The 144,179-nt window shown below is 34.8% G+C and overlaps 1 long non-coding RNA gene across 2 annotated transcripts; it reads left to right on the top strand.

Annotated features, from left to right (window-relative positions):
• The first annotated feature begins 8,726 nt into the window (after positions 1 to 8,726).
• Positions 8,727 to 74,477, top strand: LOC139362217 (uncharacterized). Of its 2 annotated transcripts, XR_011620617.1 has the most exons (6): positions 8,727 to 8,778; positions 18,094 to 18,176; positions 19,600 to 19,649; positions 42,878 to 43,054; positions 71,239 to 71,352; positions 74,145 to 74,477. It is a non-coding gene; the product is annotated as an uncharacterized lncRNA (long non-coding RNA). The 2 variants fall into 2 exon arrangements; XR_011620618.1 differs by lacking the exons at positions 18,094 to 18,176; positions 19,600 to 19,649.
• Positions 74,478 to 144,179: the final 69,702 nt, after the last annotated feature.

Consider the following 144,179-nt stretch of genomic DNA (forward strand, 5'->3'; position numbering starts at 1 on the left):
GGGAAGTCTGTCAACGAAACTCTGAGTGTAGTCAGATGTTGGATTTGTTATAGTATACAGCAAATTCAAAACAGCTATTAAAATATTTTCAGTGTTAGAGAAAGCATAATGATAATGAATCAAAAATAGAAAACATCAATAAATGAGTAGTAATCACATACAAACACCAAATAGTTATTCTGAAATTTAAAAAATTGAATAACTGCAATAAAGTTCACTAGAGTGACTCAACAACTCATGTCAGGTTACAAATGAAGAATTAAGCAAAATATAAATGTAGATTAAAAGAAGTTGTCCAACAAGAGAAAAAATGATAAAACTGTACAGAAGAGCAGCATCAAGCATACTGATGTATATGTAATGTGTGTCCCAAGAGAAGAAAAAGACAGGAGCAGAAAAAATACTTAAGCATATAGTTGCCTAAAGCTTCTCAAATTTGATGGGAAAAATTATCCACATTTCCAAGTTTAATGAATTATGAATAGGACATGCAGAAAGAGAGCCATACCTGTACATATCATAGTCAAATTGTTGAAAGCAAAGACAAGGAGATCACCTTGAAATCAGTAAGACAAAATGACTTATTTTGTCAAGAGGGAGATCTGTACAATTAATACTGATTTTTTATATAAAGCAAAGGAAGTTACAATATATTGAAATAGCATATGTTTCAAATGCTGAAAGAAATAAGCAAACAAACAAGAAACAAAACAACCATAACAAAGAATTCTATATCCAGCAAAACTACTCTTAAAAAAAAAAATACATGGTAAAATGAAGACACTCCTAGAAACATGATGATCAAGAAAATTCTTTACTACCATGTATGTCTTTGGATAAATTCTTAAGAGAGTTCTTCAAACTGAAAGGATTTTAATACTGGCAGCTAATTCAAACACATAGGAAGAAACAAAAACAAGTAGAAATTTTGGTAAGTTTAAAATTACTTCTAAATATATTTTCTCTTAGCTTCTGTCAATGTTACAAGGTTATATAAAGCAATTATAACATTGAGTTGTCCTGTCCATTGCACATAGAGATGTAGTGCATATGAAAGTCATAAAAGGAAATAGGGGAGATAAAATACAGCTATATTGGAAAAAAATGTTTCTAATTTACAAAAATTAGCTAAGTATTGATCAATATATATATATCTATCCATCTATGTATATATCTATACAAACACACAAGTATACTACACACACACAAAAAGGTAATATTCAATATTATTGTCACATTTAAAATTTAATTTCAGATATGTTAAAGATACGTAAAATAACTTTAAACTGCTATTTATCAGTTAAAATATTTATTATATATAATATAGGCAAAATTATAATTAAAATTTTAGTTAAACAATCTTTTTCTAATTCATCCTAACTGACATAAATTTTTCTAGGTGTTCAGCATACAATAATGAATATTACTGTCAAATATCCCTCTGTCACATGGCTTACAGTCTCATGGGTTTAACAATATACACACAACCAAATGAATGAAGTGTAAAATTTTACACAATACAGTGAAAATCTTAAATGATATGAGATACTACAAACAAAACAGAAAGACAAATTATACACTGAAACAAGGTGTATGGTACATACATAACAACAGAGGGTTTTACCCCAGAATATGTAAAACATGTTCATATATCAGTGAGAACAATAAAATGTGCCAAGATAAATATGAGAAAGTCTGTAAAGAGAACATTTGAATGACCTTAAGCAAATGAAAGATGCTCATTAAATCATTTATTTAAGAAAACTTACTTAAAACAATCCTGAAAAATAATTTACACCCATAGGATTATACATTTTTAAAAGCTGGCTAATGTGAAGGTGTTAAAAGTTTAAAGTATGAAAAATGGGGCAAAAGAACACTACACTACTTTCTGAGAGTGTAAGTTCAGGAGATACTGGCAATGCCTAAAAAAATTAAAAATGGACAGAAATTATGCTCAATAATTTACTCCAAAAAAAAATGACTGTATTTGTACAGAAGGAATTATGGCCACTCGTGTTTATGGCAGCAATTGTGTGTATTTGTGAAAACACTAAAACATACTAAAAATTAGATTTGGTGGTAAAAGAAAAATTAATGTAGCTCATTCATATTAGGGAATATTACACAGTAATTGATTAACTGATTAATGCACTAGAGCTACATAATTCTCAAAACCATTCTGTTAAAGGAGAAGGGAAGAGCACTTTATAAAGGGAAAGAAATGTCATTATTTGACTTTTATAAATACACAAAACCAATCCCTTATGTTATTTATGTGCGGATTTGTGAGTAGTTATACGTAAGCACAAAACTGGATATAAAAATATCTGAATGTTCACACTAACCTGAGGTTAGCACAAAAGAAACAGAAGTAACCTATGGAACTTGGCCATAAACTGGGCTTTTCACAAAAAAAAAAAACTGTGAATCTGATAAGTAAAATTGCTAACATCTTTCAAAATTAGTGTTCAAAACATTGTTTTTTGTATTTTTTGCAGTTATATGTGTTTTTAAACAATTGCATAATTTAATTGCTAAAATATAAAATTCTGTTAACTTTGAATGCAGTTTTGTTTGTTTGTTTGTTTGTTTGTTTGTTTTTGAGACAGAATCTCATTCTGTTGCCCAGGCTGGAGTGCAGTGGCATGATCTCGGCTCACGGCAACCTCCACCTCCCAAGTTCAAGTGATTCTCCTGCCTCAGCCTCCCGAGTAGCTGGGATTACAGGTGTGTGCCACCGTGTCCAGCTAATTTTTGTATTTTCAGTGGAGACGGGATTTCACCATATTGGCCAGGATGGTCTCAAACTCCTGACCTCAGGCGACCCACCCTTCTCGACCTCCCAATGTGCTGGGATTACAGGCTTGAGTCACCGCACCCAGCCTGAATGCAAGTTTTAAAAACAGATGATTCAGAACGTCATAGTAAAAATAGTGAGATACAAAATTGAAGCTCAAAATAATCAGTTAAAAGGTTTTCTTCTAAATACGAAATGCTACTCTCCCATCAGTGCACTTCATTGTTTATTTAGAGATCAGTTCCTACTTGACAGAACCCAGGGATGAAAGAAAAATCATCTTGTATTTCTGTACAAGAGTCCATTAATTAGCAGCCGGAGATCTGAGAAACTTTAATCAAAATATTAAGAGACATCAACAATTAAAGAATAATCATAAAAGAAAATAAACCATCTTCAAAGCTAGGTCAATATCAGAATGCACACACACACACACACACACACACACACACACACCATTTGTAAAAATCTAATTTACATGCTATTGTTTTACCCCTTTTGAAAACAGCTGGAAACCTCATAAAAACCTTAACATAATTTTACTCTGAAATAATGTTTTAGAAAGTCTTTAATTTTCAACATAAAACTTTTGGGAAATTTCTTATTAAAACAAAACTTTCTTTTTTTTTTTTTTTTTTTTTTTGACTTCTCAATTCTGTGTGTTACTCCAAAATACTTTATTTATGCCAACACTGCTTTTGTAAAATATATCATTTTTCATGTTATTGAAATTACATTCTTTTAAATTTAGTGTTGCTTAATAATTTTGATGAATACAAAGTCAAAATTCTCTAAGTCTATGATATAGCAAAAATCTAAGCGTCCGATAATAAGCATGTTGTGAACTTTAATATAGTAAACAAGCCCACAAAATATTTTGTTTACGATATGTCAATGCAATTATAGATTTCAAATTTTCCTTCAAAAGAAAAGTGAGGTTGAGGCCGGGCGCGGTGGCTCAAGCCTGTAATCCCAGCACTTTGGGAGGCCGAGACGGACGGATCACGAGGTCAGGAGATCGAGACCATCCTGGCGAACACGGTGAAACCCCGTCTCTACTAAAAAGTACAAAAAAACTAGCCGGGCGAGGTGGCGGGCGCCTGTAGTCCCAGCTCCTCGGGAGGCTGAGGCAGGAGAATGGCGTGAACCTGGGAGGCGGGGCTTGCAGTGAGCCGAGATCCGGTCACTGCACTCCAGCCTGGGTGATAGAGCGAGACTCCGTCTCAAAAAAAAAAAAAAAAAAAAAAAAAAAAAAGAAAAGTGAGTAGGGCTTTAGAAATAGTAGATGTCAATTACTACTTCTTATAATACTAGGCTTATGGTACATTGATGTATTCTTTAAGTACAGGAGAATATAGTAGGAAAAATCAGAACAAATCGTTAATAAGGATTAAAATAATATTTCAATGCAGTGTTCTTATTTAATATACTTTTAAAATAGTATGATACTAATATGACATTCTTCAGGGAATTCATTTTATTGTATTTATTTAGGAAATACATTTTGTATTTTTCCATAACAATTTTGTTTTACGACATTAGAAAACGTCATAGGGCTGCCCTTCTGTTATGTGTTATTCTGACCTCTACTCAAGGGGGCTTGCCACAAGGACAGTTAGCTAACAGCCTCCAGCTGCAGGTACTTTCAGGATATGTCTCAACTTTTATTCCTTGGCACACTACAGAAAGGCTGTGCCCATCCAGTGACTGAGTATCACCAAGATACAAGGGTTTAACATTTCTGAATTTGAGGGAATCTTCCAAAAACATGTTAGCACTGTAGTTCCCTGTTGGGCTAGCTAGGATTTTCTCAATGCTGCACCATTTTTCTGGGGCTCTTCCTAGACGTTTTATCCTTTTTACCCTCGTTTCACAGATTGGAGACCTGTATCACAGTCAGAAGTCTTCCCCGGACTACTTCTATATTCTGTTCCCTTTATTTTAAGTGATAGTGTCCAATTAATAATTATTCTCTAAATACATGTCTGTAGTCTGTCTTCTAACTACTTATTTGTGTATATATGTATGACTTCTTGGAAGACCCAATTGAGAAATATAAGGTGTGCAAGTAAATAATGAATTAATTTTCAAAATAATTAGCTAAAATTTGTTTTAAGTTATTAAATGTTTTAATAAATTTTTGAACAATTATTTTTAGGAAAAATACAAGATGTAATATTTGATATATGATATCCTTAATAATAATGTGATAGTGAATCTCGATTGAATGAATGCCCTGCTCTTTTCAAAAGAGTATACTAATATAACTTATTCATATTATTAATGACTGCTTTCTATTACTAATTAGAATATCAAATGACACCATAGTGATTCTTGTTCAGTCTGATCCATCGACTTTTTCCAGGTAGAAATCTCTAATAGGCCTCTCTGCTTGAATTATTGAAGTGTCTGACTCAAAATAAAACAAAATTTTGACAATTTTATATCAATATATTTACTAAGTTAGATGAAGTAAATTTCTTGAAAGATACAAACTACAGAAACTCACTCAAGAAGAAATGCATACTCTGACTAGGCTGATATCTATTAAAGACATTGAACTCAGTGAAAATAAACAAGCACAAGGAAAACTACCAGCTTCGATGGATTCACCAACCATATAAGAAGCAATTTCAATTCTATACAAATTTTTCTAGATCTGTATCTCTCATGGAGATGCAAAAACTTCTGGTCAATAATTTCTCAACTCAAGTCCAATAATATATAGAAAATTGGTTTAATATTTGAAAATTTAGAAGTGGAACAAGAAAACATTGCAGGTTATAGAGTTTTTGTTTTTGTTTTTGTTTTTTCATGCTTGCAGTGATGTTTTCACAGAATATTCACGTCAAAATATATCAAATTGTACACTTTAAATGTGTCCAGTTTATTGTATCAACTAAATCTCTATAAATCCATGAAAAATGATTGTGTTAAGGCACTATGTTTTTGGGTAGACTGATATACAGCAATAAATACCTAGAACAGTGTGATAACATTCCCTTTCCTGTGGTTTGGATAGCTCTGAGCTCAAGCTCTACCCTGGCTCTTAGCTCTTAGTTCTGCAACTTAGTTCTCTTAAGTGGGTACTTGTCTGATAACAAATCCTTTTGAACATTTTAAAAGTAGTCAGTTAGGCTTTGGCAAAACACCTCAGTTAGGTTGTGGTGGAGTAGATTCCCTTGAGAACAGATCTTGCTGGAGACAGCTGAGTGAAACACCCCTCCTCCACCTCCTTGTGGAACATGAGGGGATTTCTTTCTAATTTTCACAGGGAGAACCTAGTACAACTCCCAGGACTAAAGCTTAAGAATGCCTATGTGCCTTATTTGGGCTGCGTTACGTCAGAGTTTTTAACACTAATCTTAGTCCTCATGGAGCCTCTAGCATTTCAACAGTTACAGATTAAAGTGTTCCTATTAACACTAGGTCCAGCTATAAGCTTCTGCTCCCAGTACATTCTAATTCTTTCTATCTGCCTGTCTCATCACTTTCTAGGGCAGGCAGCAGTTTGCCCTGATATTCAATTCTTTGACAAATATGGCAAGAGTTGTTGATTTTCAGTTTGTTTATCCTTTTTGCTTATTGTAAGAATACATGTGACAACTTCCAAAGTCTTTATGGGTTGGAACATACACTAGAAGTCTAATATATTTTACAAAATATTCCATCCTATAACAGCAGATGACACAAACTTTTCACACTCATATAGAACCTTCACTAAGATGAACCACATTCTGAGGCAAAAAGTACACCTTAAAAATTTTTAAATAATATAAATCATACAAAGTTAATGATCTCATAATAGAAATCAATTAGAAATTAATAAGGTAAACATAGATGGAAAATCCTCAAAATATAGGAAAATTTAATAAGACACTTTTAAATAATTCATGAGTCAAAGGAATCTCAAGATTCACTTACAAATTTTGTATTAAATGAAAATGAAACCATAACATCAACATTTATGAGATGCAACTAAAACTGTGCCTCAAGTGAAATGTATAGGGTTACAATCCTATATTACTGAAGATGAGGGATATAAAATAATTAAATTTATACCTCAAGAAACTAGGGAAGAAGAGGAAATGAAACCTAAGTTAAGCTGAATGAAAGTAATAAAATATACAGCTCAAATCAATGGAACTGAAAACAGAAAAACAACTCAGAAATTTGTTTCTTTGAAACACACAAAAAATGGTTCTTTGAAAAAAGATCAACGAAATTGATAAAGTTCCAATGAGGCTAACCTTAGGAAAAAAGAGAGAAGATACAAACTACCGGTATTAAAAATAAAAAAGATGTCATGACTGCTGATTACATTAATATTAAAATGATAATAAGAAAAGAACTACAAATAAACCTATGCTCACACATTTGGTAACTTAGGTGAAATAGAACAGTTTTTTCAATTATCACAAACTAGTAAAACTCACTTGAGAAATAGATGAACTATAACATTTTGAACAAAATCCCAAATACTTACAGTCAAGAGGGCTTCATTTGTCTTATACTCATCTTACTCACATATTCATGCTTGATGTTCCTCAAACAATATCAAGAAATGTTACTGCCAGGCGCGGTGGCTCACTCCTGTAATACTAGCACTTTGGGAGGTGCAGGCAGGCAGATCACTTGAGGTCAGGACTTTGACACCAGCCTGGCCAACATGGTCAAACCTCGTCTCTACTAAAACTATAAATAATGGCCAGGCATGGTGGCTCGCACCTGTAGTCCCAGCTACAGGGGAGACTGAGGCGGCAGAATCGCTTGAACCAGGGATGCAGAGGTTGCAGTGAGCGGAAATCGCATCACTGCATTCCAGCCTCGGAGACAGAGATTAATTTTCTCTAAAAAAAGGAAGAAAGGAAGGGAGGGAGGAAGGGTGGAAGGGAGAAAGGGAGAAAAGGAGGAAGGGAAGGAGAAAGGGAGGAAAGGAGAGAGGGATGAGAAAGCTAAAGAAAGAAAGAGAAAGCTTACAACTTCACTTGTCTTCAATTCATTCTGACTGAATTGATTCTCTCAAAATATCCAGTTCACTCTGATCTGCGGAAATATTCCTCCTTCTGTGCTCCATTTAACATACCATATGTCCATTCTATTACCCCATCCATTTGCTCTCCTGAATATCTTTCAATGCATTTATCGTGTTTTTATGGTTTTATTTATATATATACTGTTTGTCTTACCACCAAGAGTAAACCAATATTAACCACATTAGCATATTGTCTACAAGTACATTTTTTAACATAAAATGAGCACAGGATATCAACTAGTTTTTTCTCCTTTCAACTCTGGAATAGGGTAATACTCAATGTATTGTCTTAAACTCTTCCTATTCTGCTATATACTATCACCCTTTTTTCATATTTTAGAATGTTTACTTTCTATGTATTTAAATGTAAATAACATAAAATATACATTTTAAAATTGACTATAATATTATGCAATGTAATATTATTCTTGCAATTTGTGATTTTTGGCAACATTTAACTGGAAAATAATATATTCTGAGATCTATAGTTCTAATTTGTTCATTTAACTGTTATGCAATTTTCCATTTTGTGAGTGGATTATAAATTTCTTTATTATTTACTAGGAAACTATAACTTTTTCCCACACTTTAAATATTTTAAACAGTGCTACTATGAACATCTTTTCTGAGCACTTGTGTTAAAGTTCCCTGGAAGTTGAATTGCTGGAATATTTGTGCTTGCTGTTAAAAGACATTCATTTTAATTGATGTTATGGCTAGTTTAATTTGCAATTGTCTGAATAGATACAAATACAAACTTAAAAAAATTATATTATTTATCCAATTGCTTTTGCATTTTTATTTTTATGTGTTCTTTACATATTGTGATATTAAATCTATGATAATTATTTCCCTGCAATAATCTTTTCCCTCTCTACACTTTGTCTTTTTCAGAAAGATTTTAATGACTATTCTTGTCTTTTGAGAAAATCTCTGCCACTCAGTAAGTAACAATAATTGGAAAAGCAAAACTGGATTTGATTAGCTGAATCTGTCCCAGAGATTTGTCCTGTAGGTAAAGATCTTTGATAATAGATTGACTCACTGTTGAATAGACAGAACTTCTAAGTCAGCAAACTCCCAAGTAAACTTCAGATGCTATCACATTTTTTTCAATTTTACAATGCAGTTACCCAGCTTTTAGACAATGTTGCAGTTGATCTTACTTCATTATTTTTAGCAAACCAAGCATTTGTCATTTCCTTTTCTGTTTTAGTATAGAAATACGGAATAATTATTTACCTTATACTCCTTCAAATAAATGCATTATGTTTAATTTAGACTGTTTCTGGCAGTCCTTAAGGGAAGTATAGTTTCTCTGAATGCTGCTTGCATAGCTTTCTCACAGTGCATTTTCCTTCAGGCTCCTGAAAGACCCAGGCCTGAAGGTTTTCTTGCTCATGTGCAGTAGATTATTGTTCAACTATTTGACCAAATGACTTTCCAGATACGGTTATCTTCATGTACCAATACTACTTCTTTTATATTAATTTACAATTAGCCTCATTACAATAAATATTAAAGGTTTTGTCTATTTTGTTGACTTTACTATTTACCTTATTTAATTCAGCTATGTCACTTAACTTCTCTAAATGTGTGTGTCTCATCTCAAGAAATTTTTGAAATATTTTTCTAAAACACAGGCTTTCTAATATCTGGAACTTCAAATGTGACTAAAAAAGGTCATTGCAAGCAGCAGCAATTTTGAAAAAATAATGTAGCAAGTGTGGGGGAACAAATCTGAATGAGTGCTTAAATTTTTAAAATATGCTGAGTTGTTCAGCACATTAAAAAGGAACATATTTTGGAATGAGATAGAAACATGGTAAGTGGAGGCTCAGAAATGTTAAGGGCTAGTTATTGCTACAATGAGTAATGATGGGGAGAATGGCCAATACCGACATAAGAAAGAGGAACAATAAAGAAGAAAGATGGCATTTTTTGGTTAAATGTTGTTCTCTATGAAAAATGAATTCTCTATGTAATACACAAAATATGAGGTTATACCAAATGTGCAGCCAATCTATAGGAAAGTGGGTGATGCAGATCGGATAAAGTCATTTCTTGATTCCCCAAAATATATTCGACCCTGCAAATATTTTGTGAATGTGTATATATCTGCCACATAATGACATTTCAGTCAATAAGAGACTGAGAGTGGTCCCGTAAGATTATGATGGAGCTGAGAAATTCCTGACACCTAGTGATATTGTAGTCATCGTAATGTGACAGTGCAATGCATTGCTCATGTGTTCCTGGTGATCTGATGTAGTAAACAAACCTACTACACTAACAGTCGAATAAAAGCCTAGCACATGCAACTATGCATAGAACATAATACTTTGTAATAAAGAACTGTAACTTGTTTACGTATTTACTACACTATACTTTTTATTGCTATTTAGTATTTACACCTTCTACTAACTAAAAATGAAAGCAATTAACTGTAAAACAACTTCAGGCAGATAAGGGGATATTCCAGAAGAAGACGTTGTCATCATAGGAGATGACAGTTCCATATGTGTTACTGCCCTTGAAGACCTTCCAGTGGAACAAGATGTGGAGGTGGAAGGCAGTGATGTTGTTGATCCTGGCACTGTGCAGACTTAAGCTAATGTGTGTGCTTGTGTCTTAGTGTTCAACAACAACAACAACTCTCTCTCTCTCTCTCTCTCTCTCTATATATATATATATATATAATTCTTTACATAATATATATCTATTGTAACGAAGCAGATGTTTTGCATAGACTATCCCAATGGTCCACGTTCTTACTGAAACCAGAGATTTATTTCTTTTACTCGGGGCCACATCCTTTGCCCACTTGTGCTTTAGAGATAGAGTTACGTTGGCTTAACTTGAAATATTACAAATTTGAAATATTACAAAAAAGCATAAGGACAAATTATTATGTGGCATGCACATAACTGTTGTTGTTATATAATATAAAACATAAAAATATTCAAAAATCTAAAATATACAATAAGAATATAAAGAGAGAAAAAACTTGTATATTTGTACAATGTATTTGTGTTTTAAGCTAAGTACTATTGCAAAAGAGTAAAAAAATGTTTAAAGATTCAGAAGTTTATAAAGTAAAAAAAATTACAATAAGTTAGGGTTATTATTGAAGAAATGACTATATTATTAATGTAGTGTAGCCTAAGTGTACAGTGTTTCTAAAGTGTATAGTAGTATACAGTAATATCCTAGACCTTCACGTTCACCCACCACTCACCCAAAAGCAACTTCCGGTCTTGAAACCTCTGATCAGGGTAAGTGCCCTATACAAGTGTACCATAAAAAAGTTTTATGCCATAATTTCACTGTATGTTTTCTATGTTCAGATATGTTTCAATACATGAATACTTACCATTGTGTTAAAATTGTTTACAGTATTCAGTATGGTGCAGTAACATGCTAGACAGGTTTGTAGCCTAAGAGCAATAGGCTATACCATGTAGCCTAGGTGTGTAGTAGGCCATACCATCTACTTTTGTGTAAGTACACTCTATGCGGTTCACACAACAACAAAATGCCTATCAGTGCATTTCTCAGAACATATCCCCATTATTATGTGACATGCACATAACTGTATTCTACTCTTCTGTGAGGAATTTGACATCCTAGCTGAAAATATATACTTGAAGTGTATGAAATAGCCCAATGAGACCATGCAAAGACTGTGAGTTAAAATATTACAAAAAAAGCATAAGGACAAAGAATGAGGGCAGCAAAGAAAGAATCAGAGTATGATTCAATAAACAAAAGCTTCTTAAGAGGACAGATTTTGTTTGGCGGAATACTTGCATATAAGCCAAAGTGAGTAGACAGAGATGCTTGGATATTGGTGATAAAAATGTTGGGGGTTAATGAAATGAAGTCAGTTAGAAATGCATTTTTATAAGTATTTCTTTCTGATAAATATTTCTTCTGGGGTTAATATTTGTGAACTGTGTCTAGCAGTAGGAGTCTTAAGCATCAGCAGTCAAGTGAACAGCCAGGACACAACTTTAATCAGGTTACTGAGAAGAAATGTTTTAAAGATGCATTGAAGCACAAATTCAAATGACACAGCACGACTGTGTGCTATAGGAGAGCAACAGCTGCAGTCAGACCTCCTGGCAGTTACTTGTGGTTCCTGTCAAGCAGTGCTATCAGACAAATTTGATTTGTTGCAGTTAAATGATGGTGTCAAAAAGAAAGCAAGGGTGGCTTTTGAGCTAACAAGGCTAAAGGCAAAGTTCATTCAGAAACAAAGCTAATTTTTGGCACGGCATGGTGGCTCACACCTGTAATCCCAGCACTTTGGGAGGTCTAGGTGGGTGGATTACCTGAGATCAGGAGTTTGAGACCAGCCTGGCCAACACGGTGAAACCGTCTCTACTAATAATATAAAAATTAGCCAGGCATAGTGACACGCACCTGTAGTCCCAGCTACTCGAGAGGCTGAGGCAGGAGAATCGCTTGAACCCAGGAGGCAGAGGTTACAGTGAGCTGAGATCATGCCACTGCACTCCAGCCTATGTGACACAGTGAGACTCTGTGTCAAAATAATAATAATAATAATAACAATAATAATAATAAACAAAGCTAATTTTTAACCATCCAAGTAGTCATTCTTTTTTATAAAAACTTAAAAAAAAATTGGTCCTTGTCATATCTCTTCTCTTTTTGTATTTCTTCCATAAGTAAAAATCAATTATTTTATTAGCAGGCATTAATCATTGTTAACTCACTTTTTCAATTGGTCTGCCTTAAACATGTTTTTGAAAGGCCCAACCACTGTTCGAATTCTTCTGTAGTCTGGTTAATCTAAACAAGAGTTCACAAGGCACTTTTACAAGAGTATGAGTTGAAGTGCCCTCTCCTGTTGTGAAATGAAACATTTTATGTTTTGTATTTTACATGGTCTATAGCAGTTATTGATGTTTTTCTAAGTAAATATTTGAAAGTACAGCATGCTAAGGATTCTGCATGATGTCAGATTGTAAAGAGTTGGCAGTATCTGCACAATTATATTGCATTCTTTACATAATTTATACCTATTGTAACGAAGTAGATGTTTTGCATAGACTATCCCAATGGCCCATGTTCTTACTGAAATCAGAGATTTATTTCTTTTAATTGGGGCCACATCCTTTGCCCATTTGTGCTCTAGAGATAAAGTTATGTTGGCTTTATGGTAGCTCTGCCTCCAAAAGGGTTTATAAATTCTCAACAAGTAGCCGGAATGATATTGTCAAAACTTAATTCAGAAGATCATATTCCTCTTATCCGAACCTACCAATAGCTTCCCATCTCCTTCATGTATAAGGCTTAATTCAATCTTGCCCCTGTTACTTCCCTGAATTCAACTCTTACTGTTTTCTCTCTCTCACCACTCTAGCTATACATATGGTTCCAGACTTACAATAGTTTGACTTATGATTTTTCAACTTCACGATGGTGAGCTACATGCATTCAATAAAAACTGTATTTCACAGCCACTGCACTCCAGCCTGGGTGATAGAGCGAGACTCCATCTCAAAAAAAAAAAAAAAAAAAAAAAAAAAGAAAAAAAAAAACAAACAAACCTGTATTTCACATGTTGAATTTTGATCTTTTCTTGGGTTGATGATATGCAATATGATACTCTCTTGTAATGCTGGGCAGTGAAATGGAGCCACAGCTCTTAGCCACACAATCACAAGGATAAACAACCGATACTAGATATCTTCCTAAATCTTTGCATACTAAACCATCAACAAGTATTGGTGCTCCAGTGACTTCTATCAATCATTCTTGAACTTTATCACAGGAGGGAGGAACTGAAGACCTTGTCACTACAGCATACTAAACATCCAGCAATTAATTTTATTTCAATGTTTCAGACATTCTTCAGGCTCAGTGTGCTCTTAGCTGTGTACATAAAGAGTGAATACTCATACAACAATTCTGTTTTTCACTTTTGGTACAGTATTAAATAAATTACATGAGATATTTAACACTATTACATAAAAGGCTTTGCATTAGATGATTTTGCTCAACTTTAGGCTAATGTAAGTGTTTGAGCTCATTAAGGTAGGCTTGACTAAGCTATGATGTTCAGTAGGTTAAGGATATTAAATGCATTTTCAACATAAAGTATTTTCACCTTATGATGCATTTATTGGGACACAACCTCATTGTAAGTCAAGGAACATCTGTACTGACTTCCTCAGTGTTCCTGTAACACACTGGACATACTCCTGCCTTGAGTCGAGTTCTTCTTCTGTATATGTAGCATGCTTTCCTCGCAGATGTTTTCTGTGGTTTCCTTCTTCAGATTCTCCAAGTTTATCTTCAAATAGCACTTCCACAGTTCAGTTTTCCCTAACTGTTGTAACCCTCATCTCCACCCCTACACTTCTCCATCCTTTCTTTATCTTACTTTCCTCCACTGAAATTAACAACTTCTATCATATAGTGTAATAACTTATTTACATTTTTATTTTTCTCTCCCCAGTAGGATGGCTGCTGATTCAATATATATTGAGAACGAACCATGAATTTTTACTGTGCCTATATGAATGTCTAAAACACAGTGAAACTTTGTTGTCATGCTTGCCCTAGCTGTAGATAATTACATGGTTAAAGAGACTTATGTTTCTAAATTCCAGGATATTGGGAGGGAAAGAGACCTTATGTGACATCTGATGAAACTGAGGCCTGATAGGCTACTGACTTGGTCCAGTAACTATGAACAACTTAGCAGAGACAGTATCAAAACATGGGCCTCCTGATTTCAGATTTGAGGATCAGCAAACATCTTAATATAGAGGATAAGAACGTGACTCTAGTGAGAGAATGCCACATTTCAACCCTCCCTTTATTACTTGTTAGCCCTCACTTAGTCTTTAGGGCAAGTTACTTTACCTTCCTGAGTCTTAATCATCTGTATGAAACCGGAAAGTAATATTCGCTTCACAGATTTGGGGTGAAGATTAATCAAGTCAACTTACATAAAGTATTTTGCGCTTGCCACACTGCATGAATGTCAATAAATGTTAGTTACTGCTATGTTTTAGATATTCACTAAGTTCATCACATTACTGAGAGTCTATTTTGCCATGTTGTCTATATAGGTAGATACAGAATCTATTATATATGATAATGTGTGCCTAGAAATTGGTGATGCTCATTTCCGGCACAGGGACTAATTCAATTTTTACAGAGGTGAATTCAAACTGCATACGCCTTGGTTGATTGATATTAACAAGTATAACATTTAACGCCAAGGAAACTGTAATTGATTTAATTATGCCCATTATGGTATCTCCTCTAAGGAAGTGCTGTCATGAGAATCAAACTCAGAGTTAAAACAATAATTATTTATGTAAATTGTGTTTAAAAGACAATCACAGTACAGTCATGCATTTTATCTTCTCTACAAATAAGAAGAGTGACACTTTCAGTAGCACTCATTGAAATAATTGGACATTTTAGGGACAGTAATACACAATATTTTCTTAGGTTATATGACTACATATGACATAGCTTCAAAACATAATTTTTACTACTAGAGAGTATTTAAAAGTTTTCTTGATTTTTGAGGGACAAATTGTTATTTATTCATTTTTAATATAATGAATATATCAAATTAATATGTGACTTGTTAAAAAGTTTCCAAAGTTGACTGATGCCAGTGGGCAGTTCATGAGTATTTTAAAGTCAGTGTTCACTAAGTTACTTGACTGTTAAACATACTCCTTTGTAACTGAACTTGCATCTGAAAGATCAGCTATTATATGACATTTTTATTTTTCCATAAACCTGGAGCCCAGGGCTGCAGTGCCTTTGATATAGGGGGCAAATAATTGCTGCAGTAACTGTTCTATTTAAGTGGGCCTTGAAAGGTAGCCCTCACTGAAATTCGTTCTTTTAATTATCTTTGACCTATGTAAGTATTGCACAAGGCTGCAGTTCAATAAACAGGGATTCCCATCATGATTGCCAGCGAATACCACTTTGATCATAACATGTGGTTTAATAGATCAGAACCCTCAAGCTAGAATTCATGCTGTCAGCAAGAAACACACCATATGGAGTTTCTCAATTGTTCAAACTATTAACTGATTGAGCTTAACTAGTTGTTGTTGAATATAACAAGGAAATATTTTGAATCAACAGCGGGTAAAATTCTTTAAAAAATCTTAGTTTAAAGGCTTAGAAATATTCTAAAGATTTTCTATTAGAAACAGTTGAAGCACAACTTTTATACTTTCTTTTATATACAGTATTTCAAATAATAGATTTTCCAGTTCTTTCAACAACTATAAAAGATCCAATGACACATAAAAACTTACATTGCAGTACCACTGATTCCTACTGTTTACCAAGTGCAGCTTAGATGCTCAAAAAGAATGATTCTTCTCATCTCTGTGACACATAGATTCACAACATTTTATGTTCAATATCAAAAACACATATTAAGCTACAAAAGATATGCATATATATATATGTATTTGATATACAACACAGGATACTATTTATGATACCATGTTTCAATGTCAAACGGTTTCATCATTTTATATTACTCCTTGTTTCTTTTATATGTTGGGTCTATGTTAAAGATTAAAGAAAACTTATTTATGAAACCACATTGAAATGACAGAGGTCTGAAGATTACATAAAATGGATGTACATAAATGTATCAGTTCCTATAAAATTACTACTTTAATCCATAAAGTTTAGTTACAGGAGAAAATATAGTGAAAGAAAAATGTCTTGGACTTTGAATTAACCCAGCATAGGATCAAATTCTTCCATTTGGAGTCTTTGTGATGTTCGGTAAGTTACTTAACCTGACCGTACACCTCATCAATCAGTCATCATTTGTGGGCTACTATGTAAAAAGAGGTATAACTTTGTCTAAATTTGGGTGAGACAGCTCCCTTAAGATATAGCAATTTCAAAGGAAGGAGTTAGCTCTCAACCTTCAGCAGAAAGCATTCCCAACAGTGGAAGGTGGGATAAATATTTCTGTTCTAAAGGAGAATCAAGGCAGAGCACCACATTACTCATAAATGCCAATTATTTTGCTAACTCCTCCATTTTCAATACCAACTGTTTCAACCCCAAATACTAAGCCCCTCCTCTGTAAATCTTATCGGTTGAGTCTATATAAAAATATTCTCTTTGATTGTGATTGTCTTACACTGCTTTCTAATCATTGACTTCTTACAGAAATAATATGGTAAAAGAGACAAGCAGTGGTTCAGCAACTAAGAGTGTGGGATTTGGAGTTACACTGTTTGGATTCATGCCTTAGTTCACTAATTATTAGCTAGGAGAAATTAGTGAGGGTTTACCTCTCTAAGTCTTGGTTTCCTAATCCACAAAATACTGATAATTACAGTACTTATTTCATAGGTGGTGAGGATGAGTTTAATAATAAATGGAAAGTCCTTATCAGCACCTGGCATAAAATAATCACTATGTAAGTATCAGGTTTTATTACCACGTCCCATGCTTTAAAATCCTCTTCAATATCTTTCAGTATTAATTACTCTACTGAGCTTTTTTTATGATAATAGAAGAAAATGAGTTCAAACCCCACCAATGTCATTAAAGAGTCATAAAACATTCAAATCCCTCTCAGAGTGACTCTTTTATTAAATAAAATGTGGGTCAAAATAATACACCCTTTCTGCCTGGTGAGTTTATTTTGAAAATCATACATGTGATTTTCACATGTATATCCATATATGTGAAAACACTCTATCCTCTAGCTAAGTAAACTCATTTTCAATGCTCCCAATGCACCATGTTTTCTCATGTCTCAGGTCTGATTAATACACCCTGTTTTGCCTAGAGTTCTTGCCTGTCTCCCTCTCATCTTTTGACTTTAATTGCCCAGCAAGCTTCAGGTCTATTCTTTCCCAGGTCTGTAACACCTCAGTTAACACCAAACACCCACAAGCCTACAATCCCCTGAAACTCTGTAATTAACAATAGTGTCACATTTATCCCACAGTTTTGTAATTATCTGGGTTTTTCTTCTTTGTTGTTTTGATTTGTTTGGTTTTCAGATGACTCTACAAGATCATTATTTTAAAGGAAAGCTGTATTGATTGTTTGCTTATTTGTTAGTTTGTTTTTAGACATGACCTCACTCTGTCACTCAGACTGGAGTGTGGTGATATAATCTTATCTCACTGCAGACTCAGACTCCTGTGCTCAGTGCTCCTCCCACCTCAGCCTTCCAGCTAATATGTTTTTGTTTTATTTTTTGTAGGGATGGATCTCACTTTGTTTCACACTCAACTCAAATTCCTGGCCTCAAGCAATTGTCCTACATCAGCCTCCCAAAGCACTGAGGTTACTGTCCCCTTATTCATTTTGTTGATATTCCCAAACCTAGCCCTGTATTTGGGTCATGTAGGAAGGAGCACAGTGGAATAGATGGAATGGACTTTATGGACTGGACTGAATTTTTCAAAACAGTTGGATCTCGGGACATGACATAAGATAAATATAAAAAATTTAGTTTGATTGTACAAGTAAAAATTTATCTACTTTCTACCAAAATTACCAAAACCGATTCTTCCAAGATTGAATTTCTCAACATTACTTCAAAAGTATAGGTATTGCTTTGTTCAATATCTTAGCTAGAGTTAGCCAAACCGCCCTCCTAACCCCCGGATTTCTAATGGCTTCTTTCAAAGTATGTCCACAGGTCATGTGATTTTTCCTACTAAACATAACAAAAAACTACTTGAAAGTAGAACAAAGAATACCTGAAGAGACTTAGAATGTAATAGATGTTATAACACTCTAGCTGTAAGTACACACACAAACATTACTACAGATGAAAATGGTGATTCAAAATCAAATCACTTTATGCGTAGCTCTAAGGCCTGTTGAAAATTCCTAGAAAACCAGATATTTGTTTCATTGTATTTGCATTTACACTGCATTATATTTGGAACTATAGTATTTGGTTAACCTTATTTTTCTGATGACCGCAACAGAGTGAAAATAAGAGACTGGGACATGGGGCATCATAGAATTTCCCTTTTTTTTTTTTTTTGAGACGGAGTCTCGCTTAGTCGCCCAGGCTGGAGTGCAGTGGCGCTATCTCGGCTCACTGCAAGCTCCGCCTCCTGAGTAGCTGGGACTACAGGCGCCCGCCACCACACCCAGCTATTTTTTTTTTTTTTTTTGTATTTTTAGTAGAGACGGGGTTTCACCGTGTTAGCCAGGATGGTTTTGATCTCCTTACCTCGTGATCTGCCCATCCTCAGCCTCCCAAAGTGCTGGGATTACAGGCGTGGACCACCGCGCCTGGCCAGAATTTCCCCTTCTTAAGAAACCATGATAACACTTAGGAATGGCTGTATTATTCTATTTCTATTTAGAATGAAAAAAGCATATATATACACACACACACACACACACACACACACACATATATACACACACACATATATACACACACACATATATATACACACACACACACACATATATATATATATTTTTTTTTTTTTAGAAATAGGCACTATTTTTATTAGAACAGCTCTATCTCATTGTGTTAGGTTTCTTTAACCTAAACTTTATGCTGGTTTTTTGGAGGGATCTGGCCACCACTGTATCTTTTAACTAGCAAAACTTTTGACTTTTGCATTTACTATAAAGGGAAGTTTAAAATAGGAGAACAGGATTTTCCAAAAAAAAAAGGACCAAATTATGTTTAGTAACACACTCCTTCCCATTTACATGCTTTTTGTTGACTTTGCAGAATTACAAGTAGTGCTTCTAGGTCAAATGAAGTTTCACATGCAAGGTTTGGTAAGTTTCGTTCCTTAATTTCTTTCATTTAAACCTTCATTAAACCCCCAAATTTAGCGATTCTCTTCCAGAGATCAGTGGTCCATGCTTTAATACGTAAGAGTAGAAATACCTCTAAGTGACCCATGCATATTTTTGCAGGAGTACAGGGATAATGATGTTGCCTTACTTTAACAGTGACAGGGAGTTCACTCTGAATTATCTAGGAGTGATTGTCCATTCTCCTCATTATTCCGAACCTTTAATTGCTCTCCCTTTTCTCCTGTCATAATGTTTTGCTACTTGGCAGTGTACCAGCAGAAAATGGAAAGGAAAAACAATGAGTTACAAAATATAAATGAATATTACGTTGTCATTACTGGCTTTATAAAATGAAACTATATTTAAATAGTTACAGCAATTTTTGATCTCTTGCCTTGTCTTTGTAAATTTTTTTCTTCCTTTGCACTAGGGAAAAAATGACTAGGTAATTTAACAGCATAAAGATTCCAAAGGAGACAATTAAAAATACCTAGTAGGAGAAACATACAATAATTTTAGCACATCAATTATTTATATGAAACAAAGGATTTCTAATCATGCACATTAGGCACATATCAATTAAAGTCACACCCTATAGGGCCTCCACATGAAATCATTTATTAGATTAATTTAAGTTACTATATAAAGTTAAATTACAACACTTATATATTCTATAGTTCTGACATGTTCCTATTTTGTATTTGAATTCACTGCCAATGATTTTGAATTTATGATGCCTTCTTTGAGTTTTTCCAATTCCATTTAAGTATTATTAATTATTCAGTGACTATTTTTATCCATATATAGCATAAAGACAGTTCCTTCCCTCCCCACAACAAAATATCTTGCATATTGATATGAAGCTAAACTATCTAAAAATGCTCTTGCAATAGTCACGTATAGTTCATTCTCACAGGTCAGTATACTCTGGTCCCAACTGGTCTGTCAAACCAGTCTTCCCGCTCCTCTTCAATCCTTAAACTCCATACTATTTAGTTCAATTCTGTTTATTTTCTCACTAAAATAACACAAGGTATTTAAATTCATTTGCTAATCCTTATTGGTGACATGCCTGCTTCAATTCTGTGTTGTTGTTGTTGTTGTTTTATATACTGTTAAGTCAGATAGGCATAGTTTCATATAATAAAACAGTCATCATAATAAGAAAAATTATAGTGACAAAATGTCAACAGGTATGTAGTGATTATAGTGTTCTATGTTTTTAGTACTTGAGATATTATTATATCTCATTTAGCTCATGACAACAACCCTACTTATGAAACAGATATCATTATTTTTAGACAGATTTACTTCTAGGGAAATCGAGGACTGGTGGTTGAAAATTGAGCAAGGTGTCAAAACTGGCAGGTGAAGACTATGAGGACCTTAACCTAGACACTGGACCTGGGCCCACTCTCTGCTATTTTAATAAGAAACCCATGCTCTCCTTGACACTTACTTATGCTTGTAACTTTGTGTAAGTGACATAACCTCTCCAATCCTTTATTTCTTCCTTTATAAAATAAATTCATACTTGTGTACATATTTCATGTCAACCTTTTCTCCAAGGAGCCCTGGAGAATGGGACATACAAACCAAGATCTGTTAACTAAGTATGCCCGTCGTATCACAGTTCCTTTGTTTCCATATGCTCTTAGCAGATATAACTAGTGACATCTACCAATTATAGTTAAAGTCTTCAAGTTTGTAAATGATCCATTCAAAGCTAATCAGACACCACAGAGTTTATTCTAGTTCTTCCCCTTTCCACATTTGTAACTCCCTTCTTTGATGTTTTTGAACCCTGATTTAAATGTCAGCTTATTAATATCTTGTGAAGACTGATCTAAAATTTAATCTTATTCAAATTAGCAATGAGATTATTCATTGTACCAGGTAGTATTAACCTCGCATTATGAGAAAAAGTAATAATTTAGACTGCTTTTGAATATTTCCTGTTGAGTTGTTGAGTTGGCTTTTGGCCAACAGGAACACAAAACAATTTCACTAATGTTAGGTTTAAAGTTTATAATGGAAGGACAATATACACAAAACAAGAAGTATATGGCACATTAAATAATTGGACTTAATTCTGAAATTCTTGGAAAGTGAAAAGGGGTATTCAGAATTTTAGCCAAATGTTTCTTCTGACGTGTCTTTAAATATAGTATTTCTGTCTCTTATGCTTTACTAGGATTGGATAATCATCTAATTGGCCAATAAAACCTTGAGCTTACATGTGACATTTTAGAATGGCAGTAGAGTGTACATATGTGATCCATATATAAAATATAGTAAGCCAATATCAATTTGGCCCATTAGATTCACAAGAACTGTTCACATGTTTACATGTCACTGTTAACTAGGTGATCCAAGGTTTTTCTAGGCTCAGACGTAGAATTCTCATGGGTATTTAAAATAGAGCAGGCTGATCGCAGTGGCTGAAACCTGTAATTCTAGTGCTTTGGAAGGCTGAGGCAATAGTATCACTTGAGGCCAGGAGACAAGTCTGGACAACCTAGCAAGACCGTTTCTCTACAAGAACTTTAAAAATAAAACATAAATTTAAAAATAATAAAAACAAAGTACAGGTTATTGAATTTAAACAACTTCTCCAATGCAGGACAACTTTACTAGTGGTATGTATAAAATAGCTCCAGAATATAGGTCTGAGTGCCTTAGAATAGCTGATTTACGACTGAAGTGGTAAAGCTGAAGCTCTCTTTATCTCTGGAGATACCTAGATGCCTGTTTCTGTGACGTTTACCCAAGATAAAGGCAGAAGAATTTACAGTGTGCCGTTTCACCTCAGAAATTCTCCTGGCAATCCTGCCCCACAAGGGCTAGTTTCTTTACTGGTTTCCAACGGACTCAAATGATTTGACAAGCCTGGCTTGACCACTTAACTGCTGAGAGCTTTTCCAAGATGTCTGCTCAAGCCAAGATTCCTGACACAGACTTGGAAGTTTAGCCAGAGCTTCAGCACATTTCAGATGTGTAAAGATTATATCTCAGACTTTTGATGCTTTCCTGAATTCTACTTCTATTGCTGCTCTGTGTGTTTTACCTTTAAATAAAAGCCTTATATAGACATACTCTGTGAGGTTTGCTAGATTTCTCAAGTATCTGAACAACAACAACAGCAAAACAATACAGCACCACACTGACTATTCCACAATAAATTGGAATACTGTTTCAGACAAGGCCAATATGGATGGAAGGTGTAGGAAAGTTGGTAGGCGCCTCCAACACAGTCAAAAGAAACTCCAAAAGATAAGACCCAATATTGAATATGCAATTCAGAACAGACCAAACACAGGCTATGGAGGTGTTACTTTTTCCAAGGTTTAAGGATCTATTCTGATCCAACTGAAGCAAAATCTCTTGTGATCCTCAATCTTTGTGCTAAATGGCGAAAGTAATGAAATCCCATGATGCTTAAGTTTTCCTCTGTATCTGACTGAAGGAAAATTGATCCCAGTAGGGAATATATGCATCCGGATTTTTCCTGTTCACTGGAATTAAACGTTATACCTGAACTTTGTCTTATTAGTTGCTTCTCACCAATGAGCTTACTCTAGTAGGTCAAGTCATCTCCTTATGAAAAGGAGATGATACACAGTTCAAACACCAACTCTAACACTAACTAAATTATACTTTATTACATTACAACCCTTACCCACAAAATGAGGACAGTAACACTACAATCCTTATGGGATTTTGTGGATTAATGAAACAATGCATGAAAAGCACTAATATATTCCTGGCTTAAAACAAATGCTCAATAAATGCTGCTTATTTGATATTTCTAATCTCATTATTAGACAGTCTAAGTATTTTCCACAAAGGTTGGTTAGACAGAATTAACTCAGCATTGGATTCTGTGTGCTTAGAATATCTAGTCCATAAGTCATATTAACTGGCTAAATTTAACATATTTAGCACCATTGTACTGCAATTTGACCTAAAATGGCTGTTTGCATTACAAATCAGTATGGCCAGGGCCACTTCTGTATATAGTCACAGGAAATATCCTTGTGATTACCCAGTTCACTTCTCTTAGAGAGCATTAATGCATCTTCCCTGGACATGTTAATGGTGGTAGTTATCTGAGTAACACGGCATAAAAATATGTTACCGGAGGCAGATCCACACAGGTCTGTCTGCAGCAATCTCAATTCTGGTCCCCTCAGAGGAAAGAATTCAACTGAGGAGAGTAAAGCATAAAGGGAGACTGAGGCAAGTTTTAGAGCAGGAGTGAAAGTTTGTTAAAAAGCTTTAGTGTAGGAACAAAAGGAAGGAAAGTATACTTGGAAGAGGGCCAAGTGAGTGACTTGAAGGCCAAGTGCAAACTTTGACCTTTTGACTTAGAGTTTCATACTTTGGCATACATCTGGGGTTTTGCATCCCTTCCCTCTTGATTCTTCCTTGGGGTGGGCTGTCCATACGTGCAGTGGCCTGCTAGCACTTGCGAGATGAGCATGCACAGTGTGTTTACTGGAGTTTACACATGCTCACTTGAGGTATTCTTCCCTTACCATCCAAATGTCCCTAGGAGGTTGAATAGCACTTAAGCTCTGATATTTTGCCTCTTAGTGTGCATATGTGAGCCCACTTGCCCAACTCTTGAGATCTTATTGGGAGGCTACTGATCACCAGATTCAGGTTTTTCCTATCTATTGGGAGACTGCCTTTCCCTGGCGGTGGCTGCAACCTATTATTATTTTAGAGAGACAGTTAACAAACTACCTCACCACCACCTGATGGTCACATGACATTTCTGGTTGTTGTTGGTGGGGGGGGGGCTCTCCAGACCCGTTTATGTCTCACTAGCTGCCTACTGTAACAGGCATTATACAGTATAACGTAGTGATCCAAGCTACAGGCAGACATCATTGTTCTTTCTGAACTGTAAAATAGAGGGTTTCCTTTGTGTTTGTACTGTTTTCTATATTTGAGCTAAAATTATTATTATTTAAATTTCAGTGGGGTTCTTTTACCTAGGTGAATGCTTTATTTATTTATTTATTTATTTATTTATTTATTTTATTAAAATGAAATCCATATCCATAAGGGTGTTCATATAGGTGAACACTTTAATAATAACTTGTATTTTATATCTTATCACTACCACATCTCTTCAATTTCCGGAGAAAGAGATAAAGATGGAACTATTTTTAGAATTAACAAATATTAGAGGTTGAAACTTTCAAATATTCACTGTGTTTCCTTTTGATGTTTGAAATGAGACATCAACACTTTATATATATTCAGTTGAAATTAAAAAAATACATTAAACTGTAGCCATTGCTTTAGAGTTAGAAAACATACATGCACAATTAAAGATTTTAATGTATCTAATCTGTTATTCCTTTTGAAATGCTTCATCACGTGAAAAAAGGAGGACATTCCACATGATTATCAGCTTCAGAGCCATTTAAACTATTTGAAAAGAAGTGCGTTTTTTGAGACTAGCACATACATAAATAACTGAATGTATGCAAAAATGTTAAATTAAAAAATGACCATCATAAAGACATAGTTTCATAAACATTTATCAAAAATAAGTAAGATTTTCCTCTATATTGGAAACCTTTGGCTTCATCTCTTGTATGTTGCATGCCAATGGAAAAATTTTAAGAGAAGTGGAGTAGGCAGGATTCTAACATGGTTGCCAAGGTTCCCATCCCATGGTGTGTATGCCTTGTAATAGTCTTCCCTTAGGAGCAGGCTGACCTGTGAGTATGATGGGACATCACTCTTGTGATTATGTTACCTTAAATGGGACAGTAATTTTGTGTGTGTCATTAATTTATGTCCTGAATCATTTGGTTTAGACTTATCCAAAAGAGAGATTATTCTGAGTAGGCCTAACTTAATTGTGTGAGTTCTTAAAAGATGTAAGAAGCAGCAGTAGATGACCTCCTGCTGACCATGAAGAAGAAACCTGCTATGTTACGAAGAGGGCCATTTGGCAATGACCCAAGAGTAACTTCTAGAAACTGAGAACATTCCCAGGGCAACAGCTAGCAAAACAATGGGACCTCAGTCCTCTGGCAGCCAGAAAATGAATTTGGCCAACAATCTGAGGAAACTTAGCTGTTGGATCCTTCCCTAGCTGAGCTTCCTGGTGAGAGCACTAGAAGATGGCTGACACCTTGATTTTATAGTTTTGAGATCCCAAGCTGAAAACCCAGCTGATCTGTGCTAGACTCTTGGACCACAGAGACTAAGTGGTAATGAATTTGTTTTGTTTGTGGCCCCAAATATTGTGGTAATTTGTGGGCTACAATAGAATGGTGACACAATAAGTCATATTGATACCAATGTTGACCAGTCGGTATTTGCTGTGTACTGTAACACTACTAGTTATATCTCCTTGTAGCTGCCTTCATTCATGACTTAAAAATTATTTCCCATTTAAATATAACATTTTCAAACATCCTTTGAAGGGTGAGGTTACCAAATCCTGGCAAATGAAATATGAGTAGCAGTAAAATGTGCCATTTTATTAAGTCTTTAAAAGGACAGTGCATGCTCTTTTTCTTCTTATTCTTCTTATGTATCTTAATGATAGTGAGCCTATTCTGGCCAAGGTTGCTAAGTGAAGGATTGATATAGGAGGCACTTATTAGGTATCTATAAGTTGCTGGACAGAGAAAATTAAGAACAAAACAACCAATTCAAGCTCACATGTAATAAAAATCTACAGAATGTGCATGTATTAAGTGACAGAATGCTGATAATAAATCATCAGAAAGGCATTACCATGTCTATGATGTATTCACACACAGACATCCATGTTAATAACATGTATTTTAGATTTTTTTTTTTTTTGGTTAAAACAATTTTTACAAGACAATTCACTTAATAGAACTTTTGTTACAGTCTATTTAGTTTCATTCCTTTTGCTGAAAGGCATTCATTAGACTAAAGTCTCACAACCAATCAACTCATTTCCATTTAGAGTTACTTACTAGGTAGGTAGTAGGTATAGGATTATATCACGAGGATATAACCCATACAAAGTCTATATCCCACTATTAGAGAAATATAAAGAGATGAATTTAATACAGTGTTGAAAGAGATATGAAGAAGGAGGTTAGAAGGACACTTGTCTCAGTCTAAGAGGCCAAGTTAGCATCCTGGAGGAGCTGATGTCTTCCAACTGAAGAAAGCGAGTGGAGAGGGAAAGATACACCAGTGAGGCAAATTGAATCAGCAAATAGAAACCCTGTTAGAATATTTGAGAAATCATATGTAGTTTAGGCTTGTTAGATTATACTACAAAGTGGAAGGTGGCAGATATAAAGATGGAAAGAAAGACTCTAGGTTATTAATATATGACACTGAAGAGATGGGATTTTATTCTGCAAGTTATGGGAATAACAGAAAGCACATAAAATGGGTATAGAAGGGAGACTGCTAATTAACCTTATTTAGTTAACTATTATCTTGTTTTAACTTAATATTGACATGTCTAATAGCAGCGTACAGCCTCAATTTGATATTATGAGGCAATTTTGGCAACTAATAGGTCCCGTAATAAAGATGAAAATCAACAGGCACCCAATATGGGAAGAGAAAAAATTGTGAAAAATGTTGTTTTGCTACTTTAAAATGTATATTTATGATGATAAGTATGAAGTTATTAGTGAAATGTGAAAGGCACATATTACTGAATTATGTGTCAGATAGATCTTGTAAATCTATCTGTAATTTCATACTACCTACTACAGAATAGGGCAAGAGTGGATTTCATTGGGGAAGGAAAAAAGTCTGTCCAAGTTCAATCAACCCAAACTATTCATTCCGGGGGTAAGTGTACAATTTAGAATATGTTGGATTCTAATTCTACCCTTCATAACTCACCACCTATGGAGACCATGGGAAAATTATACGATTCTAACTTTTCTTAAAATAAGAAAAAGAGGAAAATATGGTTTTCAATACTTAAACTGCTAATACCAGACCAAAAAAAAAAAAAAATCAATACGGGTTTCCATCCAACTATCAAAAAATACGCAAAGCCTATTATCTTTTTAATAACGTTAATATGTTTCCCAAAATGTCACTTGTAGACTCGAATTTGATACTTAGGAAACAAGATTCTCCTTTTTAATTGTGTCTAAATATAGGAAAGAAACAGTTTATATAAATAACTTTTATCAGAAGTATTACTCTCCTGTTAAATAATATGTTGCAAAGATATGTGCTGACTTTCATTTATCTTCACCTCAAAATGTTCATGTAGTGTGTAAAGTATCTATAAGAGCAGTTCCTCTCCACAGCTGTAAATGCTCAAGTAGCCATACATTGTGATTTGACTTGGATCACACAAAGTGCAAGAATGACAAATCCAGGATGAAGACCAGAGCAGCTTCAAACTTAATCCACTACTCTGTATAGCGAAATGTGCAACTTTTGAAGAACTTGACTGATTCCCTGGGAGCTTATGTTATGCTGGCTTATGTAATTGATCTGGCATGAAAGACAAAAATACGGATGGCTCAGCACTCTACAGATCTGTGGGCATTGAATTCTCCTGGATAATTGCATGAGCAAAGGGAAAAAGACATCGTTTCCTCTTTACTCTCTATTCATCTTGTTAGATATTTTTTTAAAAAAGGAATAAAAGAATACCAGACTTTCAATAAATAGAACTAAAGATATTATTAACAGATAGGATACATCAAGTTTACTTTTTAAAATGAGCATATACATTCAGATAAACAGATTATTAAATCACTATATTTTTAAAATTTACATTAAATTTAAATTACATTAACTAATTAAACATATTTGCCTCTTGGAAAATATATACAGAACACACACACACATACACATGCACACACACAGAGATGAATATACCTGTAAGTTATTCCATTATGTCTTTCCTGACCTTTGATTTCTAGTTGACATCTAAAAGGAATGTATATGCTGCTAAATTATACTAAAAAAAAAAGTTTAGAAATAAAATTTTGATAGCTGTAGTTATCTAATTTTTTCATATAAATTTTGTCAAACTGAATCATAATTAAGGTATCAATGATATTAATAAGTAAATAAAGAAATCTGAAAATGTTGGTATGAATTAAAAGATCGATTTATTAAAAATTATGAAATTATAGCCAAAATTTGCATAGTCCAAGATAGTTTATACATTTTTAGCAAGCAAATGTAGATGATATTGAGATTCAATAGATTTAGACATGTTAAAATGAGTCATTAATTATATATAATCATATCAAATACAAAGCGGAATCTGAGTCATTATCCCAGCAACTATATTTAGGAAAATGAAGAAACCAAAGGGAAAGAGTGAGAATTTCATTGGTCTGAATTTAATTTTTATGGTACAGAGTACCTGATAACTTCCTGAACAATTTATTTTGGTTTCCAAAGCTGTTAGTCATAATAATTAATCATCATGACTCCATTTTTTTTTTTTTTTTTTTTTTTTTTTAGATGGAGTCTCACTCTGTCACCCACCCTGGAATGCAGTGGTGCGATATCTGCTCACTGCAACCTCTGCCTCCCAGGTTCAAGTGATTCTCCTGTCTCAGTCTCCTGAGTAGTTGGGATTACAGGAACCCGCCACCACGCTCGGCTCATTTTTGTATTTTTAGCGGAGATGAAGTTTTGCCATGTTGGCCAGGCTGGTCTCGAACTCCTGACCTCAAATGACCCACCCACCTTAACCTCCCAAAGTTATGGGATTATAGGCGTCAGCCACCAAGTCCAGACACCATTGTTAAATAAACATACCAGTGTGAGCATGCAACAGTTTGAAAAATTTTTTAGTAGTTGTATTTAATGGATCATTTATAATGGTGGTTTCAACAAAACAGGTTAAAATAATCTGAGCTTTGTATTTAGTATTGAACTACCCAGTTGTTTAACAGAGATAAAAACACAGAACTAGTTATTTTAAAAATCACATATCCATAAGTATTTTTTACAATTTATTTCTCTAAAATGTGTGTATGTGCAGCAAATCACACTAATTTAAAATTTATTTAGTTACTATAAAATAATATTGACACATTGCTAGGTATTCAGATAAATATAAATTTAATGAAATCTTTATAAACTGCACTGAATTGTTTAATATGATTTAAAAATCTAAAGCAGTGCAGTTTACCTGCATATATTTTAAGTACAATATTTTTAGATTAATAATTGCTTTGCTGTGATGAGCTACATTCTACCTTTAGAAGAAAACCATCCAAGAGGATTTGAACTCATCACAGCAAAGCTCAAACATCTCAGAAAACAAAAACAAACAAAACACTTCTAACAGAGGAGCACCACACTCTTTCTCTTTGTTCCAAGCACAAGACCTTTCAGCCATCAAAGATGCCAAGAATTTTCTCACTTCTGAGCCTTTTTATGTGCTGTTATGACTGGTTAACTACCACCATCCAGTTATCCTGATCTTAAACTACCCCTGCCAAAATTAGGACAAATCTAAATGTCATATATGTTCATTACATCTATATTTAAAGTTCATGCAATAAGGATTCTTTATAATTTGATAAGATTACTGAACATTTTTCTACCCAATAACTGTGAAGCTCATGAAGGCAGTAATCTTGTTTAATCATTATTTATTGAATACTCCAAATAGACCATAGGTCTGGTGCATCCTAGGTTATTAAATATTTGTTACATATATAATTTTTAAATATGGCAGGTTTTTCTTATATAATCAAAGTAAATTTATTTTTATCTCAATAGTAATAAATGACAAAATTTATATTCAAACTCGCTGTGTTTTACTAAAGATTCACAATTGTCTCTGTGCCTATATACAGATATCATATGTAGTAGGTTTTCACTGGGTAAAACTCATGTTGTGGGAAGATGGAGTTATGAGGTTGGTGGAAGATAAAATCAGAGATGATGTGAAACTCTGTAAAGGAAGAAGTCATGGTTAGCACAGATATTTTTACTCGGAAACATTGTATCGTTTACTAGAAATAGAAAGACACGGGATTAAAAATAGACTTATGACTGCTTAATAAAACGAGTTTCAATTTAGGTTTTAAGAGAAGGCTGTGCTACGTTAGTAGGACATCTAGTTTTGAATTTCTGACATTCAACTGCAATTGTGCAACCATAATTCAAGGGATGAGGAAGAGAGAGATGCCAATTATTTCTGCAGGAACCAAGTCAAAAGTACAAACAATAATAGCATATTCCTCCTGTGTGAGAGTAATTTTCCCATGGTTGCATGACCAGGAAACTGTAGAGGGGCTGTTGTTCCTTGGCAAAATCCATGGGAAGCTCAATGGCTGGGCATTTTCAGAATAACAGAAAATAACTCCAGTATATCAAAATTACATAAAATTGAAAATCACAGTGGGGTTGGCACAACTTCTTATGATTTGTCACCTGAACCTAGACCATAAAATACATAAAATCAAAATTTTAAAACTGAAATTGCACAGTTTAGATATGGATCAAGAAATGCTACTGAATAGGAGTCTTTTGTAAATATCAAAATTATAAAAATGGAGCAATTGAATAAAACAAAAGCAGTGAGCATGAAAGCTTTAATAAAACTTCAGTTTGATTTGGCAGGTAATAAATGTCAAAAGGGGTATCAGCCAAAGACATTTTATTACTAAAGTCTTAGCTCAAATAAAATCTGCTAACTATTGGCCTTTAAACAAGAGTAAAGAGGAAAAAATAATAAATATAACCATAGCTATACTAGAGTCATAGATTATAACAAAATAACACAAAAGCTTTCTTTACCCACTGTTTTGCAGGTGGAAATGTGGAAAAAGAGATCTTTGTTGTTTCTCTGTGCTCAAAAGAAAGACACGGTCTACGATGTGTTATAACTTGTTGTGTATATAATTCAATACCTGTGGTGTGTAAATCACATATAACCTAAAATGGTGTAAACAGCCATTCTTCTTTTAATGCATTAAGAACTTGATATGGTTTGGCTGTGTCCGAACCCAAATTTCACCTTGAATTGTATCACCCAGAATTCCCATGTGTTGTGGGAGGGACTCAGGCAGAGGTCATTGAATCATGGGGGCTGGTCTTTCCCCTGGTATTCTTGTGAGAGTGAATAAGTCACATGAGATCTGATGGGTTTATCAGGGGTTTCTGCTTTTACTTCTTCTTCATGTTCTCTTGCTGCCACCATGTAAGAAGTGCCTTTCTCCTTCTGCCATGATTCTGAGACCTCCCCAACCATGTGGAATTGCAAGTCTAATTAACTCTCTTTTTCTTCCCAGTCTCAGGCATGTCTTTACCAGCTGCATGAAAATGGGCTACTACAATAATTTGGTACCAGTAGAGTGAGTGAATTGTTGAAAAGATACCCCAAAATGTGGAAACGACTTTGAAACTGGATAACAGGCAGAGGTTGTAACAGTTTGGAGGGCTCAGAAGAAGAATTAAAAATATGGGAAAGTTGGGAACCTCCAAGAGATTTGTTGAATGGCTTTGATAAAGATGCTCATAGTGATATGAACAATAAAGTCTAGGCTGAGGTGGTTTCAGACGGAGATGAGGAATTTGTTGGGAACTGGAGCAAAGGTGACTCTTGTTATGTTTTAGCAAAGAGACTGGTGGCGTTTGGCCCCTGCCCTAGAGATTTGTAGGACTTTGAACTTGAGAGAGATTATTTAGGATATCTGGCAGAAGAAAATTCTAAGCAGCAAAGCAATCAAAATGTGACGTGGGTGCTATTAAAAGCATTTCATTTTAAATGGGAAGCAGAGCATAAAAGTTTGGAAAATTTGCAGCCTGACAATGCAGTAGAAAAGAAAAATCCATTTTCTGGGGAGAAATTCAAGCTGGCTGCACAAATTTGCATAAGTAGCAAGAAACCTAATGTTAATCCCCAAGACAAAGGAGAAAATGTCTCCAGGTCATGTCAGAGACATTCACGGCAGCCCCTCCTGTCACAGGCCCAGGAGGAAAAAGTGGTTTTGTGGGCCAAGCCCAGTGTTGCTGTGCTGTGTGCAGCCTAGGGACTCAGCGCCCTGTGTCCCAGCCACTCTAGCCATGTCTGAAAGGGGCCAATGTACAGCTCGTGCTGCGGCTTCAGAGGCTAGAAGCCTCAAGCCTTGGCAGCTTCCACATGGTGTTGAGCCTGTGGGTATGCAGAAATCAAGAATTGAGGTTTGGGAACCTCTGTCTACATGACAGAAGCTGTATGGAAATGCCTGAATGTCCAGGCAAGTTTGCTGCAGGGGTGGGTCTCCCATGGAGAACCTCTGCTAGGGCAGTGCAGAAGCATAATATGGGGTTGGAGCCCCCACACAGAGTCCCTAATGGGACACTGTTTAATGGAGCTGTGTGAAGGCCCCACTGTTCTCCAGCCCCCAGAATGGTAAATACACCAACAGCTTGCACCATGCACCTGAAAAAGTCGCAGACACTCAGCACCAGCCCGTGAAAACAGCCAGGAAAAAGGCTATACCCTGCAATGTCACAGGAGTGGAGCTGCCAAAGACCATGGGCACCCACCTCTTACATTAACATGACCTGGATTTGATACATGGAGTCAAAGGAGATCATTTTGGAGCTTTAAGATTTAACTGCCTCACTAGATTTTGGACTTGCATGGAACCTGTAGCCTGTTTTGGCCAATTTTTCCCACTTGGAATGACTGTATTTAACCAATGTCTGTACCCCCACTGTACCTAGGAAGTAACTAAACTGCTTTTGATTTTAAAGTCTCAGAGGTGGAAAGAACTTGCCTTGTCTTGGATGACAATTTGGACTGTGGACTTTCAAGTTAATGCTGAAATGAGATAAGACTTTGGGGGACGGTTGAGAAAGCATGGAAGGTTTTGAAATGTGAGGACATGAGATGTGGAGGGGCCATGAGCAGAATGATATGGTTTGGCTGTGTTCTCACCCAAATCTCAACTTGAATTGTATCACCCAGAATTCCCACGTGTTTTGGGAGGGACCTGGGGGAAGTGATTGAATTATGGGGACCAGTCTTTCCCAGTGCTGTTCTTGTGATAGTGAGTAAGTCTCACGAGATCTGATGGGTTTATCAGGGGTTTCTGCTTTTGCTTCCTCCTCATTTTCTCTTGCTCCCACCATGTAAAAAGTGCCTTTCTCCTTTTGTCATGATTCTGAGGCCTCCCCAGCCATGTGAAACAGTAAGTCTAATTAAACCTCATTTTCTTCCCAGTCTCAGGTATGTCTTTACCAGCAGTGTGAACATGGATTAATACAGAACTTGTTTCTGTTTGTTAAGCCCTCAAGAGTTGATATCATAGAGTACATTTTATCCAAGTTTGGCAATGCTAAGATGGAGAAATGAGTCCTGATCAATATTCTTATAAAGATGACACAATTTTCATCTTCTCAACTTCCTGTCTGAATTCCTGTGGGTAAAATGGAGTGAAAATGGAAAATGGGTGCACACCAAAACCAAAATGACCCACTTTGCATTTCGGTCAACACTCTAAAAGTCTATACCAAATGTGCAAAACTTTTTAAGAGGACAAGTAAATGAAGACATAGTGAAAAACTGCTTTTCAGCCTGTCTCTGTTTGAACCTGTTTCTTAGCCATTCTGATAGAGTATATTGGATAAAATTTAGCCTATCACTGAGCCCAGCTAAATTACAGAAATGTCTTCATCCTCATATTTTCTTTTGCATTATTTTCTCCAGTAGATATTATGTCAACTGCAGCTGATTCACCTCTACCTAGTAATTATTATTAATAATAATATTATTCTAAGCTAGAATAATTAGTTCACATTTTACCATGATTAAAATCATTAAAAATACCAACAACTTTCTGTATATAATATTAATGACTTTTCAAATATGCAATATTTATGCAAGAGAAACTTACACACAAAAACAAAATATATCTCTACTTATCTAAAGCTACATTTTGCAAAACTTTTCTCATTCATCCAGGAAATTATCCACCAATGTTAACGTATCCTCCCTTCCCAAGTATCAAGAGTGGATGATCTTCTTCTTCCTTATACTATGCTCTATAATTTATTTCACTGATAATATCTGTACTACATATAAAAATGTCTACAGTTATCTTGTCTGAAATTTGGGCACAGAAAATTAAGTGATTATTGCTTAGCTTAAAAAGTACAGTGTAAGATCCAGCACTTACTTTTGAGAAGTATGCAGCTAAAATGTATAACCTTAAAATAACATAAGGAGGCAAATATTGCTTTTTAACAAATAAATGTACATTGCATCCTGTAATCTTAATAATACTCCAGTATTTTGAGAGACAACATTATGTCTAGTTGAAAACACTGATCTTGGATTCCTTTGAAACTGGTGGTGACTCTGAGACCCAGTTCTGACAAATCGAATATGTAAGTGAGACTAAAGACTTGAGCAACACATGCAAAATCATTCTCTATTGTTCATTTACTTTTACATTTTTCACAACATGAAAATAAATCTACAAATAAAAACATGAAAATAAATCTATAAATAAATAATAAAGTTAATTGAGTATACATATACAAGGTATCTTAATATTGAATGGCACCAATGAGGCAGTTGTACTAACTCTGAATTAGCAAATAACAAGGGACTTTATCATGAGGAAAACAAAATCGTTATTTACTTTAACATCATGTAGTGGTTGCATAAATGAAACGCAGTCTAAACTGACAGAACAGATCTAAACTATTTCTTTTCAAACACAACAATCCTTTCAAGAAGGGATTATAACTGTTCCTTCAATTTACGTTTCCCTAACTTCTAGGAAAGTTCAGTATCTTTTCAACATTGGCCATCGACATTTGCATTGCTATATATTCCTTATTTCTGTTCTTTACTCAACCTCTTAATATTGAGTAGTATGCCTTTCAGATTAATTTGCAAGTCTTCTTTGGATGTTAAACATATTAATTAACTCTTTATATTTTATCTGCAGGGCATTTTTCCCCTAGTAGACCCCTTTGCACTAATTTGATAATGTTATCTTTTGCCACTATGGAATTAAAATAATAAAAGCTCCTTCTCTTAGAAAACCATGAAATCAGGCCAGGCGCAGTTGTCCACACCTGTAATCCTAGCACTTTGGGAGGCCGAGGCAGGTGGATCTCTTCAGGTCACGTGTTCAAGACCATCCTGGTCAACATGACCCTGTCTCTCTTAAAAAAAAAAAAAAAAATTAGCTAGGTGTGGTAGTGTGTGGCTGTACTCCCAGCTACTCAAGAGGCTGAGGCATGAGAATCACTTGAACCCGGGAGGTGGAGGTTGCAGTGAGCCAAGATCACACCACTGCACTCCAGCCTGGGCAAAAGAGAGAGACTCCGTCTCAAAAATAAGATAAAATAAAATAAAATAAAATAAAATAAAAAAATAAAGAAAACCATGAAATCACATATATATATTCATATCTATATTCATATATATATTCATATCTATATTCATATCTATATTCATATATATATTCATATATATTCATATATATATTCATATATATTCATATATATATTCATATATATTCATATATATTCATATATATATTCATATATATATTCATATGTATTCATATGTATTCATATGTATTCATATGTATTCATATGTATTCATATATATATTCATATGTATTCATATATACTCATATATATTCATATATATATTCATATATACTCATATATATTCATATATATTCATATATATTCATATATATTCATATATATATATGAATCTTCTTCAGGATTAAAAATTAATTTTAACAAAATAAGGCAGCAAAATAAACTGCTTATACCTAAAAGAACTTTTGAAAGTTTTGGATATCAGCAAGTTGGCAGAGTAGAAAACCCTAGACCTGACATCCTCCCTTGGAGATATTGATTTCACAGCAATACATGGACTCATACGCTTTGTGAAAATCCAGAAAAGATTTAGGAGACGTCTAAACCAAAGCAAGTGTTAAATCAGCCACATCAAGTTTGGTAGGAATATCTATGGCACTCTCTCACAATAGTCTTTCTTCCCAGCATATGCCACATGACTGCGAAGAAACCCCTAGTTTCTGGATTCTTCCTGGGGAGGGGGGTTAAAAAAGACAGGATGATTGGTGCAATGTTCTGACATTTCAAGAGGACTGCTCAAAATACTAGAATCTATCTCTCCTGTCTCAGAGAGCTGACAAGATCTGGCACAGTCTAGATGCTTCTGGGCAACAAGATGCAAAAGTATTGGGCAGCTTCAGCGTACATGAAGTACAGCAAACAAACACCAAGATCCTAAAAAAAGAAATGGAAGAGCATTCCTACAGACACTGAGAATACACCAGAGATGTGTACAAAGCATGCAGGTATCATTACCTGTTATTTCATCACAGGCTAACAAATCGTAATAAAATAATACAAGACATGAAAGGATGCCATAAGTAAGAGTGAGGCAAACTCACGGAGTTCACAGAACATTATAGAACTTCAGTAAGAATTATAATTATTTAAAACAATAAGAAATCAAGAACAACTAGGAGTAAAACAGGAATGAGTAAATATATCTAAACTCCTATGTTGAACAGGCTCCACTGATCAAACAATAATGGTTACAATGGATTGAAACCAATCTAATATGCTTAACTGTGCTGTCTAACAATGATTTTAAAAAATCTATATTTGGATAATAATAGGGAACCAATTATTATCTTAAAAGTTAGTAAATAAAGAAAATCAATAAAGGATTTAGTCTGTATTTCTTATATCACTCTGTAACCACGTAGTATAGCAGTTGTGACTATGTAGTGATGAATTTCAACTAATAAATAGTTCAATTATAATATCACTATATTGAAAACCCTAATGAATTAATATATCTCGGCATTGAGCTTTGATAGTTTTCTGATATTACAAAGCATGAGGATAATTAGAAATATTTTTCTGATGAAAACCATTTCCCAATGTCTTGACAGAGTGACTGAATTTAGACCAATGATATAGATTTAGCTGCTGATTTCAGGAGACACAGAGGTCAGAGCTATAACCATACTGTGAATTTGCACTCAGCAACATCTGGCCTATAGAAAACTCTCCAGGTCAAATGGTTAATGCAACAGATAAATTTTAAGAAAATTAATGGGATGGATACAGATATATTCAATGAAAAGATGACAGACAAATCTTTTTTGTTTACTTCCCAATGGACAAGCCTAAACTACCATGCACACCTTATATTAATGTTTTTAATATAAGGAAGTCGTTTCTATATAATTCAGGATTGTGATTACTTATGAGGGATGCGAAATCATTGTGGGATGGCCAGCAATGCTCTATTTCTTTTTTGGTTGTCATTCCACAAGGGCTCACCTTATAATAATTCATTGAGCTATACATTTTTGTTAAGTGACTCTCTGTATCTGTGTACATTTCACAAGAAAAAGTTAGAAAAATTAAAAAATAAAGTCACAATTCTCAAGGAAGGTATAACAACTAATGGAAATGCTCTTTATCTTGGCAGTGAAAGTGGTTATGTGGGTTATTTATTTGCCAATTAACAACAAACTAACACTTAACACGTGTGCATTTTATTGCCTGTAAATTATACCTCAATAGAGTTATTTTGAAAAAATAACTTTCTTTCAAAAAAAACAAATAGAAATGTGAGGAGTACGCAGTTATACAGAGATTCTCATATATTTGGCTCACAACTAGAGCTATAGAGATGAAAGTAAATAAATTATGTAAACAACTCTATCTATAAATTCAAATGCATACGTATTTAAAATAGAGAAAAGAAACACTTTTTAAATGTCTTGGGAATATTTAATAAAATAGTCACCTGCTTGATCACAGACAAAATTCTAATACATTTTACATATATAAATGCTATAGGCCACAATTTCTAAATATTGTTCAATAGAGTATAAAATAAATAATGAAACTGAAGAAATTATTCTATATTAAAATTCAGAATATATAGTAATTAACCCATGGATCAAATAACCTATGAATAAAGAGGAAATTATCAAGTATCAGAAAAAAACATTGGAATTAGAACATTTAAAATCAAAATCTATGGATCTCAGCAAAAGCTGTAAAGAATTTTTAAAATCCCCAAAATAACTTAAGTATTCAATAGACACATAACTTAATCAAAAAAATCTTTTTATTTTATTTTTTTATTTTTTTATTTTATTATTATTATACTTTAAGTTCTAGGCTACATGTGCATAACGTGCAGGTTTGTTACATGTGTATACTTGTGCCATTTTGCTGTGCTGCACCCATCAACTCGTCATCACCCATCAACTTGTCATTTACATCAGGTATAACTCCCAATACAATCCCTCCCCCCTCCCCCCTCCCCATGATAGGCCCCTGTGTGTGATGTTCCCCTTCCCGAGTCCAAGTGATCTCATTGTTCAGTTCCCACCTATGAGTGAGAACATGAGGTGTTTGGTTTTCTGTTCTTGTGATAGTTTGCTAAGAATGATCGTTTCCAGCTGCATCCTTGTCCCTACAAAGGACACAAACTCATCCTTTTTTATGGCTGCATAGTATTCCATGGTGTATATGTGCCACATTTTCTTAATCCAGTCTGTCACTGATGGACATTTGGGTTGATTCCAAGTCTTTGCTATTGTGAATAGTGCCGCAATAAACATACGTGTGCATGTGTCTTTATAGCAGCATGATTTATAATCCTTTGGGTATATACCCAATAATGGGATGGCTGGGTCATATGGTACATCTAGTTCTAGATCCTTAAGGAATCGCCATACTGTTTTCCATAATGGTTGAACTAGTTTACAATCCCACCAACAGTGTAAAAGTGTTCCTATTTCTCCACATCCTCTCCAGCACCTGTTGTTTCCTGACTTTTTAATGATCGCCATTCTAACTGGTGTGAGATGGTATCTCATTGTGGTTTTGATTTGCATTTCTCTGATGGCCAGTGATGATGAGCATTTTTTCATGTGTCTGTTGGCTGTATGAATGTCTTCTTTTGAGAAATTATTTATAGATTCAATGCCATCCCCATCAAGCTACCAATGAGTTTCTTCACAGAATTGGAAAAAACTGCTTTAAAGTTCATATGGAACCAAAAAAGAGCCTGCATCTCCAAGACAATCCTAAGTCAAAAGAACAAAGCTGGAGGCATCACGCTACCTGACTTCAAACTATACTACAAGGCTACAGTAACCAAAACAGCATGGTACTGGTACCAAAACAGAGATATAGACCAATGGAACAGAACAGAGTCCTCAGAAATAATACCACACATCTACAGCCATCTGATCTTTGACAAACCTGAGAGAAACAAGAAATGGGGAAAGGATTCCCTATTTAATAAATGCTGCGGGGAAAACTGGCTAGCCATAAGTAGAAAGCTGAAACTGGATCCTTTCCTTATTCCTTATACGAAAATTAATTCAAGATGGATTAGAGACTTAAATGTTAGACCTAATACCATAAAAACCCTAGAAGAAAACCTAGGTAGTACCATTCAGGACATAGGCATGGGCAAGGACTTCATGTCCAAAACACCAAAAGCAACAGCAGCAAAAGCCAAAATTGACAAATGGGATTTCATTAAACTAAAGAGCTTCTGCACAGCAAAAGAAACTACCATCAGAGTGAACAGGCAACCTACAGAATGGGAGAAAATTTTTGCAATCTACTCATCTGACAAAGGGCTAATATCCAGAACCTACAAAGAACTCAAACAAATTTACAAGAAAAAAACAACCCCATCAAAAAGTGGGCAAAGGATATGAACAGACATTTCTCAAAAAAAAAATCTTAATATTAACTTTAAGAAATTAGTAAAAAGGCTACTGCATTAGCCAAGATAGTAAAAAGGAAGAAACAATTATGTTAAAATTTAAAATTAAAGAAATAGGAAATAAATAAAAAATAATACAAACAATGAGTAAGTCCAAAATAGTCTTTACAACAAAAAAAAAATCCATAAATTCGTCATGTACTCAGTTAAGAAGAAATCAAAGAGTGAGCAAAATTATATGTGCTTATAAATGAATGTGTAGATCTGACCATTAATATTTTTGTGGGTTTCACCTCCAGGAATACTCACAGTGATTACTTAAAATGAAATTTGAGAAAATCGAAGAAGCTCTCATATTTTTATATAGGAACTTTTCTTTAGTACCTGTGATTTTTTTAAAATCTAAAACTGTTCTACATGTAAAGTGTGTTAATTTATATATAAAACAACTAACAATCCTATACACAATACTACAAATTATATAAGTACCTAAGGAAACTAAAGTGATAAATATTCCAGATATATTAAGGCCCTAAAAATAATTTACTTGAAATTTTAAGAATTTGGTGGGTCCTGCTGTCAGTAATTCTAAATTGACCTTTCTTCATAACTTCTTAGAAAGTTTTGAATTAAATTGCAATCATGTTTTACCTTTTGCTAATAAACATCTCCTGGTACTTAAAGAATATAATCTACTTTTTGTATAAAATACTACATAACCAATAATTTACCATATCGACAAAGAAGCAGTCATAAGTACTTTGTGAAGAGTTTCCAACAGCTAGGATAATATAAAAATGAGCGCTTTCAGTCATTTTATCATGTTCTTCAACTCTGTAATTCCAGGCTGTATATACACACCTAATATTGCCAACACAATTTGTAGTCTGAAGACAGAATTTAAAAAAGTGCATATTTTCCCTTTGACTGACTTACAGTAAAAAAGGCATTGCAAATGCATAGATAAAAAGTGCATAGAAAAATCTACAATAAATTTTAAAATTAGTTTCAGTGAATTTCACATATTGAGACTATTTAAAAAATTGAAACTTATAAAACTGCATTATTAAAAGTATCATATTAAAATTTCTAAAATATAGAGATTTACATCAGACTTTTTTCTTTAGCATCTCTGGAAAATAATGGTTTCATGAATAGCTGATAAACTTTCTTATGTTACATAAACCTATTTATTTTCATCTTAACTTCTACACCATAAAGCTCAAAGTAAGTATTTAACTGAGTTGCCTCTTCTCTCCGTTACACTTCTTATTTGATAAAGTTGCTTTTATTGAAGTTTGCATTACCTCAAATCATTTACATAAATAGATAGATAAGCTATATATAAATAAATAGGCAAAACAAGGTGACAAAACAATATAAAACAGCAGGATTACTAGAAGGCCTATATTGTGGCATTCACTTCTAGTAATGATGTGACCCATTAGGGCAGGCATAGATGTCTGTGATTAGGAAAGAGTCTGAATACTTGGTCAACAAACATGTCTCTGGTTCTTTTGCAATTTCTTGCTACCATTGGTAACCAAGCAATGAGAAATTTCAGTATTAAAAGGATGTAAAATTTGATCCAATACTTTACAAAATGGCTCTTACAAGCAAACTATCCAGGTCATTGCCCACAGTTTTTATATAATTCCTCTTTAGAAAATAAAATTGCAAAACATGATTTAGTTTCATTCTCTTCATCAGTATCTAAGAAAATACCCAGTTAATCATCGTTATATCACAACAACAAAATACAAAAATTGATTATCTTATTTCAAATGTTTTGTTTACATAGCTCTTGCATCCGTCATTACACAATTGTCACATTATGTTAGAATTTGTAGAAACCCAGAGTGTTCCTACAAAAAGTCTGCCCATCCAGGCCTGATCTTACTTAGATATTTGTAAAAGTGTATATGTCTTCTGATCAACTTGGTTATAGAACTTTGAATACTGCATTTTCTTTAAATTTAATTTATATATAATCTTAAATAAAATAATGTTTGTGAAAATTATAATTTTTATCCAAAATTGAAGTCAGAAATATACTACCCTGAATCATCTGATCTTAGCAGAAAGGACAGATTACAAAATGCCTTAAAAGACGTGAAGTGTGAGCTTAAATGAGTTTTTCTAAATTTCATTGTCAAAAAATACTGAACAAACCTATTTATTCTGACATATCTAGCCAAATGAGTTTTACCAAATCAATATTATGGTGATAATCCCCAAGTTTCCAAAGACTTCTCAGAACATCTGGTAGAGTGGAACGCATGTATATGCCAATTTCAATTTATGTACATCCTGGATTATATCTAAGCCTGGGAATTGGTAAACGCCTAATCTTCACATTTAATTTTGTAAACCTTTAATGATTGGGGCTTAGGACAACAATTAACAACAGTTCCCCTGCAAATACAAAGGAAAAAATGAATAATATTTCCAAAATTCTAAAAGCAGTCTCCTTTCTTTTCAGAATTGATATCCACAAAATAAGGAATTAATTGAAATGTATCCACAATACCTTCCCGTCTTCCAGAGAAAATCATATTTAAGATCTCATCCCTAGGAAACCTTCCTGGAACTTAAAGCCCACTTCACAGAGATGCTCGTTTATTTTGAACACCATCTGTTCTACAATTAAAGACATAAGGTAAAATGCCCTTATGTGTGATAGCTCCAGCCTTTAAATGTGGAGAAAATGAAAGAGAAGACAAGGACTACTGAATTCAATTTATTGATAGTTTACGTTTTTACCTAGACCCGAGTCTCCTCTTTTTTACATTTGTGCATTTATATCCTTGTGTCCGCACCCTGTAGAAAGAGGAATTTTATGTACATATGTTCATAATTATTGGAAATGTCCAGTAAAACCTCAGAAGTAAAGAAAGGATTTATTTCACTGGATCCTTGCTCTTCCTTTATATACATTTTTTGTCAAGTAGTCAGTACATGACCAAAGGAATCATGCACAGAGCTATGCCACACATGAAAATAGACAAGGTTCTAACTAATTTATTAATTTATTCTGTTGAACAGTTGTTCAACAAATACATATTTTTCACCCCTTCTGCATAGAAGCCAGAAACAAAATGGTGAGATGAACTGACATTTTTCTTGCTTTTGTAGAATTTAATGGAGGAGGCAATCATAGTAAAGCATTTGTATGCATACTGTAGATTTTTAATTCCAATCTATGCTTATTGCTACAAAGAAAATAAAAGAGCCTTATTAACATGCCTGAATTAGACTGGGGGCAGTGGTCTGAAATGAAGGGTTACCCCAGAAACTGAAGTTTCAGCTGACTTTGAAAGATTAGAAATTATTTCTCTTGTCTCTAAAATAAAGAGTTGTACATGCAGAGGTTCAATGTCAATTTTTATCCCCAGAAGCTGGGGAGATTCAGATTCGCTCATCCTGTTACAATATGGGAAAGCTATGGCACTGGTGCACTGAATACATGCAGAGCTAATGTCTTTGGGCAGCCTGCTACAAGTCCATTAAGAGGATTTGTCTTTCTTTCCTTCTGTCTCCTTTTGTTTTATGACTTATTCTTCCTAGAGCCTCGTTTTTAAGACTTTCACCTAATCTCACAGCATCAACTCTTATCCTTATATGGCTGATTCCTTACTTCAATCTACCATTTCAGTCCAAACCTATCTCTGTGATTTCAGCTTTAAATTTACAGCTGCCTGATTAATATTTTAACTTATATATACTAATCTTTCCTTAAATATATCTGGAAAAAAAATCTTATTTTTCCCTCCTTCCCAATCCCAGCTATCTGAGCTTGGAAAGTTTAAGATAATATGGATTTCTCTCATATTCAATATTCAATTATTCATTTACTCATATTTATTATCTTGCTTTCTCTCTGTTTCTCTGTTCTCTATTTGCCAAATTAATGTGCTTCGTAGTGGTTCTATCAAGTCTGTCTTCTGAGAGCAAAGTTTCTCTAATCCGGAACATCCATTTAATCCGAAAGAATTTTGGTCTTAGAATTCTTGAAATTTTATCATTTTTTAACCTTTTATTGTCTTAAAATAGTCTAAATTATTACTTAGAAAATATTTATTCATTTCTGTATCCCACTGAAAATGGAATATATATCCCTGTACCATTGATATTGACTTTGAATATTTCACCAGCTTTGGCTAATGAAATGTTAACACTTGTTTTTAAAGCAGAGTTTTTACATAGGCTTGTGATCTGGTTTTATGCTTTGAGAGGCATGTACCCGAGGTAGACACATTCCCTTCAATCTAGAATCCAAACTAAAACTAATCACAGCCTAATGCAGAGGTAATTGATCCACAACATGAAGAGGAGTCACCCAGTTAAACTAATCCTAGGTCAACTGAACCAGAGTTGCCTTGCCAACCTGCATAAGAATTAGTGATTGTGCTGTAGACCACTGAGATTGGGAATGGTTTGTTACGCAACGTTACTATGACAACAGTTGACTCATACCTGTCCTATTGCAAAACAGTTATGTACAACAGCTTTCAGTTCTCTGTTATCTATATACTTTGTGTGTGTGTGTGTGTGTGTGTGTGTGTGTGTGTGACAGAGTCTAGCTCTGTCACCCAAGCTGGAGTGCAGTGGCATGATCTCGGCTCACTGCAACCTCCGCCTCCCGGGTTCACGTCATTCTTCTGCCTCAGCCTCCCTAGTAGCTGGGACTACAGGCGCCCACCACCACGACTGGCTAAATTTTTTAAATATTTTTAGTACAGATGGGGTTTCACCATGTTAGTCAGGATGGTCTTGATCTCCTGACCTCGTGATCCGCCCGCCTCAGCCTCCCAAAGCGCTGGGATTACAGGCATAAGCCACCAGGCCCGGCCCTTATCTATATACTTTTATCCGATTAACTTGCTTTATTCCTTATTGAGTACCACCTTATTTTCTTCCTTAGACCTTTCTCAGTTTGTGTAGTTATTCGTAATACAAATCTTTTAAGATGAAGATTCTTTGATTTTCTTTCTGCTTTAAGAGAAAAAAAAATTAAAGTATAATCGTTGTTAGCACACTATGTCAAAAATAGCCTAATGAATTCTTTTGTAGTATAAAATAGGAAGTAAAAAAGTTGTAGGCCAGCACTGTCTATTGCTGAAGCGAATTCTAAAGTTTTAACCTGACTTTGTAGGGTACTTATATACTGGGAACATCCTTCCAATAGTTCAAATTTTAACTTAGTTTGAGACTCACTTACTATGAAGAGTCACTTGCTATATATAAATGTCTTGTTTCTTTTTAAATCTGAGTCTTCATCTATACTAACTGTATAACTTTTATAACCACTGTTTTATGAGATATTCTAACTGGAATTCCCAGATTTCCCTTCACAGATCCATTCAAATGTGGTAGAAGTGGCAAATATAATGATCCTAGTCGTGTAATAGATTTCATCTAGTTGCCTGCTTTGTTACTGACTTCCTATCTTAACTTTGAGAAACTGCCTCTCAATAACTTTTTGGATATAGTTTCCCTTTAGGGGAACATTTTTGTATACTCTCTGAGATTTTCCTTTTTTTCCTCTGTTAAGAGTTCTCTGAGCCCTAGAAATCCTCACTGATTTTGTCATGAATAAAATATCATCCTCTTTCCTATCTCCACATTTGAAAACTGTTAGTTCCAGCTATATCATTCTTGTTATATTTCTTTTTCTTTTCACATAAGAATAGTTTGGCCTCCAAGATTTCAAAGTTGGTTTCTGTTTTCCTCCATTCTCTGATGTTTCTCTGGCTTTTTCATTGTCATTTTAAAGCTAAGATGATCAATTTTGCTACATTTATATGTTCATGAGAGTTTGCAAATCATATTTTGTCACAGATCCCCTGACATCAGAACATCTTAGAAGTAATAGCTGTGTAATCTTAGGCAATTTACTTAATTTTCTATGCCTCAGTATCCCACTTGTTAAATAGAGATTATAACAGTATTTACCTCACATGGCACTTCGGGGAACTAAATGTGATATTTTATGTATATTACTTAGTCCTAGAACATCTGAAACACTTATTAAGATGTTGCTTCCAACGTTATTATGTGCATTTGGTTGTGAGGAGTCAATGAGATATTCTATGTAAAGCATAGAGGTGCTCTGCAATAAATACTGTACAAACATTAATTCCTATTATCTGTATAACCAAAAGTACTCTTCCTACCATCCAAAGTCTATGACCATTTTCAGGTACTTCTGATTCTCAAACCTGAGACTCTTCAGCAAAAAACCTAACTTAAAATAATAGACACACATTAAATTTATATTTACAATTTTTAATTTACATTTACCCTCTCCAGTATATTCCCTAGTATGTTTTAGTTTGATACAAATCACGCATTATTCTCTTTGAATAAAATATAAAGAGAAAAAATAAAAAGACCAATAAGCATCAAAAATATTGGCTTTATTATGGGCAAGTATGCAATAATCCCTAACCTGCAGTACTTCTTAATAAAATAGGTAAAAGACCAAAAAACATAATAAAGCCTCCTACTCCAAGTCTAAATGTAGATCATAAGAAGTGGGTGAATTTGATCCATATGGAAGACTCAGTCAAAGAGCTACTATCCAGCTTCTTGGAGTATTGACTGCTTGACTAGCACACAGTTTCTGGCATAAGAGTTAATGTAGTAGAACACATGACCTTCGTAGTTAGTGTGACTCTATCTCCTAATAAACCCATGTCCCAGTGAACATTCTAGATTTTGCTAATTCCCCTTAGTATTACTTCTATTATGTGGAAGAGTGAGGAGATGAAAAGAGTGTGATGATGCCCATTTCAAACCTCTCTCCCCTATATAGAAGGCGCTGGATTATTGTCCTTTAACAACACAGAGAGCAAACAACCGTTCTTCTAAGCATTGGCTAGATTATATTGCAGTCTCCTTAACTTATGTAATATATCTTGTATCTCTTTTTTTTGTATTCTCAGTAATTACTGAACTATCTGGTATCCAGTCGAGAATCAATAAATTAAGACACATTTATTGATTGAATACGTTGTAGATAAATAAATATGTTGAGGCTAAATTAATCACAGTATCTATGAATCTTTTCCATTTCCTTTATTCAAAAAAAATAAGTTTGCTTGTTAAAGATGAGGCAAAATCTACTGTTCTTCTTTGTGACACTAAAATCTGCAGTCATGAACAAAGGCCATTCCATGGCTCACTGACATTTATTTAACTTTTAATTTACTTATAGGTGAGACTAGTGACTTGTAATGTCATATGAATACCATGAATTCATATGATTAATACAAAAAAGGAACACTAAGATATTAGATGGTTTATATGCAAATAATATATACAACATATTTTTCCACTACCCTCTCATTAAGCCTGCCAATAAGAAATTCTGAACCAAAACAGAGATCATTGAAAACATTGGGAGGAATTTTCTGTCTATAAAAATCCATGAAGATACGTGCACATGAGTGGACACTTCTTCTGGAATTGTCATGTTCCATACAAAGGGACTTTGGAATCAGTCTTTCCCTGTCATTGACCTTTATTCTATTTTTTCACTAGATAAAATATGAGCTATGTGATTAATGTAACTGGGTGAATAGAGTGAGCATGCTCAGATCAAACAGCTCTTTTCTCATTTACTTTAATAAAGTCTGGCTATACAAAACAGTTATCTGGGTCTGCTCCCCACCAGTTACTAAGAGGTTTGTAACTTTTTTTGACATACATGTGTGCAAGGCCTTTCAATCTAACACTCACCTCTAATAAAAATGTTAATCTCATCTCCTCTCACCTGATTTTGCATCCCTCTCTCAATTGACTCAAAAGTCACATGGGAAAAGTGGATGCTTTTTGAAAATCTCTGGTTTATTTAACATGTATTTATAGATGCATATTGTGTGCTTGTTTGTGTGGTGTGAATGTGTGTGCCTGTATACAAACACCAACACTTTCAATGAACTGATTTTACCATTGTTTAAACATAAAGATGTATTTTACTCAAAACTAAAATACGTCTTTGGTTTTATAATTTATTCTGGGAACTCAAAACTTTCCATTCTAATGTGTATGAGATTCTTTTTTTTTTTTTTTTTTTTTTTACTATTCTAGAGTATTTTATGCTGCATTCTATTGTAATTAAAAATGCCAAAGCTAGTTGATTTCATGGTTTCTCAGACCTTACATCTTAATTTTCTACACTGGAAAAACAAAAGCAAAACTGTAGGTGTTAGTGAAAATTAACAGTTGCTCTGGCACCTTGCCCATTTTGGCTCTTTCTCCTGTGGTTTCTCTCAGATCACTGTTCTTCGCTTTGGCCCCAGATGAGCTTTCAATTTCTTTTTCTATGGCCAATTCTGATTGGGCATGTACTGTTTTACTTGTTCTTTCCAGGTGCATATCTTGGTTTTTATATATTATTAATATAAATATTCCACAATAAAAATGTATTGTTTTGTTTGGTAGATTAAACGGAACAACTAAGATTCTCTTCCAAAGGGACATAAAATTTAGAATCGTTTTTCTATGAGAACAAAAAAATGAGCAAAACTATTTTACTGCAAATTATTTGTCTAATTAACACAAAGTTGTATCTTTAGCTACAAACATTTTACCGTTTGCATTTAAAATATTAAATACTTCCATTCTGTTAAGAATGGCATATATCAAAGAGAATGATTGACACATAGATAATATTTTAATGTTGAAGCAGAGCATTTTTAAATCCTTCAAGATCTGTAGGCTCTTTTAATACTTCCAAGAAAGTTGTGCTTTTAGCACAAGCAAAATTTGTAGTTCATTTACTCGATTTTTGAGTGTTTTACATATATTGTAAGTTTTAAAATTCCAGTTCTACCTTGATTACACAGCATATCATAGTGTTTATTCCAGCTCAGATATGTACTTAATTCAATGACCTGAAAAGAATTATTGCATCTTTTTATACTTCTTCAAAATAGACATAAAATGAAAAAGGAAATTAAATAATAATATGGATGTGAGCCTTAAGTAAGAAAATGCATTCCTGGCTATAACCAATGCAAAGAACGTGAAGGCTTATCTTAAGCATCAGGAGCTATGAAAAAGTAATTTTAGCCCAGCTTTCAAAGAGCTTGAGTTGATCTCAAGAGAATGGCATAGAACATTACAGGGAAACTAGACATTAATATATTGTAAGTGATACTATAGTGTTTTAACTCTCTGAATTGAAATGTATTAGGTATCTTATTGAGAGGTGAGTAATTACAAAGAGTTGGGTTCTCTGAAAAGTAAAATCTGACACAGATTGGCATGGAGGTCAGATTTTGGAGACTGAACACAGAATCAACAACTGTAGAAGACAGAAGGAGGTACGATTTGTCAGCTAGAGAAATTGCACAGCAATGAAGTCTCCTTGGGGACCTCTGGATCTAAAAGGCCCTTAAAAGTAGTTCCTAGTAGGGAAAAGAGAGCCAGACCTTTTTATATTCCATGTTTATTTAGCGTGGCCACTATAGGAAGTTAATATGACATTGGCCAAGGTGTGTTTCTTCACTGAGAAAATTCTTGAAATGACTAAGAGTTGAGGGCTGTTCACTGAAAAAATATCCAACAGCTGGAGAAAAGTCCTTCTGAACATGTATCTGAGCACACTGTGTGAGGTTTATCTCAGGGTAGAGACGTAAGATGCTAGTATTCTGTGAAAATCCTGTAAAGTAGAATTTCCCTTCATTCAAGTTAACAGGAGATCCTTGGGCAATCTTAGGAATAGCATCACCCTATTTCTGATTGCCCACAATGGACTTTGTAAATGAAGGTGTCAATTAGCCTAAAGTACCAAAAATAAACTCTCAGTTTTTATATTATTTACAATTTAAGACGTTTTAGTATAGTGAATACATGTGTGTATAGGCAGAAATAAAGATGTTGACAAAATGTAGATGTAGATGAGATATATAGATATAGATACCTACGGATATAGATATTGATCATCTCCATACTAGTCTGATTTAGTATTAAAAGATCTAATTAAAAACTTGGCTCCAGAAACAAAAACTGCAACTCTTTTTATATCCACTCAATATTAAAGGGCTTACAAATTAACATAATGAATGTTAGAAATGATTTTTGTTGGTAATGATCAGTAGTAAAAATATGCATATAAAGAAGAAATACGTGCAGAAACGTCAATTCTGGTAAGAAAGGTTAAAGGTCTAGTGAACCCGGAAGCCCTGATCAGAATGGAGTCTTAGGCTTAGAACCCTACCCTCTCTTGGATCAAAATAGCAAAATATTTTGTCATAGGATATTTTTTAAAGGATAATTGAACGCTGAAAAAAATGTTTCACACCAAGAATTTACCTGATTGTCTAAAAAAGTCAGAAATGAGAGACTTCCTCAGAATTGCAGAAAAGGTTGCACAGCTATGTCCACACACGTGTATGGAGCATACACATGTTAGTTGCTAACATATATGTTGGAATATAATCTGTGACTTGGGTTTTATTATAGTATAGCTCATGATCATAAGTATTTTGAAGAGAAAATATCCAGCTGCTAGTTATCTTTAACTCTTGGAGGCTATCTATCAATAGTTACTCAAAAAGCATCATAAATCTGAAAAACAAATTAGGTAGTTAGGTTGTAACACCAAGAAACTTGAAGTAACTCAGATCATAACCCACTGGGTTAATATTTAAATATAAAAATGAAGTTTCTTTTTTTAAATTTACTTCCATCATACCCAAACCTGCAAGAATCACAAAGCTATGTAGTATTTCCTTCCAATAAAAAAGATTATAAGGGATGGCTACAGCAAAGTTAAGCCACTTATAAAATCTTGTTGGAGAAAAATAAGTGAAACACTCAAAATGCAGCTAAAGATAGATGCTACTTTTATAAAATGCAGGAAAAAATTACTTGTTCTGTGCCAAATAGAAATATCCATGGAGGAACAAATCCCCAAATGTTAATGGAGGTTGCATTGCAGGCATAGGATAATTGCTATTTTTTTCTTTGTCTTCATAATTTTTACTTAGGAATTTTCTAAGTTAAGCAATAGGACGTCTATACTTAAAAATTACTGAATTTAAATAATTTGTTTTATTATTTAAACAATTATTATCTCTTACTCTCTTCCATTGACTGATTTGCATTCTTATGAATTTTATGGTCTTTATATCATGTTCTTCAATTGGTGGAGTCCAACTACAGTCATGCACCTCATAGCAACATTTCTGTGGATGAAGAACTGCATAAATGATGCTGGTCCCATTTGGTTATAACAGAGCTGAAAATTTCTTTTATTTGCTGATGATGTAGCCATCCTAGCCATCATAGCACAATACATTACTCACGTGCTTGTGCTGATGTTGGTATAAACAAACCTACTGACCGTCAGTTGCATGAAAATATAGCACATGCAATTATATACAGGACATAATATTTGACAATGAATTATAAATGACCGTGTTACTGGTGTGATATAGTTTGGATGTGTCCCCACCAAAATCTCAACTTGAATTGTATCTCCCAGAATTCCCAAGTATTGTGGGAGGGAGCCAGGGGGAGGTAATTGAATCACCGGGGCTGGTCCTTCCCCTGCTATTCGCCTCACAGTGAATAAGTCTCGTGAGATCTGACGGGTCAATCAGGGGTTTCCGCTTTTGGGTCTTCCTCATTTTCTCTTGCTGCCGTGATGGAAGAAGAGCCTTTCGTCTCCCGCCATGATTCTGAGACCTCCACATCCATGTGGAACTGTAAGTACAGTTAAAACTTTGTTTGTTCCCAGTTTCAGATATGTCTTTATCAGCAGCGTGAAAACGAAGAAATACATGGTGTATGTATTTTACTATAATATACTTCTTTATTGCTATTTTAGAATGTATTCCTTGTTCTTACAGAAAAAAAAAAAAAAAGAAAGAAAAGCAGTTAACTGTAAAGCGTAGGTCTTTCAGGAGGTATTCTGGAAGAAGGCATTGTTAGCTATTAACCCTGAAGACCTTCCAGTGGGACAACATGTGAAGACGGAAGACAGTGATACTGATGATTTTGATCTTGTGTAAGCCTAGGCTAATGTGTACGAGTATGTCATAGTTTTTAACAAAAAGTTTAAAAAGTTAAAATTTTTTTCTTTTAACAGTCTTGCTCTGTCACCCAGGCTGGAGTGCAGTGGCGCAATTTCGGCTCGCTGCAACCTCCGCCTCCCGGGTTCAAGCGATTCTCTCGCCTCAGCCTTGTAAGCAGCTGGGATTACAGGCACGTGCCACTACACTTGGCTAATTTTTGTATTTTTAGTAGGGAGGGAGTTTCACCACGTTGGCCAGGCAGGTCTGGAACTCCTGACCGTGTGATCCGCCTGCCTCGGCCTCCCAAAGTGCTGGGATTATAGGCATGAGCCATTTTTTTTTCTTTTTTAAAAGAAAAAAGCTTATACAATTAATATATAAAGGAAGAAATACTTTTGTACAACTATACAATATCTTTGTGTCTTAAACTGTTTTTATAAGAGTCAAAATTTTTTTAAGGTAAAAAGTTTATAAAATAAAAATTACAGTAAGTTAAGGTTAACTTATTTAAAATGTATTTATTAATTTAATATAGCCTAAGTGTGCAGTGTTCATAAAGTTTACAGTAGTATATAGTAATGTCTTAGACCTTCACATTCACTCACCACTCACTCACTGACTCGCTCAGAGAAACTTCCAATCTTGCAAGCTCCATTCATGGTAAGTTCCTTATACAGGTGTACAATTTTTTTTTTATCTTTTATAGCGTATTTTTACTATGCTTTTTCCATGTTCTGATATGTTTAGATACATGACGAATATCATTGTGTTCCAATTGCCTACAGTATTCAGTACAGTAACATGCTATCCAGGTTTTTAGTCTAGGAGCACTAGACTATACTGTATAGTCTAGGTGTAGAGTCGAGTCTACCATTAGGGTTTGTAAAACTACACTCTATGATATTTGCATAAGGACAAAATTGCCCATCGACACATTTCTCAGAACAAATTCCTGTTCTGAAGTAGCACATAACTGTACATTCATCTTCTTAGCTTTACATTCACTGAAATCATCTACTTTTTCATATAAACCACTCTATCAAAGCTGATCAATTCCCTTTTATTCCCCTACCACTAATCCATATAAAATTGTAAAATCCTTCAAAGTACATCAAGAACTCTTCTTCTGTGGGCCAAAGCATTCAAACAATTGCACATCAAAAGATTTGGGGGTAAATCTGAGAATATTTACTTTTCCTCCTTTCACTATTACTATTATTTGGAAAAAGAAATGGAAAGTTGTCCCATCCTTTATTCAAATACGAATGACATTATCACTGAAAAGTAGATGAATGATTTTTTTTTTGTTTAATTTTTTTTTTATTACAGAAAGCAAATTGTAATATATTACTTACACAGTTGCTGGTGAGAAGCAAATTTTCTATTCAAAATAATTATTGACAATACTAAAATATTGACATCTGGCACCCCAAATATTACATGTTATAAGCTATTAGAAACAAAGATTAACAATATTCAATTGTTGAATTAATTCAGGACCATACTATAAAGCATTAACAAAAAAAAGAGAGTAATGTCAATGTTTGTAACTTTTCTATATAGTATTTTTTTACTATAATGGACTAATTTGATTTCAGAGAGGTCATGTCTTATTCTTTTTTTTTTTCACCTATTTATATCAAATACCTAGAATAATGTATTCTATTCAAGGATTAGGTAAATATTGAATGAGTTAGTGAATAAAAATCCTGAATAAATAAATGGATGTTCAAAACTATGAAGAGTGCATCCTCAAATATTCAGAGTTGCCTCTAAATAAGTACATTTTTGAGGAAAAGATAAATGTGTCATTGAGGAACTGGGCTCATTCAAAATTACAAGAACTTTTAAAAAATTCAATTACATTACAGAATTACGATCACTTTCATATTTGTTCTAGAAAAAAAGAATTACATGTATAACCAGGATTACTTTTCATCTTTCTTACTTTGCCATGAAGATAGATATTACTAGGTTTAATGATGTATCTGCTCAGTGTTCCTTGTTAAGTGGTCTAAATGCTTAATGTGTTTGTGGTTCCAACACATGTTGTATTTCTTATATTTCCCTTTGATTATGATCCTCAGAGGAAATTACAAAAAGTAGCGTAATACTGTTTGAAAGAAGAAATTTTATGAGATAAAATGAAAAGTGAAAGTATTTTCAAATGGGAAAAATACTGGATGAGTAATAGTTAATGGAACATGTAGAATGCATTTGAAATTGTATTAATATATTAACATCAATTTGACTACCATTTTTCCTTGCTTTAGAAACTTCTTGCTAATCAGTTGATAAGAATTAATTAGCTACATACAAAAGCACTGAAAGTGTGATGTTTTGTAAGGTAATGAGAAAATCAGAATTTTTTGAATTTAGAAAAGCTCATTGACACAAATTTTGGTTGAATATGTTTATTACTACACAGAATATCCTGAATAAAATATTTGAATCAGTATCTCATGTAGACACATTCTACAAATTTAATTATCTAATAATTTTTAATAACTGCAATAAAGATACAAACATTTTACTCCATTTATTTCTGGAAACTACAGTATTTTTTTCTATATTTATTTTTTATTATTTATTTTTTAAATTTATTTATTAAGGCCGGGCGCGGTGGCTCAAGCCTGTAATCCCAGCACTTTGGGAGGCCGAGATGGGCGGATCACGAGGTCAGGAGATCGAGACCATCCTGGCTAACACGGTGAAACCCCGTCTCTACTAAGAAATACAAAAAATAGCCGGGCGAGGTGGCAGTGCCTGTAGTCCCAGCTACTCGGGAGGCTGAGGCCGGAGAATGGCATGAACCCGGGAGGCGGAGCTTGCAGTGAGCTGAGATCCGGCCACTGCACTCCAGCCTGGGCTACAGAGCGAGACTCCGTCTCAAAAAAAAAAAAAAAAAAAAAAAAAAAAAAAAAAAAAAATTTATTTATTATTATTATAATACTTTAAGTTCTAGGGTACATGTGCATAACATGCAGGTTTGTTACATATGTATACTTGTGGCATGTTGGTGTGCTGCACCCATCAACTCGTCAGCACCCATCAACTCGTCGTTTACATCAGGTATAACTCCCAATGCAAATATATTTAAATAATACCTGAATGCCTTAGGAGGATAAAGAGAAATTGTATTAACGATGCATAGTCATCTTTTTTTTTTCACTGCAGGGCCTATACCTTCTGAAGTAATTATGAGCACAACTGTTTTATTTTTATTGTAGTTATGTAAATCATCTTAAAGTTACAGATCACACATGAATAAACTGGTAAATCTAAAGGTTTTTGTTGCAGTATTATCAGCACACATTAATATTTCTTTATTAATTTTAGGTGTTATCAATTCTAAAATGCATCCTTTAAAAAGTAAAACAGAGTATTGGGATAAAAATATCATTTAAAAATAGTGCTTAATGCAATTTTGTACTCTGCTTTACTTTTTTAAAAATGATCTTTTTTTGTACTTTAAATGACTCTGCATACTATTGAAGAATGCTCCAAATTTTGGTAGACCTTAATAGCTGACTATCTGCTCTGGCTACAGTAATGTTTCTATAGTGGGTAACAGTAAACCTTACATCCTTCATATTATACATACTAATGTTTAAGGATTCATGTGTAATAATTTATGAATCTGTGCCACAATTCATATTTATAATCTTTTAAGGGAGTTGTATACAACACCAATACCTGAAATAGTCTATAACATTCACCCTGTTGTCATTTATATATTGAAGCTTAGAAAATATTCATTGAATGAATGAGTAAATAAAATAATAAGTGATTTTGCCATGTTTCATTGATTGGTGGTTCCTTTTGTTTTTTTCATTCATTCACATATATTTATACATATTTATTTATTTTGTAAATCAAGAGAAGAAATACTGCAAACTCTAAAATAAAAAGCTTTTTCTTCCTTTGGTCACAAATTTTATGCCTCAATCATCTTGGAGGATTTATGCTTTGAATCGCATAAGATAATTATTTCTCCAGCATACTGCATGAATTTATATCCTAAGCTCTATTATCTATTCCTTGTAAAGCATGCCATTAAATAAATAAAAGTCTGTAATCCCTTCAACACTATTGATGCATACCATCTTCCATGACAAAAAATTAAAAAAAAAAAAAAAAAAAAGACTACATTGAGAAATGCAAAAACTACAAATGATAAGCAGTAAAAGTTCTGGCAAAGACTTTCTATTGTTCTGTTGCTCTAAAGTACCTTCAAGTTCAAAGAATGTAAGAGTATAAAATATAGAAATCTTCAAAATAAGGAACAATGATCAGCCTCCATCAAGGCAATATTTAGCATCTAATCAAGTGAAAATGAATTTTGTGCAGACATGTAGACAAGGCAAAAACTGAATTTAACTGAGGTAGCTCTCAAGAATCAAATAGATATACAAGCCTCACTTTTCAGCCTTTTCAGCTTTGTTACGAAGGACAATTTATTTAAGCTCCTTGAAACATAAGTTATTTCTCTGTAAAATGGTATAAATGGCTGTGGTTGTCTCTTAAGATTTGCTTTTTGTTACCTGATTTTATGATCTTTATAGGATTATGAAAGTAATGCACTGTAACCTAGTATTCATTATAATACAGTGTTCATTAAATGAAAGTTTTACCATTATGCAGTAGTAGGTCTTACTGACCAAATTTTAAATCATGTACAAACATAAACCTGTGAATATCGGTTGAAGATTTGTATCATCAGGCAAAAGTGGCTGAATCTATGCAATGGTGAAGAAAACATGGGCAGTGAAATAATAATTGAAATGGGAATCCAGAAACATACATTGTTGTTCTGTGCTTTAGTCTAACTAGATTTGTGATCTTGAACTAGTTATTAAATATTTCTGGACCTCATGTTTTTCAATCAAAAAATTAGATGATTGTCCTAAATGATTTCTGATGACATAAACACTGGCCAAAAACTAGGCTTTATAAAAATTGTTCTTGGAACATTTTCCATGATACAATTTGATATAGTAGAAGCTGTCCCCATTAATCCTGGAAGTGTGTACATAAGCCATAAACCTTTGGCTGGGTTAGAGCACAATTAAGATGGTAGGTCTCCAAGAATTTCTCAGAATATTAACTTTTTTATTTTTGTTTTTTAATCTCTTGGGCCAGTTAACCCTGATAAGGTTAACTATGATCTTTGCTTTCATTTTGCTTTTGGCTTCACTCACCCAATAGCTATTCTTCCTTGCCATGAAGGAGAAATAATTCAATAATATTCCCTGGTAATAGGAATATTCCTTGATAATTGTGGTGGTTTCCACATTGTTTCTTTCTCCAAAGTATACAGTGCAGGAATTTCAGCAAACATACCAAGTTCTAGGAGAGGTATAAAAAGAATGGTGGATCTAATGTTCTACATTTTTCCATGACTATGACGACCTGGTGATAAGAAACATGATTATACAAACTTGTTTTTCTAAATTAAAAAAAAAAAAACTGGGGTCTCTGCAACTCTTCAAAAGAGCCTTTAAATCTCTTTCCAGAAAACTAACGTATGTGCTCTATAATAATTTTAGAATGTAAATTCCTTAATACACATTTACAAATATGTATGCGTATATATGTATTAAGTATCTACATTCATACTGTGTTGATTTGACTCAGATATCAAGCACTAGGAATGTGTTTAGTTTACGTCTACTAGGCTTTTTATTAGAAAATTATGCAGAAAAGAAGGGAAATGAAAGAAAAGGTCCCAAACAAATAAAGTGAAAACATTAAGGTCATATAAAGTGTTATTTATAATACTATATCCAGACTAAAGTCACCAAAATAATTCACAAATCAAACTCATACAATTTGGTTTCTATGGTCTCTACTGTATCTGCTTGTCAGGTTTTTTTTTTCTCTCTCTCTTCTTCTTCTTTTTTTTTTTAGCCTTACCTCTACTCTTCCACTTCTAGTTATTCTTGGTTTCTACTGAAAAGGTTTTTTTTTTTTTTTTTTTTCCCCCCCAGAATGCTTGCTCTGCATATCACGTGAGTTTTACTCTACACAACTGCCTGCGAAAATTGCCTTTATGTCTGATGTTAATCAGCTAACAAAAAGAGAGATTTGATTGGGTTGGCTTAAAGATTTTAAAGCCAGTCTTCCTCATAATGCTACTGGCTGCCTTTATATTTAATGAAACTTTTGGTCAGGCAACAATCTGTGGTCTAAAGAAATTCTCCTGGTCATCAGACCCTAAGGCATGAAACTCACATGCAACGAAAAATGTCTGAGTACTTGGCTTCTAAGGGAGCCGTGGGTGGAACAAGAGCTCAGAGTTGTTCATTATACAGTACTCACCCAAAATCTATATTTAATAAGAAAAGTACTGAAAGTTATGCTCAAAGTAAATGTGTGAATATATGTGTGACCTCTATATTATACAATATGGATATTTATGTATTTAATATAATGACAATTTTCATTGACATGTATTTGCACTTGAGCAATTGATAGCACTATAAATACAAAGAATTAGGGAGAGAGAGAAAAAATGGGATGGAATAAGATAGTAGTGTTCTCTTTTTTAAAACCTGTAATTGTTCTTTAATTTTCAGCATTCAGCAATATCTAGTTATTGCCAACAGTGTTCTTGGAAAGGTTAACTTGTAATATTTTTCCTTAGGATGTGATTTTCATTTAATTTATTTACTAGCATGTTTGAAAGTCATTATCCACATTGATCAGCCACCACAATGAAATGGTGTTGGTGTTTTATGTGCCCACAGATAATATATTGCTTTTTAAATTAAGATTTACATTTCTATAAGTGCCTGAAAATATGTTCACTAATACACTATCAAGGGAAAATTAATTCCTAGCAATTCCTTATAAATACTTATAGATAAGTATTGTCTATCTTACTATTATAAAGTGTAGCTCCCCTCTCCTGCTAGTCCCTGAATATAATTTTCAAACAAGATTAATCACCAAAACGTATACAATTATGGAAATCAGCAATGATATTGATCCAACTTTTCAAGAACATTTCCTTAACCACAGAATGAACCAGAATTTATTTTGGTTACCAAGTTAAAATGTCCCAGACATTGGTTACTAAATACCTTACTAACTCTTTACCAGTCCTAACTTTCGTGTTTCTTCTTTGGTTCCCACGATAGCAGATGTAGGAATAATATGTATTTTTTAAGATGTGGATTTTATTATATTTTTGATATTTTATGTATCCATTTTTTTATTGACTAATAAAAATTACACATATTTATCATGTGTAACATGATTTGAAATATGTGGAATGCTACTTATTCTGTTTGCCTTTTTATTTGTAAATACTTAGAAGCAGAATTGATCACTACATTTACTATTTTTTTTTCAAACCATATGTTAAGGCAGCTGCAATATGCTAACAGCAGTTTCTATTTAGAACATAACCACTGAAATCAGTGCTATTGTTAATTATGCCACATACTTTTTTTTTCATTTTATCTTGCTGATTAAGACCTGTATAAATGATACATTTGATTAAAGTAATTAATACATGAAATTGGTAAGCTTCTAAATTGATACAACTGTAATTTAATCTTCCACTGCTCAACAAGAACTGAAGGTTTTTGGGGTAATTTGCTCAAATCATTTTGGTGCACCTAATTTCTAGATAGGCAGCTAGCTAGCGTTCATTGAGATCATGCATGTAAGGTATCTTGTGCAAGCTTGATAGTTACTTAATTAGTGTAGGCTTTTGCAGTGTCAGAGAGATCAGACAAGAGAACTATCATTTTTGTTTCATGCCCATTTCACAAGCCACATCGCTAACTGTTATTCCTCTGTGCCATGGGCTGTAAGTGCCCTCCTCTACTCTAAGATAGGGACAGAGAAGATATAAAGTTAAAGTTACAGTAATTATATGTTATCTTGAAATAAGAAGAAAAAACATTAAAACGTGCATTTTTGACAACAATTTTAGTGTTCTGACCAAATTCCCTTCCAGGTCATCTCTATTCTAGAGAAAAAAAAAATACTGAGGGACTCAGTTATTTAAGAGAATTCAAAAACTGCCTTTAGCATGGCTTTATGCCTTGTTAGTTTTCCAACACAAGTGGCCAACTGAGAGAAAAAAAAATTTGTATGATCCATTCGAGCTGACTATGGGTCACATAATCATTGAATCTAATGATGGGAGCCATTAGTTTGCTCAAGATGATGTTTAATCGTTTGCAAAAGCCAATTTTTAAATATTCAGAAAATATGTGAGGCAGTTCATGTAGTTAAATAAATAATATTTTGAAGTTTATTAAATACTCAGAACTCATTGCTTCCCAATGATTAGACTTCCTTTTCCTCTTATCTTGTATTTACATGTCTTACATCTCTATACACCTGCGCTACTGGACATTTCTTGTCAACATTATATTCGAAATTTAAAATTGGCTTTGGTAGGAATATATATGCCACTGAAATCTGCAAGCACTATAGATCAGGGCTTCATTTATTTATTTTAAGTTGTCTAGACTTTATAATGGAGAGTCCTAATAATGGGGAATAAACTTTGAAAAATGTTGTGTCTTTAGCCATTACATTATTAATACAGCTCTTTTACAGTAACTGGCCAATGGATATATTCTGAAATATTGCTTCTTGCCTTTATTTGAATCAAATCTGAAAGGTCATCCTTGCTCCAGGGCTACCTGTGGGGTTAAGTTTTCTGTTACAATGGAATTACAATTCAAGTTCTGCTAATATCTGTCTCCCTCACTTTTTAGAGATGTTATTTCCAAGAGCACTTCCAAATAATTTTTTTTCCATACAAATCTCTATCTAAGAGTCTGTTTTCTGAGAAACTCCAACTGTGACTGTTAAAGCTGGGAGTGATTTGGGGAAACATAAAATGGCATTTTGTTGCTGGCTGTCAATGAGGACCCTGTCTTTGATGGTAGGTGGACTATGGATAGCTCCAGGTGTGATGTAATGGTGTAAATGTAAAAATTGTCAATGGAGATGAACTGGGACAACATACCAGTATAAGTGTATGCATTGTCGGAGGTAGTAGTTTAGGATGTCAGGAGATACAAGAGAAATATTGATTATAAGGACTATGTAATAATATAGCTGTTGTTTATAGATTCATTAGAGAAAGGCAATAAAGGGCTGAAAGTAAATAATCACTAATTATGGCAAAATGTGAAAAATCAGAGGGAGAAACTGGCAGCATATAAAGAGAGAATCCTCTCTTTCAGCAAGAGGGCAGAATAAAAATGAGGATAAGTTTTAGGATTTACTTAAAAGGGTAACAGCGTTCCGAAGGACTTTAAAGTCTCAAATCCAGCAAATCTGTTATGTCAAGATTAGGTGTTTCACAGGAACAAAATGAAACTGTAAGAGTTGGTATATGGGACAAAAGGACTCACAAACTGAGATATCATGAAACCTTAGATATCCCTGAGTACACTGGGTCTACTAAAGTGGTCAACTCCTCTGCTTTAATGGCTAGCTCTCCCCTTGTTTAAGACAATACACAGTTTCTGTTTTGCAAACAAACAAATAAAACATAAAACAAAATATGAACTGTTTTATTTCTCCTGCCCTTCTGGCTTCCAGGGAAATAACTGGTGTCAATACATAACAGAATCTGGATGAACAAGTATTCAGCTTGATAGAGGAAGAAGGGAGCTATATGCTGAAGAAGTTACAGGGCCAAGTCAAAGTGTCTGGCAGGAGCTGCAGAGCCATATCTGTGATTGGATCCTGAGGATGCTGGGAAGTTATATAAAGTTGGATAAGTTATTTGATATGGTAGCGCTCTGCCAGAACACAGGATTTTGCACCCTGACAAGGATTCTGGGAGCTGTGCTAACATGCTGCTAAGATAACTCTTCGAAGCTTGGAGAAAGCAATGTTTCACACTAAAATTGACATGCTAGAAATGGATGGCAGATGGTAGACAAAAAGATCAAAAGGCTTGGAGAAGTGGGGATATTAGAATGAAAATTCTAATAAAACCAATCTTTGTACTCTTTAGTGGGAGGACTCAGAGGACATTCTGTTCACTAAAGCAATAATGAATGCTGCATTGAGAAGGAAGTAGTAACTCTTGTATGTTTGTTACCGTTTTTGATATTTCCCCCATAGTTTTGGGGTTTCTATGTATTTTTTTTTCTCTCGTTGAATTTCAGTTTGGGGAGTTTCTGTTGACCTGTCTTCAGGTTCATTGATTCTTGTATTGGTAATGTCCATTCCATTACAAAAACCACAATTATTTTTGCACCAACATAATACTGAGATGCACATTCCAGACTCTCTGTATTTCTGTTCAGGTGTTTTTTTTTTTTTTTTTTTTTTTTTTTTTTTTTTTTTTAAATTATTTTTCTCATTTCTCTTTGATTTCTTTTGTTAGAATCTCCATCTCTTTGCTTACATTACATGTCTGTTTTTTAATGTGGTCTACTGTTTCTGTTAGAGGTCTTAACATATTGATCATTTTAAGATTCTTATATAATAATTTGAAAATTTTTTCGTGCCTGAGCCAAGATCCGATGCTTACTTTGGCTCTTCAGACTGTGATTTTTTCCCTCATATTTTAGCATTCCTAATATTTGTTTGTTGTTGAAAGTCAGTTGTGATGTATTAGATGATAGAAACGGAGGTAAATAAACATGGACGATGAGATTTTATGTTAACATGAACAGGAGTTCCACTGTGTTAATTGTCTGCTATGCTGTGACTGCCACCTTGACTTGCCACTAGGGTTCTCATTTATGTTGACTTTGGGCTTCTCCAAGTACAAGATTTCTGAGAGATTGAGTCTTGCAGTTCACTGTTATCATACTGGTTTTATTTCTATTGCAATTCACTGTTATTATACTGAAGCTCTATGACTCTTATGTGAAAATGTCAGTATTTTAGTGGACTCGGATCCCTGAATTGTGACCTTCATAACTGTTTCTTTGTGCCCATCCAGTCACTGCCAACCCCTCAGGTGAAGAAGGAAGTCTAGATGTTGCTGAAGTATGAGAAACGTCTTTCCCTGAGGTGGGATAAGGTGTAGTTAAGTCTTTCTCTAGAGGCTAAATCTTTGTGTTGAAAAATGCTCTAGATTTATTTCACAATCATTACTCTTCCTCTCTTTCTGCAAGAGCCAAGAGGGAGTATTTCTGGGTTTTTACTGTGAGAACCTGTTGGGGATCCTGGAGGTAAAAATGAATAAAAGAAATGCACCCTAAGACTTCAGCCTTGAGAGTTTCTCACCCTCATGCCTGTCCACACTCAGCTTCCATCAATTTGTTAAGATTACCGTTTAACTGTTTCTATTAACTTATGGCTTCAGCAGCTTCCCCTCTAGATAAACAGCTCTCATCTTTGACTGTCTAGATTCATTCCCTTCAGATTTTGGGATAATATTTTACTCTAGGACCTGTTTCCTGATAGCTTTAAGAAAGTCAGTATTTTTAGTGTTCAGCTTTTACATGTTGTAAGGATGGGAATAATGACTACCAAGCTCTTAACATGTTAGAAGGCAGCTGGAACTGGAAGTTTTTGCATGCCTTTTTAATAAACTCTGATTAAAAGGTAAAGTGTTATGTCTTTTTTTAGTACACCCATCATCATTGTACTTAACAGTGTCTCATTATCTAATATTTTAATATACTCTCTAGGCATCCCTTTTTTAGACTTAGTGCTCTTCCAAGACCAAATTTTTCAAATGGAAGATGGTAGGCATTTCTTCTCTCTAGTTGGCCTTGTCGCAGGCACATGTCCTAGGCTTGACCAATAAGATGCTGCTGTTAGGTACTGTAAATCTTGAGACGACGGTTTGAATACAGAGGAAAATAGAGAAATCGTGTGACCCTTGTAGAATGATGCAGTTTGTAATGAAATGGAGAGGAGCTAACAGTAGCTAGGCTGTGTGCAGAGCCTTTACCATTTATTTTGACTTGATTTACTATTTGTTTTAGGTTAGTAAACTTTCCCTCAGTCCCTGAATATTTTTCAAGCCTGGTCCTCCATCTACTCTATGAATTTTTTAACTATTCAGTATTCTTCAATATTCTTCAGTATTCAATATTCATTCTCCTCTTAAGCTAGACTTAGATTTCCTTGCATACAGCTGTGAAGTCTGACTGATAATGGAAATTTATATTTAAAGGTTAACACTGTTTGTCTTTGCCTATTGCAAACATAAAATCCATATTAATAATATCTTCATTGTGATATCGTAGGTTATTTTACTGTTTTGTTTACTTTTTCTGATAGGACTATGTATAGTCTGTTCTCACACTCTATAAAGAACTACCCAAGACTGAGTAATTTATGAAGAAAAAATGTTTAATTGACTCACGGTTTCACAGGTTGTACAGGAAACATAGCTTGGAAGCCTCAGAAAACTTAGTCTTAGCAGAAGGTGAATGGGAAACAAGCATGTGTTCACATGTTGGAGCAGGAGAGAGAACAAAGAAAGAAGCTCTTACAAACTTTTAAAGCAACCAGATCTTGTGAGGACTCACTCCTTATCATGAGAACAGCAAGGGGGAAGTCTGCACCCATGATCCAGTCACCTGCCACAAGGCCCCACCTCCAACACTTGGCAATTACAATTCAACATGAGATTTGGGTGGGGACCCAGAGCTAAACCATATCAGAATAATACAAGTAAAAATACTAAAAATCTATTTATTGAGTATTTTACAAAGCACTGTGACCTAATAGAAGTTAACTTATAGTTTCGGTTATTTATTATTCACCCTGTCTCTTATAAGAAAGTTTATGATGCCAGAAATAAGTATTATACTGGCAGTTATAACAAGAATTACTTATTAAAATGCATGATTAAAATAGTCACTGACAGAATAGGTCTGTCAGTGAAATATGAACTTCAAAAACATAGTAAGTTGATACTCATTTCACACTAAAGCTAGTTCTTGTGAGATTAATTTCATATATACACAGGCACACAGAAATTGACTTTTACGATATATAATATACAAACATAAAATACATAATTGATAGGTTTGCAGAAAGTAGAAATTAATGAGGAAAGAGAATATTTTGAATAAAAATCCTTGTATCCAGTTGCAATACATTTATTCAATTGGAGTTTTAGATTATTTTTGTTGGTTTTGCAATCTGAGTGAATAGGAGTATGCACTACTGAGTGATTTTTTTAGCATAAAATAAAGAAATAATTCTCACAAAGCAATGTCAATGGGCAACAGTTTAAAAATAAAATATCTGTGAGCACTGTTTTTCAAGTTACCATTTGTTAATTATTAGGTTTTTACATACAGTTTAAAAGTGCCTGGAAGCTGAATTAATTCACAGGAACTGAGATTACTTAAAAATAATATAGGGAGACAATGAGGAAGTAACTAGGGCTACAATGAAAAAAAAAAAAAGGTATTTCCTTACAGATATTCTGATAAACTGAAACATTCAAATGTCTACCAAGTGATCAGTGCTTTCTTCACTTTCTTCAGGCATTTCTTCCTGTGCCATCCCACTTTGATGTTAAATGCACCTACGCCCACACATACAAGTGATACAGTTGCATGCCTAAATCCATATGTGTGTATATTTCATTTGGCATACATGTATTCATTTTTAAAAGGATAATCCTTATATACTTTGACCACAGTAAAAAATATCAAATTGAATTAGAAATAATGATTAAGAAATAGACATTCACTAGATTGTGGAATATGAAGCTATATGTCACAAATGTATGATTAGAAATGAATAAAATGCAGAGTCACATGGAAATTGGAATAAAGTTGTATAACACAGAAATCAAGAAGATTACGTGGCATTTTGAAACAAATGTTGGTATAAATTAAAATTTACAAACATTTTGAGCATTTCTGCAAAGTTAGTGTAGCTGGCTTCAGTGTCAAGAAACACTCTTTCAAATTCATAAATCTTCATTCAGTCTTGATATGCATGTTCTTAGGGGTAGCTCTTAAGTTGTTATTATTGGTGATGCTGGCGTAGGGAAATGACTAGGGGAACTTGACAGAGAAATAACTCAGGTTTTATAGAAAAAAACAGTTTCTATCATCAGAGTGAACAGGCAACCTACAGAATGAGAGAAACATTTTGCAATCTATCTGACAAAGGGTTAATATCCAGAATCTACAAGGAACTTAAACAAACTTAAACAGAAATAAGTATTATACTGGCAGTTATAACAAGAATTACTTATTAAAATGCATGACTAAAATAGTCACTGACAGAATAGATCAGTGAAATATGAACTTCAAAAACATAGTAAGTTGATATTCATTTCACACTAAAGCTAGTTCTTGTGAGATTAATTTCATATATACACAGGCACACAGAAATTGATTTTTACGATATATACTATACAAACATAAAATACGTAATTGATAGGTTTACAAGAAAAAAAAAAGCAGCCTCATCAAAAAGTGGGTGAAGCATATGAACAGACACTTCTCAAAAGAAGACATTTATGCGGCCAACAAACACAAGAAAAAAAGCTCATCGTCACAGGTCATTAGAGAAATGCAAATCAAAACCATAATGAGACACCGTCTCATACCAGTTAGAATGGCAATAACTAAAGTCAGGAAACAACAGATGCAGGAGAGGATGTAGAGAAATAGAAATGATTTTACACTGTTGATGGAGGTTTAAATTTGTTCAACAATTATGGAAGACAGTGTAGCAATTCCTCAAGGATCTACAACCAGAAATACCACTTGATCCAGCAATCCCATTACTGGGTATATACCCAAAGGATTATAAATCATTCTGCTATAAAGACACAGGCACATGCATGTTTATTGCAGCATTGTTCACAATAGCAAAGACTTGGAACCAACCCAAATGTGCCTATCAATGATAGACTGGATTAAGAAAATATGGCATGTATACACCGTGGAATACTATGCAGCCATAAAAAGGATGAGTTCATGTCCATTGCAGGGACATGGATAAAGCTGGAAACCATCATTCTCAGCCAACTAACAAGAACAGAAAATCACACACCACATGTTCTCACTCATAAGTGGGAGTTGAGCAGTAAGAACACATGGACACAAGGAGGGGAACATCACACACCAGGGCCTGTTGGGCAGTGGAGAGCTAGGGGAGGGATAGCATTAGAAGAAATACCTAATGTAGATGACGGGTTGATGGGTGCAGCAAACCACCATGGCATGTGTATACCTATGTAACAAAACTGCACGTTCTGCACATGTATCCCAGAACTTAAAGTATAAAAAAAAAAAAAAAAAAAAAAAAAAGCAGTGTCTGTTTTTTGCATCTCCAAAGTCATAACTTGTGAAAAATCACACTTGTATAATTTTTTAATGTTTTAGTTGCCCGTTAGTATATAATATTTGGTCAAGACAGTTTATCACAAGAAAAATAAGTATGGCTTTGGATTTTCAAATTCAAGGTGATGCCATACATAATATAATTTAATTTGCATTGTTTTCCAACCCATCAACACATCTTTCCAGTTCATTATTTCTTTACACACTTTGCAATTTTATCCTTTATCCTGAAGTCTCACAGTCCACACCTACAGATCCATTAACTATTGCAGTCCACACCTACATCAGCCATTAAATAACTCTGAATTTTAGAAAACTTCCTCCCAAGTGCCTTTCCTGTTCCCATTTTCCAACTTCTATAATATATGTAGATACTACAACTCAATTACTTTCCTAAGAGCTTTTTAAAAAAGTGTTCTTGTTAAATCTTTTCAGTGATTTTCATTGCTGAGAGCATAGTCTTTCATAATTATACACTGACCTACCATTTGCAATCAACAGTGAGTCTAAAAGCTGTTACTTAAAATCCTGAAATTCAATTGCTACTTCCCTTTTTCTTTGTGCCTTTATGCTATTCTCTCAATTCTAGGATAAGCCACCTCCCTACTTCATGTCTGTTCAAAAAGATAAGAAATTTCACTTAGAGTGAGCTAATATAACTTTTCTCTATCTAATTGAGATGTTTTGTGTATTTTGTCTTGTCTGGATATTTTTGATCTTCTCACCTTCTATTGGCGGCCTCCTGCACCCTTGTAAGTATCTTTGTATAGATCGACACTTAGCAAAAGTGATAAAACCTTTTCATGTAACCGCCAATTACATATTTAGTGAGTGATTATTGAGTAAATAAAGGGGCAAAGGAGAAGCAACAGAGAAATAGCAATTAACTTAGGAAGGAAAGCCAATTAAACTGCAAGTTGGTTTGTTTTTTCTGGGTTCCATTAACATTATTCTCTCCGTTTAAAGAATGCTATCTTTGATTTATCTTAAGAAACAGATTTCCTTTGGTCTTTTTAAATTTAAGTACATCTGGATCAACTTTCCTCCCATTCAGGCTTTGTAGTAAAACAATTATTGTAGGATACAAACAATGAGCTTCAAATGGCAAACTTCCCTAAAAGCTGGAACTTTGTAGAACTTTGAAAATACAATGCATTATTGACCTGATTGTCTAATGCCCAACAGATTTCTTTTTCTAGGGCTTTGTTCCCACATTATCTTTTGATGTTCCTGCGGAAGAGGTGAATACTTGCAACACCAGCAGCCTAATTAGGAATACTCTTTTCACTGGGGGATATCTCAGACTTCCTTCATGCTCAATCATCACGTCCTAAAATATACAGGGTGGAGTAATGCATCTTATAAATGCCAATTTATTTAAGTTCTAATCACAGATACTTCATCAACTGACAAAAGAAAAACCTCAGTAGGTACACCACTTCAAAATCTGGGACAACTTACATGTAATTTCAGGAATCAGCAGGGACACACAGCTGGAGAAAAATAAAAAGCTTGCTGCAATTGAAAATTGCCTTGCAGCTTGTTTGTGATTAAAATGAACTTCAGTTCCTTGAAATCTTGTTTAGCAATTAAATCTGTTTTACTTAGGCATTGAAATATTGTCTATTGTCCTGGAATGATTAAACTGGTACAGACATGTCTTAGCATTGGATGTTACATGAAAATGTGAATTTAAGAAAATCGTAGTTGCATTGATCCCCAAAAGCAGAAGGTTGTCTTTTAGAGCAATGAGAAACAGCAGCTCAGTTAAATTATCCATCTAACTTGGAAATTCAGGATTAAATTAGGTCATTATATTAACAAGAGTGTTAATAATGACAAAGCTGAGAGCCATACCTAGAATTGAGCCTTCTCGGGGCTGTCTAGTCTAGACAAATGCTTCTTTTCTTCAGTCTTTCCTAGTCCACTCATTTCCCTTATGGGCCTATTATGCTAGTATAGGCAAATAAATTTGTGATTAACACAAATCTGGTATCTTCAAATAGGCTCCAAGTTTCATTGTTTCCCAACAGTTGCTTCAAATAAATAAAGTGAAGGTAACATTTACAAAGGAAAGGAAATATTTCCTGCTCTTCTAGAAAGGCTTGGCTCACAGCAACTAAGTAACAAAATAAAATTTATGTGATTCACTTTGCAGCTCTAGGAACCTGTAATCATCCTCCACCTTCTTGGCAATATGGTTTTTGACAGCTTTGTTTTTTAGTTAATGTTTTTCACTGTTGAAAGGCTCATGTACATTTTCCTCTACTTTAATCTGTTTTCGCATAGAGAATGTAATAAATTCCCCTGCAAATATTTGCATGTCTGTGTATCTCTCTTGGTTGGGTGTTTACATTAAGGCTGTCATGTAAGTTAGATGAGTTCACCTCAGTAGCCATAACTTTATCATTAACATAGGTTGCATGGCATAATTCAAAATCCTTCAAATAGAAATTCTGTATAATTGCTGTTACTCTAAGTCCACACCAATTGAATGAACATTGTTAATGCATTTCAGAAAGAATACAAAAGGTTCATTTAGAGTGACTGCCTTAATAGTTGGATTGGTCTGGTCTTCTTTAACAAAAACTTGAACCACTATCCCTTTCCCCAAAGGAAGATTTCTGTCGGATGTTTGATTATTCTCCTTGATGCACTTCATTATAAATCACAAGTGGCTGTCTCTGCCTTTTTAACCAAAACTGTTCTTCTTGTGCACTCTGAAATGTTGACCTTGAAAGCTAGAAAGCTAGTTTTAATCTCCTGTGAAGAAAAAATATAAAGAAAAATGTAAAATATAAATATATAAAAATAAAGATGGCCAGGAGATGGACATTTCGCTGTTATTTCTAAACTTGAAGATGATAACATACATCGAGAGACATAAAGCGGATTCTTTGGGTTCAAAATGCTAGCTAAAGTTCTGTTTCCTCTTTTCAACGTGAAAAATATGAGGATGTTTGTAACCACTCCCTCCCTGTCTAAGGCAATAACAGTATCTTAATATTAGAGGAAACTGGAGTCTGTGGTTTTCAAACCATTTTCTGTTTCTATACTCCTTAATATAATTTTGGGTAAATATGTATCCATAGCACATTTTATGTTGAAGTCTAAATATTTATTATTATAAGTTTAAATATTTGCAGATTGTATCATGTACATTGTATTTGCTTTAAATACACAGTACGTCATAAAAATGTGAAACTGCAGGTTTAGCTGTTTCTTTTTGCAGACAATGACCCCTATAACCTAATTAGAAAAACAAGTTCTTACTGTCAAGCAGTCAAATCGAACTTACTTTATGTCAGAAAAAAATGTCTAACTGCATTTTTAAGTTTCTAAACATTACATACTCCTTCCAGAACCATGTTTTCTTCTTCCAGATAAGTTTCTATGATAGTATACTTGGTAGATTAGACTGGAAATTTACTAAGAGTTTGTTTTTGGATGAAATAAGGCATTTATCCTTGTATTATGCCTTGTTTTGCTCTTACAAGTATCTCAGTCAAATGCAAAACACTTTCAAATTGTCTTTTTTTTCCCCTAAGTCCTCAAAACATTAACATCACTAGAGAGAGCTCCATAATGTGATTTGGATGAAAAATTCACCTTACATTTGTGAAGTGGGAAAGAAAAGGGGACTGAAAAGAAATACTGGGAAGGTAAGCCAAGAGACCATATGCTTTTTCTTTCTTTTTTTGTTTTGTTTTGTTTTGTTTTGTTTTTTTGAGACAGAGTCTCGCTCTGTCGCCCGCCCAGGCTGGGGTGCAGTGGCCGGATCTCAGCTCACGGCAAGCTCCGCCTCCCGGGTTAACGCCATTCTCCTGCCTCAGCCTCCAGAGTAGCTGGGACTACAGGCGCGGGCCACTTCGCCCGGCCAGTTTTTTATATTTTTTAGTAGAGAGGGGATTTCACCGTGTTAGCCAGGATGGTCTCCATCTCCTGACCTCGTGATCCGCCCATCTCGGCCTCCTAAAGTGCTGGGATTACAGGCTTGAGCCACCGTGCCCAGCCACCATATGCTTTTTCTTAAGTAGAAAGTCGAACATCCAAAAATTAGTTTTCTTAAAAAACATGTATTGCCGTTTGTATCCAGGAATATTCTCAGATATACATACATCTCCCAGTTTGACTTTGAACATCCTTGTTTGGAACATCATGTAATCAGACACTTCTATGTTTAGGTTAGATAATAAGGTTGAACATCCAATAATTACCTGTATCAAATTGTGTGATCCTTTTCAGTCTGCAAAACTAGTCCTTATATTGTTTCTTCTTGAATATTTTCTTAACAGATGCTACCATACAATTATTATTATTATTATTATTATTATTTTGATCTGTGGAAACATTGCTTATTTTATTCAAAAATCCAAAAGACCTCACTAAGTGAAGACTGAGAGAGAAGTACTAGGACTCGTGGGCTGTCAAATATAGGTTTAATAAGTCTGCCTTATATATAATTAATGATGATGGAATAGGCCTGAGGTCATGTGCTCTTTGGAGATGTGGACACGTATTCAAAATATATTGTGTTTCTCTTTTTCACTGTGTTTAGACCAACGCTGAACAAGTCATCTACCTTGGATATGTTATGTTTCTATGTAACTCTACTTAAATTTATATAAGTGAGAAATTGGCTTTCTTTACCCCCGTGAACTACTCTACAAGTAGTTCAACATAATGGTTTGTGGATAATTTACACGTAGTAAATATTGACTGACTTGCTATGGCAATATTAATTTTGAAGTTATAGACTGAAAGATAATTGTTAACAAGGGAACCTTGCTCCAAGTGACTCAATTAAAATGATGATTATAATCCATGCAAACAAAGAATATTTTAAAAAGCAATAAGCATTTGAATATCACAAAGCAAACGTAAACTCTGTTTTTATGCATTTTCCTCATTTATATAATATTTTTATGTATTTTTATAAATACATATTATATATACTACATTTATATATTCTTATAAACATATTTTATATCTATTTCCTCATTTATATACAATCTTTTTATATATTGAAACAGCAGGTAATTATCAGATCTCCAACTTTTTGCACCTACACCAACAAATTTCTTAAGTCCTGTCTTCTAAATTTTAATATTCACAAAATAAAAATGTTGACCTACATGACAGAAAAAATTGCCCTGCCTTTTATATTTAATGGTTTTATACTTCTAAATCTTTTTTTACAAATGATCCATCCATCTCCATGTTTTGGCTAAAGCATGTTTGACCTGGCATAATTTCCCTTAACACCTTTTCCTACAATGAATTAATATCTTTTTTACATTCTAACTTACAAAAGAAAGAAAGTGATTACTATCTACCATTTCCGCAGTTGTAGAACTATTTTTTATTTAACCAATTAATTATTTTTTAAAAAATGGAATGAAATGACCACCATGTAGCAGACACTGAAGGTACCTCACTTGCCAATACCGAACTTATTCCTGCTGTTTATGAAGACACAGCCTATCCAGGGTAAACAAACAAATATGACATTGCAACAAAGTGTGATAAATGTTCATGTAATTGAGTAAATAAGTGCTACAGAAAGACAACCTGGCTTCTTTTAATTTAACAGCATCTGTGACATATCCTTGTTATTATCTATAGATCTAAAAGGTACTCACACTATCTTCAAAGGTTGAAATACTTATTATAAAGTACTTCATCAGTCTATGACCTTCTGCTCAGCAATATGTATATCTCTATCAAAGATATGTGTTGCACTCAATTATCTGACAACCTAACACATCTTAGGCCTCGGATATCTTGGATTTGTTTTATTTCCATTATAAATTGTTTGCTTTTTTCCAGGCACTATTATTTGCATTTTACATATATTAATTCATGTAATCATCATAACAAGCCAATGAAGTTTCTGTGGATTAAATTGTATCCCCTTGAAAAAATGTGGATATTCAGTGGAACCCCCAAACTTGCAACAGTGTCAGAAGTGAGGGTGGTGTTGTAGACTTCCTAAAATACACAGATAGATAATATATTATGTTGGCCTTTCTGTAACATTGGCAAAAAAATAAAAATAAAAATAAAACAAAATAAAAAAAAAAATCAGAGCATCTTCTTTGTTTTTGTAAAAAAAAAAAAAAAAAAAAAAAAAAATCAAACCAAACTACATCCATTGGTTTACATATATTGACTATGGCTGCTCATTTGCTTCAAAAGCAGAGTAAACAACAGATAATATAGTGCTCTCAAAGCCTAAAATATATAATATTTGGCCCTTTACAGATAAAAGCTTGCTGACTTTTGGAATACATTATGCTATTCTGTGTGGTTGTGCTCAGATCTATGAAACTCCAAATATATTGGTACAGACTGCATCCCTTAGTTCCACAACCAATATTCTGATGTCATTATTATTTGAAATAATTTCCACCCTTAACATGTATTTGTTATTCCTTTGTGCCTTTGTCTGCAGAGTACTCAACAAATATTACCTTGATTGGAAGAACATGCTTCTTATTGGATTTACTTTTATCTACAGAACGAACTTGACAGTGATTTCCATGTCATAAAGCTTTCAATGGTTTGGCTCCAAACTTTCTTTTCGATATCATCATCTATAGCTTCTTTCATCTATGTACCCTCTGATTCCATAACAGTGAACATGGCATAAACTTTCAGGAAAATCTCTGTGCCTTTGTCTACATAATCTCTTAACATGGAATTTCCATTTTTTTTCTAATTATTTTTCATCTTTCAAGACTAAGCTGAAATGCTCTACATCTTGAATGTTTTACATTTTCTTCCATTTGTGCTATTCACTACTTCTTTCACCTTTTTTTTTTTTTTTTTGAGACGGAGTCTCTCTCTGTCGCGGGGGCTGGAGCGCAGTGGCCGGATCTCAGCTCACTGCAAGCTCCGCCTCCCGGGTTTACGCCATTCTCCTGCCTCAGCCTCCTGTGTAGCTGGGACTACAGGCGCCTGCCACCTCGCCCGGCTAGTTTTTTGTATTTTTTTAGTAGAGACGGGGTTTCACCGTGTTCGCCAGGATGGTCTCGATCTCCTGACCTCGTGATCCGCCCGTCTCGGCCTCCCAAAGTGCTGGGATTACAGGCTTGAGCCACCGCGTCCGGCCTTCTTTCACATTTTTACAACTCTAATATGTCAACAAAATTCATTCTAGTATTTTGCAGTAATATTGTAGATGCTTAAAATACATGATGAATGAATGCATAACAAAGAAGATTTTCTAAAATATATGGAAGTAATTATTCATATAAGTGTCATATCTTGTGACTTAAAATTTTAATGAAAGATTAAAATTTATTTTTTCTCAACACTGAATCTCAGTGATATGTATTATCTCCTTTTTTTTTTCCAGCTTTTATTTTGGATACAGAGGGTACATGTGCAGGTTTGTTACATGGGCATATTGTATAACACAGACTTGGAATACAGCTTATCCTGTCACCATGGTAGTGAGCATAGGTAGTTTTTCAGCCCATACCCCCTCTTTCCTCTATCCTCTAAGGGTCCTATATTTACATCAATGTGTACCCAATATTTAGTTCCCACTTATAAATGAGTACATGTGGTATTTAGTTTTCTGTTCCTGTGTTAATTCACTGAGGACAATGGCCTCCCACTGTTCATGTTGCTGCAAAGGACATGATATTCTTCTTTTATGGCTGTTTAGTATTCCATGATGTATATATGTACCACATAATTTATCCAATACACCGTAAATGGATATTAGGTTGATTCCATGGTTTGCTATTGTGAATACCACTGCAATGAACATATGAGTTCGTGTGACTTTTTGGTAGAATGATTTGTTTTCCTTTGGGTGTATACCCACTAATTGGATTGCTGAGTCTAATGGTAATTCTGTTTTATTTAGAGTTCTTTGAAAAATCTCCAAACTACTTTCCATGGTTGCTGAGCTAATTTTACATTCCCACCAACAGCCTATAAATATTCTTTTTTTTTTTTTTCAAAGCCTTGCTAACATATGTTTTGTTTTATTTTATTTTATTTTATTTTATTTTTTGACTTTTTAATGATCTCCATTCTGGCTGCTGTGAGTTGGCATCTCATCATGGTTTTGATTTGCATTTCTCTGATGATCAGTGATGATTAGCATTTTTTTATATACTTGTTGGCCCCTTAAATACCTTCTTCTGTGAAGTATCTCTTTATGTCCTTTGCTCATTTTTTACTTGGATTATTTGTTTTCTTCTTTTTGATTTGTGTAAGTTCCTCATAGATTCTGAACGTGAGACCATGAAGTTAGCATCATCCCGATACCAAAATCTGGCAGAGACAAAACAGCAACAACAACAACAAACAAACAAACTACAGGCCAATTGATAAACCTAGACACAAAACCCTCAACAAAATAATAACAAGTTGAATCCACCAGCACATCAAAAAGTCAGTTCACCACAATCAAGTAAGCTTATTGCTGGGATGCAAGGTTGGCTCAATATATGCAAATAAATACATGTGATTCACCACATAAACAGAATCAAAACCAAAAACCATATGATCATCTCAATAGACACAGATTAAGCTTTTAGTAAAATCCAGCATACTTTCATGATCGAAATCCTCAACAGACTAGGCATGAAAGGAACAGACCTAAAAATAATAAGAGGCAACCAGGACAAATGCACAGCAAATATCATATTAATCAGGCAAAAGCTAGAAGCATTGCCCTTGAGAACTGGTGCAAGACAAGGATACCCATTTTCACTGTTCCTATTCAACATAGTCCTAGCCAGAGCAATCAGATAAGAGAAAAATAAAAGGTATCTTCAACAAACTAACACAGGAATGGAAAACCAAACACTGCATGTTCTCACTCATAAGTGAGAGTTGAACAGTGAGAACACATGGACACAGGGAGGGGAACAACACTCACCAGGGCCAGTTGGGGGTAGAGGGCAAGGCAAAGGAGAGCATTAGGATAAACAGCTAATGCATGATTGGCTTAAAACTTAGATGACAGGTTAATAGGTGCAGTAAACCACCATGACACACGTATACCTGTGTAACAAACCTGCACGTTCTGTATTTGTATCCCAGAACATAAAGTAAAATAAATAAATAAATAAATAAATAAATAAATATATTTTTATGAAAAAATAAGAAATCAAACTATCTCTCTTTGCTGATTATATGATTATTTGCCTAGGAAACCTTAATGACTCCACCAAAAGGCTTCTAGACCTAAGAAACAACTTCAGTAAAGTTTCATGATACAAAATCACTGCATGAAAATCAGTAGCATTTCTGCACACCTAATTGAAAGCCAAATCAAGAGCTCAATGGCATTTACAATAGCCACACCAAAAAAATGAACTATCTGGGAGTACATCTAACCAAGGAGGTGGAAGATCTCTAAAAAGAGAATTACAAAACACTGCTGAAAGAAATAAGAAATGTCACAAATAAATGGAAAAATATGCCATGCTCATGGATTGGAAGAATCTGTATCATTAAAATGGCCATACCATTCAAACAATCTACAGATTCAATGCCATTCCTATCAAAATGCCAACATTATTTTTCACAGAAATAGAAAAACTATTTTACAATTTGTGTAGAACCAGAAAAGAACTAACACAATCCTAAGCAAAAAAAAAAAAAGGAAACCAAAGCTGAAGGCATCATGTCATCATGTTATCTGAATTCAAACTATACTATAAGGCTACAGTAACCAAAACAGCATGATACTGATACAGAGGCAGACACGTACACCAGTGGAAAATAATAGAGAACCCAGAAATGGAGGTACATACCTACAACCATGTGTTCTTCAACAAAATTGACAAAAGTAAAAACCGGGAAAAGGACTCCCTATCGGATAAATGGTGCTGGGACAACTAGATGGCCATATAAAGAATACAACTGAACCCCCACCTTTCACCATGTACAAAAATTAACTCAAGATGGTCTAAATATGTAAATGTAAAACCTCTAATTATAAAAATCCCAGAAGAAAACTTAGGAAATACTCTTTTTGAAATCAACTTTGGCAAATAATTTATGTTCATGTCCTGAAAAGCAATTGCAACAAAAACAAAAATTGACAAGTGTGGCATAATTAAACTAAATAGATTCCACACAGCAAAAGACATATCAACACAGTAAACAGAGAGTCTACAAAATGAGAGAAAATATTCACAAACTATGCATTCGATTAAGGTCTATTATTTCTCTTCTAATGGGAACGCTTCATGATCAGTGTGATCAGGTCTTATTTTTGCATATGTCACAAGCCTTATTGCAATATTCAATATTCAGTAGTTGTTTCAAATTCATGATGAATAAATGAATAATCATCATCATAACTTAGTATACATGTATTGTGCCCTCTTTTGTTTGTGATGAAGTCGATGATGTATATTCAGGACTATGGGCCTTTATCCTAATGCATCAACCTTCATTTCCTCTCTATTTACTTAGGTCAATTACCAATTTCACTGTAAAACCCCAGATACTAGAATTATTATGATTTTTTGCCTGTACTGGAGCACACCTAGCACAGAGATAGAGTTGACCTTTTTAATGACTGCCCAGCAAGTATTCCTTAAGTACAAGAAGGTAGTAAAATTGCATGCAGTGAATAGATCTCAAATATTTGGTACTTGTAATAGTTGAGCTTTTAAAATGTTTGGTATTTTTATTCTTTTATTGCTTCCCAGTCCCAATCTCTAATGCATCTGGGATAAACTTTCCAATAGCCTAAAGCAGCCCACCTCTTCTTTGTCACCCTACCATACATATATGCACACATACACAGGCTGAGTCACATATTTGGTGAAAATATTTAGGTCAAAATAAATTAATATCCTCATCTGACTATTATACAGAGCTATTTGTCATTAAAAGTCAGGTACATACATGGAGTTAATGTTATAATTTTATAAACTAGAATACAATTTTTCTGTGGCGATGTAGACCAAGAGCAATCCCCTCAAATACTTGTATCTCTATATTCTGAGAGCTATCCTGAAAAGAGAAGGCTTACTAAAATTATATGTGCATGTATGCCTCTAAAAGAAATATACACAGATACACTCACATACACACAAATATTATGTATGTATACGTTAATGTTTATATATTCATGTATATACATTTTAAATTAAATTCCATTAATTTGCACAGGTCTGATAATGATTAAATGGTAGTAGATTGACATAGAGTATATACGCCTAGCCATGCTTCTACAATTGTGTCAGACACTGTTTTAATACCAGATGGTAACTCACTGTTCACCATAAAATGAAAAAGAAACTTAAGAGATTCATGCAAGCATACAGTTCCTCCCCCATAAGTGATAAGATAGGAATTGTCTCATAAAACAAATCAACATTTTGTCAAAAATACATATAGCCAAATAACTATAAATCTTTACTGTGTTTTTCTTCCATAAAAGTCTGTCATGGAAATGTGATGCACCCATATTACAAATCAATCCAAGGCCATTTCAAGGTTATACTCACTCTCTGGGTCATTGAGCTAATGAATTTGAATGACTTTATTCATTATATAAAATTTATTACATACTTATTTAGTGTTGCACATATATTTCTCTTAAAAATAATACAAAACACAAGAAGTAACATATAAGACATTCATGATAAAGACAAAACTCAATTAGTGTTAATCATAGATCTTCCACAGAAAATTGAAATCTACCACAGTAACACATATAGAAAAGGTACTGAATAACATGCATTTGATAAATAAGTAGCATACTCTATCCAATGTATAAAAGAGTGAATAAACGTATAGAATAATTACAATTTGGAAATGCAGAAGGATAAATTAATTATGTTTTTAGAAGGCAGTGCAAAATAAACTTCCTAGAAGAGCTGGCTGTTGATTTGAGCCTTAAAAGACGCCTTAAAGTTATTGATGATGAATATGGTTTTGGAAAGGTAGAAAAATATTCCATTACTTGAGGTATGAAAGTAACCCATGTATGGAATTATAAATGTGTCTACCTCTCTAATAGAACATTTGAAGGGTAGTATGAATTGTGGTTAAAGGTTGACTTGTTAAAATCCTGCCACATTTATATATGTAATAGTTAGTGAATTTGAATGAGTTATCTAACTCCTGCCATTGGGCTTCAGTTTCCTCCTCTGTAAAATTTAGATAATCATAATGTTGCCTTTTTTGAGGGATACATAAGCTGGTACAGGAAAGTAATGCATAGAATATAGCTCAATCCTAGTGCTCAATTATATGGACACTGTTATTAACAAACTTTCTTGCCATGAATTGTCTACGTGGCACAATCACATACTGGAAATCTTTAGAATGGGTGCTATCATTCAGATACTGTTAAAATGGCTCTGTTCCCGTTTTAGTATGTTTTTCTAAAAGAAGAAAATAAAAACTTGGTATCTCAAAATTTATCCTTGAGAAAAAGAATAAATGCTACTGTGTAATCCTATTATTGTGCCAGCTGTGTAAGTGTTGCACTGTCTCATGTGTTGTACTCATTTTAGGTAACTTTCTTGTTACCCTTTGAATAACCAAGAAAAGGTACATTTTTTTCCATATTCTCTGCTGATTAAAACATGCTAACAACTCCTGTCTTCCCAAAGTAAGAATTTTAAATTCCTGAATATTATATCCATGTTCTTGTCCAAGCTTACCTCTCTAGTTTCACCTCTAATTGCTTCTCTAACACACTATGATCTAACAATAGCCACCTAATAACTGTGTTTTCTCTTTTAGCCTGAGCCATTCACTCCACCTTAAAAGCCCCACTCATCCTGCCTACCTGAAAAATTCATTATCTTTTACAACAGTGCCAAAGTATTGCCATTTTTCAAAGCCTTCTTTTCCCCTATTTCTACCCTATTTTCAGAGTGGAGTTTACACTTCTCTACATGTTTATATAGCTTTATTATAGCGTGTCAGTTGTCACTTTAAATTTTGGTTGTCTGTTCTGTCTCCATCACACTGACCTGAATTACTGTGCTCAGTCAAGTCCAGGTAAACATAAGTATCTAATAAATAGTGGTTCATCAAATGGACCAGGGTCTTAAAAAAACAAAACAAAACAAAAAACAAAACAAAACAACAAAAAAGAAAAATACCACCAGCTATATTTTATTTTTCTTTAGGTAAAATATGTGTGCTATGCCCATCTTTTAACTATGGCTAAAACATATTTTAGAATTCATACATAGGTAAAGTTAACAGACTTGCCTGGGATGCCTTCAAGACAGGGGTTGCTCTTCAATTAGCCCTTTCAATATAGTTAAATGAAGTGTCTTTAGAGCCAATGAGGAGTTAGAAATTGAAAAACTGCAAATGGTGTATGGATGCCTAACCATGACCAGATAGTTAAAGAGATGACGGCAGTGATCTTCAGAAGTGGATGGTGTAGGTTTTATACCAATGGGAGCATCATAGCTTTTCTTTCACCACTGCATAAAAGGCTAACTCCTGCCAGAAGAGTGCAGAGCTCTCAGCTGGGTGCGTTAGCTCACACCTGTAATCCCGGAACTTTGAGAGGCTGAGTTAGGTGGATCATGAAGTCAGGAGTTCGAGACCAGCCTGGCCAACATAGTGAAACTCCATGTCTTTGAAAAATACAAAAAATTAGCTGGGTGTCATGGTGGGCACCTGTAATCCCAGCTACTCGGGAGACTGAGGCAGGAGAATGGCTTGAACCTGGGAGGCAAAGGTTGCAGTGAGCTGAGATCATGCTATTGCACTCCAGCCTGGTTGACAGAGCAAGACTCCATCTCAAAAAAAAAAAAAAAAAAAAGAATAGTGGATCAGAAAATACTGTATCAGTAATCTCATAAAGTTATTCCTGTCAGTTCAACTTTCCAGTCCCTAAAAACCATGACTTTGTAATGATTTAAAAATAAGTCCATATCAGAGACTGTCCTTTACAATTAGCATTGTATATTATATACTGGTTTGTGAAAGGCTTGTGAAAATAGAGAAAAGTTTGCAAATGAGAAAGGTAACTTACAGTAGTATTTTTCCTGCACAGTGTATGGGAAAAACAACAGACAGTGATTGCCCATGTCGATTACCTTCAAATATTCTCAATAAGCAAAAATGTGTAATAGCTCCTTTTCATACATTTATGTCTGATGAATATGTCTAGGAGATTTTAACAATTTTTAAATAACTGTGGAGATATGTGAATTGAAAAATGAAACGATAAATGTTTTCTGGTAGAAAAACATTACCATTTACAAAGCCTCAAAGATACGTCACACCATTGTCAGAATCCTAAGATTAAAATTTTGTCTCTAAATTAACTTCAGTAGTATATTCACTTCCATAGGGTGCTATGTGGTCTACCAGAGCTTATCACTGGAAAGTAAGATGGCAAATCTGTCTATCAATGTTGATGATTGATTGAAAAACACTCTGACTCCACATTTGAACCCTGCATAATTCACTCAAAAAAAAAAAAAAAAAGAGTCGATCAGCGTTTTCACAATTGTTTTTCAACTTTCGACAACCTAATGAATACTTCAAATAAGGCAGAAAATGAACCCGTTTAAATTTCACAGGTCATTATTAGTAGTTTCTGTTGAATGTGTAATTGACATATATGCATTTTGTTGCACTTTTCAACTTAATAATGGGAAAATTGTTAACCATGACTGACGATATGACTATGGCACTTTTAGAAAATCTTAAGTCAACAATATCTAACCCTGTATTAAAAGAAAAATAAGGACACTTTTGTTCAAAGTAAATGAAAAATCAGGACACTTTTGTTGAAAGTAAATGAAGTGGTGGAGAAATCATTATTCACTCAGCTAATAATTATTCACATAAGTTTGTTAAGTTACATTAATAAACAAATATCTTAGTATATGAAGTTAATTTTCCTGAAAATCTTTGCAAAGTACTTTTCATATTTTCCACCATATGAACAAGGAGAAGTTTTTGCTGCAATTAACTTAATTATGAAAAATAATACATTGAACCAAATTTGTGAAAAGACTTCTCAGAGCACTAATATGTCAATGATTATTCTGAGTCTTCCAGAGAGAGCTATATCATGCAGGAAACTGACTTGTATATTTTGTACATCTAATTCTCCTAAAACTAATATTCTGAAAATGAGATAAGGAATATACATTTGGAAATTTCAAACTGCCTAAGCCTGCCTTTTCTGGTAGAAAGAGCCATCCATTGTTGGAAAATATGCCTAACTTAAAATACAAGTACCCACATACACTGTACATTTTTAAAAAATCATTTTTAACAATTTAACTCAACCAGATATTTAACTGTTAAGAACTGTACTAACCCTTAATGGGAAATTTTAAAAATTAAGATGTGGTTCCTTCTATCAAGGAATGCGCTATTAATTTAAGGAATAAGTTGCATGGATAAATACTTATTTCTGTATACAATATTAACATACTAAAAACACTTAAGCCTAAGATCACATAGTGAGTGTCCTCCTGTACCCAAAGGGATTAATCATGCTCATAAATATAACTGCTATCATTTATAGAAAGTTGCTTCTATAGAAATATCTCCTCCAGTAATGACCTTTAAACATACAATAAATATTTCATTATTTAGATTTCATATGAGACATATTAATTAGACTATATATATTTTTAAAAACTTTGAAATATGTAGCTTTAGCCAGGTGCAGTGGCTCACGCCTGTAATCCCAGCACTTTGGCAGGCCAAGGCGGGTGGCTCACAAGGTCAGGAGATTCAGACCATCCTGGCCAACATGGTGAAACCCCGTCTATACTAAAAATACAACAATTAGCCAGACGTGGTGGCGGGTGCCTATAGTCCCAGCTACTCCGGAGACTGAGGCAGGCGAATAGCGTGAACCTGGGAGGCAGAGCTTGCAGTGAGCCGAGATCATGCCACTGCACTCCAGCCTGGGCAACAGAGTGAGACTCTGTCTCAAAAAATATCTAATAAATAAATAAATTTAAAAAATAAATAAAATAAAATATGTAGCTTTGAGAGTTACTGCAACATGGTGTAGAGGTACAGAATTCCTTATACTGAACTGGTATTTGAATTTGTAACTTTGGAAAAATTATCTCTTCATCCACAAGTTGGGATGGTTAATAGCATTTTCCTCATAATAGTGCTGAAGAGATCAGTTAAAATTGTGGGTATATAAAAGGTGCTCAATAACTACTTGTAGTTATCTCACTGACTTAATAGACTAATAATGAACTTATTTTACCTATATTATATATTGGCAATAATACAATTTATTTATATTGTGATTATTTTATGCCATGCAATATTGCTTTTTCCTCAAATGTTAATATAAATGATTATAAATATCTGAAAATAACATGTACCATTATTGTAATATAAAAACCTGTTATATTAGGGCAAGGGGAACTTCCAACTTTCTGATTTTATAGGAGTTTGCAAATAAATTTTTCAGTGCTTTATTTTGTTAAAGAGAGTTCTGTTTATGAGATACCTACAAAACATATGGCTATTGTTAATATAGGTATCATTCAGACATTATTTATGAAAAGTAATTGCAAAATTTGGAGCATTATTTTACACAAGGTTGGTTCATCTCGGCCATTATCAAACCTAACTGTAGGGTATATTGCCATTTTGAATGATTGATTTTTTTTTTTTAAGTTACATAGGACACTTGCAATGTAAGTTATCCCTAGATGTGAAAAAGTGGACATGGACCTCCAATTACAATTACTGATAATCGATTTTTGCTGCATTTTCATACCATAATGCACTCCCTGAATGCATCCAAGATTCCATGAAGTGCCTGGAAATGTCCTATTAATCATTTTCATGTGTTGTTTTCTTATTTATTAAAGTGCTAAACAGGCACTTTAATCTCTCCAAAAAATCCATTTACTTATGTTATCAGAAAAAGAATGAATTAGACATGACCATAGGCAAGCTTTATTTTTTAATCACTGTGCCATATCAATTTGGGTATTTCATCAGGAAAAAATGTAATTATATTAATGTAGAAGATTTTACAGTGTTATGTGTACCTTATTTCTATACTGCCTTTTTGATACTTCTTAAGAAAGTCTTCTGTCACAGCTTCATTAATATTGCCAGCACCCCAGGGCAATAAAAATACATGAGACAATTTATGGAAATGCAATTAAGCTACTGATTTAATAATCCAGTACTCAAGGGCTCGTTCTCTCTCCCTCTTTTTTTTTCTTTTTAATTTAATTCTCTTGTTCCTGGGACAACTCAGTAAAGATATGGTTACATCTAAGCAGACTTTTTTGTTTGTTTTAAATCACTTTAACCAATGATTTTCCCATTAGGAATTGAGTTACAACTTCAAACTCACTCAAATATCCTTTAATACTGCATTTTCAATTAAGTTTTAAAACTAAAAACAATTATCATGGAAAAATCTTTATTATAATATTTGTATCTATAAATAGTAATCATTATCGATGTGCTTACGAGGAAATAGAAGCAACAAGAAACTTGTCTCATTTATAGAACTATCTATTGCAATAACCTTAAGTTTTGCCTATTTATGTATCCAGGTATTATCATTATATATTTATGTTTCACTAATGAGAATAGATTTTTTTCTGATAACATAAGTAAATGCATTTTTTGGAGACATTTGAAAATATGTGAATAATATCCTGAAGAAAATAGAAGTATCCTAAAACCCCATTTCAATAGTGAAAAACAGTCATTTCCATGGCTGTTTTTCATGTATCTTCCTATGCATACACACACACACACACACACACACACACACACACACACACAGCTTTATTCCAGTGAAGTCAGAGTATACATTGTTTTTCTTACCTCATTCTCATTCATACATCCATCAAACAATCTTAAAAACCCAGTTTTTATTCCTTCAGTTTATCCATAGCATTCTTCATACTCTTAATCATATAAAACCATGTCTGGACACGCAAATACAGAATTGGAGAACTGTTATTGCCTACTTTAGGAAAAATTGAATAATATCACATACTCTTTCTAAATCTTGTAATACATAACTGCCCACAAGTCAATTTATACTTCGTGGTTGCCGACAGTTAATGCTATAATATATCAGCAGGTGATTCCACCATTCTTGAACTGATGAACTTTCATTTTCTTTTTCTTTTTCTTTCTCTCCAAATCATGCTGAAATAATCCTGTTTGTACAAAATATCCTTATACTCTTGTATTCTTATATCTGTGGGGATAATTTGTAAAACTGAGATTAAAGAGTAAAAAGCACATATTTTTAATTTTAGCAGATAGTGCCAGATCACCTTCAAAATGCTATAATTGTTCTTTTCACCAAAAGTAAAAGTATACCCTCTCCTCATCATACCAGCAGTAGGGTTAATCTTTTTTACCTAACTTTTGCCAACTTAAAGGTAGTGTCAATTGTTAGTTTCATTTGCATTTATCTGACTATTAGAAATGTTAAGCTTTTGGCCAGGCACGGTGACTCACACCTATAATCCCAGCACTTTGGGAGGCCAAAGCAGGAGGATCATGAGGTCAGGAGATCGAGACCATCCTGACCAACATGATGATACTCCAGCTCTACTAACAATACAAAAAAAATTAGCCAGGCGTGGTGGTGGGTGCCTGTAGTCCCAGCTACTCGGGAGACAGAGGCAGGAGAATGGCGTGAACCGGGAAGGTATAACTTGCAGTGAGCCAAGATCATGCTACTGCACTCCAGCCTGGGTGACAGAACAAGACTCCATCTCAGAAAAAAAAAAAAAAAAGAGAGGAAAAGAAACGTTAAGCTTTAAAAATGTATTAATTACATATTTAGATATGTTATCAAATTGATTTATAATTTTCATTTACTTTGTTTTTCATATTTCTGTTCTGAATTGATCAAAGGTTTTATATTACAGATATTATACTTATAGTTTTGTTTCTGTTTTAATTAAAAAGTGGTTAAATAAGTAAAATACAATTTGCCATACTGCTGAAAATAAAATTGGACACTGTATCTCAAAATAAATTTGAGGTTGATTAAAAACCTTGAATGTAAAATCACACACACAGCCCCCCCCCACACACACACATAATATATATATGTCCATAAAGAGAGATTTGGAAAGATTTTTTAAAATACGAAAGTCCTTGAAGCTATGCAAAGACACATACATTAGTATGTACAAAACAATCTCACATTTTAAATTTTAAGCATTCCATATTTATAATTAAAATAAAGTATTGTTACTGTGTCTAGTGTTGGTACAGTGTGTGTTTATGTAAGAGAGTGGGTGTGTAGTTAAACTACAAAAGATTTAAAGGATGACTATTTCAAAAAAATCCAATCTTCATTGATCAAGGATTCTGGGAAAATGATAGAGTAGGAGGCACCAGGAATCTGCCTACCTAGACGACAACTGCATTGGCAGAATCTATTATGGAACTGTGTACTCTACTGAAGGCTCTCAACTTCCAGGGGAATGTTTGGACAGTATTGTATGGTTAATTTTACAGTTAAAGATTAACTACACAAGGCTGGGCACAGTGGCTCATGATCAGCACTTTGGCATGCTGAGGCAGGTGGATTCATTGAGACCAGGAGTTTAAGATCAGCCTGGGCAACATAATGAAACACCGTCTTGACAAAAAATAATACAAAAATATTAGCTGGGAATAGTAGCATACACCTGTACTCCAACCTGCTTAGGAGGCTGAAGTGAGAGGATCACTTGAGCCTGGGAGATGGAGGCTGCAGTGAGTTAGCATTGCACCACTGCACTCCAGCCTGGACAACAGAGCAAGACCTTGTCCCCTCAATCTCTCAAAAAGATTACTACATTTTATTGAATGCCATTTGACATGGGTAATTGTGTAGTATATATACTTTGCAAGTTAATTACATGGTAAGTGTGTCATATACACATTTTGCAAGTTCATCACTGAGCAAAAACCAGTTCCCTTTCTCTGTGAAATAACACCATAGCAGTAGGTTCCCAGTAGCTATAATGTTACTCGGCGACCCTTCTCATTAGCTATTGCTAATTATATTATAAATAAATGTTTATTAATTCCAGTATCTTTTAGAAAAGAAGTTAAGTGAAAGGTGATATTTATTAGGATTGCTTAACACACTTGCAATAAAATAACTAATATACACATGACATAAAAATTCCAGATTCAAATAAAATAAATGCACCAGATCAACAGTGGGGTACTTCATCAAGGTGTGTGTGTGTGTGTGTGTGTGTGTGTGTGTATATATATATATATATACCCTTCAGAATCTTACTAAAAAGAACAAGAAAATGTGAAGTTACAAAAGAGACACATACTTTAGACAGGCTTGAGTTAGTACTGCAAAAGAGAAAGGAATTATACTTGACTCTATGTTGAATTCACATTTATATAATCCAACCTAGGTGGCTCAATATCAAGATAAAAAGATTAGGAAATATAACCATAGTCTGAACTGACTAATGAAACCTTTATAATCATGACCAAGTCAATCTTCAATGGCAAAGATTATATGGAATCTAAAGTCAGAGTTAAAAGCAAGTCCACTTGAATTAATGCTTAAAATATAACATGGCAAATACTTACTGACAGTAGTTTCTCTCTTCATTTTTGGATTGAGAAGGATGGACAAAAAGACCTCTGGAAAACTAACTTTGTTTTCTAGTGTTACATTTGTATATATAATTTAATAGCCCTGAGTTTTAATAAAGTTACTTTTAGCATATATATCTTATTTTTCAGAAATATACCCTAAGCCATGTGATTAGTTGGGTGGCATGTTCTTCAGTTTTTATAGTTGAAGGGTTGTCATTACTTTATACAAACAAAAAAAAAATAAAGGTGAATTTTTATCATATAATTATATGGAAGTAAAGAAGGCAGATACTAAATAATAAATACTATATGCTTCCATGTAGATAAAATTTGAAATTAGATGAAGACAGAATGCCTTAAAGTTTTCTGAGGTTGAAGTGGGGAATTTCATTGGCAAAGGTCATGCAATAAATGTGTAGATAAAGGGAATATTCTATATTTGATTGTGTAGGTGATTGTCTACCTTTATAAATTTGTAAAACTGAACTGGACTAAAATGTGTGCATTATATGCAAATTATAATTATGTAAAATTGATTAAAACTAGTTAGAGAGGAGAGAATCAGTCAAGGGGAAAAGAAAGAAAAGGGACATGAAAAGATAATGCCAGAATTATCTTTGATGACATTAAATATAGACTGGCCTTCTCTTAATTATTTTTAAAATTAATGTAGATTTCTCAATCCTTTGATACTTTTTCCTCCACACATCTTATATTCTCATTTATGTGAATGTATGGCTACATAAGAGAGGACTCTCTTAAAGTTGGACTGGAACAGCTTGATATTTATATCTGGAGATGCATTGGAAGCATAACACTGACCCATGAGCAAATTGAAAATGGCATGTGCTGGTTAGTGATTCATAATATGTTGCTTTAAGTTTAGTACCCGTTGGTCTACATTGTTGAGAATATTTAGTTTGATGGTTTACACAACTTGGCTTGAGTTGTATATGACTAACAGTGTATGAGAGAGCCTCCTATAAACACTTTTCTGCACTTCCCTTAAATTATTATAATAAGCTCAAATCTTGAATATTCATAATATACAGATAAAATGTGTCCGTGAGACTGAGAAAGCACCTTTAAGACAGACTTTCAGTGATTTCCTGCATTTTATTCCTGTTGTACTTTATCTTTACCTTTATTAAACACTAGTAAGATTCTTCTTATAGAGCCTCATAGGCCTTTCTAGTTTTCCAACCTTTTTGCAGTTGGTGTAAACCTAGTAAGTTTTTGCATTATAGTATTGGTATTTTACTCCCAGGCTAGGCTTCAAAATGTAAACACAGATTTTTGGAATTGTATCATTCTCAGTCTTTCCATTGTATTCCACTCTCCCAGCCATACACATACCAGATATTAAGACTAAAAGCAATCTCAAAAGGTAACACATCTATAATAGATGCTTTTGCCTCTTGTAAAATCTAAGGAAAATATACTAAAAATGAAGTCGTAAGTAAAATGGAACCATTTAGGTTGACCTCGAGTATTTCAATATCAGTCCAGCTTCAGAACAATACATTTGCGAGGGGAAAGCGGGTGCTTTTGTGATTTTTTTGCATGTGTTATTTCAACTGAAATAGAAAAAAAAAAAAAAAAAAAAAAAAAGAACTAATTTGAACTAACCGTAAAAAGAAGTTTTTATCAGTATTGAAATAAAATAGCAGAAAATGCATTTGTGGGTCTGACCTCAGCACAGATTTTAAATAGTCAATAGTAACTCTAACTCTCATTCCCCCTTCTCTGAGTGTAGCTTTATTCTTATTCCATCTTACTTACTTGTCACTGACAGATACAGACACATTCTTCCGACATATACCATCCGAAGTGAAAGCTTCACATTTTCCATCTCTTGAAAAATCTAAGAGATGCACTTTGACTATTCTCAGATCATAGATTTATTACTTGGATCAAAAAGTACTGCACAGGGAAGCAGATTCTGTAATCTCTGACGTTACAGTATCAAGGTCGGAGTGAGAAACGGATAGCTCCCTAACAAGGGGGTATCATGGAAATGATATTTTCATAGTCATACTTTTGTGAACTAGGCAGATATCCCTTCAAGTCAACCACATCTCTGCTTTGAACAGATAAATATCCACGCATATACAAAATTATACAGTAATATAAGCATGACTTTTAATAAAATTTTAACCAAAACAGTCTATTTAGGTGAATAAATACTGATATTTACAGGAGATAGTTCTGCTTGAATGATCTTAACCCTTGGGGAGACATAAATAAAAGAATATCATACTTTATTATTAAATGACCATCCAGCATATTTATGAGTAAAATTTCATAATAAATTTCTTTATTGTTTAAAATAAACAACAAAAACCCTTTTAGTTAATTAATATTCCTTTTTAATACGCAGAATGAATATAAGAAAATAGCACAAATGGTGTTATGCCAGCAAACAGAAATAGTTCCAGTTAAAAGTCAATCCTGTATTTTGAGAACTTGACAAAATCATAATTGAAAATAGTGTATTATCTTGCATGCAGATGTTGTGTAATCAGGGACATCCAAATCAACTTACATCCAAATATTTCACAATTAGTCTTTGACATATTCTGTGAAGTATTATAAAACCATGCCCTCAGGAATATAAAAGCACAAAGGGAGCCAGGACTCCAAATAGCCGTTTATTCATTTCCTAAGGTTAGGTACAATGATGACTGCATTTTCAACATTATCAGGGCCACACAGACTTTGGAGCTTAAGGATAAGATCCAATTTCATAGCAATCTGTTAAACTATAAGCCAGTCTAATGACCCAAATATTCACCATAATAATTACCATCTTGAGTGAGGATGCTATGAATATAAAGGAACACTGCATATCTAAAATAAACTACATTTATATGACATGAGACCAATTTGATGAAAAGAAGGCAAACTGTGAATGGTAATTCTGTTTTTTTAATTGTTTTCATTGTGTGTACTCATATCTGAAAATATAATACCATGTAATTTAAAAAGTTATCATAACAAAATAAAATAAGACTAGAGGCCTTAACTTTTTATATCAAATGTTCTGCACACAAATATAGTCTTTTAATGATGATCTATGGCTCCAAAATATTAGTAGCTATAATTACGCTTTGTAAAACAGAAGCTATGAATGCCTTACTACAGAAAGACACAAAGAATCATTTCCTTACTCATTCACTGCTAGTAGACCCTAAGGCACAGCATTTTCTGCCCAGATACCTGAATATTAATCCAGTTTTTGTTAAGGGTATACTAACATTAACTAATGGAGATTGGTGTTTAAACCAGTTAAGGTAAAGAAATGCGGTAAGAACTGAAATATTCCTTTTAAATTAACAAAAGTGTTCTTTCTAGATAGACAAAGTTACATGAGGACCCGAATGTATACCAGAAAATCATTTGATGAATATGGAATTAATAAAAGAATGTTTTGTTATATGACTTTAGTACTTTGTTGGTGTCAGGTTAAAGACATGTGGCCCTAGATAGGATAACTCTACAGAAGAGAATTTAATTTGTTTGCCTGCTTCAGTAGAAATCCAACAGACTCTATTTTCCAATATTCATTTCCTCCATTTTTCTCATCTCTTTTTGATTGATGGTATCGTTTTGTTATTTTCTTTTCATTGGCATGGAATTCATTTTGGCTACAATGACTTTTTGACTATTTGTGTGTAGGTATATATATGATTTTAAAATCAATAAACAATGTTGTTTCCCTATTTCCAAGATTATCCCTCCATATTCTCTAATGTCAATAGTGTGAAACAGTCCAGATATGAGTCTAAGAATGGCAGTATGAAAAACTGTAAAACTGGAAACAACTTAACTCAGTAGGTAATCAATAGGGAAAATGAAACTCAATATAATTGACTCTAGTTAATGTAATGATGCATATATTTTATATTTTTCATACAAGCATTTTTTCATATTTTAAAATTTCAAAGTTAAGTATACATGTGACTACAGTTCCTCCCAACTTCTTTAAGGTACTTTATCTGGCAGTCACTAGCAGATGTGTTTGTCTAATTATTTCTTATGTTTTTTTTTTCCTGCCTCATAATTTTGTTCACATTTGCTGTGGAGATTTTAGAAATCATCTAGATTGTTTGGTACAGGAAGGAAATCAACCCTGGGCTGCCTAATTACTGACAATCTTCCTGTTTTTCCTTGGATACATTTTCATCCTTACATACATTGGTGATTTTGGTTAACCCTTTCCACATACAACTCAACTATACATCCCATGATAGCTTGCTGTATATTAAATCCAACTATTTTTATATTGAAAGTGGATAAAGTAAGCCAAGGTATTCCAGAAGAAAATACATTTGGTTCAGTATTTTTAAAAATAAGCTATAGCTTGAAAGTTTTACATGCAGTCCTAACAATAAAATAATTGGGAGAAATAGTCCAAATACAAGAAACACATAAAAAAATGAATCTATATCAAGTATAATAAATTGTTTACACCTCAGGTTTTTCTGCTTTGAAATTTGTGTTGACATTTGACCACATTCATTTCTGTTGTATTCACTTCGAAAAATAGAACAGGAAAGACGTGGACAACAAAAATAGGATATGAATTGAGAGAAGACATGAACTTTCAGAAGAGGAGAAGCATGAAATAAGTATAATTAGCGTTGAGATATTAAATCTCAACAAAATAGGACAAAAGGTGGTATAGATAATGATGAAAGCATGCTTGACATGTAAGCTAGCAATTTGGTTGAGCCGGAAATTTTGACATTCAGATCGAATACAAATAATTTAATAAAATTAGGCCACAAACTGCATAGTGTGCTCACATAATTGTTTTTATTTTTCAAAATCTGTCCTTGCTCTGAATTCAGATCTGACAGAGGAATAGATGATACAAATAACAGTTGATCCCCTTACATTATCTAGCTAGACAAAACTATGCATATATACTACCAATGAAAGTTTTCTTTTTTCCCTTATATCACTAATCTTACCTGTTTTTAAATTTTATCTCTTTACTTTCAATTTATGCCTTCTCTTTTTCTTTTATTACCTAAAAAGTGCTATACGAATAAATTTCAGGGAAATTTGGATTAATGCTGCATCTGTCCAATATGTGACATTTTCCAGTTCTTCCATAATATGCCAGTTAAGTGTGGATGGCCCATTAACCTCCTTCTTTGTGTTTCAGTGCACAGGTTTCTCTCATTAATCATCTGTACAACTAAAAATTCAGTTCTTTTTTAAAACTCACATCAGACTAAAGCTTCAGAGATTTGACAGGCACTAGATAGTTTTTTATTTTCAAAAGAATAATCAAAATGTCTCATAACTATCAAAATGAGGCATAGATGGGGAATATGTTTAAGACAGACTTTGACTAAGGGGAAAAAAAAGAGAGAAAACAAATCCTTGGGTCAAAGTTCTCCATAGACAAGCTTCAAGTATAAATGCAAATCCTTTTAGTTGAATGAGTCACTTATCCTAGTTTAAGCAGATAATGCTGATATCAGACATTTTGGTATTTTATATATAATTGGTAGGATTAATAATTGATTTTATAGAAAACTGGCTCATTTATCTTTGGGATAGCATGAGATACTAAAATTAACTCTAGAAAACAGAAAATACTTTTATTTTACTTGAATATTTCCAGTACATCTTTTGAGGCATTTCATTTTTTAAGGTACATGATTTTTATAAGTACATATAAGCATATGATAACAATATCAGCACTGTAGCAAGCAAACTTAAATTTTGTGAAAAGGCTCATTGACTTATGGATTCAAACATTTATAAGGTTACTATATCCTTCACTAAGAAAGTATAATTCATTTATCACTGACAACAATAGTATGTTTTTTTTTGAAAGCCTAGAGATTATTTAATTTAGAGAGGGAATATAAAATTGCTTTGCATTTTATTAGTATAGGAATAATTTTATTTAAATTGTTAGTGACTTTTTGCTATTTTGATTTTGTTGTGGTGGTGGTTGTTATTAAATTCCTTCATTCTCTCCATATTGTCTCCTTCCAATTTTTTTATTCATTTATTGATAATACATTTATTAATTAATTCATTTATTCATTATATAATTCATTTATTACTATGCTAGTAAATATTGAGTTGGACCACCTGATGTAGATATAAAAATGAATTAAATTTTTCTTGCCATCAAGCGTAATTGAGGCAGACATAAAAATATTTGACAAATATTATAATTATTATAGTTTAAGTCAGTGTTAAATAACAAAATAGCACAATTTGAGCTTAAACTCCAGTTAGAGAGTAGAGGAAGTCTTCATAGAAGTAGGGCATGAACTGGACTCTGAAGGTTGAGAAGGCTCACTTAAGGAGGCTGGGGGATTGGCAGTCTTATACAAAGCCTCAGAAAAGTATAACCACCTGGAGTAATTACAGAAATTGACATAATTACTTTAATATTGTTTTGAAATTGCATAGAAGTGCCTAAATATAAAACTGGATGTGTCAGACCAGGGTCAGGTCCACATGTTCAGCTAAAGAGGTTTAACATTGTTTCTTGAGAAATGGGAGTCATTTCACAAAAGAGGAATCATATAAATAGATTTCCGTATTAGTGAAATTATCCAAGAAACAGTGAAGATCACTGAGTTCATAGTCAAAACTGCAGTCAGAGAGATAACAGAATACTTCAATAATGTATATATGGGAGGAGGAGAGTCAATTTAACACTGGCATAATGTAAATGATGAGCAATGAATAAATATAAGAAATCGTAATAAATTTCAGAGATTATAAACCTGGAGCCAGTATACATATAGGACAAATAGAAGTGGTGGATAAAGGAGAAGTAGTGGTTTTGACAAAGATGAATTTTCTGTGAAAGAAGAAGTACAGTGCACATTTTGTCTTAAGGTAGCTGAGGGTCCTTCAGATAGAGATGTTTAGTGTTCACTAAAATATACAGCAAAATTCTAGAATAAAGATATAGAATTAACAGGATTCTAAGCTACAGGTATAGCATTAGCAATTTTCAATGCACAGTTAGTAGTCAAACTCTACCTACTTTACAGTAACTATATTGTATTTAACGAGAAATGACTTTTTTGAGAAATAGATTTTCAATACAAGTTATCCTTAGCTAAGAAAAAGTGAAAAAAAGAGTGGGTATCTAGAATCTAAAGGAAAAAGTATTACTCCTCTATGGAATAATTATTCTTTCTGTCAAGCAACAGTTGAGTAATGGGAGTTATATTGTCCATCAGGGACCAAAACTGGCTACGTAAAATAATAATAATAATAAGATTATACTCTACTATGTATAAAGTATGGATATAAATATTGTAAATAAATAGACAGTATAACTGTGGCATTAAAATTTGATGGAAGGCAAAATGACTTGGAAAAAGAAATGTTCATGAATGCTCCTAGGAAAGGGTAAATATATTTTAAAAAATGAAGTCGAGAAACATCTATCTGATAGACGGGTGTGTCTTCTTTTTAGTGAAGATATTTCTGAGTGTCGTATGTAATTTGTGAACTCAGGTCTCATACTAAATGTGACTTAATGGCCACAAAATCACAAAGACTGGTGATCTCTCTCTCTTACATTCTTACATCAAGTTCACAGTCTGACATTCTGACATATTCTGCCCGCTCAGCTGCTGTGGAGTTTAACTCCTCTGTCGAGTCCATATTCCTGAGGGATCATAAGCTTTTATTTCTGAGTAAGCCAGAAACTTAGTGCCAGGATAATTAGTGTTAGTTATTGGAAGATCATTAATGGCATCAGCATCAAAAATCACTCCAAGTGGGAGAGCTTCCTTTCTCTTAGAGTTTTCATTTAATAAGCCATGTTTCTACTTAACATGACCAATGAAATCGGTTGTATTTTATAAAGTTTTTTTAATAATTTATGTACATTCAAAATGAGTATAAATCTTATGTAGAGGATATCTTTAATTTTAAATTAATTTTTTTTTTCTTAGCACATATAGTCTTCTGCATAAAGAAGCCAAGAAGAACTATACTGATAAGACTTCTTCTCTGTTACTATAACATAAATAATGGGTTGTAAACAAGCTTAAAGAAAAATAATATACAGGATATAGACTATACAGGCATGCACTACTTAACTAAGAGAACACATTCTAAAAATTGTGCCATTCAACGTGGTGAAACCCTGTCTCTACTAAAAATACAAAATTAGCTGGGCGTGGTGGTGCACGTCTGTAGTCCCAGCTACTTGGGAGGCTGAGGCAGGTGAAGCGCTTGAACCCATGAGGCAGAGGTTGCCGTGAGCCCAGATCGTGCCACGGCACTCCAGCCTTGCAACAGAGTGAGACTCCGTCTCAAAAAAAAGATAAAAATAAATAAATAAATAAATAAAAATAAAAATTGTGCCATTAGGTGATTTTGTCATTGTGCAACCATCATTGAGTATGCTCATACAAACCTAAATGGTATAGCCTACTACATACCCAGGGTATATGGCATAGACTATTCCCCTAGACTGTAAACCTGTGCAACATGTTACTGAACTGAACACTGTAGGCAATTTTAGCACAGTGATATCTAACCATATTTAAACATAGAAAATGTACCTCAAAGTACACGATTATAATCTTATCAGACCACTGTTGTATATGCAGTCTGTCGTTTAGACTGAAAAGTCATTATGTGGTACATGACTCTATTGTTTAAAATAAGCAAGTGGCTTCTCTGCCTAACTTATGCATGATGCAAGCACATGAGATGTGTAATCTAATTCCTCTCATGCAGGAAGGCAGTTTGGATAGATAAGACAAGAGCAGCCTAAACCCTAGCTGAGGTTAAGTGCAAATGGGTTTGCACCTTTAACTTCTAAATTATAGCAAGGAAAATTGTTTAAAGTATGTGAAATTAACAATCTGACTTTAAGTTATACTTTTGCTGAATTATTTTATTAACAAATGAATTTAAGGATTTTTAAAAAGTATCATTTGACCGTGGCTCCGAAAAATTCCATCCAAGAAAGTCAATTTGTTTCTTTCAGTCTTTCCTTATGCTTTCACTGGAGATCTAGATCTGGGGTAGAAAATGTAAGGTTTTCCTTAATATTTTACTTTCTTATATGAAAAAAGTTTTAACTTAGGGTCCATAAATTGCTGCTGCAAGTAAGGGTCTGTTCAGCTGCAAAAATGGTAGGAACAATGTGAATGTGTATTCTTTTGTTTCCTTTTCCCCCTTTAGGAGAGATTTTTCAAAGGAGTTCTTGACTTGCAAGCATTAACATTTATCTGGTGCTTTTTTGGCTTCACCCTTTTCTTTTATGTTTGGAGGGAACTAGTATCATTCTTTATTTGGCAGGAAACAGAGAAAAGTCACCTCCATCCCATATTTGTATGGTTCCCCTTTAGCCAGGCTTATGCTTAGTGCAGTGACAGCCAATTTCTCTTGCTTAGCACAGGAAGAGGCAAGCTGACTTATTTTGGCTTGCTCTCTCTCCAAATCCACTTCTGTCCTCATTGTGCCTGGCCAATACTAAAGTCTCTGTTTGACGAGGCCTGGAAATCTCACATAACCTAACAAATGATATATAATTTTTAAGTAAATTTGGTATTAATCATAAATGTTTCATGTTGCAGACGTTACAATGAATTTCACTAGAATATTGGTAATGGAAGAGCTGAAACATATCTATTGTACCAGTGTGTTTTTTTCTTAAGTGTAAATTAATAGAATTATTTAATGATGTTATTGGAAGTGATTAAGGAAAAAAAAACACACAAGAAATAAACCATGAGACAAGAACATTATTCCTTTGCATATTTCAGTATGGACAGAAATGCAGTAACATGTTAAAAAACTGATAATAAATAAAACCAGAAAACATTGTCAGCAATCTTCTTTGGGTAAGAAGAAAGCATTTACTTTTGCCATAGGGTATAATACATTTACATCATAATAACACAATATCTGTGTCTTTTATAACCTAGAGAATTGAACTCTTATGTGATGTCACTTTTTAATAATAAATGCAGGAAGTTCACGTTGAGAGTAAATAGTAGCTAGAGCTCAGTAAATTAACTGAAGGAAGAGACAAAAACATATGAATAGACAACAGAATGTTTTCCCTTGAGGAGAAGAGCAATAGAATATTCACAGAAAAGCAATTACTAGGAAACATAGCAAAGTATGCAGAAAAAGTGAAAGGAAAGTTAATGAATTTAACAGAAAGATGGCAATAAGAAAAATAGGTTATTAAAATGTTAAACTTATCAATAAATACGTATCTATATGTAACATCTGTAGATCATCTGCTTGTTGAGTGCATTTGTTATCACTTTTGCTAGATTTGTAAACTACATGAGAACAGAAGTGGTAACATATTCATTTTAAAATAACTGACATCTCCTATTAGAATACCTATTGTGGAGTTCAGATCTCAGAAACACATTCTGTAACTAGGGTCTATCCGAACAACCAGATCCAACACATATAAATTGTCTGAGAATGTTTCCTGATCTAGGTCTAGGTTGTCACTTAGAGGTTCTCTTGAACTTAAAAATCCAGCTCAGAAAAGACTTCCATATGTCTTTCCCCGTGTTTCTCTGTGTTCAAACATTTGAGTCCCAAAGGCTAATGATCATTCAAATAGAAACACACAATAAGAGCCTTAGCAAAAAGTATAATTTCTAAACCATGCTGCAGCAAGGATTCCCTGGTAAATGTGATATTTAAGGAAGTCTCAACCTTTAACTAATCTAAATTTCAAAAGCATATCATTCTTTCCATCAAACTACCAAATGCTTTGCTAGTTTGGCTTAATTTCTTAAAAGTATTGCCTTAATGTTACAGGACCCCAACGCTTACCCAAAGGTGGCCATTGGGTCAGGGTTTCTGCGTTATAGTCCCTTCTGTGGTCGCCAGAAATATGTTACAGGAATAGGGTCCCAATCCAGATCCTACGAGAGGGTTCTTGGATCTCACACAAGAAAGAATTCAGGGCAAGTCCAAAGTGCAAAGTGAAAGCAAGTTTACTAAGAAAGTAAAGGAATAAAAAATGTCTACTCTATAGGCAGAGCAGCCCTGAGGGCTGCTGGTTGCCTGTTTTTATGGTTATTTCTTGATGATATGCTAAACAAGGGGTGGATTATGCATGCCTCCTCTTTTTAGACCATACAAGGTAACTTCCTGATTTTGCAATGGCATTTGTAAATTATCATGGTGCTGGTGGGAGTGTAGCAGTGAGGATGACCATAGGTCATCCTATCGCCATTTTGGTTTTGGTGGGTTTTGTCTGGCTCCTTTAATGCAACCTGTATTATCAGCAAGGATTTATGACCTGTATTTTGTGCCACCCTCTTACGTCATCCTGTGACTTAGAATGCCTTAACTGTCTGGTAATGCAGCCCAGTAGGTTTCAGCTTCATTTTACGCAACTCCTATTCAAGATGGAGTTGTCCTGGTTCATGTGCCTCTGACATTAATGCTGTGCCTTAAACTATTATTGCAAGAGATCAAGAGGATGTTAATATTTCCCTCAGCTTGACTAATTTCAGACAGGATTCTTCTTATTCTAGGCCTCTGACCTCTCTTTTCTTAGAACATTTATATTAGAACACTTTATCATTCCATATTATCTCTTTGCCCCTTTGAGATGTAAATCTTGTTAAAAACATCTTGCCAGTTTAGAATTTAGGAATGTCTTCCTAAAGGATCTGGGAACCATCTCTTTGAAATGTAAATATTTGAGGAGCTAGCACCCTAGTTTCCAATCTCCATGGGAGGGCAGACTCCTAACATCGATGGGTACCAATTAGCAAACATAGATGACATAATCTCAAAGAAAAACATTTGAAAACTCAGGAATAACTAAATGTACTCCATACATCCCACAGATCAGCGTCCCTTCTAACATCATGCAAGATGTTTTCACTGGCTCACCCTAGTACATAAAAACTCTCCCACTTCTTGTTTCATCTGAGTTGAGTTCAGAGGAGTTCTGGCCTCTATCACCTGCTGCAATGACTTTGAATAAAGTATTTCTTGCCTATTTAACTTTATCCAGTGCAATTGTTTATTTGAAAATAGTTATCAAAAAAGTAGTCACATCAAATTGATTTTTCATTGACCCTGTGGTTGTTATAAAATCTATTACCTGTGGATTTGTTTTTGTTGTTTTGAGATAGAGTTTCACTCTGTCACCCAGGCTGGAGTGCAGGGGAGAGATTTTGGCTCCCTGCAACCTCTACCTCCTGGGCTCAAGCCATGCTCCCACCTTAGCCTTCCAAGTATCTTGGACTACAGGTGCGTGCCACCATGCCTGATAATTTTTGTATTTTTTGGAGAGATGGGGTCTCACCATGTTGCCCAGACTGATCTGGAACTCCTGAACTCCAGCAGTCCACCAGCATTGGCCTCCCAAAGTGCTGGGATTATAGGCATGAGTTACTGCACTTGGCCTATTATCTGTTTTGTGATTAAGGGTCTCTGTGTTACAGGACTCTCTGTGATCCTTGTCACATGGCCATGAAAAATTAGTGTTGCAGACAATTTGAAGGGTGAGGAAAATGGGATTTATTGGGAAAAAAGGGAAAAGGGGACCCTCCACAAACCCACAGTCCCTGCTCTTCACTTCCTACCTCGCAGATTGAATGCCAGGTTCTGCCTAGGAAGAGGAGCAGCCAGGCTCCTCCCTGCTGCAAACGGTACAAACTTCCCGAGACCCCACCACAGTGCACACCAATCCCAGTGTGCAGGCTGGCTGGGGGTTTGCCGACAACCCCTTTCAACCGGCTGTTTCATTTCCACCAGAAGTAAAGTTCTAAAGCCCCTCAGCCATCTGAATAGACCCCCTTCTCTCAGTCAAGGGCATTCCAAAGCTAACCTGAAAAACTAGTTGAGGCCATGATGGGAATGGGAAGCCAGTCATGTCTCATTATACCCACCTCTGTTTTGGAATTACTGATAGAACAGACTCCAAGTCTGATAAGAATCATTTACAATCTTTTCTCTGAAGTGCGCTACCTGGAGGCTTTGTCTGCATCATAAAACCTTGGTCTCTACAACCCTTCATCTTAACCCAGACAATTCCTTTCCATTGATTCTAAGTCTTTATATAATAATTAAACTCTTCCTACCAATTGACAATCAGAAAATCTTTGACTCTAACTGTGACCTGGAAGCCAGTTGTCATGCCTTTCTGGAGTGAATCAATGTACATCCTACATGTATTCATTGATGTCTTTTGTCTCCCTAAAATGTATAAACCCAATTTGTATCACAACCACCATAGGCACATTTTCTTAGGATCTCTTGAGGGCTGCGCTATAAGCCATTGTTCACTCATACTTGGCTAAGAATCAATCTCTTCAACTATTTTACAGATTTTGGCTCTTTTTGTCAACACTGGTAAGAATATAAATTGTTATGATTTTGTAGAGAGCAACTTAATGTGTTTCAAGAATTTTATCACATTCACACTTTTTGACAAAGTAATTTCAGAACTAAGAATATGCACTAAGAGAATAATCAGAGATTTACATAATTATTTACAAAAATGTTCCTAAATGTGAAACAATGAAATAACGTATAATTAAAGTGTATCATATCTAGAAGAAAATTTATTGTAAAACATCAAATATTATTGTTAAAATATTTAATAGAATATATTTATTGTTGCTGTTGTTTTTAGTGCCAATTGGGAATAGAAAGAGTTTTGTTACGACCATATGCTAACCATATCTGAAGAAGCTATCTAAGCAGTGGGTGATTTTGAAGGCTTAAGAAGAGTTGTAAGGGTGAAAACGTGTGATACCTTTCCTTACCCATCATAGGTGTCAAGGCCAACACTCCTATAGCAAAAGACAGATTAACAAGAGAAAAGCATAACAAATTTATTTAATAAAATATTTATGTGGCATGTGAGATTTCAGAAATGAAGGCCCAAGGACACAGGGAAAAGTGTTGTTTTATGCTTAGGTTAGATGAAAAATGGGTAGCCATGTAAAAAATTTAATTCGACAAAAGGGTATTTTCTAGTGGTAATAGAACATTGGATTTATTAATTTAGTAAAAATTGAACGGTACCTGCAAGGTTTGTTTGTTCAGATACTTCTTGGTCTCTCTGTGTAACATTCATTTCTTCCAAATATGAGGCAATACACCTCTTGCTCCATACTCGGGGTAACAAACCTGGAGGAAATAAGGGTGGTCAAGGGAGAAGGGTGAGTGTGGCTTGTCCAGGTTTTATGGTTTTTTTTTTGGCGGAGGGGAAGGTAGTTCTAGCTTATATAACCTGCTTTGAGGAAGACAAACCTTGGTTTGTATGAATCACTTCCGGGAGAGAAAGGCAGCAGGAGACAGGAGTACAGGAGAAGGTCAGAGAGACTTTGCTTCCGAGGCTTCCACTTCCTTTATTTCAAAGTACTCAGCACGCCCAAGTGCCATACTTTGGAGTATGGTTTTCTGAGTTCACAGAGTAAAATCTGTTTATGAGGTTACAGTCTGCTAGAGACACAGTGACAAATAACTTTGTTAATGGGGTAGCTATGTGAATAAGGCATCTTTTCCTAGAATCTGTCAATTCTCAAGGACAGCTTTAGGAAATATGTGTCTCCTCCCCAACTAACATGGAGATTTTGTCATGTTTATGTATTTTTTTGGGCAAGAAGTTTTTCTATTTAAGTCGGTTCTCAATGGTTTAAATCTTCAAGATCTTAAGGAAAAAAAAAAAAAAACATTGAAATTAATAGAAGAGCATCTCTTTTGTTGGACCAGAGTAATTTTTCAGCTACTCCAATAATGATATAGAGGCAGTATGTTTTGACATTCCTCTAGGCATGCACAGCTTCCTGATAAATTCAGGCCCATCATCTAAATATCATAGTTAAAAACATAAATTGAACAAAAATGATTTTATTAAACAGGTATCTTTCATTTATATTAGCCAGTGTTGCTTTCCTCAAATTGTACACAATATCCACAATATTGCTAAGAGTGATAGAGATTTATGGAATCAAAAGTTATCTCTCACGCAGGTGCAAGTTAGATTTCAAATTGTGTAGCCATTTTCTTTGTTCTAGGGAAAACTGTTTCTTCAGTAATAGCATTCTACTTTCTATGGTAATTGAGCTTTCCGGAAGCAAACTGCTTCTTCAATTATGTTTCATTGAATGACATTTTTGCAGAGTATATGAAGAGTTCTGTTTCTTTAAACACTTTAAAACATTAGTTTACCTTTTTACATACTGCACAAGTGCAATGAACTGAACTCATTAACTAATTATTATTTAATTGTGGTGCTGAAAAGCTAAAATATTACATTGCAAGAGCTTTTAGTGATCATCGTTTAGCATTTTAAAGGTACTAAAAGCACTACTCATCCATCAAATTGTTCGTTTGTTTAAAACATGTGCAACAAAAACTGAGTGGACCTAAAAGCATAAAATAAATCTGGTCTCTTGCAAGTTAGTTAGATGAAGCAGAATGTGCACAGGTAAGGTCAGTAGAAACACATACACACACACACACACAATATGTTTGATGTACTCCAAGAAGTTCAATAACACTTGAACGTACATTCATAACACATCTTTGGAAAACACATGAATATAATTTTAAATCCTGAAACAATAAAAAAGAGAATTGTCACAAGATTGCTTTGGATTTTAGTATCATTATATTAGAAGTAAACTTCATAATCTTTTTAATAATACCAATCATCTGTCTTACTTTGCATTTATTTCCTTTCTCTGTTTCCCTCTCTCTGCTTCTGGGCTATTAGAGTTTCTCAAATTGTTTGTATCACATAGATACCCATGTAAATACTGCAGGGTTGACTCCAAAACTATATTAGACACAAGTGTGCTTGTATTTCAGTTCTTGTAATTATAAGTGGCCCCACTTCAGACTATTGGATTTTCTATGAAACACAATGGAAAGCATCAAATTAGGGAAAAAGAGTGGCTCAGGCTGCCCCAAGCAATTAAGTGAATTAAAGAAAATTACTACTGGATGCTTTATGTACAGCAGGGGCTCTGTGCATGAAGAAATATAACTGCTAGTCACACCTGTGCTGATTCTCACTGTGGAATTGAAATTATCATGAGTAAATATAATTACTTAGCAAATTTAATAAATGTTGTTTGGGGTTCTGAAAACAGCACTTGGATCTACAAATTACACACTGATAAATGTGGCAGCACAAGTTCAGTGGTATCTAATAGCACTAAAATATGTAGAGCATCCTGGAATGTGCCAGGAAATCTTATGAGTAAGTAAAGATAATAAATTGCTACAAAAAAAAGGGTACTAAGTCACTCATAGCTACCCATGCTTTCATGTTTTTCTTTAATTATGTAATTTTGACAAAATTGTTTTTTTCAAAATCCCCAGTAGTTTAGATATCCAGGCTGTCCTCCTGAATTACAAATAAGTTTATTCCTAGCAAGAAATTAGTAAGTATTTGGTAACACTTGAAATGAAGTGCTCTAAATAAGTATTTAATTAAGAAATAAAACAGTTATTGCTCTTGGGCTGTAATGATTGGCAATAATTGCTTTACATGATTTAATGGTTATAAAAATAACAGAGATAAGTAATAACAAGAAGAAATTAAGCTACACTTTCCATCATAACTTTAATTTGTATGCTCTTAAGAATCATAATAATGATTGATCTTTTATTAAATGAATATTAAGATAAACCTTCATATAACCTACCTTATCTTTGAAGAATATGTTGAACCATTAAGTCATAATTTATAATTAAAAGGCAATACAATTTATTTTATCAAAAGGAAATAAAGTATTTATGTATTTTGTAAAATTTCCATATGGTAAAAGCCTATTTAGAGTATAAGGCTTCTGCTATAATACTAATAACCATAAGTCTTCTACTTTAAATCAGGAAAATGTTAGAAAATGTTTAATAGCTTTAGTATATTTAAACAATTCATCAAAATTATTTAAAATACTGTTCTTTTGCTAGGGCTGTCATAACAACGTGCCACAATTGGGTGACCAAAAGTCACAGAAACACATTTCTGGAGGCTACAAGTCCAAAATCCAGCTTTCTGTGGGACCATGATCTCCCCAAAGGCTCTGGGAATGAATGGCTCCTTGATCTTCTACCTTCTGGTGTTTGCTGTGAAATTTCAGCATTCCTTGATTTGTAGACCTGGCACTGAAATCTCTACTTTCTTTATCACGTGGTCTTCTCCCTTGTGTCTTCATGTCTTCTTCTCTTCACATTATCTTCCTTCTCTGTATACTCACATCATCTTTCATCTGTGTATGTGCCTATGTCCAAATTTCTCCCTTGTTAGGGAAAGGACATTATCCAGTATACAATGTCTTAAGTTAAATAATGGATTTTGTGGCTGTACCAGTTTAATATGACTATATATGAACTCGATTACTATTCTATAATAATCCTATTTCCAAATAAGGTTACATTCACAGGTTCTGGGTGGGCATGAACTGATTAACCCAAATATAAAGTGTTAATGTTCTTGTAAGTCGTATGGCTGACTTCTCCCTGTTTTGTCAGTGTCCTGCAATACATAAAATTCCCACTTAGTATTCACCTATACACAAAAAAGAATATTTATTATGCTCTAATGGAGGAATCAGGGTCAGAACACTTATTCTGTGACCAGATAATAAATATTTTAGGCTTTGCAGACCACATGGTCTTTGCTACAACTACTCATCCCTGCTGTAAACAATAGGCAAATGGATTGGCATAGTTGGATTTGGCCCCAAGTCATGATTTTGCCTACCTTTCCTATGGTGGAAAGAAATTGTTTATTTTATTTTAACAGAGTAAATTTGTATATATATATAAAATATATATAATATATAATATATATAATATATAATATATATATATGTGTAGAATGTAGCAGGTAGATGCCAAGTATATTGGCTAAATTGTAGCCAATACTAATACACTGATGAATATACTAAATATTCTACAATGTTTAGGTAAGGTTCCCACAACAAAGAATTATCTGTCCAAAATGTCAAAGTACCAAAGTAGAGATAACTTCCTAACTTTATTTCTGCCTTAGAAATCCCTATTCTTGATTAGAAATCACCCAGTCCCGTAATGAATTTGATCTACTATAAAATGTCCAAGAAGGGATATCTATGAGGCAGTTAAATGTCTAACGTTAGCCATCAACAGGGAGATCATTTTTAGAGGTACAAATTAGTGATAAAGTATAAAGGTTCAAAATACAGAGATGGTTAACACTTTCTAGAGAAAATCTTTAAAAGGAAAGAAGAAGTAATAAGATAATAACATATTTATATTTAAAAGGAGAATGGGCCGGGCATGGTGGCTCACGTCTGTAATCCCAGCACTTTGGGAACGAGGCTGAGGTGGGTGAATCACCTGAGGTCAGGAGTTTGAAACCAGCCTGGCCAACATGGTGCAACCCCATGTCTACTAAAAATACAAAAATTAGCCAGGTGTGGTGATGCGTGCCTATAGTCCCAGCTACTTGGGAGCCTGAGGCAGGAGAATTGCTTTAACGCAGGAGGCAGAGGTTGCAATGCGTCGAGATAGAACCACTGCGCTCCAGCCTGGGCAACAAAGTGAGACTCCGTCTCAAAAAAGAATAAAAAAAAAAAAAAAGAGGAATGAAGATGAATCTGCCAACAAAATATTGAACAAATAACTGACACAGAAACATTAAGAAAGGGGAAAGAAGAGAACATCTCTTAATAAAGCACATGGATTCAGCTACTGACCACTTCCATGAATTTGGCTGTCTTCAACATGCCCTTAAGATTAGTAATAATTCCACTTTTTCTAAATATATGCTTGTTATCTACACATATATTAGATATTATTTCTTATATTGTTAACCCTTTTGTTTATTCTCATTTGGTAAAGTAATACATCCAAGAGAGAACAAACCAAGTTCTTCCAAAATGTGAAAATTTGGGGGCATCACAGGTTAGAAGGCAGGAGGACATCAGTGGGCACAAAATCCCAGATGGACACCAACCGTTTCTCAGATTTTGACCCTTTCAATCCATTTCATGATGCACCAAGGATGTTCAGAAAAGTAAAATATCACTATTTCATCAATCATTTACAAGGCGTCTGTAAAATGCTGTCCTGTACAGGGAAGTGGGTTATTTTCCCTTACCTAACATGAAAATTGACAGAAATTGAGCTTAAACATTTTACTCAACTCAGTAATTTTGGCATTTGCAAATTACCTGATAGGTACATTACACTTGTTTCTTATCTAGAAATTTAAAAATCTTACAGTGGTTTTGTAGGGTGAAAAATCTATTTCTATCATTGACCCAAGTATTCCCAGTAAGGAAAGAAAAGCTTTTATTGTATTAGATCCTGCCTGCATTAAAATTATCTTTAAATATTTTGACTTCATCTATTTGTTAAAACTATCAAATCATTTACTTAGCAAAATAAATATTTAATTCAGAAAATAAAGCAATTACTCTGTTTCGATTCAGCCATATACTTAGAAGGTGCCCACTTAATTGCTCAGAGGTGAAGACTTTCTTTTTCATCCTATGGTCGCATTCCCTTTTAAATTCATATGTGTGTATATGTGTATGTGTGTATAATTTATAAATAATTGATGTATAAATATTTATATATGACATTTACATGTCATTTACATGTCATATATAAATGTTATATATAACGTATAAAATATGTTTTATATATAACATGAAAATATATATGACATATATAATTATATTCATTTACTTATTTGTCATACATTTAGTGACTATCAACAATATGCAAGGTGCTAAGCATGTCACTATGTTAACAACTATGAAAAAGCCAAAAAAGCCCTTTTTGAGTTTGGAGTCTAAAAGGAGAGACAGAAATCAAAGTTCGTTTCTGTCCACATAATCAATTTATTAAGATACTAATAAATGGTATTTAAGAAAATTATAAGTTGGTGTGAAAGCATAAACCACAGGATATGACAAGTCTAGAGATTTTGATAAAGCTTTTGTAGGGAGAATTTGAATGAATCACACTAGAATTTATGAAAATTGGGTTGGTAAGGAAAAGGGATAAATTCATTTTAGGAAGAAAAGGAATGGCAGAATGTCCTCAGGAAGAAGTGAGCATGAATTATTTGAGTAACAGCGGAAAATGCTAGGAAATTACTTGGAGTGAAAATTAGATACCCAAGTAGAGATGTGAAAGTGCATAAGAAAACATACAGTATATAATATGCATTTAAAGTATATTATTAATAGCTTGAAAATAAATACATGAATGAACGATTGAAGAAAAGATTTAGCAGAAGATTTTTTGCTATCAAGAGGAGCAGAAAATACTTATTAGACAAAAGTGAAAAATGCACAGAAAATTGAGTTACTTGCCAAAGGTCATCTGGAAACATCAAGGAAAGGATTAAAACAAAGTGGAAAAGAAGCACAGGCTTATAGAAATTACGTTGAGACCAGAGGCTATTTATTTTTAAAATTCTAACACTTTTCTCTGAACTTATAATACATTGAAATTCATTGGAAATATTATTCATACACATATCTAAGTCAAATATATAATCTACCAAATGGTTTCTGGCATATATTTTCCTTTTAGTCTTTTCTTCAGAGCATACCATGAAAATACATGAGATAGATGGGATTTATAAAAAGAGACCTAGAGATTGTGGGCCTACATTATTTTGAATAAATAAAAGAGAAATGAAGTCTAATTTAAAAACATATCACAAGACCTAACTTATTGTTATATACACAAAGTACATTTTAGTAGATAATATACAGATAAGAATGTTTCTTTTAAATCAATGATTGTTGACAATCCTATCCATTATCCACTATTATTCTTATTAGTTGTGTCTTACTTTTATTCAATTTTTTTCTATTGGATTTTTAATGAGAGATTACTTTGGTTATAAGATTTTAAATATAACAATATTATATCAGAATACATATTTCAATTCTAATGAAATCTTTTTCCAAGTTTACAATCAACTATGTCCTTCCATAATTTAATTTGTTGAAAATGGGAAGCATACTGGTAGTACATTTTAGTAATTTTAAAATCCTTTAATAAAGGAAAAATTACGTTTTGACTTTGAGAAATATCTTCAAAAATAAAAATTGTTTCATATTCATATTTATGTTCATAGAGCATAAGGTATTCACTCTATGGTATGTTTTTAGATTTGTAAATGTTTTTGAGTAGAGTATAAAAGAAATATCTAGGCCGGGCGCGGTGGCTCAAGCCTGTAATCCCAGCACTTTGGGAGGCCGAGACGGGCGGATCACGAGGTCAGGAGATCGAGACCATCCTGGCTAACATGGTGAAACCCCGTCTCTACTAAAAAATACAAAAAAAAAAAAAAAAAAAAAAACTAGCCGGGCAAGGTGGCGGGCGCCTGTAGTCCCAGCTACTCGGGAGGCTGAGGCAGGAGAATGGCGTAAACCCGGGAGGCGGAGCTTGCAGTGAGCTGAGATCCGGCCACTGCACTCCAGCCTGGGAGACAGAGCGAAACTCCGCCTCAAAAAAAAAAAAAAAAAAAAATAAATAAATAAATAAATAAATAAATAAAAGAAATATCTAACTTCCCAATATCAGGGATGGTGTGAACATCAGAAAGCTACCTTTGTTATCCTAAAGCAACTTAGGTTTTGTTGAGAAAATATAATTAAGAACAGTCTTATTCCAACCCGGAAAACCTCTCTACAGAGGTAGAAGAGAAAAAAAGCAATGTTATTATTGAATAAGCTTGAAACCAGGATACGATGCACATTACGGGCAATCCACTAAAGAGAATGCAGACAGAAAGAAATCTCACCCTTTTATATAGCCAAACAGATTCAGCCTATTACATACACATTTTCATTGTTGTGAGATCATCATAGAATGTAATGTACTTACACAAACTTAGTTGTTCTTATGACACATAGGCTATATGGGATAGCCTATTGCTCCTAGGTTACAAACCTGTACATGTTACCAAATACTGTAGGCAACTATAGCACAATGGTATTTGTGTAGCTAACCATATCTAAATATAGAAACAGTGCACAAAAAATACATTATACTCTTATGAGACCACAGTTATAATATGATCCATTGTTGAACAAAATGTTGTGATGCAGCACATGACTTCGTAGGCCTTTTAGTAATTATTCTATCTTCCTAAATAGCTTTTCTCAGTTTTGCAATTCAGTAACATCCATGGTCACCATCTAATATAAAAGTCTTGGCCGGGCGTGGTGGCTCACACCTGTAATCCCAGCACTTTGAAAGGCTGAGGCGGGTGGATCATGAGGTCAAGAGTTCGACACCAGCCTAGCCAACATGGTGAAACCCCTACTAAAAATACAAAAAAAAAAAAACAAAAAAAAAAAAAAACATTTTACTCTATTAAAAATACAAAAATTAGCTGAGCGTGGTAGCGGGTGCCTGTAATGCAGCTGCTCAAGAGATTGAGGCAGGAGAATTGCTGGAACCCAGGAGGCAGAGGTTGCAGTGAACCAAAGTCATGCCACTGCACTCCAGCTTGGGTGACAAGAGTAAGACTCCGTCAAAAAAAAAATTAAAAAATTAAAAAAAAGTCTTATTATGAGGTACAAACTGAAAGATACAGATTAAACTTTGAGTGTTTAATGTATACAGCTATTATTATTTTAAGTCTTGAAGACAAACCTATGGGTATTTTTTTTTTTTTTTGCATGGGATCTAAATAACTATACATTATAATAGTCAACAAAATATTCATGAGTAACAGAAATTCAGTTTCATATATCAATCTATACTTAGATGGGAAAGAAGTTACATCACAAAGTTAATTAAGTAACAATAGACTTGTTTTTTTGTAGTTTCTATCTTACAATGCCAAGTTCCTATTTTTCTATTAGCTGTAATTTTTATGTTTTCAATTAAGCCAATTAATTGTGTTTGTTTGTTTGTTTGTTGTTTTACAAGTAGGGCTTGTCTTAGCCCATTGTGTGTTGAGATAGCAGAATACTAAGATGGGGTAATTTATGAAGAAAGCAATTTCTTACATTTCTGGAGACTGGGAAGTCTAAGGTTGAGGAGCTATATCTGATGAGGTCATCTTACTGTATCATAACACGGTAGAAAGCACTACATGGCTGATATTTCTCCTCCCTTTCTTATAAGGCCACTAATCTTATCATGGGGGCCCTACTCTTATGACATCATCTATCACTAAGGCCCTACCTCCAAATAGAAACAACACATAAATTTGGGAATTTAATTTCTGACACATGGAATTTGGGGACACATTCAAACCATAGCTAGGCTTGAGTACTTGGATGCATATTAGTTTTATTTTGTTATCAAACAATTATCAATGAAGATTGTCTCAGTTCTACTCGGTCAATAATAAAACTGTTGGTTATACAATTCCAGGTCCTGTTTCTGCTGGGAGGACAATTTGAGCTAACTGGAAAGGAGACTGTGAGAACCATTACTGGGAGTACAAAAAGAAAAGGTCATGTAACAACTTTTGATTCCTAGTAAAATGTGATTCTTAAAGTAGTCAGAATAACCCTACCGGAAATAAGACAGCAAGACCATCTAAAATGTAATATGCAATATGTTCTCTAGAGTACCTCTTCATCTGAATTCAATACCAAGATCAGTTACTCTTGAAAACTTGAATTTCAAGGCCTTGTGAGAACCACAGTCAAATCTTCCCCGGGTGCTGTCTCCACGTAAGCATGACTCCAGCTGAGTTGTTTCTCTTTTGTTTTGGTTTTGGTCTTTGTTTTGTTTTGTTTTAATCTCTGATAGCCAAATGAGTGATCAGCAGCACTTGAAAGCCTTCTTCCCAACATGGTGACTGTATTTTCTTTCTGGAATACCTTTTTGTAGATGAAATTTCCTGGTGCACAGAGATAGCCAATTTCCACTGCCATGTCCTTCCAGATCTTATTGTCTTTAAGTTTCAGGGTTTCTAGGGAAGAGATAAACCCTTTTAGGCATTGGAAACGGTTAGAAGAGGATTTGCTTATATCAGGCACAGGGCATGTTCTTAGACCCAAATTCATGGGCCTGCCAAATGTGGGTTCAAAGGAAAGATTCTGTGCTTGAATGCAGAGGCAGCAGGAAAAAGACTAATGACAAAACTCTGGAGATTTTAACCCAGTACATAGCTGAGGCTTAGCTAATTATTTTTTAAAATTTAATTTATCTACTTTATCTGGAGGACTGAGGAATGTAAGGTGTATGATAGGTTATGGAAATCAGCACACATTTGCATAAATCCTAGGCAATGGTACAAATAAAATAGCTTTCTCTGTTTGATTCAAATACTGTGGTATCCCAAAAGTTAGAACAAAGGTTTTTAAGAGAGTCTTTACCATTTCCTGAAAATCAGTTTATATGTTTTGTTTCATTTTTGTTTTTGAAGAGGGTAAGGCCTCAGGCCATCCAGACATCATACACACAGTAAACAGACAAAGCTCTTACCTTTTACATGTAGTTCTATGAAATTCAACTACCAAAAGGTTCCTGGTAGTTATTCAGAGAGCATTTCCCGTGATTTCTTAGGAGTAGCTTGTAAATAATTCTGCTGACAAATATCACATCTCTCTAATATGTCTGTATTTTTTAAAAAATCTTTTTTTGGTATGCGGGCTCAGAGCCTAGTGACTTTAAAATTCATCTTTTTTCTTCAGATGATTTGTTGATGACTTAATAACCCTAACCAGGCCAGGCGCGGTGGTTCAAGCCTGTAATCAAAGCACTTTGGGAGGCTGAGACGGGCGGATCACGAGGTCAGGAGATCGAGACCATCCTGGCTAACATGGTGAAACCCCATCTCTACTAAAAATACAAAAAAAAATTTAGCCTGGCATGGTGGCAGGCGCCTGTAGTCCCAGCTATTCGGGAGGCTGAGGCAGGAGAATGGCGTGAATCCCGGAGGCAGAGTTGCAGTGAGCCGAGATCACACCACTGCACCACTGCACGCCAGCTTGGGTGACAGAGTGAGACTCTATCTCAAAAAAAAATAATAATAAAAATAAAAAACCCTAACCAAAGCTTATTATGTTAGGTTATTCCCATAGTCCAGTTAAATTTCTTTTTTCTTTCTTTTGAATGCATTCTTCCTGTCAGATTAAAGTTTTGTATCCTTTGAACAATGTCTCCCCAATATCTACCGCACCTCCAGTCTCTGGTAGCCAGCATTCTATTGTTTGCTTATACTAGTTCAACTTCTTTAGATTTCACTTACAAGGGAGAGAATAGCGTAATGTTCTCCAGGCTCATACATGTTGCCACAAATAACAAAATTTCCTTAATATTTAAGGCTTAATAGTACATCGCACACACACACAATACACACACACACAGACAGATGTTTTCTTTTTCCATTCACCTGTTGATGGACCTGTTGTTTGATTCCATATCTTGGCTATTGTGAATAATGCTGCAGTGAAAATGTGGGAGTCAGATATCTGCTTGACATGCTGATTTCAATTCCTTTGGATATATACCCAAAAATGGGAATTTTTGGATCACATGGTAGTTCTATTTTTAATTTTTTTCAGAAACCTTTATACTGTTTTTCATAATGGACATACTAATTTGTATTCTCAATGACTGTGTGCAGAGATTCCATTACTCTCCTCACAAACATATTTTCTTTTGATAATACCCATTCTAACAGGTGTAAGGTGATATCTCCTAGAGCAATGAAAAAGTTTTCTTTCCCCTTCTGGAAGTTCACTGAAAATCAGCTAACTAAAGGAAGATTGAAGGAGAAAAGGCATGCAAATTTTATTTTGATGTGTATAGGATGAGGAACATTCACTAGAATGATTACTGAAAAACCCAATGTGGTACAGATGAGTTATTCTTTTTTTAATAGGGGAAAAGGAATTGGGAAAATGTGGGTGATTTTAAGGAGGATAATAAATGACTTGTAGGGGACTCAATGGGTTTGGAAAACATACAGTGGCCTAGGACAAAGTCTGTTCGGGCTGCAGAGCAGACAAAGGTTTGCCACCAAAGTCTGTCCAAGTGTGTTGACAGACTTCAGGTTTTCTTCCTGAGATACCAGTTCAGTTAATGAAAACTCAGGGAAGGGACCAGAAGTAATTGTTTTCTCCTTTGGTGGGTCTGATCTTTAGGCACATAACAGAGTATCAGAGTAGAGCTTCTTCCAGCCTCTGCTGGTCTCCAAGGGCCATTCATTTAAAATAATAAGCAAACTATGATGCTGTATTTGGGGGTAAAATTGCCTGGTCTCCTTCACTCCTTATGGTTTTAATTTGCATTTTTTTAAATGACTAGTGATGTTGAACATTTTAAATAAACCTGTTGATTATTTGAATGTCTCCTTTTGAGGAATGCTTATTCAGCTCTTTTGACCATTATTTCTTCAGATTATTTGTTTTCTTATTATTGAGTTGTTTGAATTACAAATATATTTACAAATATACCTTTTTCAGACATATAGTTTGTAAAGCTTTGCTCCCATCCATAGATTGTCTCTTCATTCTTTTGATTGTTTCCTTTGCTGTTCAGAAGCTCCTTAATTTGATTCAATCTCATGTGCCTGTTTTTGCTTTTGTTGTCTATAATTTTGGTATAGGTCAAGTTTCTTTGAATCTCTTATATAATTTATTTGTTTTTTTCCCTTTGTGAAACATATTTTTGAATATTAAAAAAATGTTTCTTAATGTAGTATAAGTGGAGCTTCTAAGTTTTTAGTCTTCTATGTTTTATCAGCAGCTTTTGAAGCTCTGTCAGCAAAATGAATTATTGAAATTTTAGCAGGCAATGGTAAAGTTCAAAACAAATCAACCATCAATTTTCTATGAGGTTTTTAGTTCTCAGGGAAGTAAAAAATCCTTTTCTTTTTAATTTGTGCTGTTGCTTGACAAATTCAAAACATATGTATGTTTTGTACTATGAAAAGTACTATGAATACTTTTGAAAATGTACACAAATATATTTTAATTCTAGAACCAAAGAAAGTCATCTTTAGTATGTTATCATCTTCTCTCCTTGTGGAGACTTAATTCCAGGCAAAACAGAAGCTTCTATCATTTTATGATCGGTCACTGCAGCAAGGGAAGCCTTAACTAGGACATTTGTTTTCCACATGCATGACCCATAAGGAAACATTGTTAAATATGAAATATGAGCATAAACATCACATAAATCAGGTCATACTTTTCAAAATTTTGAATCTGCAAAGGTGGGAAAGAAGTTATATTCAATTTCAGTTTTTTATAAGTTCTTCATTTTACAGGGAGCAAAACCAAGGATCTGGAGAATTATGCAAATGAGATGTATTGTTCATGCTGCAAAAACTGGAATCCTTTCTCTACAATCTGGTGCTAATCCCTAAAACTAAGGTTTTTTTTTTTTTTTTTTCAGTAGTAGTCCACTTATATCTGCAAAATGGAGTAACACTTAGACGTAACACTTTGTGACCCACAGCTATCAACCAATGACCTCAATACTTTCCCTCAGTCGAGCAATGCTGCAGTTTGTCTAGTGAGGCCTTATGCAATGGTACCAAGGCCAAATATTCAATTTTGCATGCTCTCTAGTTTCTAAGGCCAGTGGAAATTCATCTGTATTTGAATAACTATAGATGTCTCTGGTGGGAAACGTTTGTCTGAGTGTTTTTTTCTTTTTTTGAGAGGGGTTGTTATTGCTATTTATTTGTTTTATAAACAATTAGATAAATTGTAGGAGAATCCTAAAACCCTTGTGGAATCCTTTATGTCACATTGAACTCCTTCATAAGCAAAAGGACACAATAATTTTAGTTCAGGCCAGGCGCGGTGGCTCAAGCCTGTGATCCCAGCACTTTGGGAGGCCGAGGTGGGCGGATCACGAGGTCAGGAGATCAAGACCATCCTGGCTAACAGGATGAATCCCTGTCTCTACTAAAAATACAAAAAATTAGCCGGGTGTGTTGGCAGGTGCCTGTAGTCCCAGCTACTCGGGAGGCTGACGCAGTAGAATGGCGTGAACCCTGGTGGCAAAGCTTGCAGTGAGCTGAGATCGCACCACAGCACTCCAGCCTGGGAGACAGAGCGAGATTTCGTCTAACAAAAAACAAACAAACAAACAAAAAAGAATTTACGTTCATCTGCTAGAAGAATAGAAATAAGAGAGAGAGAGAGGAAGAAAGTAAGAAAAGAGGAGGCATGAAAATGCAGAACATGGATTAATTATAGAGAAAAACTTGCAGACAATAATATCAAAGACAGAAGAGATGCCGGATGAGGAACTTTAGGAATTAATCAAACAGACATGCTTACTCCTCTAAGATCTTTTATCAGTGATTGACCGTTGATATGGTTTGGCTGTGTCCCTACCCAAATCTCATTTTGAATTCTAGTTGCCACAATCCCCAGTGTCATGGTAGGAACCAAGTGGAGATCATTGAATCATGGTGGCAGTTTCTGCCATCCTGTTCTCATGATAGTGAGTTAATTCTCATGATGGAGCTTCCCCCTTCATTTAGCACTCATTCTTTTTTTTTTTTTTTTGACGGAGTTTTTGCTCTTGTTGCCCAGGATGGAGTACAATGGCACGATCTCATCTCACCACAACCTCCGCCTGGCAGGTTCAAGCAATTCTCCTCCCTCAGCCTCCTGCATAGCTGAGATTATAGGCGTGCACCTCCACACCTGGCTAATTTTGTAGTTTTTTTTTTTTTTCTTTCTGGTAGACATGGGGTTTCTCCATTTTGGTCAGGCTGGTCTCAAACTCCCAACCTCAGGTGATCCGCCCACCTCGGCCTCTGAAATTGCTAGGGTTACAGGCATGCGAGCCACCTCACCTGACCGAATTCTTCTACTCCCTGCCACCATGTGAAGAAGGACATATTCACCTCCCCTTCTGCTGTGATTGTAAGTTTTTTGAGGCCTCCCCTTTCATGCGGAAATGTGAGTCAATTAAACCTCTTTCCATTATAAATTTTGCAGTCTAGGGTATGTCTTTAGTAGCAGCATGAGAACAGGCTAATAGGGTAAATTGGTAACAGGTAATGTGGTGCTACTGTAAGGATACCTGAAAATGTGGAAGCAACTTTGGAACTGGGTAACAGGCAAAGATTGGAACAGTTTAGATGGCTCAGAAGAAGCCAGAAAAATGGAGGGAAGTTTGGAACTTCCTAGAGACTTGTTGAGTGGCTTTGACCAAAATGCTGATAGTGATATGGGCAGTGAAGTCCAGGCTGAGGTGATCTCAGATGGAGATGAGGAACTTGTTGGGAACTGGAGTAAAGGTCATATATGCTATGCTTTAGCAAAGAGACTAGCGGCATTTTGCCCTGCCTCAGAGAACTGTGGAAATGTGAACTTGAGAGAAATGATTCAGGTTATCTGGCAAAAGAAATTCCTAAGTGTCAAAGTGTTCAAGAGGTGACAGAGCATAAAAGTTCAGGAAATTTGCAGCTTGACAATGCAATAGAAAAAAAAACAAAAACAAAAACAAACAAACAAAAAACAATCTGGGAATAAATCTAAGCCTGGTCATAAGTAACTAGTAACTAGGAGCCAGATGTTAATTCCCAAATCAATGGGAAAAATGTCTCCATGGCATGTCAGAGACCTTCATGACAGCCTCTCCCATCACAGGCCCAGAGGCCTAGGAGAGAAAAAATGGTTTCTTGCCCTGGCCCAGGGCCTTGGTGGTCTGTGCAGCCTTGAGACATGGTGCCCTGCATCCCATAAGCCTCTGCTCCAGTTGTGGTTAAAAGGGGCCAACATACAGCTCAAGCCATTGCTTCAGAGGTGCAAACCCAAAGCCTTGGCAGCTTCCACGTGGTGTTGGGCCTGTGGGTGCACAGAAGACAATAATTGAGGTTGGAGAACCTCTGACTAGATTTTACAGTATGTATGGAAATGCTTGGATGTCCACACAGTGGTGTGTTGCAGGGGCAGAATCCTCATGAAGAACCTCTGCTAGAGCAGTATGGAAGGAAAATGCGGGATTGGAGCCCCCACATCAAGTCCTATCTAAGGCACTGCCTGGTGCAGCTGTGAGAAGAGGTCCACCATCCTCCAGACCCCAGAATGGTAGATCCACCAACAGCTTGCATCATGTGTCTGGAAAAGCTGCAGACACTCAACACTTACATATGAAAGCAGCTGGGAGGGGGGCCATGCTCTGCAAAGCCACAGGGTTGGTGTTCCCAAGGCTGTGGGACCCCACTTCTTGCATCAGCATGACCTGGATGTGAGACATGGATTCAAAGGAGATCATTTTGGAACTTCAAGGTTTAATTACTGCTCTACTGGATTTTGGACTTCTGTAGGGCCTGCAGCCACTTTATTTGGCCGATTTCTCCCATTTGGAACGAGTGTATTTACCCAATGCCTGTGCCCACATTGTACCTACGAAGTAACTAACTTGCTTTTGATTTTACAGACTCATAGGCAGAGGTGACTTGCCTTGTCTCAGATGAGATTTTTGGACTTGGACTTTTGAGTTAATACTGGAATGAGTTAAGACTGTGGGGGATCGTTGGAAGGGCATGCTTATGCTTTTAACTGTAAGAACATGAGAGTTGGGAGGGTCATGGATGGAATGATACAGTTTGGCTGTGTCCCCACCCAAATCTGATCTTGAATTGTAGTTCTCATAATCCCCGTGTGTCATGGGAGGGACCAGGTGAGATAACTGATTCATTGCGGTGGTTTTCCCCATTCGGTTCTCACAACAGTTAGTTAGTTCCCACAAAATCTGATTGTTATATAAGGGAATTTCTTATATAAACACTCTTTGCTGGGCACTCATTCTTCTTCTTGCCGCTATGTGAAGAAGGATGTGTTTGCTTCCCCTTCTGTCATGATTTTAAGTTTCCTGATGTCTCCCCAGTCATGATGAACTTCAGTCCATTAAACCTCTTTCCTTTATAAATTACCTAGTCTTGGGTATGTCTTTATTAGCAGCATGAGAATGGACGAATGCAGCCATCTCTATCAAATTTACTTTTCTTCTTTACTGTAAGTATATGAGTATGACAAAGTAAGTGGCCTTTTAAAATTTATTCCTTGCTTTTCTGATATTTTTAATAACTGATTTTATTCCTTTTAATGGAGCTCTCAGTAAAATATACCTTTTTGCACATGATCATGGCTTACCCTTTTGACAAACACTTTTTATTGGTTCTATAGCAAGTACAAGTATCACTAGAGCCAAAAGTAAAACTGTGTTTTCTTTTTCAGTTTGGAGTGTTTTTCTGACACAGTGTGAGATGCTCTCTTCTTAAATAGCCCTTTTCTTTCAAAATGCACATGGTAGCTAAATCAGATCACTTTTTTTCCCAAGGAGCTCCAGAGACGGTTCATTCCCAGTACAAAATAAGGTAGCCTTTAAGTTGCACAGTTCTCTCCCAAAAAGATGTACAGGAGAATCAGGACAAGGTAAGAACATATGTTCCTCAGATCCTCAGAGGAGTTATCTGTACGGGAACTAGGGGGAAAAAAGAACAACTAGGAGAAAAAAGAAAAAAAAAAAAACATAAAATACCAACAACTTGTATTAATCTGTTACCAAAAGCATGTGGGAAATTATTGAGAAAGCTACAGGATAAGTAGCACCACTATTACCAATTCTCACATCTGAGTGTCCCTAAATGTATTTTAAGTCATTTTCCATTGATTCCATAGCTTTCTGGACTTCCCTAATTCCCTTGTCCCTGTGCCTCCTGTATCCTCCCCAGTCTACTTCTATACTTCCTTTTCCAATGTCATGGATTCTTCTTTTTCAACCTTTATAGATTGGCCAGAGTAGAGATTATTCCCTTTAGTACAGAATGCTCATTGATCAGTCAACACAGTAAGCTTTAACATTTTTTCTTCTTTGTCTTGCTTTTGATGATACCCAAACCAAGTAGCTACTGATAAGACTTAAGTGATATTCTACACCTGGCATCCTATTACATTTTCTGTAATTCTGTTTTGTAGCCTGCAAAAGAGACAAGGCAAAGGTATTTATGGTCAGAAGGCTATTTCATCTGCCATTGGATCTATGCCAATAAACTTTACGAACGTCTCAATGAACAATTAATGATAATGAATTGAGAGATTCACCCCCCTTCTGGGAACACCATTATACTTTCCACCTCACCTTTCTCAGCAAGGGTTCAACTCCAACTATTAGCAACTCTTTTCAATGTGTCTCTTAAACTATTAAGTCCTTTCATAGTTGTGTGTGTGTATTGGAAGGGAAGATGTGTGTCAGAAAATCAGCTTCCCTTGTCCACCAGAACTCCCTGATAGAATCTTTGGAATCCTAATGTTCTTGTTCCATCAAAGGAACAAAGCTGACTAGTTACAAAATGCCATACAGGAGTCAGTACACATCCCCATGTGTGAAGCTGTAAAGGAGTTTGCTTTGCACTACTTCAACTTCTAAAGCACAAGAAAAAGAAAAAAATTATAAATGAATAATATTAGCTTGCAAGGAAGGCATGTAGATGAACAAGGAGTCCTCAGTTGCTTCTTGATGGCATCAGCTTTGCTTGCAGGACAAATAAAAGCAGGTTTTTCTCTGAGACAAAGGAAATGAAAATTATATAGCATTTTGGTTTCTTTTTCTGTGTCTACGTTTATCAATTTAACATCTTTTCTGTTGCCTTTTTTTTCCATTGACAAGTGCAGCTACTCTCCATCCTGTTGTCTTCCTAAAAGACAGCCTTTTCTTCAAGTTCTCATATTTTCCTGATTAGGTCTCCTTATATCTGCTGCTTTTCTAGCTTCATGGCACATGGATTATAAAGGACTTTTGGAGGGGGAATCAAGACTAAGACATAGAATGAAATCACAGCTAGACTATGAGGCACTCAAACCTGTGCCCTCAAAATAGAGTAGATAATAACATTTTCCCCTTATCCCTCTTTTCAGGAAAATCTCCTGACACAGATATCTTAGTTAATTTATGCTGCTGTAACAAAATTCCTGACACAGGATAATTTATAGGAATAGCATGTTATTTCTCATAGTTCTGGAGGCTAGGAAGTCCAAAATCAAGGCATCAACAGGTTTGTTTGTCAGACAATAGCTCTCTCTGTTTTCAATGTGGCATCTTGTTACTGTATCCGGCAGAGGGGAGGAACGCCATTCTCACATGACAGAAGGCAGAAGGGCAAAGGATCTAAAGTTTGAGTGAAATTTCCTTTATAAAAACCTTAATCCCATTCAGAAAGAAGAAAACCTCATGGCCTAATCACCTCTGAAGGCTTCACCTCTTCATACTATCATATTGGCCATTGAATTTTAACACAAATTTTGGAAGGGAGACTGTCAAACCATAGCAGAAAGAAACCATTCATCCAAGAGATCATTAACTTCCCTTCCCTAGACTCATTCTGAGGTAATGAGGAATAAAGACAAGATGTTCAGGGGAAAAGGGGGAGTAGCCATCACAGAAAAAGGGTCAGAAGTGTTCTGTGAAAGAAAAAGTACCTCTAATTCTCACATTTCCTATTGTATTTTGCTTTTTTTTCCTTTTGCCTATCCAAATTAATTTTTTTCTTGGAATAATATTCATTGCATAAATACTAGTGATTGACTTGTTTTAGATGAGATTTGCATTAGTTTGCTAGGGATTGCATAACAAAATACCATAGACTGAGTCACTTAAAGAGCAGAAATTTATTTTCTTCACAGTTCTGGAAGCTGGACATCCAGAATCAAGTTGCCAGCAGGGTTGGTTTCTCAAGACACATCTCTCCTTGACCTGCAGGTGGTTGTCTTCCTGCTGCATCCTCATGTGGCCATGGCCTTTTTTTCTCTGTGGTTTCCATCCTTGGTATTTCTTCCTCTTATTACAAGAACATGAGTTGTATTGGATAGGGCTCTGCTCTTATGACTTCGTTTGGCCTTAATTATCTCTTTACGCTGTATCTGTAAATACAGTCCCATTGGAGGTTAGGTCCTCAACCTATGATTTTGGGCGATGAGAGAATATATTCTTATGTAACAAGGCCTATCTATGAACCTCAACGCATTCATTTAATTTATTCAAATCAGAAGAATTGTCTTCAGTCTACTGCTAGACTTAATTATCATACACTTTTTCAAATATAATAGAAAGTTATTAACTCTTTAAGAGACACACTTTCAGGCAGCATTTCTGGTGTCTTGTATTTTCCAACTACATTAATACTGATGAGACATTAGAGCCTGTATTATCGATGTTTATTTAATAGTAAAATCTTGAATTTTAAGATGGGGGTTCATTTGGCTGGTATTCCAAAATTGTGCAGAGTGGAAAGAGAGGCATAATAATTTACGGTATCTTACCTGAGTGTTGTGTGCCCACAAGACCTTCAGCTGGACCATTCAGTTTAGAAAATGCAAAACTCATTCTATCTCTGTTGCCAAAATTATTAGTGAAAATAAAAACAAAATATCCTCCCAACTCTGAAAACCTCTCTGTAGAGGTAAAAAAGAAAGTAACTAGTCATTAAACCAGAATGTGATGCACACAGGTAATTTACTAAAGAGATTACAAACAAAGAAATTTCACCTTTTTATATATTCAAGCAGGTACAATCCATTACATATATATTTTCCAAATAAATAATAACTAGTCCTCAGTAAGAGGACTTGATAGTACCATTTGTCACACATAGTTGATCCTAAATTCACTTGGTAATTGAGGTGACCATCTGTGTTAGCTAATTGGATTTATTCAAAGGGAAAAACAAATTACCATATTTTTACAGCAAGAGGTAGTTTTGCAATTTGGAGTGAGAACCAGCCCCCTTCACCCAAGGCTAAGCTCCTACCATCCCAGAAATTGAGAAATGGGGGTGCTATCTTCCTCGATGATTACACTTCAGAGAGATAGTTCCAGGTCATTGAAAAAGATATTCCTTGACCTTAAAGCTGGTGAGAGACTTATTAACTTTTATTTTGATTTATGTTTTTTATCTCTATTAATGTTTAACCTTTAAACATTACCTTTAAAATTTAAAGGATTACCTTTAAAATTGTATTTATGGTATTTTTGATAACTAAATAATTGTATAATAATGAAATCAAGCTAATTAACATATCTTCTAATGCACACATTTATTATTTCTGTGTATGTATAGGGTGAGAATATTTGAGGTCTATTCTCTTAGCAATTTTTGTGAATATAGTGTATCATTATTAACTATACTCACTATGCTGTAAATAGACCCCCAGAACCTATTCTTCCTATCTGACCAAAAGTTATTTGTAAGGCTGATTTATTTCACTTAGCATAATATCCTCCAGGTTCATCCATGTTGTCACAGATGACAGATTCCTTTCTTACTAAGGTCTAAATACTATTCAATTGTGTATGTGTATACACCCCACATTTTAAAAATCCGTTTGTCTTTTCCTAGATACTTAGATCAGTTTCATATCCTAGCTATTATGAATAAAGCTACAATGAACATGGGAGAGCAGATGTCTCTTTGACATATTTATTTCAATGGATTTGAAGCAGAAATGAGACTGGTGGATCATATGGGTAGTTCCATTTTTAATCTTATGAGAAACCTCTATACTATTTTTCATAACAACTATACTAATTCATGACTCATCAACGGTGTAAAAGTGTTACCTTCTCAACATCCTTGCCAATATTTGTAATCTTTCATTTGAGTTCCTTAACCCCTTATCAGATATATCGTTTGCAAATATTTTCTACAATTTCACAGATTGTCTTTTCACTCTGTTGGTTGTTTCCTTTGCTGAGCAGACGACTTTTAGATGTATGAAATATCACTTTTTCCTATTTTTATTTTGGTTGCCTTTGCCTTTGGGGGTCATATCCTAAAAATCTTTTTAAGAACGACATCAAAAAGCTTTTATCCTATGTTTTCCTCTATAACTTTTTGCGTCCAGTCTTACATGTAATCTTTAATCCATTTTGATTTGATTTTTGTATATGGTTAGAAGTAAGAATCCAATTTTATTCTTCTGAATGTGGATTTCCTGTGTTCTTAGCACCACTTATTGAAGAGACCATCTTTTACCAATGTGTGTTCTTGGCATCTTTGTAGATGGCTAGTTCACCATAAATGCGTAGATTTATTTCTGGTGTCTCTGTTCTATTCCATTGAGCTACGTGTCTGTTTCATGCCAGTGCCATGTTGTTTTGATTACTAGAATTTTGCCATGTATTTTGAAATCAGGCAGTATGATCTAGTGTGACTAGCTAGTCACAATAATTATATGAGATAACTAATGTAACCAACATTTTCTAATGATTTATTTGACTATTCAGGGTCTTCTCACATTCCATTCAAATTTTGCAATTTTTTTTCTATTTCTGTGAAAAATGTCGTTGGAATTTTAAAAGGGACTGCATTAAATCTATTGATCACTTTACATAGTCTGAAAATTTTAACAATATTAATAATTTCAATCCATTAAAATGAGGGTTTTAAAAATTTATTTGTGTCTTCTTCAATTTCTTTCATCAATGCTTTATAAGTTTTAGTATACAGATCTCTCACCTCCTTGGTAAAACTTATTCCTAAGTATTTTTTGTGCTATTATAAATGAGGCCATTTCTTATTTCGTTTTTCAGTTTATTGTTAGTATATAGCAACACTATTGATTGTGTGTATGTTAATTTTGTATCCTGCAATTTTATTGAATTAGTTTATTATTTCTAACAGCTTTTCTGGTGTAGTCTTTAGGGTTTTCTCTATATAAAGAGTATACCATCTACAAATATAGACCATTTAATTTCTTTCATATTTGAATGTCTTTTATTTATTTTTCTTGCTTAATCGCTCTGCTTAGACTTCCAGCACTATGTTGAATAAGTGGTGAAACTGAGTAGCCTCATCTTGTTACTGATTTTATAGGAAACAGATTATCACCATTGAGGAGGATGTTAGCTATGAGCTTGTTATATATTGCCTTTATTGTGTTGAAGTACTTTGCTTCTATACCTAATTTGTTGGGAGTTTTTATCATAAAATAATGTTGAATTTTGTCAAATGCATTTTCTTTATTGAGATGATTATATGGTTTTTATTCTTCATTCTGTTAATATGATATATTGTTTGTTGATTTACATACAGTGAAATATCCTTGCCTCCCATGAATAAATCCCACTTGATCATAGTGAATAAGTCTTTTAAAGTGCTGTTGAATTCAGTTTGCTAATATTTTTTGTTGAGGATATTTGCACCAATGCTCATCAGGGATACTGGCCAGTAATTTCTTTTCTTGTAATGTTCTTATCTGGCTTTGGTATCAGGATAATGCTAGCCTTATAAAATGAGCTTAAAAGTATTGTCTCCTCTTCAAGTTTTCGGAAGAGTTTGAGAAGAATTGGCATTAGTCTTTTAAATGTTTGGTAGAATTCAGTCATGAAGCTATAAGATGCTGGGCTTTTTGTTGTTGTTATTTATTTATTTATTTATTTTGTTTTGTTTGCCTTGATTTAATCTCCTTAGTAATTAATGGTATGTTCAGATTTTTTATTTCTTCATAATTCAGTCTTTGTACATTGCATGTGTTTAGAAGTATATCCATTTCTTTTGGTTATACAATTTGTTGGCTTACAATTATTCATTGCAGTCTCTTATGATTCTTCATATTTCTGTGGTATGAGTTGTAATGTCTCCTTTTTATTTATGATTTTATTTATTGATGTATTCTTTCTTTTGATCTTTTCTGTTGTCTTTCAAATCTCTATTTCATTTATTTCTGTTCTGATTTTTGTAATCTTCTTCCTTCTATTAACTTTAGGCTTTTTTTTTTCTTTTATTCCTTTGGGTAACATTAGGCTTTCTATTTGATATTTTTTGTTTTCTTAATGTAGGTATTTATTGCTATAAACTTTCCTTTTAGAATAGACTTTTCTACATATCATATGTGTATTAGTTTGTTTTCACACTGCTGATAAAGACCTGTCCAAAACTGGGAACAAAAAGAGGTTTAATTGGACTTACAGTTCCACATGCTGGGGAGACCTCAGAATCATGGCAGGAGGTGAAATGTACTTCTTACTGGCTGTGGCAAGGGAAATATGAGAAGAAGCAAAAGCAGAAACTCTTGATAAACCCATCAGATCTCAAGGGACTTATTCACTGTTATGAGAATAGCATGGGAAGGACCAGCCCCATGATTCAATTAACTCCCTTCTGGGCCCTCCTACAACACTTTGGAATTCTGGGCGATACAATTCAGGTTGATATTTTGATGGGGACACAGCCAAACACATCAATATGTTATGTTACTATTTTCATTAGTCTCAATGATTTCTTCTTTGACCCAGTGGTTTATAGCTGTGTGTATTTTTGGTAGCTTTGATTTGTGTACAATGCTATGATTATGATAATAGACTATTACTCTTCTTATGAAGACGAAGAAACAGAAACTCTAAATTATTTGCCTGATATAAAAAATAGTTATTGGTAGAGATTATAATTTTTCGAGCTGTAAGATGTACAGAAATCATCAGGTTATAAATTGTTTACTCACAAATATTCATGTGTATATATTTTATGTACATAAATGAAGATACTCATGGATGATCATGAGTATAATTATGAAGATTTTAAAAGAATTTTGGCTGGGTGCGGTGGTTCATGCCTGTAATCCCTGAACTTTGGGAGACCATGGCAGGTGAATCACTTGAGGTTAGCAGTTCAAGATCAGCCTTGCCAAAATGGTGAAACTCTGTCTCTACTAAAAGAAAAATCACAAAAATTAGCAGGGTGTGGTGATGCATGCCATAATCCCAGCACTCAGGAGGCTGAGACAGGAGACTCACTTGAACCTGGGAGTTGGAGGTTGCATTGAGCTGATGTTGTGTCATTGCACTCCAGCCTGGGTAACAGAGTGAGATTGTGTCTCAAAACAATATATTAATAATCCTATTACTCATTTTTCTTTAAACTTTGTGACATTTTCTCTCAAATTGAAATCAAAATATAAAATAATGTATACTTATTTTTAGTGGTATTGAACTAATTAATACTTTAAAGTTCATCTTTTTCATATTTTTTTCTTAACCTTTATTTGTTACTTTAGCTCCAAGGTTGAGATAAAGATATATTTTGTCTTACTAAGAGAATTTTGCACTGGAAAACCAAACCAGTTAGAAAATATTTGTCAATAAGTAAACACTATTCCTTGTGACTGCTCTAAAACCTGGGACAGACGAGCCTCTCCTTGGGTTTGTTCTTTAGAAGTCTTCACCGATTACAATCCCCAAAATACTTCACAGTGCATTGCTATCTTTTCTTTTGGGATTCGATGTTCAGTAATAACATAGCATCGCTTCTGTGACTAACATGATTTATGCTCCAGGGAAGCACTTCACAAGTTTTGCCCTAAGTTCTCAAAACAATTGCATCTCAAGGTCATAAGGGTTGTGGATTTCTTCATCATTCCTAACATTGATGGAGAGACTGCATTTGGGAAAAATAGCAACAGACTTAGTGAACTTGTCAGGTCCTCCTCCTTTTACCTGGAATGAAATAAGTTCCTGTATAGCAAAATGTAATTTTTCAATAGTGTCAATTATACATTTGCTTGCTTTTGTTTATCTTCCAATTTGAGAGTTTGGATAAACCCATGATTTGTTGTAGGTTTTACAGTAGCTGTACACAGTCAGGAATGAATTCTTTTGGTATTAAATAATTCTTGTAACTACTAAATTTATACATCAACAGGGCCAGCATGCATGAATAATATATATATTTTTTACCTTGAACATTAGAACTGTGAGTAGTTTTATTCTTATATATAAAGAAATTTAATTTTAAAACATAGTTGTGTCAACTGTATTATTTTACTTAATTTTAAATATTTATTGATTACTATATATATTGATTTTAACTTAGTTTTAGCATTTAAAAAAGTATAAATAATGTATATTTTTACATTTAATTTATTTATTTTTAAAAATACTTTCGAACTTTGTTCAGTTTTGAATAAGATTGTACAAAATTGTAAAATTCTATGGATAGTTGGGATGAAATATGAGAGTAATTATGATATATTTAGAAAATAACAGAAGAACAAGAAAGTGTAGACATAAAGACGAAAAAGTAAAGAAGAAAATCTTCTAAAAAGTCCTAATTATATATATATATTTTTGTTTTGTTTTGTTTTGTTTTGTTTTGTTTTGTTTTGTTTTTTGAGACGGAGTCTCGCTCTGTCGCCCGGGCTGGAGTGCAGTGGCTGGATCTCAGCTCACTGCAAGCTCCGCCTCCTGGGTTTATGCCATTCTCCCGCCTCAGCCTCCCGAGTAGCTGGGATTACCGGCGCCTGTCTCCTCGCCCGGCTAGTTTTTTGTATTTTTTAGTAGAGACGGGGTTTCACCGTGTTAGCCAGGATGGCCTCGATCTCCTGACCTCGTGATCCGCCCGTCTCGGCCTCCCAAAGTGCTGGGATTACAGGCTTGAGCCACCGCGCCCGGCCCTAATTATATCTTTAAAAACTGAAAGCAATGAAAGGGTGAATTGCATCATATTTGGCCTTTACAAAATTCATGAACAGAATGTAACAAATTTCATAATGTAATTGATAATGGAAGCTATAAAAGTGAACAAGAAAGTTATTCTCATCAAATCTCCAACATGAAGGCACTGGATATACTCCATGAAACATCAAATTCTTTTCTTAAGGAGCTTTGATTACTGCCAAAATAATTACGGTGACAAATAAAATGTTATTCATACCTCAGAAGTAGTGGATGCATTTGTGGCCTGTGCATTAGAAGATAACATCATATTGATTAACTTGATATGTTTGTTGAGAAAGTCGGAAACTCTGAAGTGTTGCTGTATTCCTTGTTCATAATGACACACTTTTACACAAAAAGCGATTAAAATTAGAAGACTTATGCAAGTCTCCATTGGTATTGTTATATTAATTGTGGATTATTCCAATAGAAAGGAAAATGTTTTAAAACATGGGCATCAATATGGTTGATTAAGTCCTAGCAGAAAGACATGGTTATTAGAAAACCTAATTTACGGCCGGGCGCGGTGGCTCAAGCCTGTAATCCCAGCACTTTGGGAGGCCGAGATGGGCGGATCATGAGGTCAGGAGATCGAAACCATCCTGGCTAACACAGTGAAACCCCGTCTCTACTAAGAAATACAAAAAATAGCCGGGCGAGGTGGCAGCGCCTGTAGTCCCAGCTACTCGGGAGGCTGAGGCCAAAGAATGGCGGGAACCCGGGAGGCGGAGCTTGCAGTGAGCTGAGATCCGGCCACTGCACTCCAGCCTGGGCTACAGAGCGAGACTCCGTCTCAAAAAAAAAAAAAAAAAAAAAAAAAAAAAGAAACAAAAAACCTAATTTACATAGAAGAAAAAAGTGAAACCATAATAATTAGTCATACTGTCATTCTCTGGGATAGTCTTGGATGTCACATCTAAGTTCGAAGTTGCTTTTGTTCTTGAGTCACTTTCATTAATAGGCTGTGTGTAATGGCAGTTATTTAATCAATTAACCTCACCCATACCCAAGTTCTATTTTGGCGTTAAGGTCAAGTAATCTAAGCTGCTCTATAAATACCCTTATAGTGAATGAAGAGATTTACCATCCCAGGATTTAAAAACAAACCAGAAACAAAACTTATTTATGTTGAAATATTCAAGATAATTAACAAACATTTTAAAATCATTGATTTTATGTGCATTCTGATAGTTTTTTAAGATGTTTGAACATTTTAAATACTTTTTTTTTTTTTCTTGAGATGGAGTTTCACTTTTGTTGCCCAGGCTGCAGTGCAATGGTGCAATCTCAGCTCACTATAACCTCCGCCTCCCGGGTTCAAGCAATTCCCCTGCCTCAGCCTCTCAAGTAGCTGGGATTACAGATGTACGCCCCCATGCCCAGCTAATTTTTTTGTATTTAGTAGAAAAGGAGTTTCACTATGTTGGTCAGGCTGATCTGGAACTCCTGGCCTCAGGTGATCCACCTGCCTCAGCCTCCCAAAGTGTTGGGATTCCAGGCGTAAGCCACGGTGCCTGCCCTAAATACTACATTTATGCTTGAGTTAGCATATTTGTTCTTATGAGCTTAGTAAGACCTTAATTTTTTAAACAACGAACTACTTTCTTAGGAGCTTGCAATGTTTGAGAAAATTATCTCTATTCAATTGCATATGTAGCTCAAAAAGTTTAAAATAATTTGATAAATTGTAAATAGGGTTAGATACAGTTTTTAAAAATTTTACATATATTAGATATATTACTTAATTTAATATTTATCCAAATGCATGTTAAAAAGTGATTGAATTTGTGTATACAAATTACTTAAATGTATGATTCATATACAGAAGTGATATTTGAAATTAGAGAATTAAGAAAGAGTTTCTAAGCCTGGCATGGTGATGTGCTAGTAATCCTAGCTACTACTTGGGAGGCTGATGCCGGATGTTCGTTTGAACCCAGGAGTTTGAATCCAGCCAGGGCCACATAGCAAAACCCTTTTGCTGGAAAAAAAAAAAAAAAAAAAAAAAGGAAGAAGGAAGGAAAGAAAGAAAGAAAGAAAGAAAGAAAGAAAGAAAGAAAGAAAGAAAGAAAGAAAGAAAATAGTTCTCCAATTTATAAACTTTTCATATGTAGAATTGATAAATAAGAATGTGTCCCCTCAGAATGCAAATTAGTTCAGCCACTGTGGAAGACTGTGTAGCGGTGAAGATCTAGAATCAGATATACCATTTGACCCAGCAATTCCATTACTGGGAATATACCCAAAGGAAAATAAATCATTCTATTACAAAGATACATGAATGTGTATGTTCATTGTAGCACTATTTACAATAGCAAAGACATGGAATCAACCTAAATGCTTATCAATAATAGACTGGATAAAAAAATATGGCACATATACATCATGGTGTACCATACAGCCATAAAAGGAACAAAAATCATGTCTTTGCAAAGACATAGGTGGACCTGGAAGCCATTATCCACAGCAAACTAATGCAAAACCAGAAAACCAAGCATTATATGTTCTCATTAGCAGGAGCTGAACAATGAGAACACATGGATGAGACCCTGTCTCAAACAAACAAACAAACAAACAAAAGGCCTGTAATCCCAGCACTTTGGGAGGCCGAGGCAGGCGGATCACCTGAAGTCAGGAGATTGAGACTGGCCGGACAAAAACGGTGAAATCCAGTGTCTACTAAAAATACAAAAATTAGACAGACGTGGTGGCAGGCACCTGTAATCCCAGCTACTTGGGAGGCTAAGGCAGGAGAATTGCTTCAACTCAAGAGGAGGAGACTGCAGTGAGTTGAGATCGCACCACTGCACTCCAGCCTGGGTGCTAGAGTGAGACTTGGTCTCAGAAAATAAATAAATAAATAAATAAATAAATAAATAAATAAATAAATAAGGAAAGAAGGGAAGGAAGGAAGGAAGGAAGGAAGGAAGGAAGGAAGGAAGGAAGGAAGGAAGGAAGGAAGGAAGGAGGAAGGAAAGAAGGAAGGAAGAAAGGATTAGGACATGTTTATGAGATAACCTTTGATGGGTTTTGAGAGACTGCTCCACAGAAGCATCTGTGGAATATGATAAAAGTTGATGTTTTTTAAGATAAAGAATTTTTAGCCGGGCGCGGTGGCTCAAGCCTGTAATCCCAGCACTTTGGGAGGCCGAGACGGGCGGATCACGAGGTCAGGAGATCGAGAGACGATCCCGGCTAACACGGTGAAACCCCGTCTCTACTAAAAAAATACAAAAAACTAGCAGGGCGAGGTGGCGGGCGCCTGTAGTCCCAGCTACTCGGGAGGCTGAGGCAGGAGAATGGCGTGAACCCGGGAGGCGGAGCTTGCAGTGAGCTGAGATCCGGCCACTGCACTCCAGCCTGGGTGACAGAGCAAGACTCCGTCTCAAAAAAAACAAAACAAAACAAAGAATTTTTAAAGGTTTGGGTATATTTCTTTTAGTACCTTTGGCAAATACATGTATAAGAAGTTACATTAAAACTACATTCTGCTTCCTGAACTATTTTTTAGCTACATGATTGCTGTGGGCCTGATCGTGTGGATCATATTTTCAATAGATTACAATTACATTTTTAAGGATGAATCAGAACATCAATCTGTTTTTGTATACCCAGGGATCTGGGAGCAGTAGAAAGATTACACCACAAGGAAAAGTTTACTGCCTCAGGCGCAAGTTGCCTCCCTCATCTCTCAGTTATGTTAGAGACTTGGGGGTTTCTGTATTGTGTCCCAACACTCAGAAACTGATTATTTCAGTTTCTGTCTATATGTAAGAATACTGATCCCTTGTTGATATCCTGGGCTCCATTATTTTCATTGCATTCTATTTTCTTGCCTTTTCTTAATTAGCTTCTATATAAAAAGTAAAATTTAAGTGCATGTTTATTCCATAAATAGGTCTGAAGAAATGTGGCAATTACGGAATTAAATCCCAAAGCAATTCATAGGTAGTTTCTTAAGCTGCCAAAAAGAAAAGTAATTAGCTATTAGTTTATATGATACTATGCAAACTTTTTTGTTACATGAGAACTACAACATGATGTGAGGAAGATATATAGACGTGTATGTAGACATAAAAGACAGAAACACATAAAGACACATATTCAAGACCATAACACAAAGACTTTTTGAGAATTTCAACACTGAATTTAGAAAGTGTATAAATCTTAAATGATTTAAATACTGCCTGTAACTTGCAACTTGTCTGTTTCCTTGGAAATAACTTGTTGTCCCTGTCACTATATTGCTGCTCGTTGGGAAAAAAAAAAAAAAAAAAAAAAAAAAAAAAATATATATATATATATATATATATATATATATAGTTCTGCAAACACCCACAGAAACAGTATAGATAGATAGATGGATAGATTGAAGGACAGCACTTAGATTGTTTGTCATTATTTAATATGTTTAGTGTGGACTTTTTGTGTATTTGTTTTGTTTTTATTTAATATTATATTATGAAAAAATTACCAACAGAAACAGAGAGTGTAAATCGTTTGCTGTAAATCTGAGAGATAAATATTAACGGAAGCCAGATGCAAAAACAAGCAATTCAAAATGAAAATTTCAAGTAAAAACAATGCATTTGGAAAATCAGTAGTAATCAAATGAATAAGGAGGTGCCATATTAATACATGAAAAAAAGAAAAGGTAATTGCAAGCAAGCCCATCAGCATACTGGGTGTGTGTGTATATGCAACAATATAGGCTAAATCAATACAACAAAAGGTTGAAAAATATAGTGACCAACAGAACACATACATATACAGCACACATATGCTGTGTGTCAGTTTGGTTTAGGACTATTTGCTGGGTTGAAGCTTTTAGGAACCCAAAATCTTTCTACTCAATTGTTACATTACGTATAGGGCTCACCTCTGCTCTATAATCAATGATAACTCACTGTTACTTTATCATTCCAGCTTTCAGACTGGGGAAAGAAGAAATAAATGCTTTGTTTCTTTTCAAAAGCTTGGACCCCAAATTGCAAGTATTACCTGTGCCTATAACTCATTAGCCAGAATCTTATCATATGGCCACTCCTGCCTTCAAGAGAAGCTGGGACATTAACATGTTAGCTGGTCAACAATGTGCCAGGTAAATCTTTAATCACTATAGAAGAAGGGACTGAGGACTTTTGGAGAACAACTAGCAGCCTATCTCTATGAAATGGTTCCTTATGAATGTTGTGACTTAGGGTGTTATTTGGGTGCTACTTTCCAGAAAGTACGTTAGAAACATAAATGCAAGAACCATACAAATATAGTATATTTTAGTCTAATTCTAATTCTATGCACTTATTATACAGAAAATAATAAAAGTAGATGATTTTAGAAATAGATTGGTAGCATCTTTTTTTTTCTCTTTTATTTCTTCTTTTGTTTTTTTTTATCTTATACTTTTTGTTTTATTTTATTTTTTTCTTCAGCTTTTAAGTTCTGGAGTACACGTGAAGAATATGCAGGTTTGTTACGTTCATGGGTAAATGTGTGCTATGGTGGTTTGCTGCACAGATCTATCCATCACTTAGGTATTAAGCCCAACATCTATTAACTATTCTTTCTGATGCTTTTCCTCCCTTTCTTGGGCACCCCCAACAGGCCCCAGTGTGTGTTGTTCCACCCATGTGTTCTCATCATTCAGCTCCTATTTATAAAGGAGAACATGTGGTGTTTGGTTTTCTATTCCTGCATTAGTTTGCTGAAGATAACAGCTTCCAGCTCCATCCATGTCACTGCAAAGGACATTATCTAATTCCTTTTTGTGACTGCATGGTATTCCATGGTGTATATGTATCACATTTTCTTTATCCAGTCTATCATTGATGCACATTTGGGTTGGTTCCATGTTTTTGCTATTGTGAATAGTGCTGCAATGAACATACATGTGCATGTTTCTTTACAATATAATGATTTATATTGCTTTTGGTATATACCCAGTAATGGGATTGCTCGGTCAAATGGTATTTCTGCCTCTGGATCTTTAAAGACCCGCCACCCTGTCTTCCGCAATGGTTGAATTGATTTACACTCCCACCAAAAGTATAAAAGTGTTTCTTTTTCTCCACAGCCCTGCCAGCATCTGTTGTTTCTGGACTGTTTAATATTTGCCATCCTTTCTGGCATGAGATGGTATCTCATTGTGGTTTTGATTTGCATTTCTCTAATGATCAGTGATGTTGAACTTCTTTTGAGAAGTGTCTCTTCATGTCCTTTGCCAACATTTTAATGGGGTTGTTTGTTTTCTTGTAAATTTGTTTAAGTTCCCTGCAGACTAGATATTAGACCTTTGTCAGATGGATAGATTACAAAAATTTTCTCGTTCTGTAGGTAGTCTGTTCACTGATGATGGTTTTCTTTTGGTGTGCAGAAGCTCTTTAGTTAATTAGATCCCATTTGTCAAATTTGCTTCTGTTGCAATTGCTTTCATAACATCTTTAGTGAAGGACTGGAAGCAATCAGATATCTAACAATAGAGTAGTCATGTATCACCTAGTATATATGATAGGAAGTCAGTATACTGATGTGGAAGATTTTAAGCATTTTAGATTATAAGGGCCATTATGGAATTCTTGGTCATTATATCCTGTGACTTCAGCCAATTCAATATTTTCCTTGAACCTCAGTTTCCTGAGTTTTAAAAAAGAAGGTAATAGTTTTGATGTGAGGATTAATAATGTTAATGAGCTTCAAAAATCTGACAAAAACTGTATACATATGTCACTTTAATTAAATTTAATAATTTAACAAAACTAAGAATGATGTAATGTTGAGAGAAAATATTTTTAAATGAAGGCTTAGATTTGGTTGAATTATTTAAATACTATGAGAATATGAGAGTAAAATAAATCTATATATACGTATACACACACCTATATACAAAATGAAAATTACATTAATTTTACACCATTGGTTCTAGAAAATACAGATTATTGGCTCCAGGTAGTGAGATTATGGGTAATTAATTTTCTTTTATCATCTTCTAAACTTATCAAATAATATTATTTGAATAATATAAAATAAGTTTCTTATACTATTAGGAGGGAGTGGCCAAGGTGGCCAACTAGAAGCAGCTAATGTGCGTTGCTCTCACAGAGAGGAGCAGAAGGGGCAAGTAACTACGATACCTTCAACTGAGGCATCTAGGTACTCACAGTGGGACTAATCAAGAAAACAACTTGACCCAAGGAGAATGAAGAAGAGACACGACAATGACCCACCTGGGAGCAACATGGAGCCAGAGGAACCTCCCTTGCACTGGGAAGTGGTAAGTGAATGAGCGGTCTTGGGAAACCACGCTTCTCACATGAATCTTTGCAACCCTTGTGTCAGGAGATCTTGTGAACCTACTCTACCAGGGCTTTCGGTCTGACAAACAGAGCTATGTGGAGTCTCGACAGCAGTCACTTAGGCATGTGTGAGAACACTGGACCCTTAGATACTTGGTCTTTCCAGCAAAAGTAGCAGTAGCTCCAGCAAAGTGGGAGGTTAGACCCCTGTATATATCCTTAGGAAAGAGATTGAATCCAGGCAGCCGAGCAGCAACAGCTTAGAAGTCCAGCCAGCCACCAGTAATGGTGTTGCACCTCCCTAAGAAGGAGCTCCCTGGCGAGAGTCAGGTGGCCATGTTTGCTGTTTGGGCACCTTCTGGCTTTGGACTTTGGAGAGTCCCAGCAGACTCTGGGCAGAAGGGATTCCCCAGCACAGCACAGCTGCTCTACCAAAACGAGACCAGACTGCTTCTTTAAGCGGGTACCCAATCCCATTCCTCCCCACTGGGTGAGACCTCCCAACTGGGGCTTCTAGTCACCTTCTACAGGTGCCTTTGAGCTGGCAAGAGGCTTGTGCCTCCCTAGGCACAAAGCTCTCAGAGGGAGGGACAGGCTGCAATCTGCTGCTTCACCATCTTCACTGGTGACATCTCTAGATACTAGAAAATACAAAGTGATTAGATACTGGAGCAGACCTATAGAATACCACAGCAGCCCTACAGAAAAGTGGCCAGACTGTTACAGGGGTGTCCATTCTCTTATCTCCTTACTGGGGAGTTCCTCCAGGCACCCCTTACCAGAACTATTGAGCCAGTAGGAACTGAGGAACTCCCTGGACAGAGCCTTCAGGGGAACAGACTCTCTGTCACTGCCTCTGCAGGGGACCTGGCCGTGCCACCTTCAGACTAACAAAGGAGAAAAGACCCTAAGTGACTTAGCCACAAGTCCAGTGAGTTGTAGTAAACCCAAGGAGAGGAGGCCAGTCTGTATTCCACAGGTCCCACTGCCCACCCCCACCTCCGTCCCCCCACTGCTCATAACCAGACAAGGAACCCCTGACTTTGGCCGACAGCACAGACCTTCCATCCTGGGTTGATTGCACTGAGTGATTTCTGACCTTCATGTATCTGGAGTGGAGCCCTGAGGAGACAAGCAAACGACCATCTTCCACAACCACTACTAAGATCTATTCCTTTGCTGCCTCTAAGCTGAGGAAGGAACATAAACACTGACGTCACTTCTGAGCTGCAATGGACAGCCCAGGTGTACCAGGTCGTGAACTACAGCCAGCACTCAAGGAGGAGAGGAGCCCACACTTTCAGAGCATTGAGAGGAAACACGGCTGCAACTGTGAGGAAACCCAGGGGAGCCACATGACCAAGCAAGAGTTTACCAACTTACCAATAAGCCTAAGTGCCTCCTGCTGGATCATACCCAAAGTTTCAACACCAAAAACCTCACTAACATACCCCTGTCTGAAACCAGAGACAAGCAGCCAGCTTCAAATAAAAACCCTGCACAAAGTCTCAGCCTAGTGAAAATATCCAAAAAATTTTATTGACTATATTCAATCTATACTGCAGTTAAAGAAACAACCACATGCAGAGATGAGAAAAAAAAAAAGTAATGCAAGAACCCCAGTAGCTCAAATGGCCAGAGTGTCATATGTACTCCAAATGACCTCACTAGTTTTCCAATAACAGTTCTTAACCAGGCTGAACTGGCTGGAATGACAAAAATAGAACTCAGAATATGGAGAGGAACAAAGATCATCGAGATTTAGGAGGATGGCAAAACCCTATCCAAGGAAAATAAGAATCACAATAAAGTGACACAAGAGCTGAAGGACAATATAGCAGGTATAAAAAAGAACTTAATGGGTTTGACAGAGCTGTATAACACAATACAAGAATTTCCCAATGCAACTGCAAGTATTAACAGCAGAATAAGCCAGACTGAGGGAGGAATCTCAGAATTAGAAGACTTGTTTTCTGAAATAAGACAGTCAGACAAAATAAAGATGAAAAAATAAAAAGGAATGAACAAAACTTTTGTGAAGTATGGGATTATATAAATAGGCCAAATCTACCAATCATTAGCATTCTTGAATGGGAGGGGGAGAAAATAAACATCTTGGAAAACATTTCTGGATATCTTCCATGCAAACTTCCCCAAACTTGCTACAGAGGCCAACAAATTCAAGAAATACAGAGAACTTCTGCCAGATTCTACACAAGATCATCCCCAAAACACATAATCATCAGATTTTTCAAGGTTGAAATGAAAGAAAGAATGTTGAAGGCAACTAGAGAGAACGGGTAGGTGATCTACAAAGGGAACCCCATCGGGCTAACAGCGAGGTTGTTGAGAAAAGGGAACACTAATACACTGCTTGTGGGAGTATGTATTTGTTCAATCACTGTGGAAAGCAGTATGGCAATATGGCGATTCCCCAAAGAGCTAAAAGCAGAACTATCATTCAACTCAGCAATCCTATTACTGGGCATATACCCAGGGGAATATAAATCTTTCTACCATAAAGACCCATGTATTTGAAAGCTCATGGCAGCACTATTCACAATAGCAAAACCATGGAATGAACATAAACACCCATCAATAACAGACTGGATAATGAAAATATAGTACATATATATTATGGATGGAATACTATGCAGCCACGAAAAAGAATGAGATCATGTCTTTTGTGAATGGAGCTGGAAGCGATGATCCTTAGCAAACTAATGCAGAAATATACAATCAAATACTGTATGTTCTCACTCATAAGTGGGAGCTAAATGATAACAACTTATGAACACAAAAGAGGAAACAACACACAGTGCAGTCTACTTGAGTGACGAGGGTGGGAGGAGAGAGTGGAGCAGAAAAATATAACTAGTGGGTACTGACCCCTGTGACCTGAAACACCTGGACTGGCTCAGTGATCTGGATGCAGAAGGCTTGGGACCAGCCTAGTCAGTCAGGCCTGCTCTCAGGGTGCATGCCAAAGGGAGACTCACTGGATTGTGAGAGTGCAATCCATGGGTGGGCTTAATACATGGGTGATGAAATAATATGTGCAAAAAACCCCTGTGACACATGTTTAGCTATGTAGCAAACCTTCACCTGTACTCCCAAACCTAAAATAAAAGTTTAAAAATTATGTAAGAATCTCAGATATTTGTTATTAATAATTATTTATGCTTTTATAATATAGGCCTCCCCTAATTCTTTGGCTTAATGTCGTATTTATTTCCACTGTTGATTGTACTATGTAGGAATAATTTCTTGGAACATGAAATGTTTTTATTATAGGTCTTTAAAAAAAATAGAGTTAAAACATTTTATACGTTATATAAATACAATTATAAAGAGAGAAAAGATTCCATAAAAATACACCGTTTTTTTAAGAAAAGAAATAATCTTGAGGAAACTAGGCAAGATGGTCAACCAGACATAACCAGAAAACACCTCTTCCACCGAGAGGAACCAAAATACCAAATAAACCAGCAAACTTCCAACAGATTTTTTAAGAGAAAATACTAAAAGCCCATAGAGGCGACACAGATGCTGGGGTTGAAGAAAGAATAAGCTGGGAAGCCTGCTTAGAGCCACTAGGATTGCCCCCCAGTTTCTGAACCCCGTGAAGGAGTGAGTGAGAAAACCTGGGGTAATAATACCCCATGGACCTCTGGTATCCTAGCTATAGGATAAGCTCCCACAACCCCCATAGACCTTTGTACTTAGAGGAGAAGCCACCTGGAAAGCAGGTAGATGTGCAGCTTGAACCCTCATGGAGCCCAGAAGGTTTTGCTGTGCAGTACAGCTGTGGCAAATCACAAGCATAGATGCCCGTCCCCCAAGCTTCTCCACGTTGGACCGAGTGGTTGAAGCTCCTGTTGTCTGCTGGACTTGGAGGGAACAGGGCTGCCATTGCTATGGGATTGAAGCATATCTCATCCACATGCCCCCTTGCCTGCTGGTCCCTCCCAAGACAATCTGCCTTTTGACTCCTACAGGATGGTGCCCACAGCACAGTCTTCACCGCCCCATCTGTGTCTTCTTAGCAGTGTGGGAGTAGTGGGCCCCTCAGCACAGCCAGTGCTGGATGAAAGGGAGACCCACTGGATTGTGGGAGTGCAAGCTGGGCAGGCCCAAGGCTGTCTGCCAGGATGAAAACCCAGGGCTGTGGGTGCCATACCAGTTGGACATCCACAGTTCCACTGCCCTGCTCTGGGATCCTCTATCCTTGACCCACTGCCTCACCAAACCACCAGCAAACATATCTCACAATTCGCTCTAAAAAGCACAGGAGACCAGCAGGCCCCAGGGAGTTGTGGGTCACCCATGACTTAACCCTTAGCTCCAAGTGCTCCGAAGGGAGGAGGGAGTGCAAGCTGCCAAAGCCTCCCTTGGGGCAAAGACAATGCTGGCACAGAGCCAGTAGTTCCACCAAGGACAGGGAATGAGCTTGGAGAGGGAGTTATCTTTTGCCCAACTGCGTCCCCTCCACAGAGTCCTGCTGTGTATGTACTGAAATACAAAAGGGGTGCAAGACTGAGAGCCTACTTGCTTTCTCTTACTGTTAAATACCACCTACTGGAATGCAGCCGGAATTACACCACCAAAAATTGCTTCAGCAAGCAAAGCCTATGAAACCCATTGCAGAAACCTCTCTCTCTTCATTGGCTATAAACTTAATTGTAAAATCTTAATCTATAAAAATCCTCAACCCCAACACTTTGGGAGGCCAAGGAAGGCAGATCATTTGAAGTCAGGCGTTCAAGACCAGCCTGGCCAACACGGTGAAATCCCGCCCCTCTAAAAATACAAACATTAGCTGTGTATGGTGGCACGCACCTGTAATCCCAGCTACTTGGGAGGCTGAGGCAGGAGAATCGCTATAACCCGGGAGGCGGAGGTTGCAGTGAGCTGAGATTGTGCCACTGCACTCTAGCCTGGGTGACAGAGAAAGACTCCATCTCAAATAAATACATAAATAAATAAATAAAATAAAATAAAAATAAAAATCCTCAAAGAAAACCTAGGAAATTTCCTTCCGGACATTGTCCTTGGAAAATAATTTATAACTAGGTTCTCAAAAGCAATTGCAACAAAAACAAAAATTGACCCATGGCCCCTAACTAAACTAAAGACCTTCTGCACAGCAAAAGAACCTATCAACAGAGTGAACACAGAGAAAATCTTCACAAACTATGCATCTGATAGAGATCTCATATCCAGAATCTACAAAAATCTATAAGGAACTTAAATCAGTAAGAATATAAAAGATAACCAAATTTTAAAATGGACAAAAGAGATGGACAGACACTTCTCAGAAGAGGACATACATGCAGTTAACAAATATATGAAAAAAGGCACAGTATCACTAATCATCAGAAAAAATGCTAATCAAAATCACAATGATACAGCACCTCACGGCAGTCAGAATGGCTATTATTAAAAAGTAAAAAATATAAAAATTTGAGCAGTTGTTGGCGAGGCTGCAGAGAAAGAGGAAGTTTATGCCCTGTTGATGGGAATGTAAATCAGTTCAGCCACTGTGGAAAGCAGTTTGGAGATTTCACAAATAACTCAAAATAGAACTAGCATTCAATCCAGCCATCCCATCACTGGATATATACCCAAAGGAAGCTAAATCCTTCTATCAAAAAGACACATGCCCTTGTATGGTCTTTACAGCACTATTCATAATTGCAAAGACAAAGAATCAACGTATGTGCCCATCATTGGTAGATTGGGTAATGGATAAAGAAAATGTGGTACATATATAACATGGAATACTATACAGACATATAAAAAGAAGGAAATCATGTTCTTTGAAGCAACGTGGATTCAGCTGGAGTCAGTCATCCTAAGCAAATTAATGCAGAAATAAAATGAAATATCACTTTCTTGCTTATAAGTTGGAGCTAAATCTTGGGTACCTATGGACATGAAGAGGAAAACAGTAGACACTAAGGATTCAAAATGGAGAGAGGGAGAGAAGGGGATACGGCCTGAAAAACTTCCTATTGTGTACTGTGTTCACTATTTGATGGGATCGATAGAAATGCCAATCTCAGCATCACATACTATACCACTGTAACAAAATTGCAGATGTAGCTCCTGAATCTAAAATAAAAATTGAAATTAGAAAAAAAAATCACTAAACTTGATTTTGAAAATCAAAATCTTGCTTGGATTGTGAATATTTTCTCTACATTCTACTATTTATTCTATAGATTCTGAATATTCTATAATTAACATGTACTACTTTATAATTTGAAAGTAGTCACAATATATTTTTTAAAATAAGAAAGAAAAACATATTTTAAAGTGATTAGTCCCAATAGAGTAACATTTATCCATTTCTAGTAGTGTTTACATTAAATTTTTTCACTATAATTCATAGTAAAAATTCCAAATTCAAAATTTTTAATTATCCAAAAATGAGTAAAGCTTTACATTTAAGGTCATGACACTTAAAAAATCCTTGTAAGAAAACGTCATATTATAGAAATGAAGCTCCAACACTGATAATTTTCCATAGTGTGTGGAGAAAGTTTAGTTGTTTTGCTTTTGTTTGTGCTGGGAAGAAGGCTGATAGGAAGAAAGTAGCAAAGGCTTCACTGAACCTCAGGATTTAAACATACTCTCTTATTTAACCAGAACAAAGTACCTGACTAAGGTAGAAGACATGGTCATATGAAACATCTTTAGCTATTGAAATGGAACATTACTCTCTTCTAATCAAACTTTAATTTCAAAAGAGGAAAATTATTAAATCAGGTATAAATACATGTTTCTCAGAAAATGCATTAAAAATGGCGAAAAATTTTCTTAAAGTTTTAGTCCATCTTCGAGAGTTATCCTTTCGCTCAATTGCTGTAATCCTAAAGCTCTTTTAAGTCTTACTTGACTGAATTCTTAATATGCTGAAACCTGAAATTTCTGAGCATTCAAAGCTTGGTTGCTTCTGATTTTTTCATTAGTGTCAATATAAAGTGCTTCCCATCAGAGCCCATGAGATTTTATCATTACTAATCTGCTATTTCTTCCCTGATGCTTCCAGACTATTGAAAGCTCCTAATTTGTGATAATTAACCTCCTGAGAATAGCATTGCTCATTTAACCCAGGGAGCAGCCACATCTTTCTGTGCTCAGCTTTGCAACCTCCCAGACAGGTCTTTTTTGGTCTGTATTTCAGGCATCAGGTAAATTATGCACTAATAAACACTGAGGGTTTTTGTAGTGAAAGCCAAAATTATGCGGACAGCACCTGTCATGTGAAGGACCAGTTCTCTGTGGTGATCAAGAACAAATGGTCCAGTTTTTGTTCTTGATTCTTCTTAATGGATATGTGATGTTAACACAGTTATATAATCTTTCTAGCCTCAGTTTCTCTACATGTAACACTTTCAGGTTACTGTGATAACTAAGGGACTTACTCTTAATATGTATAAAATGCTTTAGCATCTAAAACACCACCATAATAAGCTCTAGATAGTGGTGCTATCATTATGATAACAAAATTTCATTTTGAAACTGCAGATATGGATACAATTGGTATGGAGGAGAAAAGAGGGAAGTAGTTACTGTAAAAACTGAATAAATTATTTCTCAATATGAAAAACATGTTTTTGAAGATGAAAATCAAAAGTGGGTTGAGAGAATCAGGGACAAGAAGAGAAAAAATTTTCTATTCACAATCTTAAAGAAAGCATAGGATATCTAGCATACTTTAACATAAATATTAAGCTGCTTAATAAGTTCATTAATATTATCACTCCCTCCAGTTAGAACAAATTTTAGACTAGGTATAATTGGCATATCAAATGGTAACATACATATATGGTTATATATATAAAATATTTATATTATTGTCAAAATATATATTATAGTCAATGAAATATTATAGTTACCATTTCTGTGAGTTGTATCAACTAAGTGATTCCACTAAATTTCAAGTGGATCCATGTTGAGTCAAATGACACATTGGTAACTTTTTTTTTTTAAGATTCACAGCAAAACCTTAGTGAAAGGTAGCAAGATTTCCCATATACCCCTGCCCCACATACATTTGTTATAATTGATTAACCTGCATTGACACATCATTATCACCTGAAGTTCATAAAGTTCACTCTTGGCGTTTTAAATTCTATGGGATTTTTAAAAATATCAAACTCCTGCGTGTACAACACGTAAAAGAAAAGCATATTTTGCTGAGACCAAAGGTCAAGGAT

This window comes from Macaca nemestrina, chromosome 3, assembly GCF_043159975.1.
Source record: "Macaca nemestrina isolate mMacNem1 chromosome 3, mMacNem.hap1, whole genome shotgun sequence".
In the NCBI taxonomy this organism is placed as follows: domain Eukaryota; kingdom Metazoa; phylum Chordata; class Mammalia; order Primates; family Cercopithecidae; genus Macaca; species Macaca nemestrina.